This window comes from Cydia fagiglandana, chromosome 4, assembly GCF_963556715.1.
Source record: "Cydia fagiglandana chromosome 4, ilCydFagi1.1, whole genome shotgun sequence".
In the NCBI taxonomy this organism is placed as follows: domain Eukaryota; kingdom Metazoa; phylum Arthropoda; class Insecta; order Lepidoptera; family Tortricidae; genus Cydia; species Cydia fagiglandana.
In genome coordinates, this window is record NC_085935.1 from 15,061,189 (window position 1) to 15,186,265 (window position 125,077).

The window sequence follows — 125,077 nt, forward strand, 5'->3', positions numbered from 1 at the left end:
CGTCATAAATAGATTTTTTTTGATAAGTATTCGATATGTATACTTATTGTGCAAATAGTTGACAATAACAGAGGTAATATCAGCTCTACAACTAAATAAGAGTAATCCAACTACCTACATCCCAAACGTTGGAGTCAGCCGTGTCAAAGAAATTAACGTACAAACAAACGAAAATCATTACATATCCTCCTTTGTCAGTCAAATAACATCCACTATGAATAATATAAGCCAATTTAAATTACCAATCCATTACATTAACAAGACTTAGAAGAGAAAATCCTAGAAAGCAATAAAAATCAATCGTTAACAATCGTCCTACGTCAATTCCCCCAAACTTGGTAGTAATCATGGGGCTGCGGCAATAGAGACAAGTTATGGGACCGAATAAATCAATTAAAAGCACACACCGCGACAATTACACTTGTAAACTTGTTCCGGAGAGATTTACTCTCACACATACAGCCACACAGGGCCCGATTCGGATTTTGAAATAGATATCTATTAGATATCTTTTAGACATCACCAAGATACGATAACGATATGTTTAAGATCTGCGATTCTGGAGATACTCTTGAACGATTTCCACAGGATATGACTTAGATATCCAATTCACATAATAGATATCTTACTCTTCTATCTAACGTAAAAGAGAACTAGTTGATATCTAAACTATAAAGTATCTAGAATGGATCTAGTACGTGTCGTCTCTTGTGAATATCTTGAAGTTCGAATACGGCAGACAGTCATACGTATACGCACACACGCGCTATACCTCTTAACGCTCCACGCGCCTGTAATAAGTGCATCAGTGTCGCTGTCTGTTTCAAAATACACTACACGTTTATGATACCCTAATCACTCGACCCTCTGATTTAAGCGGAGGTTAAATTTGGCTTTAACTCGGTAACCGACTTTAATAATGGCCATATAGAGTCGTTTTTCAAATGACAACCATTGTAGCAGTAGTCACCACAAACAGAGCATCGGATTCAGGAGCTCAGCAACTTTACTATTGTTGAGTAAGCGATGTTGAGTTTTAAATTAACTTTTAGGTCGAGATTGTATTAGTGTCAAATTGTTATAGCTAGGTAAGTTAGAAAATAGAAGCTACGTTTTTAGATCTACGCCGTAGCTCGTAGCGCTTAATCATAGACCAATAAAAAGGTTTTGAGAAGCTTCCGCTAGTACCTAAGCTTTCATGGAATGGACCCCTGGTCTAGTAAAATAGTTATTTGTTTTACATGGGGGCAAAGTTGTTGTTTAACCGCTCGTGCTAATATTGATACCCGAGCAAGCGAAAGATTCCAAAATTGAACCACGAGCGTAGCGAGTGGTTCAAAAAATGGAATCTTGAGCGTTGCGAGGGTTAAACAAAATTTGCCCCCGAGTGAAACACAAAATTTTTCACCACACCAACCCGAAGCAAATATTAAATATCAAACAAAATCAAACCAAATCAAATCCAAATGAATGTTATTATATATTTACCATCCAAAATCATCATTTAAAAGTCAATTCTACCAGCAAACATAAGAAAACAACTCAAAATTTGCATTTGATTACTTTGCCTCACATGTGGATAAAACGCAACTTTGCTATTCGTTTTCGAAGTGCAAAGTAAGCCTTTCCGAGCTGGTGTGGTGAAAATATTTTTTTTCTACTCCCGTACTTTTATTTGTCATTTAAAGGGTCGTGCACACACCTTTAAAACCCTACCTTATAGTTGTCAAGACAAGTCTTTAGTATAGTATAGACTAAAGAAGAATTTGTGCATACACGAAGTATTTTTTTGGCGATTTTACGAAACTTCGTGTAGTGACCACTTAAAAAACATTGAATGAAATACAGTGTTGCCAACCTTATTTTGCTACCTGCTTATAAGAAGCCACATCTTTAACCGTTCCAAAACTCATATCTTCAATTAATCAAGTACAAACCTCGTCGACCTCAGCACGATGAAGTTATAAATAATTTAGCAAAGTTCATATCGATTGAAGCCGGGAAGGGTTCACGACAAATTAGGCGCGCCATCTGTCGGACTAGTCCCCTAACTCTATAGTATAATGTAACGACTATATTATAAACCGAATTGGGAATTAAACTCAACTTTGGTTCAATATGAATGTGGTAGGTAACACTTGATTTGATTCTTGAGTGTTATTAAAACTAGCATGCTTCGGTTTGTTCTAATAAGTACTTCGATGCATTGGTTTGTTCTAATAAGTACTTAAGGATGACTCACGTTAGACCGGGCCATGTCCGGGCCGGAGCTTCCGGCGCATCGTTTTCTATGGAAAGCATACGTGATCGCATGTCATGTCATAGAAAAGTAAGCGCCGGAAGCTCCGACCCGGACACGGCCCGGTCCAACGTGTCATCCTTATATGTATTAGTGACTGGACAATTCAAATATGTATACCTCGAACTTGATGAAGTAATAAAATCCGAGCTTTTAATGTGATAAGTTGATAACGTTTTCAAAAAGCTACATCTGTTACGCAATCTAATGCCATATTTATTGATTTAATTTTTAATTCCACATGGTTAAAGGTAAAAAAAAATAAACTAAAAAAAACAATTTTCGTTTTTTAAGTTTTGCAAATTTTTGTAATTTTAAAATATCCTATGTTACTTCTACAACCCATACAAACATATAACACCTCATAGGTATTCACCTAACTTATTCAATTTAGGCTATTAAGCTTTGCCAACTAATTGAAAACATGACCCTCATTTGACAGGCTGGTAAAAAGACAGAATCAATACCATACGGTATTTACTTATTGGCTAACTGCAATTATAGAATAACCAACCTCCGGAAGATTGCGGGTCACTTATGGATGAGATTAGCTCAGGACCGGGACAAGTGGCATATCTACTAGAAGAGAAATCTATGCTCAGCACTGGGAGATAAAGGGCTGATATTATGATGATGATAGAATACCTCGTCATAGTCGTGATTGAAGGGAAAAAAAGATTTAAATTGTCAAGTTTCCGACACACATAAAGTACTGGAGCAGCTCAAAACCGAGTGCAGGCGAGTTTGTCCGACCGTTAAAGTAAAACCATATAAAACCATTATTATTACCTGTGCCTTAGACAACAGGCAATGCATCAGACGCACTGCCGTATTCGAACTTCAAGATATTCACAAGAGACGACAAGTACTGGATCCATTCTAGATACGTTATAGTTTATATATCAACTAGTTCTCTTTTGCAGCGCAATTCGGGCAACCAATGTCACTTTTACGTTAGATAGAGTAAGATATCTATTAGATGTGTATTGGATCTTTAAGTCATATCCTGTGGAAATCGTTCAAGAGTATCTCCAGAATCGTACAAATATGTAAAATTTGACAGGTTAGATCTTAAACATGTCGTTATCGTATCTTTCTGATGTCTAAAAGATATCTAATAGATGTCTATTTTAAAATCTGAATCGGGCCCGTACTCGAACAGTCGCCATAAGATACATCGGAGCGGCCGAGGTGCTCAAAAATATCTGAACACGCACTCTAGGGCCTTGAAAATAGAGGCGTGTTTAGATATCTGTGAGCATCTTGGCCGGTCCGATATATCTGATGGCGACTGTACTCGTCAGTTTAACCCTCCCACGCCGGCGCCAGAAAAATGCAGCAAGAGTGCCCTCGTGCAAATACTTTGTTGTCGTCGCATTCTTCCTGTTACCGATACATATCGCATTTCCACAAAGCTAACAGTAAAGTAAATCTAGTGCATAGAAAAGCATAGATAAGTCTTCATGCCCTTTCAATATAGGTAATGGTTAAAAGGTGAAAAATCTGATTGATAAGCCTAATGAAGATGAAGTGGGAATAATATCGAAAATCTCTAGATTAAATGCAGAATTAAATTTGCTTGTACGAAGTATTTTCGATTTTAAAATTTTAAATAAGTACCTACGTTATTTTTTATTTTATTTTAAAAAGAAAACATTTTTTAATAGAATTCCTAAGGGGTAGAAAATGAGGTTCAAAGTTTTTATGGGACTGTGATTACCGCGGGCAAAAGCTACTATATAAAATTACTAAAAAAATACTAAATAAAATAATGAATACGAAATCACAATAATAACCGAAATTGTACCTTAGGTAGGTATAAGAAGAAAAGTGAAATGTTATCGCTTCTTTACACTTGTTCCTTTGCATGGATTTAACTATGTACTACCAAAGATATTCTAAACTATTATAAACTCCGTAAATTTACTGTGACAAGAAAATTTGCTATGACAATAACCCTCTATACCTCTATATTCTCTTTGGTACTACGTACCTACTCTGTGTTTGCTCAGCGAGAAATGATGCAACGCGCATAAAACCTGAGACGCGGAAGACAACGGAAAGTCAACATTGTCAACAATCTTTGTGCCATATTTATGAGTTATTTATAGCATATGCACAGTGTAAAAAGTAACAGTGGACCGACGCCTTTGATGTTTTTGCGTAAATGCTGACATCGCACAAGTCTTAGGCACGTGACAGTTTTTACGCAATTGCCCAAAAATTAATAAACATTTTAAATGAGGCACGCTAGCTTTGTAAGTAGTACCGAGCTACTAACAATGGCGATGTATGCAGCTCGGGTGCATGTGACTCGCCCCTCGCACCCCGCACGATTGCCTGTCTAGACGGCTTCGTCGAATGACTGTATTGTTTTATAGACTGTGGCTTAGGAATGGACAATGTTGTCAATTTCGCACCACACTGTTATGTTAACAATAAATTTACTCTATATTTACGATAAGATTTCCACACGTTTTATTTAAAGTACTTATTTAAACGCAACGGGATTTAATAGCGTACTGTTATAAATACACATGATTCAGTTTTCATATGGAAATAATAAATAAATAATAAATACAGGCTGCTCCATTTTTATTGCTCGTGATTGTATTTTCTTGTTTCGTATTTTACGGCAGTAGTCGTGAGTGAGTGAGGTGTAACGAAACGTCCATTAAGACACCGTATGCAACTAAATAAGTTCCGATTTGTTAAAATAAATAATAAATTATAAATAAAGTATTCAGTTCAATTTTAATATACAGGAGTTGTCTATAACAGGAGTAATAAATTAAACTGTAGGCTGCAGACCAAAATTTGTCCAGCGACTTTTAAAAATACATGTTTTGATTATTATTACACTTTAAAGGGGCATACAGATTACCAGTTCGTCGGACGATATCAGCCTGTTAGTTAAACCCAAAAGGTGACAGTTTCGAACAAGTGACAGGCTGATATCGTCCGGCGAACTACAAATCTGTAGTTTATTCTAAGCCCTTATAGTTTATTCTAAGACGCAATGTATTGCAATTTTGGGTATGTGTTAAGCGTGACAGGACAGGCAACGTCAAAAACAACGATAACAGCTTACATTAAAAATAGATACTTAATAATGTGTATGAATAAGAGAAAATCTAAAGACTTCATAATTTTTAAAGGTAGGTAGTTAATCAAAAGTTATATCGTTTGAGGAATACAATATATGGTTTAATTATTTGCTCGTGCTACAGGAAACACCCGGTACATACAAACTTAAATTGTATTTTTATTGATTACAATGTAAGTACGCTTCTTTCTATAGTTCGACCAATTTAGGTTCAGACAGCTGTGTAATTTCGATGCCGATAACCTTTTTCAATGAGCTCGCGAGTTGGGAGGTTTTTGCAATTTGTTCAAACAACTCCAGACAGAACGAAGCTAATTACTTTTGTAATTAAGCGAATGTCGTTGCGTTAATTGGAGTTTGCGGTGAAAAATTGAGTGTTAGCATGATGATAAATTAAACGCAAATAAAGTATTAAATGTGGCTGCTTGAGCCGCCCCGAACTACGGTGAATTAATGAAATGTCTGGCCGCCTTATTAACCTTTCCATTTAGCAATAAGGTGTAATTCAATTTTATTTATTTATCTGTTATTGTATGAAAATTTTAAATAAACCGGGCAAGTGCGAGTCGGACTCGCGCTCGAAGGGTTCCGTACCATAATGCAACGAAAAAAAACAAAAAAAAAACAAAAAGAAAACGGTCACCCATCCAAGTACTGACCCCTCCCGACGTTGCTTAACTTTGGTCAAAAATCACGTTTGTTGTATGGGAGCCCCATTTAAATCTTTATTTTATTCTGTTTTTAGTATTTGTTGTTATAGCGGCAACAGAAATACATCATCTGTGAAAATTTCAACTGTCTAGCTATCACGGTTCGTGAGATACAGCCTGGTGACAGACGGACGGACGGACGGACGGACGGACGGACGGACAGCGAAGTCTTAGTAATAGGGTCCCGTTTCACCCTTTGGGTACGGAACTCTAAAAATGTAAGTACATACGAGTATATGATTATTGATTAGATTAGGTACATTCTGAGTACTGTATATAACATTTACTTTATATCTGCTTTGCTTTACTTGCTAAATATCGCTTTAACTGAGACGTGTTTGACACTATTACTAATGTCCCTATGTTATACAAACGACCTGACACGATCGTCCCCGCACGCGGTGACTTGTCGCATCTCGCGATACCATCTCCATCCTCCGTCGCTTTGCCGAAAGTTATCTCAGCATCCATCGTAATACCCGAAGCACGCATTGTTACCTGTCCGACACCGACTTGATCCTGTTGCCCCATCCATCATCGTAAGTCCTCAAGGGGACCGCCGAAGAAGTTACCGACTTTTGAAAAGTGGATAAAAATTGTGACCATGAATCGTTTTTGAGTGTGATCGATTTCGGATCATAACAAAATGGCGATCCCTTGAGATGTGCTCTTGAAATGTTAAAGCATTTTAATCACTATAGCTAATACATAATAGACAATGATTTATTTAATTTACCTTAGTGTAGGGTAGGTGATGTAACATGTCAAACCTGCATGGTGCAACAACCGCGCGCGCTGGCTGGTGATAAAAAAATTATGACTTTTCCGCGCGTCTTTTGTTTTTTCTGCACGATTTTTCTCAGTGCAGTTTGGAGTGCGAATTGTATACATTCAATTATATTTTTTTAATGTTAATTCCATGTATGGTTCTAATATCGATACCTATTACTAAATACCTAATATGGACTGCCTCTAATGCAGTGCAGGTAAAGATAGTAAATATACATGTTGTTTAGACCTAATCCAAAATTTATTTGTAAGTATGTCATTGGTTTTGTATTTAAAAGAAGCCTGGAATAGGTTCCGAACCTAAAGTTAAGGTCGTTTCTCAAAAAGTTGGCACCGCCACCTGTAAATAGGTTTATGTTAGAACTTTTTTTTCGTTATGTACTATTTTTATATATAAAAAATTAATAAATATTTAGAGAGACTTTTTACACAGAGGCCTAATACTTTGAAAAAGATTTAATAAATATTGATTACAAAAAAAAATATTGTAACTACGTTTATCCGTTAACCTGCCGTGTCCCAACGCGAGGTACTGATGTTCCGAGCTATGAAAACCACACAAAATATTAACTTAATTTAACGGCATTACCGTATTTTATTAACATATATCCTTAACTTTTAAAGTATTACTATCGCATAACAATATTATACTTATATTTTAAGTTATTCGGCTTCAAAGTTTGTCCAAGGCAATTCTTAACAGTCACCTGGCGCGTCACGTTCACGACGATTGTATAACCCCCACCGCACCTTTCCCGTCTCACTCCGCACGAGCTGAAGCCGTCACTCATCAGCTATCACCTGGTAGGACGAAGACGTGGTTAATGTGCTTCGCAAATAAAACACAAACGACAAAGTATCGGAAATTGGAGTTTGTAATGGGTAAGTACTCTTTATCCTGGAGTCGATATCTTGCTAATTATGTAACCTATCGCATTACTATCAAGATATGTAACGTAAACAATAGTTTAGTTTTATATGCCTAAGTATGGAGTTCATCAAGCTAATACATTTTGTGTATTCGCGATATAACTGCCATTTTCCCCATCACCTGCATATCGTCCACCTGGCTAAAACTGCCAGGTGGATGAGATTTTGCGGCAGGTTAATGTCACTGATACCACAACTAATACTTGTAACTATATAATTATATAGCGGTTATATCGCTTTTGTGTGTTAATTTAGGAATAAAAAACTATCCTGTCTGTTAAAGCTGCATATTATTGAAATTTTTGTACTTTTGTCTTAAGTCTCGTTAACCTGTCCAAAAAAGTCAGGTGAATGATGCAATGGCAGGTGAACGAAGCGTCATTCACCTGCCATATGACAGGTGATCGATAATTATTTAAAATCCACGTTACATATACTCAAACTAGATTTGTGACGTCCCACGGGAAAAGGTACCTTATGAGGGTTTTTAGTTTTAGACATATATTAAAATGTTTTGTAAAAAGTATAAGTATATGCAGATTAGTCCCGTTCTTGTCAAAACCCAGTTCTGATGATGGGATCTATGAAGAATCGAGGGAACTCCTCAAATCTTAAAGGCATACATATAGTGATTTTTGTGTTTTTATTTACAAATCAAGCATATACATTCACAAAAGTGACATTGGATGAAGTGGAACTGCTGATGAAGATCAGAACGGAACTCTTCAACGACGCATAGTTCACGTTTGGCGATTTGTCCTCTTCGTTATGTTTGTTAAGCAAGATAAGTTTATAAGCTGCATTTTTGTCAATCTCGAGTTCTGATGATGGGATCCATGAGGAATCGAGGGAACTCCTCAAATTTTAAAGGCATGCGTATAGTGACTTTTGGATTTTCATCAGAAAATCAAGCATTTTCATTAAAAACTGTCGCATTTGATGAAGTGGAACTGCTGATGATGATTAGAACAGAACTCTTCAACGATGCATAGTACACGTTTGGCGATTTAGATTTTGACTTGGATTGGGACTGGGGCTGGGACCCGGACCCAGACTCGGGCCCGGACTCGGACCCGGACTGTGACTCGGACCCGGACCTAGACTCAAACCCGGAGTCGGACCTGGACCTGGATCCCGGCTCTTATCTGAACCTGAACCCGGACCTAACCTGACCTGACCTTGCACTAAACCTGAGTTCTACTAGGTACTGCGAGGGTTCAACATCAGCTCTATCTTGGGTACTGCGCTCCCAAGTGCTCATCAAGACGTGTCGAATGACCAAAACAGCATGTGTCTATGTTGCATCAAACCTGAGTTCCGGTAGGTACTGCGAGGGTTCAGCATCAGCTCTATCTTGGGTACTGCTTTCCCAAGTGCTCATCAAGACGTGTCGAATGACCAAAACAGCGTGTGTCTATGTTGCACCAAACCTGAGTTCCACTAGGTACTGCGAGGGTTCATCATCAGCTCTATCTTGGGTACTGCTTTCCCAAGTGCTCATCAAGACGTGTCGAATGACCAAAACAGCATTTGTCTATGTTGCATCAAACCTGAGTTCCAGTAGGTACTGCGAGGGTTCATCATCAGCTCTATCTTGGGTACTGCTTTCCCAAGTCCTCATCAAGACGTGTTGAATGACCAAAACAGCGTGTGTCTATGTTGCACCAAACCTGAGTTCCACTAGGTACTGCGAGGGTTCAGCATCAGCTCTATCTTGGGTACTGCCCTCCCAAGTCCTTATCAAGACGTGTCGACTGACCAAAACAGCGTGTGTCTATGTTGCATCAAACCTGAGTTCCAGTAGGTACTGCGAGGGCTCAGCATCAGCTCTATCTTGGGTACTGCACTTCCAAGTGCTCATGAAGACGTGTTGGATGACCAAAACAGCGTGTGTCTATGTTGCACCAAACCTGAGTTCCACTAGGTACTGCCAGGGTGAATAGACAGCAAGATTGAATGTTTACTTATTCACAGAAACTTGTTGTTAAATTGGGAATCGAATCGAAGGTGAGGTGGGTCAGAATCCAAAATTTTAATCATCGTGGTGGACAATAAGTTCCCTTTTTATCGAAGATGACACATTTTTCGATTATTTTTAGAAGGCATTGAAATGATGTGGTGGACAGGTGGATGACACTCATTACAGGTGAATGATGACAAGAAACCAGGTTAACGGCAACGGACACAGGTTAATGACGCCTCTCGATAACCTGTCAATATTTTCATTGGAATTTGTACTTATTTCTCGATAACCTGCTTCTACTATCGATAACCTGGAGACAAAATATCTTTCACCTGCCCTTGATATCATTCACCTGAATTTCAAACGCCTATATCTTCTAAACTAACTGAAGGAATTGCTTCCCTTCCACATTTTCTAATAGTTTAAGTTGCCTTTTAACGATCCCAATAAAAAAAAATGCGAAAATGCAAAATTTTTGAAAAACATACATTTTAACCTGGCGGTGCCAACTTTTTGAGAAACGACCTTAAGCACGCACGATTGTTACAGCCCTTTCTTTTACTTTAAAACTCAACTCTCACGAGTGCAGCTGTTTATTTTACTATTTCCAAAGTTCCTGCTGAAGTTTTCACTGCGTGGGCTTTGGTGAGTCTGCATTATCGACTTCGGGTCGGTTTTGGCACCCGTGTTCGTTATTCATCGTTATTCTATATTCATATTAAAGCCAGTGACGATCTTTTATTAGTAGTTCACGTACTGACGCATGTAAGTTTTATTAATTTCTGTACATATTTTTATTTATTATTTTACTAGATGAGCCAAATTTCATTTACCGCAATAAGCCGTGTTTCCGGTGTATGTATGTATACCTAGCTGCGTTTGTAATCTGCGTGTGTGTTGTTAAATTCTGGATGTAATTACCAGAAATTGCCTTTTACTATCAAAAAACATTTTTGAGCCCCTTCCTAAACTGTTCCAGAATGTCAGTACACAATTATTATGTACACTGTACAACATCAGCGATATTAAAGGGCGTCTTAAAAACGGCTCAGCGATGGGATCAGACGGCAGGTGCAGTTGATTTACTTCCCATAAACCCTTGCGCAGCTGCGTCAGATATTTAGACTTTATAGCTATGGTTATAAAGACTATAATGGTGAATCTGTTTGTGGTTTATCAGAGGCCCTGCGGAAGAATGGCGATCTCGAATATCGGAACGCTGATATCGCGCGAGCATCGATGGGGGCCACGCTGGTCTTCCTTCCTGCCCATACGAAGAAAGTATGTAAGTACATGCTCTATGACAATATTTTCTATTAGGTATACCTATGCACAATAATCTTAAAACTTTACTGTTCCTTTATCAACAATTTTAAAACAAATCGCTATTACGGTTAGGTTAGGTTATGGAAGATTACTTATGTATACCAATTATGGAGGCCTATGTTCAGCAGTGGACGTCTTATGGCTGAGGTGATGATGATGATGATGACTTATGTATAAAGAGACTTGCATTTAAAACCATAAATCACTGCAAACTCGTATCGTGTTTGGTGTTCTGAAAAAATACTCCAAATACAATTCAGAATTACAGAATCAGAAGTAATTTAATTTTTTTTAAATGCTATAAACAACAACCTGGGTGATGAATTTGAAAATGGTTTTCATAGTTTTTAACTTTATTTGACAAAAATAGATTGTTATAAATTATGAATACAATTTGTCGTTAGTCTCGCTGTCTGCCCCCACACAAAGCCCGTGAGCTCATAAAACTTAGATATAGAATTATAGAAGGACAGTATACAAAATGTACATTACACATGTCATGAAAGTACACACAAAACATCAATGCCAGTATCATGACTACTAGCAAGGGGGACCGTACCCATTAAAGAGCGCTTTAAAGAACTTAAAACTGTGAGTCCGCTATTTTTATCTGGATATAATAGATATGTACCTATATGGTACCTTTTGTCCTTTAGTTAGAATGGCAAATAGAAATCCTGTCAAGCGGGACTTCGTCGACTATCTGATCTGCCAGGTACCTATTAATTGTTTAAGAATATAGGTACTTAGGTATATTAGAAAACGCGATGAAAATGACTTTAGAAACTATACGGATTGGACTTTATAATGGTTATAATAACTAATATTATTCTTTCTGCAATGACTTACTCGTACCTATAGGTATGACTTAAAAATTACAATGCCGTAATTATTTTTCTTTAGTAATCTTTTCATTATGATTATTGACTCTATGACTATTAGGTAACAATAATTATTGCTTAGAAAAACCATTATGGGTCATTGGAGAGCCAATATAGCCCGAATATTTTACCGTTTGCATTTGAACAAGTTCAATAAACTGTTAGTATAACATACACCGTGACAAAAGCGCGCCGTCAAACGTTCTAGCAATTCAAGGTGTCCTGTTATTAGGAGCATTCGCGCCACATCAAACGGCTCGCTAATGAAAGAGCACATTTACGGCCCGGGCCCGGAAACTCTAATTAAACTATCACATTTTTCATTGTTTTATCGACGATTGAAGAGTTCCCCCTCATTGCATACAGTTTAGATACCGTGACCAGCGGCTCGATTCGAACTTTAAGGTACTACGTCAATTAATAGATCTAAGAAACGACATGGATTAGTTAGTTTCTTCAAACAAAAAAGTCACTTTTGACACTGACACATCTAATCCATATCGTGTCTAGACCTATAAATTGACGTATCTTAAAGTTCGAATCGGGCAGGAGGATGGTTGATATAGGGACGGATCTGAATATGCACGTAATAAGTAACACGCATTGGCATTTTTTTTAATGTAGCACCTATACGTACATATGTAGGTATGCGTGGTAAAAAGCAGTGTGGTGGCATACTTATCTAAGCATTGTAGTTCCATCGGGCAGAAAACATGAAACATGTCATGCAAATGGAAGTGGAAGTGGAAACAAGTCGTTATTTCCTTTCCCAACTTTTGTGTCCCGTACTGCAGCTTTGCATGTTAAGAGAAAAAGAATAAACTGCAAATGACTCTATTAAATTATTTTTTCACCTCAGCAGCTCGAACAAGGGTACTTTGCTTCTTAAAAACAGTGAGCAAAATGCGATTTTGCTCACTGAGTTATTTTGTCTCACTCAGTGAGCAAAATCGCATTTTGCTCACTTAGTGAGACAGTATGAGTGAGCAAAATCGCATTTTGCTCACTGAGTAAGACAAAATGTCATTCAAGTGACTTTTATAGTCAAATGTCATTTCAACATGCGGGGTCTAATACAAGTTCGATATACTTGGGTTCTTTATCTCTGTCCCTCTAGGTATGTTCTCACTGCTTAGGGTGAAAAATGTTGTGTACTACACGAGATCAAAGTTATTTACATCTCGTGCGCTTTTCGAAAACACGTTTAAATACCCTAATGCCTAGCAACTGGTCGGTTCAAAGTGTTTGAACAAAGTAAAGGCATGTAAAGGTTCGGATCAGTAATCGCAACGATTAACCGCATTAAAGAATACTAACAAACGTTACAATTTACAGTCGACCAGTTGTAAATGTTGTAATTCTTCTTCACGGTCTGTGGGTAAAGGTGTGATTATTAACAATGTTAGCCAGAACGGGGAGCCAATATTTTTTTATGTAATTAGAAATGACGTCAAATGCGTCAAATTATTACGAATTATTATTAAACGTTGAGTAGATATTAATCGAAGTTATTACATGGTTGTAGAACTGGGAAAACAAATCCGTTTTAAAGCGTCACACTTTTAAACTGGATTCTATACCTAATACATCCACAGTCAAAAGGTTTGATAGTCTTGCGCTGCGTTTCAAGCGTCATAATGTCGGATTATGCTAATAATGCTTTTAAAGTATCTCCAACAAAGTTAATATCACCGAACCAATAATCTGATACAACAAAACTATAATGACTTGCAAATTTTCGGAATTAAAACTTTACAGGTGCAAATGTCAGGGTAGTGGCGCAGCCGCTGTTGTCGTATCCACTTTAGTGCAATAATGTTGTAAATTTAATTATGTATGCTTATTGTTGGACAAAAAGTTGGGTTCGTTTATGGGCGCGGATGATACGATCGGCCGTAAAGTTAGGAATGTTCGCGGTTGGCGTGTCGTCGAGGCGTGGATATAATTTCGCATGCGAATAATAGGTTTGATTTTTCTAACATTGTCGGATTTCTCAAAAAATAAACCGATAAAGCAATGAAACCGTTTCAACTGTTGGATTCATTAAAGGGTCTAGCAGGCTAAGCGAACAAGAAGTGCCCCCAACGACGGAATTTGGTCATTCTTTCAGGTGGTGTACTGGCAGGTCCTAAGAACTCTCTATGCAAAAAAACATTATCGAACAAGGATCTCGGAAACGGCTCTAAACATAAAAAAACTCAAAAATGCGCGTTTTCCCAGAGATAAGACCTAGCTACTTAAATCAATTTATCGCCCCCGAAAACACCCATATAGCAAATTTCATCCTTGTTCGATAATGTTTTTTTTTTGACATGACGCACGAAGATTTATGCAAATATTTTTATATGTGTATATAGTGGGTATTAGTGGCTACTCATGCATATTTTTTTTGTAGGTGTACCTCCGCGAATAGTATAAAAAATAATGAGAAGAAAAATAAAATGTTTTTTTTTATAATGAAGTATAAGGACATGATGCAGGTTAAACATATTCATTTTGTAGTCTATTTTATTGTTGTCAAATATAATTTTGTTTGGTTAATCTAACTTGAACGGTTTACAAAATATGACAATTTCAATGATACACTGATGATTTTACATTACCCTGAATAACTCGAAAACAAAAGAAGATCGAGGACTGATATTAAGCATAGAGAGTTCTTAGGACCTGCCAGTACACCACCTGAAATAATGACCAAATCCGTCGTTGGGGGCACTTCTTGTTCGCTTAGCCTGCTAGACCCTTTATCCTCATATTAATCACTCCTTCCAATCCAATCCAACCAAAAAAATGGAGACACACATATCTTAAATATATCCTGTCTACTTTTCCCATTTCAAAGTAGATTTCCCATATCACACTTTTCCTATGCAAGCAAAGAAAATACAGTGTCCAAAAACTACCTACTGTTTTTATAAAATGGAAAGCTCATCACACGAGTGTCACCATCTATTGCAAGTCGTTTTCAATTGCACTCCTGTAACCGATTGTTCAAGTCACCTAAGGCCCAAATTGACTCGAGAAAGTGATAAATATACCAATGAGTTTTTCGGTACTTATGTACGAAATATCGTTTGATATTTACCAGTCGCTATTCGGTGAAGGAAAACATCGTGAGGAAACCGGACTAATCCCAATAAGGCCTAGTTTCCCCTCTGGGTTGGAAGGTCAGATGGCAGTCGCTTTCGTAAAAACTGGTGCCTACGTCAAATCATGGGATTAGTTGTCAAGCGGACCCCAGGCTCCTATGTGAGCCGTGGCAAAATGCCGAGATAACGCGAGGAAGAAGAAGAAGATATAGGTAAGTAGACTAACATGATCGCTTATTTCGTAATAGGTACGACCTATCCGGCGGCGTAGCACGGTGGCGTTTTTATCCCTTGTCACCATACCTGTCACGTTCTAACAAGTATGTAAGTGCGAAAGGGATGGGCATAGTGATAGTCGATAAAAATGGAACCGTGCTGCGCCCGCAGGTCTCAAACAGTACCGTCGCATTTTGAAAGATCAATGGCGATATGTTGAAGTAAGGACAGGTACGAGTATGGTACTCACGTTGTCTAGTGTCACTTTCTAGGATCTAAATAGTCCAATGATTTTTGTAGGAGGGTATGAATCCTAAATTCGCGATGACACGGCCCCGGTGCCGTGTGCCGTACCGACCGCATCGCGGCCGAGGCGTGGTCGCGCGATCTTATCACCCCCATTAGCGGCCGCCGCGCCCAGCCACTATCAGCCGCATCTCCACAACTCGCATACTACATCAGAAACCCATCTCCATATCAAACAAATATAAACTTTCACTCAACGCCCGAACAATCAAATTTCAGCAGCAACACACGAGTGTGATACGCGCTGCGATTTATCACGAAAGAACGAGCCTCATCTTTCTTCGTTAAAACTCATTCTCTATACCTACTCGTATTGTTCGTCGGTTTTTTTCCGCGTTCGTGGATTTTTGTACGATGGGTATCGCGTCGTAATTTGCGTGATGCAGCCGTTTTCGATGATGAGAAGTCCACAATATCAAAGAGCGGCCTGTCACTCTCTCGTTAGGTTGCTATCCCAAGAATGTGGCACCCATAGGGTTACCCGGAATTAAAATTTTCCCAAAATTAACAAGGCTGCAAAACTGTTAAAACACTTTTGGTGGATTCATGCAAGACTTTTCACAATTGTAGTAAGGCAACTTTCAACGCCTTGCCATTAGGGCATGGTTAAGGTTAAGTTTTTGCTTTTTATGACGCTTACGAGCTCTTCAATATTACAAATAAAAATATTGTTTTATTTATACATTTTACGTGAAGGTACAAAATGTATACAACACACAGTGTACAGTGTGTGTGTTAGTGTGTGTGTGTGTGATGCTCAATTTAAAATGAGAGTGTCAAAAATACACATTTGAATAGTATAGGATGTTTGCCTTCTGTTTTAGAATCCGCGATTTTGTAAGGATTTTAGAAATTGGTACCTGGCAACCCTACACCCACACTCCGAGCCTATGTAGGTGCCTAATGGGTTTACTATTGAATCAAGTCTGATATCGATCTCGTTCGTGGAATTTCGACGGTGTTGTAGCTAGAGAAATTAATGTCATAAATAATAATAAGTGGTACGCGGAATGATTTATAAACGAACGAGCTTTGACCTCCAGACGTTGTCATATAAGTTTTTCGATTCCCACATAAGTACTTAAGATTATAAAATATTTAGTTTTACTGTATGATTAAGTGCATTGATTTAAAACGAATGATCTATTAACTGAATGCTTACGAAGTATATATCTGTAAGCATCTAATGCTGGTGTGAAATTATTTTCCTGTATAATACATAGGGTATTCGATTACGACACTATTTATACACTATACTAAATTGTTTTCTCAAATTCCCCGTCAAAATTAATAACGACTTGCCATATGAAAAAAATATGACATGAAATAGTAGAAATTAAATAATATGGAGATAAAAAAATTCCATACTAAATTGTTGCCATGTTTAAGCATTTTACGTCGAAAATGTGACAGTTTTGTAGGAAGTGGCGCCCTCAATAATTTTCTACAATTTCTTGTCGGACAGGCCAGACTATACTACCTACTAAGTTTCGATTGGCGTCAGCTTGGCTAGGATCCCAGGAAGGCTAGTTCCTAGTCAATACCATTATTAGCAAAATTGAAGTCATGTAGCTGATTGTTTGTCTGATAAGATGTAAAACATTAGGAGTCCTGCTGACATGTTATCTGTCAGCTGTCGAAACAAAAACATATCATATTCATTACAAATCGATAACAAGCAAGTACCTACTATCATAGACCTCGAAGGTACATTTTCAAAGACTAGTTGTATTGTTAGAATTGCGGCAAGTATGTCTACAGGCCGAAGCCTCGTAGTCAGTTAACTGATACGGCAGAATATCATTTGGCTTACATTGATTTAAATATCGTAATAAAAAGTAATTGGTAATGAAGAGGTCTTGAATCTTGAATCTTCACTGACAGAGAAATAGTTTCAGCTTGGGCAAAAATGCATTCGTAGGTAAGTAATTAAGTATGTAGTCCAGCTGTTTTCTTCTACCTACAGGTCGCGTTTGTGAGCTGCCGGCCTAGCCAAGGTTACAATCGCTATCGCTTCGACAACGAAAAGCATTATGTCTCTCTATCACTCTTCCATATTAGTGTGACAGTGACAGTTGCGTTTCGATCGCTACGGAGCGTAAGCGATTGGCATCTTGGCTACGCGGCCAGGTTCGATAATTATAGGTATATACTTAGAAAGATACATTTATTAAGTTTTAAGCCAGGCATGCATAAAAAGACCGGCGAGGTCTACAGCTCACAGAACCACTAGCAGTAGCTATCTAAGTATATAAATTACAGGCCTCGTAACTAAATGCTCATGTATACGCGAGCAAGCGCGTTAATTGTTCTTGATTGTTGCGTCGCAAATGCGCACGGGAATAACAACTGGTTCGGAAAAAAACAAATATATACCTACCCACGTCACGATACATTGTGGTCCCTCAATGATTACCCTTACTTTGTAAGTGAGTATTAATAATGTGAGTCGAATTATCTTCACTTATTGTGGTTTTATAATGGACGATGAATTTCATATTAGTTGATATTAGTGATGTGAACCTTTCCTACTTATTTTTACGATTATCGTAAAATAAGCTATTTTTATTGATTCAAACGATGTTTTTTTCGATTACCAATGTTTTTTTTTTTCATTAGACTCCTTGTTACGATCCCTTTATGACGCCTTTATTTAAATAGCTTCATCTAGCCTAATATACTGTATACAGCTTTGAATAGTATTGTATACAATGTTGACATAGAAATGTGTTTTTCAATCTAGTAAGTAAGTATACCGTAAATAATAAGTAGCTAGATATGAAAAGCTAATTACTTAATATGTATTATTTACTAAGTGCATTACTTTGTACCTACATTATACCTACATAACTTTTATGTTGCTCCGCACAATAGAGAAAAAAAAAACCGGGCAAGTGCGAGTCGGACTCGCGCACGAAGGGTTCCGTACCATAAAGCAAAAAAAAAAACGGAAAAAAATGCAAAAAGAAAACGGTTTATTGTTGTTGTTTATTGTTGTTGTTTATTTGTTGCATACAATTAACACTTACAGTTCAACCTTACGTGCTAATTGGAATTACATTACTTAATAGCTAGCAACATGCATTATTCGAATAAATGAGTGAATATATTATAAGTAACTACATTCGATTTAAATCTATAACACATTACTGACATTACATTAGGAGTATGACGTTATTACATAAAAGAGATCAAGGGAGTAAAATAATTGATTAAATGTCATTGAAGGATAATTAAACTGTGGGATTGCAATAATTAATTAACTGTCATGTATATAAATAAATCAAGGAATTGCAATAATTAATTAAATGTCATGGATAAAAATGAACCGAGGAATTACAATTATAGTACAAAGTCATAAAAATACAAATTCAGGTAAAGTGAAGCAGATGAGTACAATATGGGCAATTTATTAAAATTAAGTCACGGTCACCCATCCAAGTACTGACCACGCCCGACGTTGCTTAACTTTGGTCAAAAACAGGCCAAGTGCGAGTCGGACTCGCGCACGAAGGGTTCCGTACCATAAAGCAAAAAAAAAAAACGGAAAAAATGCAAAAAGAAAACGGTCACCCATCCAAGTACTGACCACGCCCGACGTTGCTTAACTTTGGTCAAAAATCACGTTTGCTGTATGGGAGCCCCACTTAAATCTTTATTTTATTCTGTTTTTAGGGTTCCGTACCTCAAAAGGAAAAAACGGAACCCTTATAGGATCACTCGTGCGTCTGTCTGTCCGTCTGTCACAGCCAATTTGCTCCGAAACTACCGGACCAATTAAGTTGAAATTTGGTACACATATGGAAGTCTGACCCAAAGACGGATATGTAACGTCAACAAATGAATTTTAAACATAGGGGCTACTTTTGGGGGGTAAAAATAAAATTAAAAAAATAAAGTTTTTTAAACAGTATCGTGTTACATATCAAACAAAAGAGCTTATTGTGAGCATCTCAAATATAATTTTCCTATAAATTTACAATAAAAAGTTTAGAAGTTATTCAAGAAAATAGACAAAAAATGACCATTCCCCCCCCTCTATCTCCGAAACTACTGGGTCTAAAATTCTGAAAAAAATACACAAAATAGTCCTTTACCCAAAGATGACAGGAAAACCTATTAGAAATCTACAGTCAAGCGTGAGTCGGATTTAAGAACAAAAATGCGGTTTAGGTTTTTTAGGGACACAGCCGCAATGGTTAAGTGAAACGTGATGTAGACAGCTATTGCGAAGGCCCTAGGCCGATATCCGCATAAGGCCGAAGGCCCAAAGCGTCCCGAAGAGGCGTGCCATTCTGACTCACGCTTGAAGCTAACTTCAAGCGTGAGTCGGAATGACGACAAAAAATGCGACTCTAGTTAGACCGTAGACAGACTTTTATTGGTGTGAGTATAGGCTGTATCTAGCACACAGCCGCATTGGTACAAGTGTACTACTGATTGATTAGGTTACTATTGTTACGTGTTTTAAAAAGCACTATACAGGATGGCCAAAAAATTAACTAAGTGTATTCCCGTTGCCAACGTGCAACCCCGAAATTGCGAGGAAAATTTTGGCGGTTTCATACATTTTGGCTGGTCCGTTTTCTATGGGAGGATACATTTTTTTTCGCGATTTCGGGGATGGTCCCATAGCAAAAATTGTAAAGTTCAGTATAATCCGAAAACCTCCCCGGTTACGGGAATGCACTTATTTTTTGGCCATCCCTGTAGGTATTATGTCTCTTCGGCCTTCACTTTTAAAACACTTGCGGAAGTTGTAGGAAGCGCGACCCGTCGGACGCTCCGAGCTATCAGCCCTAGGTGGATAAGGAGCTCGGTCTTCAGTTTTCGCATTTGGACGCTTGTACTACTACTGTTCGGCAATTAATCTTCCTATCTAAGCTACTTTGCATCATCATCATCATCTCAGCCATAAGACGTCCACTGCTGAACATAGGCCTCCCCCTTTGGAGGGGGGTTGAATGCCATAATCGCCACGCTTGGCAGGCGGGTTGGCGATTGCAGTCGAGTACACTGAATTTGAGGGACGCTGCTGCCCGTCCACCGGTGGTCTTGGACGTAGTTTAAGGACATACCCGGGTACTTTGCATAGTTGCAGAGATATAAGCCACCACGCCAGAAAACTTCATGTTACATCTGGTTTTAGATTGACCCATTCGGGTTTTTCAAGACGTTTCACTCACGTCACGTTTCATGTACAAAAAAAATGTTGAAAATTGTGTGATGTACGGAACCCTTGAAACGCGAGTCCGAACTCGCACTTGACCAGTTTTTAGTATTTGTTGTTATTATAGCGGCAACAGAAATACATCATCTGTGAATATTTCAACTGTCTAGCTATCACGGTTCGTGAGATACAGTCTGGTGACAGACGGACGGACGGACGGACAGCGAAGTCTTAGTAATAGGGTCCCGTTTTACCCTTTGGGTACGGAACCCTAAAAATCACGTTTGCTGTATGGGAGCCCCACTTAAATCTTTATTTTATTCTGTTTTTAGTATTTGTTGTTATAGCGGCAACAGAAATACATCATCTGTGAAAATTTCCACTGTCTAGCTATCACGGTTCGTGAGATGCAGCCTGGTGACAGACGGACGGACGGACGGACGGACGGACAGCGAAGTCTTAGTAATAGGGTCCCGTTTTACCCTTTGGGTACGGAACCCTAATGTATGGGAGCCCCACTTAAATCTTTATTTTATTCTGTTTTTAGTATTTGTTGTTATAGCGGCAACAGAAATACATCATCTGTGAAAATTTCCACTGTCTAGCTATCACGGTTCGTGAGATGCAGCCTGGTGACAGACGGACGGACGGACGGACAGCGAAGTCTTAGTAATAGGGTCCCGTTTTACCCTTTGGGTACGGAACCCTAAAAATACATAGGTACTGATAATTTCGCTAGCGAAAGATCTTCGAGCGTAGCGAGTGAAGAATGCCAGAGCGATAAAATAGAGCAAAAACTGAAGTTAAGATATCTACCTATTGCCTAAGTAGGTAGGTAAAGGTGAAGTTGGTGAAAAACAATACATAGGGCCATACTGAAAGTTTCTGGATTCTGATAATATGAGAGAACTTATTTTTTTCTAAGTGGCAGTCCAAGAATTTTCAGTATGCCCTAATTACCCAGTCCTAGTCTACTCGTAGGTATTTAACCATGATTGAATTCTTTATTCTTTATTCAGGTAAACACTAAGTACCTACAAGTTTACAGCTCCAGCCAAGGCACTTATACTGTTAATAGGTTAATTAAGAACCTCTTCTTATAAAGTTTCCTAAAACAGCAACTGTACAACAAGAGTATGACAATATATGTATTCTAATTAGAAGTCACGCTCCAATAGCAATCCCCTAGCCCGGCAGACTAGCTGGCATTGCTGCGCTCGCGCGCAGAGAGGCTGGTATCGCACAGGCGCGAAGTGATCCTTCAGGTGCGCGCGCGACTCCGCCCCCTTGTTTATTGCTTATTAGCGGCCACGGCGGCGGCACGTTTGAACACAACCTCTTTGTTCTCGCCGCCACCCCCGCGACCCCCCGCGCACCCCGCCCGCGCACGCCACCCCGCGGCCGGTCACGACGTGTACACTACGCGAATCATAAATTCTTGCTATTTGACGTCGGTTGTGTAGGTGATATTGATCTTGGTTCAATGATATCGAGCGGAGGAAGCATCTCAGATAGGGCGTATTAGGCATTTACATGCGATTATCGCGGTTTCCGGCTTAGATGCCCGGTCTAGATTTGTTGCTGTCTAACACTGAGCTTCGTTGTTTGTAACCAGTACCCAAGTACCTATCCATAAACTGAAATACAAGGAGGTACAAAACAGTAGGAATATATAGATCTAACATATAAGTACAAAAAAATATACCACTATTACAGAATTTTATTTCATAATAAGTACATATACTTACCCACCTACTGACCTACTTAAAATATATTAAGAATTTGGCTACAAAAACGTAAATCATGTTGCACAAATGCTTACTAGATATACCTAATACATATATATATATAGGTACATAAATCACGTTTACAATAATACACTTACCTATGTTAGAACTTGCACTTGAATTTGAAATTTATAATGATCATACTTCATAAATCTATTTTATTTCATGTACATCGACAATTAATCGTTATGATGTTATGTTATTGTTTTTTTTTTTCATGTACCTACAGATTAGTTTATTGTGATATTTATAACACCTATCAACACAGCTTTGACAATAAATCTTATATTATCTGAAAAATATGATTCTTTCACTATTTTTATGGGACTAATCATCTACTTTTTTTTGTTAAAGTTACACTAAAAATAAAAATTCAAAAACAATGATATTTGCGATCCCGGGCACACGCGCCGGCCGTCCGCTCAATGCTCAGCGAGCTTCGGAGAACTTGAACTTAAACTGACGGCGCCTTATTTAAATTGAGAAATATTTTTAAAAGGGTCGTACTTACCGGTGTGATAAAAGCTATTAATCGCGCTCAGGGACTAAATTCTCAATCTCTTACTTAATTTCTTTGTCTATTCTTGAATGTATTTTTGATTTGTTGCATGACTCGAACGCCCACGCGGTCAATCAAGCTAAATAAATTAGCTCTAGCTAGCATGTAGGTAGATAGAGTCTAGGAATAGTCGGGTTGAATGCGATGTCAATCAAAACGGTCTCTGATTATAGGCCGTTTAATAATTGTCTACAACAAATAACCTTTGTCTCTCTCAATAACCTTTAGTCTATAACGGTAGCTTGTTTCCTAGGGCGTAGATTATAGTGCTGACAGCTGCATTACCACTTACCTATCCAGGCCTGGCCGTTCGCGCCGACACTGTGCTGCTGTTAGCCTGTCACTCCGCACAACTTAACGACGGCTCCTCTCCACGCGACCTCCACTTCTCACCAATTGTCGATATAGGTAATCATTATAATTTACAACAACTACTGCGTCAATCAAATGCGATAAACATAGTTTACGTTCTCTCGAATCAGCTCGAAATGCAAGACGTAATAATGCCTGGGAAGCCATTTGAATATCCGCTCAATAGGTCTGTCGTTACTTCTGACACGAGGCATAGGTTAGTTCCAATAGCCCTCTATTAGATTCGCAAAGTTCGCACAGATGTCAAGTGGCATCACTCGATCGAGCGTCTATCGCCAATAACAAAAGCAATTGTTGGGAGCGCCGTGACGGAGTAATTCGCTGTTTCCCTTTCGACGATTAGCCTGGCTCTATTTACTTGTCTCTCCCGTCGGCTAGAGCTGGCAGCTGACGCCGGACGCGTCCAACAGACGGACACCGTTACAAGACTTAGAAAAAGGTTTGCCACGAACAACCGACCTGTCCATACGTCCGTCCGAACGGGTGAACGACATGGACAACTAGACCGTTCCTTGATTGACCGCCGCGAAACGAAACAACAAATTGCACAAAACGGGAAACGAAACAGTTCAAAGGTGGGTCATTTCGCTAACGTTCATTACAATTAATTGTTGTCTAATTGCAGCCAAGAACACGAGTTGATCACTCGGAGATAGCGAGGTACTTGGGCAAGTAGTTATGTATTGATAAAGAGCGTTCCCACAGGCGCGATATGGGCAGATCGCAATCGCACCAGGGCACGACCGGGCACAGGGCTCGCACGTGGCCCGGAGACGTCTATCGCCTTGTACCGGCGATAATCTCCGGCGCTTCGGGAACAATACCACCATACATCCGACAAATGAGCGCAATTAATGCCAATAATTCGAAACGCTCTGCCGATCACAGCCGCTTCGAAAATCGCTATATCTCGATGTGTTTCCATTAAATTGATGTCAAAGTTTAAAATTAGTTACCGGCTATGTTATTTCGCGCGTGAATAGACACAAGCGCCGATTAACAATGCCTTTGAACATTGCTCAGACGAGACATTAAATCCTCGTGCCTTTCTTCGAACTAGTCTTTGCCTTGAAAACTAATCAGCGCCGCCTTTATCCCATCAACCTTCGGCTTTACGTTCGGCGATATATCTCTCTTACACACCTCGGGCGAGGAGTGCTTTCGTCCCCGAGAAATTAGTTCCTGCACCACAATAGTCCATAATTATGAAATGTGTTGTATTCGAGGAGGATTTGTAATTTTTTCTCGAGGCGAACAATGCAAGCCAGTAATGAAAGGAGTCAATCAGCCGGTGTCTGCGAAATGCGTATTCCGCGTTAATTTATGCATCTTCGCGGCGTCGAGCCGAACTGTAATTTGCTTCTTTAATAGTGTCTCTCGCGGACAAAGAAGATGTTGTATATAGGTTTAAATATACAAATATGCCATCAGGAAATCTGCTGGTTCTATTGTCTTTACACTTTATCTAGTACATTATCTATAATATTATAATAAGTATACAGTCGGTAGTTTAAAAACTATTGAGGTGTACCTAGCTATTTTTAGGAAATTATTTAAATCACCTGTACCTCTAGCTAGAGTATAAAAACTATTTTTGGAGAAGTACGCAGCACTCTGCGTACGTCTCCAAACTTGGGATCACATAAAGATTATAATTGATTTGTGTACAGTCGCCATCAGATATATCGGAGCAGCCAAGGTGCTCACAAATATCTGAACACGCCTCTATTGTCAATTAGAGTGCGCGTTCAGATATTGTGAACACCTTGACCGCTCCGATATATCTGATGGCGACTGTACCTAGATAAGTTTAGTACTGTGCGGTAGGTACTTCGTCTTCCTGACACATTGAAACTACGGGAGTTTTCCATAATTTTCATGTTACCTAAGTAGGTATTCAAAGCTTTCACAACACAGTCAAATTATACATAGACGAACTGCCGGTACCTAAGTGTGACCCCATGTGTCGTTACAGGTATGGCGTATGGGGATACGTAGGTACAGTCGCCATCAGATATATCGGAGAGGCCGAGGGACTCAAAAATATCTGAACACGCACTCAACAGCGTATATCAATATACATATATCTGATGGAAGTTATCAGGAAGTGCAATATGTTAGACTAGGTTAGACCTGCAACCGCTCAGTACATAAGTTAGAACGCAACCCAGTATCTGACACATTCGAACTAAGTATTGACGACGGAAGAAGGCTACGGCCGACGCGGCGAGACGCGAGTTTCACGCAGGGGCTCGACGTGCATCCTAGCCTCTTATGAATTTATAGCGAGCGCGTATTATTTACTAGCATTATACGCATAATTTGCGAAGCTGTCGCAAGGGCCGGCTATAATTTCACGATGGCAGCAGATCCATCAATACGCGCCTCGGGCCGCGGCCGCTTTCAATTTGTAGGCCGCACATCCAGCAATTACCCGACGGACGGAAGGCCGGTCATCATCGATACGCGCTTAATAATGCCTAATGACAGTTAATAAAGACGGAAAATAAAAGTGTGATGATTACTTATTACCTGCCATGTAAATGGTAACGGTTCACGGCGAGAAATGGTACGGCTTACCTAAATACCGGATATATTGCTTCATAAAAACTTGCCTGCTATGAATGATGAATAGCGTAGCTTGCTAAAAGCGCAATTAAATTCACTGAAATTGGTCATTATATTTATAAATATAAAACGTACTTACTCGTAGTTTTTCCAGCAAGCAGGTAATTACGCTCAGATTAATAGGATATATATATGTATGTATTACAATAACTTTTTATGTTATTTATTATCATGTGTATAAATTAATATGCGTTACTAGTACAATTTTAACCGGTTAACAACGGGTTAGTGGGATGGTGCAAGTGGCACTTAATGTACTTACTCTAATTTGTAACTCCCGTCTGAACCGTATACTTAAGTAACAATTTCATTTCATTTGCGACTTCTATTAGCGCAATTGCCAAAATGTCAGCAATTCTGCCCACCGCAATTTAAACCTTTTTTTGTGGAGTGAATAGAATCAGGCGTAGTATGGAGAGCTCGATGCCTCGAGGCCTCGATGTAGTTTTGGTCTAAGTATTCTTAATTTCTTATTAATAGTAGACTACTAGAATAGAATGCCTCTATGATTTTTCACACAAAATAACTATATATAATTATGTAAGGTAAACGTACTGGTGCTCGACGCAGTACTGGCACATGTCATCTTGAAACTTAAGTCATTGTCAATAGAGGTGACAGCAGGGTGTCATCTATTGGGCATTTGCATGTCGAGCACTAGTACATTTACTTTATAATACATGTTTCTGAGTGTAACAGTGTGGTGGTATTAAGATTTATAATATGTCCAACCGTCCCATTTGTTTATTTAAAACTGGGTAACCTTTTCTAAATTAAGTTTCACTATTTAGCCTATGATGCGACTCGAGATGCGATTTTGGTGATGTGATCTAGATTGTCTAATAAATCCATCCATCCACAGGGCAGTAGAGTCACAGAATAAATAATAGTAATAGATACAGAAGACTCACTCCCTAACAAAACGCGTCTGTTACGATCAGCACAGATATGGCCGCTAGGTGGCGACAGCGCCACGCGCGGCTTATGGCAAACCACAAAATTGGGGCCGAACGGATGTACTTTTAGCTACTTGTAGCGAAGCGACGAAATCGCGGAGTGAGCCACGCCTGGTAGAGTGAAATTGAAATCCGGAAAGATCGACAAAAAACATTGGGGGCGCCACTATAGTTATACTGGGCATTTTCCGCAAGTCGACAACCACTGCGCCTATTTTGCGTAAAAACGCGGTAGCACTACTCTAGCCACCCCAGACGGTTTACCGCGATCCACGTTCGACGTGTTGCCACTCTGTCGCACTTGTGAATCCGTACTTATATAAGTGTGACAGGGAGACAACACCTCGAACGTGGTTCACGGTAGGCCCTCCGCTCCTCCATGAAACCTAGCAGTGTCTTTAGGTTGCTAACGGCCTCCTTCACGGCAGTGTGCACGGAGTCCCTAGGTATTGGTTCACTTCTACCTGCTTACAGTGGAGAATATGTAGGAGAATGGGGTGAAGGAAGAAGAATTGGGGGCGCCACTGAGCAAGTATCCATCTACTTGAGTTTGTTCTTGGTCTTTACGTTTGTTACATATGTAACGTTGGCCCTTGATATATTATTTTCTAATGGTTATTTTCAAGAAGCTCGTTGGCGAAGATGTCTTGTTTTTTTAGTGGTCAAAATGATAATTGATAAACTTTATCTCGTTGCATAGTCGTTGCATTGTCTATTAAAACGTCATTCAAGTTTCGACGTTGGCGTTCTACATTTCTGAACCCTAATTCCCATAGGTACCAATATTAGGCTATGCTATGCGCTAGTCTGTAAGGGCCGTACAGATTGAGATGACGAGGCCTGGACACTATGGGCCTGCGTTTCATGAACAATGCCAAAAATATGTTCCATACTTTTTTCAACGACATATTAAGGCATGTGTGCAGCACTCATATTTTTAACCGACTTAAAATACTAAAAACTGGTCAAGTGCGAGTTCGGACTCGCGTTTCAAGGGTTCCGTACATCACACAATTTTCAACATTTTTTTTGTACATGAAACGTGACGTGAGTGAAACGTCTTGAAAAACCCGAATGGGTCAATCTAAAACCAGATGTAACATGAAGTTTTCTGGCGTGGTGGCTTATATCTCTGCAACTATGCAAAGTACCCGGGTATGTCCTTAAACTACGTCCAAGACCACCGGTGGACGGGCAGCAGCGTCCCTCAAATTCAGTGTACTCGACTGCAATCGCCAACCCGCCTGCCAAGCGTGGCGATTATGGCATTCAACCCCCCTCCAAAGGGGGAGGCCTATGTTCAGCAGTGGACGTCTTATGGCTGAGATGATGATGATGATGCAAAGTAGCTTAGATAGGAAGATTAATTGCCGAACAGTAGTAGTACAAGCGTCCAAATGCGAAAACTGAAGACCGAGCTCCTTATCCACCTAGGGCTGATAGCTCGGAGCGTCCGACGGGTCGCGCTTCCTACAACTTCCGCAAGTGTTTTAAAAGTGAAGGCCGAAGAGACATAATACCTACAGGGATGGCCAAAAAATAAGTGCATTCCCGTAACCGGGGAGGTTTTCGGATTATACTGAACTTTACAATTTTTGCTATGGGACCATCCCCGAAATCGCGAAAAAAAATGTATCCTCCCATAGAAAACGGACCAGCCAAAATGTATGAAACCGCCAAAATTTTCCTCGCAATTTCGGGGTTGCACGTTGGCAACGGGAATACACTTAGTTAATTTTTTGGCCATCCTGTATAGTGCTTTTTAAAACACGTAACAATAGTAACCTAATCAATCAGTAGTACACTTGTACCAATGCGGCTGTGTGCTAGATACAGCCTATACTCACACCAATAAAAGTCTGTCTACGGTCTAACTAGAGTCGCATTTTTTGTCGTCATTCCGACTCACGCTTGAAGTTAGCTTCAAGCGTGAGTCAGAATGGCACGCCTCTTCGGGACGCTTTGGGCCTTCGGCCTTATGCGGATATCGGCCTAGGGCCTTCGCAATAGCTGTCTACATCACGTTTCACTTAACCATTGCGGCTGTGTCCCTAAACAACCTAAACCGCATTTTTGTTCTTAAATCCGACTCACGCTTGACTGTAGATTTCTAATAGGTTTTCCTGTCATCTTTGGGTAAAGGACTATATATATTGTGTATTTTTTTCAGAATTTTAGACCCAGTAGTTTCGGAGATAGAGGGGGGGAATGGTCATTTTTTGTCTATTTTCTTGAATAACTTCTAAACTTTTTATTGTAAATTTATAGGAAAATTATATTTGAGATGCTCACAATAAGCTCTTTTGTTTGATATGTAACACGATACTGTTTAAAAAACTTTATTTTTTTAATTTTATTTTTACCCCCCAAAAGTAGCCCCTATGTTTAAAATTCATTTGTTGACGTTACATATCCGTCTTTGGGTCACAGACTTCCATATGTGTACCAAATTTCAACTTAATTGGTCCGGTAGTTTCGGAGCAAATTGGCTGTGACAGACGGACAGACAGACGCACGAGTGATCCTATAAGGGTTCCGTTTTTTCCTTTTGAGGTACGGAACCCTAAAAAAGGAGGAGGTTATCAATTCGACCGTATTTTTTACATCATAATACTTAGCAGGTCTGTTTATACTCTATATATATATATATATGTATGAAATAGTAGAAATAAAACAACAATGGAATTAGTTTCAGTTTATTAGCACATTATAGGGCCGAGCCCTGATATGTCGCCACCTTGCGCGCTCACATTCAGTGCACCTTTTTTGGTGTCGTTAGTATAATAAAAAGAGACCTTAGGCTTATTTGTCGCTAAAGTAAGAAATTTACTAGTTTCGTTAATATTGACGAATGTGTCAATTGCTCTAAACTATTCATATAGAATCACAACTTCAATCAGCAAACGGAATCTATTGGTAATTTTATTGAAGTATAAATAAAAATTAACAGTCAGCCTCAAAAATAGTATTATTTTAGAAGCTGGGTAGTTTATCTAATTATGTATTTAGGGTTTTATTAATGATTATAATTCCTATCACGATCGAATAAATACTTTTTCTTCCTCTGTACATGTCTGTGATTACTCATAAGAATTATAAGTAGAGATTTAACCTTATAATCATTAAAATGACCAATTATTTTACCAACTGCCTACCACACGATATAAGCCGAAACGCGGATCCGCGTACGAGAATACTACTTATTTGAAAAATAATAATCCGGCACACGAGAGGTTAAGTTTACTTTGACAAGTTCACAACAAATTTAGCTGCATAGCAATAAGTACTTTACATCAAGTGCATAAAGTCTCAATTTCGATCACAATTTATATCATCTATAAAAGCTTCGGAAATGTATTAAGTATGCCTCTAAATGTCACATCAATAAAAATGTTACGATATCAACTCGTATTCATAGCTACATTGTATTTAATGTGTTTTGCAACACCGATTGTATTATGCAGGTTTAGGTTTCATAGTTATTATGGCGCCATAAATATAGGGAAAACCTAGCTATTGTTTTTACTAGATTAAGTAGGTACTAAAATACCTGATCTAACGATATCCAGAAGTTCTCTAACGTCTATCTTTGTGACATAGTGTTTTATGTAGATGCCAATCTATTACAATGGTTTCAAATTCAACATAAACCACAATATGGTATTGCGGCTTGCGGTCGGTATGCCGCTAATATTCAGAAATAGTCATCCAAATATTCCAGAAATAATATTGATAAGACTTTCGTTACCTGCTTAATACTAATACATTTGTAGGGTGGATTTTTTTAGGAATATAAAATATTTTTCTTACGAGCTGTTACAGTACCAGTACCTACTTAGTTCATGATTGAATTTATTTGACCGGACCCACGAGGACAGAAATATGAATCGTAATTGAAATTCCCCTTATTTGGGTTTTAAAGTATTGTAAAATAGATGTAGATATTGTGGATTTTTTTAGTCCGGATCAAGACTTTAAATCTGGTCATGTTTTCGTTATAATAAAATTATACCTACGAATTTATTTGTTTAAAATCCAATTTGTAGAAAGATAGTAAAATTTGGCTTGTTTTGGATTTTTATAAAGAGGATCTGAAATGGGGTTTGGACTAGAATAACTCACGTTTTTCTTCTACCCAAAATAGTATTAGAGCTCCCTCCCACCTGTTCTATTTCAATTATTGAAATCAAAATCAAACCGCATTGATCACCTACAATGAACTCAACATGTTAAATATTTGTATTTACGAATAAGAAACTTTACACAGAGAAAAATTTTTTTTACAATATTACTAGATTGTATAGTAGTTATGATTCTGGTGTAGGAAAACAGATTTCAGCCATGTTTAATAGACTCGTATTTTGGACAATATTAGAATATTCTAGTTAAAATTTGTGTTTCGTACAAAACTTTCGTTAAATAAATAATTTAATATAAATATTTTACACTTGAATTACCAGTGACCGAATTTGGTTGCAATTTAGAGTTGTTATAATAATCGATATGGATAATACGTAGGTACTAAAAGTCTATGACCTCGTTCTGAATCAGTTCAGTAGAACAGTTTTGTTGGTTTGATTTATATAAAGGATAGAACGGCCATGTTAATGAATAAAATAGAAACTTGTAATCGTGTAACCTATAAGTACCTACTGTCTATACTATACTTTTCTGTTGACATTGCTCAATATTTAAGTACAGTTCAAGAATCAAGAATTTTATGTGACGGCCTCGGTACACGGTTTACGATCGTGTCTCCAACGAATACATAAATTCATTGCCTCCTATGGCGCACAGACCTACCTAGAGTACTTATTAAGTTCAATTAAATTTAAATCATTTTCAATAGGAACAGAGTTCTTTGTATTTGTTTTGTTTCTTTCAATTTTTACATAACGAACCCGGTTTTTTTTACTCTGTAGATTCATATTTCATTGTATTTTTTTTTGGATTTTTTGTCCTTTTATGGCTGGGCCTTCGGAGGTTATATAACACTTTAGTTTAATATAATAAGAATAATATGCACCTTCTATGTATATTGCAACCAAATTAGTAAATTAGGTACGCAACATCTCTTCAGATAATATAAAGGTACCTACTCTGCACTCTGGTAGGAAATCAATGATCATTAATAGTTGGCATTAATTCTAGGTGCCCGTACAATGTGAGCGGCGCAGTTCCCACTAAAACGCTTCCATAACTTCTTATTAATACAAACATCTAAGTGATCTTCATATGTACAGTGCTTATCCTACAAAAATAATTTAATCAATCGCTATACAATACATACATCTTCGGTACAATACTAATGGAATATAAATACCTACATTATCTTCTATATTTTACATACGAATACACAATAGGGTCGATGTAAGTGAATTATATTTCGTAAGGAAATTGTTGATTATCAGTATAGTTTATCACATAAAGATTAATTAGTCGTTTTAGCTCCATATAAAATAGAAGCACAAAATAACTATTAGGACTAAAAAATGTAATAACTTTAAAAACTGACTAACATTTTATATAAAACTGGGCCCTGGTTGCAAGCAATTCAAATGTGAACATGATAGCTATAATATTTTGTCACTGACCAAGGAGTAAGTATATCCTGTGTTATCCGTTATTCCAAACAGAATAATAGTGCTGTTGTGGCAAAAAGATATATGTAGGTACATCATATTTAACGAAGACGTGGTACAGTCGCCATCACATATATCGGAGCGCCCGAGGTGGTCAAATAATTATGAATCAACGGCCTTGACAATAAAGGCGTGTTTACATATTTGTGAGCGCCTTGGCCGCTCCGGTATTTCTGATGGCGACTGTACCTATTTGCAGATTACGACCACTGTAGATACTTACTACAGAAGCAATGTGAAAATAATATTAACTGTCTGAACAGTTATCAAGTAATCCATTACAAAATCATGATTGTGTGATGGCATACATTATTACATTAATTAATTCACTTACACCAACATTTCAAGAAACTCATATGGTCATGCCATGACTGTTTCGTTTAATCATATCTGCTCCACATGTTGAAACATATATTCGCTTTTACATATTCCATACAGTGAAGTTATGATATTATCAAGCCCGTTGACTTCTAAATATTATGCTAAAATCTTATTGGAATGTTATATAACTTCTTCATAATTTCCATAGGTAATAATGAGGAGTCTAGTCGCTAGTTCTACAAATAGTTATTTTATTGTTTACAAAATTGCATTCAAATCATAATGCTCTTTGGTTCAAAGTTTTCGTGATGAGTTTATTTTTAGCTAAGCTCTCGAATGCCACGGGCTCTATATCGGCCAGCCATAGAACGACCTACAACTTTTATAAAATTAAATTTATCTTTGAGGCTCTTTGTTAACCCGATTCCTACTCCGTGGTGATTCGAGGGGTTAGAAGAAATAACAAAACATAGATAATTCGAAAGACTATCCTCAAGTTAAATAATACGATAACCGGATACCTATCAGGTAACTAATGTTAAAATCTGATCTATATTAACAATACAAGTTAAATCTTTTCCGGTAGGAACCATGTAATTACTTTCTTAACGATACTCTGATACTCATAACTATAAATCACTATTAAGTAGGTACTACGTGTAGATATCAAGTGTTTATACAAGTCCTCACAGCACATTTTCGATAGTCTTTAGTCTACTCGCACATCGCAGATCGTCTTTTGGAATGTCTCAGTAAAGTCGGAAGATTCACAGGGGATGCCGCGGGGAGGGCGCGTGGTCGGGGCGCACGGAGGGCGCCGCGTGCGCCGGGGGAGGGTAGGGGCAGTAGCGGAGCGGGGCGGGGGGCTTCTGCATCCAGAGGTCGGGCGGCAGCGCCAGCGGCTGCGGCCACGCGGCGGGCCAGCCGCGGCCGCCCAGCGCCAGCAGCTGCAGCGCGGGCGGCGTGCGCGCCCACGCCGCGCGCTTCTCCGCCTCGTCGTCGGCCAGCGCGCCGCCCGCGCCCGCGCCGCCGCCGCCCGCGTACAGCCGCAGCGGCGACCGGAGCAGCTGCTGCTCCATCAGCATCAGCTCCATCGGATCTCTGGGGAAAAACAAGCATAGACCATTCAGGTATTTGTTAATCTGCACAATAATTCACAATGCATATCTTAAGACGGATCCCTGGTGCCAGCAGTTGAGTGTACCTAAGGGTAACATTCCATTTCTGACCGCAGCTGCACTACTAGTACGAACGCGTCGGTGTGTCAATTTCCAGAGTAAAATGAATGGTAGTGATGCTGTCGTTTTAAATGGACTGTCACCTTAATCTGACATGAAATCTATGTCAAAATTCAAACAAGTTACTTATGGCACATGGGGGGAACTTCTTAAAATATTGAGGTATATTAATCTTCTAAGAATGATAAGAGGGAAGCCCTTACATCAAAAATAGCTTCCTCGATAGATCAAGTTCCAGTGAGCTTGCGGCGCGCGTTCCGCGAACGCGCGCGTTTGCGCGTTGCTTGATCGTTGGCTTTCAGCGGCCCGTGGTCGATAAAACTCACTTCGGGGAAATATTCGCCGGGCCACGTGGCTGCCTTTAATATGCTCTTTGTAATAAAACTGCTCATTATAAATACTTTACAAACAAAAGAACATATTTTTTGTTTATAGTTAACAACGATTTTACTGCTATTCCTACCCTTGTCAGACCATAATTTTGTTTTATTGGTTTAGTAAATACCTACTATGATAAATCTTTTGTCATATTATACATAGGTGCTAAGGTAAACCCATAGGTAAACTATATGAGTAGGTACATAGGACATACATTAACCCACTTTTGAGATTAAGTACATAAACAAAATCACTGCAAATTATAGTAAAAAAATACTCTTTTGACTCTAAATGTAAGTACTTAATTCATATTCATTCCATTTTTATAATTCTATATGGCTAGAAATTGTTTCGTCGAAGCGATTTATGTTTGTGGAGCGCGTTAACGAGGCGCGCCGAGCTCGTCAGCCCTTTATGGCGGCGAGAGCGCCCTTTATCGGTTCCCGGACCTGTGCCGCCGCACGCGTTCGCGCGAATTTGCTATTTTCGCCACTCACAGAACTATTCAACTAGCGCACTCATAAGCGTGCTATAATCCATCCTTCACGCCCGCTCAATGGAAATCGAACTTCGTAACTCCTTTAAGATCTACGATGGTATCGTGCGCGCGCGGTGTCGTGGAGTCATTAATAACAGGAGGTGTTGGGATGCTCTCGAGCGGCAAATGAGCGTGACGACACGCCGGGCTCGAGGTGAGACTCAAAATTGGCATGACATCATGAGATGCCGTGTCGAATTTTATCTATCACCGATGCGCCGCAGCCTCAGGCGCCGGTCCGGGAATTAAAACAGGTAGGTTGCCCACACACGCCAACCGAAATATAGATTTTTTTACACGCCACCTAATTTCAAACATAAAAACTAATAGTTCCCTAATAGCACTGGGGTTACCGAAACCGTACATTAACTTTCACATGGAACTCCACCGTCCTAATAATTTCACACAGCGGTAACATGCGACATAAAATTTTGATTACAGCACAGAGTTAAGTGTGTAATTTACCAAAATACCGACCAAATTAACAGGTCATTTTGCTGTGCTTATATCGCAATTTGCTTTTGGTGCCGTTTCAATAACTTGAAAAAAATGCTTCACAGTTAAATAATTTGTTACGGCGTGTTAAAATGTTGGCAGTATTTAAATCAACATTTACAAAGTTCATGAAAGCTGCGTAATGGACATCTCGGCCCGATTACGATCGTGGGCCACAAAACTGCGATTAATTTTAAGGTGGAATAAATTGGTTAATTTTGAACTAACACATAGGAATCACAGCCGTAATGTTTCGAAATTTACACGTTTTCGAAAGTGATATGTAGAAAGGTCGTAAGTCGGTGTTAGCGCGCGGAGTTCCTAAAGCTGTCATGTCGGTGGTTATGTCGTTTCGGGTGCCGTGGGGGCGTTAATGGCGTATTTATTATGATCTCGGTATCAGCAGTAATAGCCAACACTCTCCGGCGGCAAATTACAGGGCGGCGCTCTTAGAGGCCGCCGCTAGGGACGGCCCAAGACTTTATCGATATCTCGTCTCGGGCCTCTTATCGATGTATATACATTACGAGCAAGAATACCAAATGAGTATTACTATGAGAATCTCTTTGTATAGTTTATTGCAGTTATTACCTACTTGCGAATTAGCGATTTTCTTTACCTTAAACGATTATGGAATAAGTAACAAAAAATAAATTCACTTAAGAACTGCACAGTAAGTCAACCCAAGAACATAAGTGCAAATTGAGTTGCCGGTCGAGTTGATGTAATTAAGTTATTTTCTATTGACAGTGCTCTTTGTTATTAGATGCCTACTTACTGCCCATATTAAGTGCAATGTGGGCGGGTCGGCAAAGAAAATAACACTACTGCTAGCCGCTACTTTGTATTGCATAGATGCATTATTACTGGTTGAATTGCGTTTGCTATCGGAGCTATTGTGTCCATAAATAATAATGCAAATACCATATAAATTTCAGAGTTAAACGAGTCAGATAGGTTAATAGGTACTAAATGAAGGGATATAATACTTTGAATTTGAATAATTCAATACGATACTATCGAAGCCTTTAAAGCTGCTGTACCTACCCTATTAAGCATCCATTTTTTTTCCAAAAAAGGCAAATACTTATACTTAAACACTTTTAGCCCATTAAAATTTTTCGCTAAAGCGATACGTATTAAATCGTTCGACGAGTTAACGGTAGAACGTGGACCACCACCGAATATCTTGCAGTTGTCGGTACATATATTATAGGGTTTTTCTATTCTTGTCAGATGGCCTGCATCGAATAACGCATATTTTCCGTAGCTTGCCTAGCTTGAATGCGCATCATTAAAGAGTCTACGCACTGCCGACACCTACGTAAGTGAATCGCGCGCAATTAACGAAGAGGTGCGTCGGCGCATAAATATCGAGCCGCTTCTCGCTAAATATCAGCCCTGATTGAGCGCGGGGCGTGGCCTATTAATTAATGTTCTCGACCACCTCACGATATCCACGGCTAAAGCTTGTATCTTTTGCACGCGGCATCTTGTAATGTGAACGTTATTGCTATTCTTAAAAGGTTGATTTTACCGTGGCAGGATTGAGTGAGATGAGAGATTGAGAGAGTAATAGTTGAAAATCCCACACGTTCTCATACAATGGCAATCCATCACACTTATTGTCTGACGATTTCGGACGTCAGCGAAGGAAGTCATTAAGGCTAGGCCAGTTGTTTTAAACATTTATATTTGTCATTATAATTTGACTCCGGTAGATTTATTGCTGGGAAATGGCGCCTTTGAGCGATGCTTGCCGATCCAGTTCCATCGTAATGCGTAGTCAACTAATAGTCAGATACTGAAAATTACATATATCGTAATATAGCCAACTTACATTTATTAGAAAATTTTACGCGTTACAAAAATATTTATTAAATATAGAAGTAGGCTCAGAAATCCTCAATCGACTTTGAGATTAGAAAAATTAATTATACTGTCTACTTGCCAGGGGGTGGCGGATGACTACCCGGCTGGATTGGCTTAGCTTTACGTACTCGTATACTACATCTGTGTCGAGTGAATTCCTCCGATACCAAAATTTGCACGTCCCACATACATTGGGTGTCACTTCCTTCTAATATTACTTCCTTCACTATAAGCAGCTATAAGTAAAAACTTATTACAGATTTCAAACGCGTTTATCGAAAGGCTAAAAAAAAAACTTAGCGTGTAAAACGGAAGCAACTCACACAATGTATAAGCGCAGACATTAAAAACTAACGGACTTTCTAAAAACGAGAAGAAAGTTAAATTAAGAGTAATCGTTGCACCGTAATAGAATGAGTGCACAGTAGCGCACGTCGAGCAAGTTCATCTGATACGAGCCTTTAATTATTCGGCTTTCAATCTGCTGCCACCGTACACACTACTACACATGTGTGAGCGCCTGAGCGGGCTTTTGTTTACCTCTACAAAACGTTGTCATGCGCATCGCTCCAGGCAAACTTACCAACCAGTTTAATTCTGAGCTCTTCTGGCACATCATTATTACGAAATTAGGAGTCACATTACGTTAGCGACGAGTTTACACGTGAAAACAAAATGATTTATGAATAGATAGGCTGCAACGGAAGTTATACTTCAGAAAAACCTCATATATATGTAGTCTTATTTCGCTAATAACTTCAAAACTCATGCATCCTAAGAGTAGCTGCTTAAACTTTCGCTAAAATAACACAGCACAGTTACAAGGCGAAAAAACTCGTCACGTAACTTATTGTCAACTATAGATTCATTATGATTGCAACATAGGAATGAACCATGATTTAATCAGCGAATATCTTGAAATAATTCTTCAAAGGCTAAGTTCATTACTAGCATTCCATAGGAATATAATAAAGGTATATATCTTAGTAAGTGTGAAAGCGTGGGTACGCGCGGTAGCTCGGCCGAGCGGTAATTGCGCGATAACATCTGGAATTAGCCGTCAATCACCGCCGCTCATCGCCGCTCTATCAATTAATACAAATCGGTAGTCACGGAGTGTCGTGTCGTGTCAAAGATTAGATAATGATGCCCGGTAATTGTGCCGATCATGCTGACACTATTGTATACTTGCAGTCGCCATTAGGTGTATCGGAGTGAACAATGTTCTCGAATATCTGTAAGTATCTCTGTAACTCTATAGTGAAGGCGTGAGAATATTCATTTTAGACCGCAATTGTACAAATGCGTTTACTGATAGGCATAGCAGAGAGTAAAGTAACCTACAAATGCATAAAATCAGCATAAAATTGCTACACTCTTATTTTTAAATAAATCAGCTATTTAAGTTCAAAAGAAATAGGTCAATAAAATATTTGTATGGTGACATTTCTTCCTTGTAGTAAGTAATAGGTACGAGTATTTAACCTTTAGCCCAAATCGTCACCTTTTCAAAAACCCTGTTTATTTATGAGTAGAATGCGCATAACTTTTTTACTAGTTTATGCTGTATAATCCGAGCGACGGGATCGTCATTAATTGTGTAACTGTTACTATTTAACAGTTTTGCTATAATTGTTAGACATAGTGATAAACAATTAACCATAAAACCTACAACTGAACAATATTACTATAGAAAATCATTTACTTTTACAGACAATACATAACGAAGTACGTAGCGACGACATAACCGTTAAAACTTTATGTTTTCCAACATGCGAGAAAATTATACGTTCTTGCGTTTTACTTAAACGACCTTCTATGCAGTTTAAATGTGGAAAGATAATTATTTTTGCATAATTCAGCAGGCTGTTCGCAGGATAACCGGTGGTATCTTATTCCGATTGCTTCCCCCCTCATATTAACCACTAGAAGCGCGCCCTCCAAATACGCACAATTGTAGCAGAGTTCAAGTTGATAGTTATACTGGAGTGGTCAAGCGTTCGATTCTGTGGCGTCAGTAATACACAATGTGGACCGGTTTGTGCACATCACACCGATGGAAGATAATAGAAATGCGCTTTAATTTGTCGTTTAGGGCATAATGAGCCCCGTGCCCTGTGATTACGCGCCGCCGCGAGCCGCGGGCCGCCGTTGACGTGAGCTCTACACGTCGCACGAGCCTACTATTGGCTCTCGCACCCACTTCGCGCGTCTGCATCTATACCTACATGTGATGTTAGTGTTCTTTCCCCGATGTAACATGTCAAAGTGTCTGCTTTATAAATGATTTTCTAGTAGACTTATCAATTGAAACTCCAAATTGTTTTGCTGGACGTGAGGTAGTTTTCATTACCTTTTGTAATCGCTATTACATAGTTTTCTTTACGTAACATAGTATGAAGAACAAAACATAAGGAACCACAGTATTTAAAGAAACAAAATATTAAAGCCATATTCAAATGTCCCATAGTAGTGGTCGCCTCATGGGAACGCCCCGCCCGTTCGCTGCCTCCCGGCAAATTCTCGCCTCGGCCATCGCCAGTCTTCGACTTAATCACGGAAACTTCTCGAAACACGCTGTAAATGTGTCATTTTCAACCAAAACGTACAATTTTATCGGTTGTTACTGGCATAAAATGCACAATTAGGTAGGTAACGTATTTTAACAATGGATATAGTAAAGTAGTACTTTTTTCAAAAACGTTACAACTGTTTATGTAACTACATATCAATGTAATGTTAACTTTTTACAAATGTCAGTTCTGATTATACTTTCTTGTGCGGAATAGTGCTTTTTGTGTCTATAGTTAACCGCTCTCTAATAATCAGATCGAACACAATGCGCGATCGCTTCCCACGGTATCGCTCCAATTTCTTAGTGTAACACTGGGTTGTTGCTACTTTATTCTAATAAGCTTTATATTGGGTAGTTACGAGAAATAGGAATATAACAACAGAGTAATGATTACGACTGATGATGGTTGATTTACCTAGGTAGTACCTGTCTTAGGGAACATCATGAAATTAATATAGATTTTAAAAATGTTTAATAAAAAGTGAATTTAGAAACCGGTTAGGTCGGCAAGCAAGTTCTGTGTCAGAAAGTCACGCTTTCAAACAAATAGATGTGAAATAACCTAGCCTCAAAAATGACTTCTAAGCAACGATCGCCTTTCGAGACGTTAATAAATTTAATGATAGGCACCATTTGTTAATTGAGACTTGACATTATCTTTCGCATAAAATGAATCAACATTTATTAAACGCTTCCTATAAGCTATGAAACAGCGTTTTGCTCCCTGTAAGCCCTATACCTGATTTAAATTAAAAACAAAACCCAATAGATAGGTATAAGTAGATATAGATTATTTTGAAAGTCGATTAAGCAGATACGGCGTGTAACAACGCGCATCCCTAAATCGGCGCCGCGATCAGCATTCAACCGCGTATCAGTCGCAATCAGGCGAAGAACACGTAACTGAGAACCGAGTGGGTTCATGTTATAGCAATGCTTAGTGGTACTTAAGACTTTTGTGTTTTAAGGTGGAGTTTTTAATCTTTTATTCATGTTAAAGCCGCTCGCCGCGCAAATTGCAGGGCGGCCGACCTAATGCCTTTCAACTGTTGCTAATAACCTGCCAATTTATCAAAGTTGCCCTGAGCGGCGCAGCATCGATTCGGTCCACTTTTGAGAACACGTGGGTCGGACACGGACACGTCTGTCACTTTTATAGTTTTGTACAACTTATTTTATTTTACAATAAATATTAATTACTGTAAAGTTGGGGAGGCCTTTGCCCAGCAGTGGGATACCTAAATAGGCTAAGGGAAAAAAAAAGAAGTTGGGTATGTTCAATGAAAACAGTAGTAGAAGACTTAATCAAAGTCCGTAAGCCTTGACGATTGTCTAAATAGTCTAAATTGACAGTCCAAATGGCATTGGTGTGCCAGAATAACGAAAAAGAGAGCAGTAAACTCAACTCACCTATCAAAGTCCGTGAGCCTCGAAGAGTCCCTGAAGCCTTTCGCGAAGGGATTGGAGTCGATCTTGAGCTTGGTGATGAGCTGGTTCTGGTATGCCGTGACGGCGGTGAACACGGTCTCGGGGAAGACGAAGGTGCGGTGCTGCTCGCGCGCCAGGTCCGTGATGGGGCCGCCGCCGTCGCGGACCTTCACGAGGTGGATGCGGGGCTGGTACCGGTGCATCGAGTTTAGGACGATCTGGAGAACAATGGGATATGGTTATTGAGATTTTCTGGCAAGAAATTGTTTCAGAGAGGAGTTCAATGGGGTAAAGGTAACATTCCATTTCTGACCGCAGCTGCACTACAGCTCGATGTTATTGACAATTTCCATAGTAAAATGAATGACAGTAACGTCGCAACAGCAGCTGCAGCAAGTGCAGCTGTCGTTGGAAATGGACCTTTCATTCTGGTCACCTTTATTTTTTGTTTGTTGCTAATTAATGGTGCTAATTAATGTCTCTTAAAATACTTAAATAAAAAACATACGTTTTGAAGGGTTCCCTTCTGACGTAGTAGAAAACATTGAGGTTGGATTGCATTACGATCATGGACAGGTATTATAATAGTGAACTGGATAGATTCTACATACAAGCTACATATTGACGTTTAAAAATTAACACGATCCTATATTACCTACTTTGAAATAAGAACACTAACTATGAAATAAGAATAAATAGTATTAAAATCAATATCACTGAATATCATTGATACATCAATTGAATACCAGAGTGCAGAGCTTAACAAATTTTACATGATAAGAGAGACATTAAGCATAACGCTTCCCTAACTTTCCGAGTTAGGCCAAAATTATGCAAATCAGCTAATTCACATGAGAGCAGCTGTTCCACCACTCACGACCGCGTTAATGCCGAGAATCGGCCACGTCATTATACTTAAGTAGCTTATCACAATCGGTACGTTTAGACAGGCATGCGGGATTATTTTGTGGAGTTTTGAGGAGTATAAACGGACATATGTATTATGTGTGTAAATGACCGCCGTATCATATAAGGTCATTCAAACTGGAACACTCTTCATTTAAAATATGTTATACTTACTTAACAACTTGTATTGTTTATGATTGTATTGTTTGAATAGCCTGTCAGATTTCTAAGATCAAGTTCGCCATAAGTACATTTACTATGGGTAGGTCCCCATAGGTATGTGATTTTAACAAAACGGACATACTATACCTACCAGGAAGTAGTGTAAAAATAAATAAGTAACATGACGGCGTTATTCATAAACGCGCTAAATGCTTCAATTAATTGTTTGTCTTAATCTGTTATTTTTATTTAAGTATTCATAAGGAATAAAACATAAATTAACTAATTGAGGCTTGTAATGTTCTTTGAATAAGGGAGTTAATAATAGCTTTTCTTGCCTAATAGATATCTACTGATAGCTAGATAATCTGAGTCAAACACGAAACAGTCGATACAATCTTAGCTGTTGTCTCCGACTTCTGGCTAATGCCCGCGCCCATGGGCCGGGCTCCCATTAATTACAATCCACGCTATCAATTATAATAATAGTGTCGGTGATTTCTCATTACATTGTAGTAATTAATTGGCCTCGTCGAGATGTGACGCGCCGATAAGCTTACCGGCAAATTGTAGCGGCCTTCCTAAAGGACATATAAGCGTAATGTATTTTATACGTATACGCCCTTTTGTTATAAAATAACTGAATTGTTCTCGACTGCCTGATGAGATAATTAACGTCCATAAGTTAATTAATTCGACTGTCTCGTTATGAAATTGTTTTAATGGCAGCAAAAGTGTCGATTCATGGCTGAGCCTTGGTAGCGTTGATTGTTACAATGTGAACGCTAGCCTAATACTAATTAAGATCTAGCTGTCTGGTTATAATTTATTGCGAGTTTTACTGTTACACGTGTAAAAATTCAATTAAAATCTTATGAATTTACGCCACGGTTTATTTTGAGACCAGTCAGATAGAGGGTATTTTGTCAAGTTATTTTTGACACGAGAATGTTAAAATATCTCTGTATTAATTATTACTTATGTATTATTTATACGAATGAGTACCTATTCTATTAATAAAACAGCAACGGAATCATAGTGCGGAAGGAACTCCCAAAGGCCAAATCAGTTATTAACTTCGCTTAAGGGTTCTAAGGCCTAGTTTAGTTAAGTTATTTATTGTGCTTTCCGATGACGCATAGTTATAGACTCCTTCGCCTCGTTCAGGATTTAATGTTCGCCCACGCCGTAAATACCTATATAATTTTTTCTCCCTTGAGACACAATCTTCAATTTTTTTTGAGTTAGATAGGTAGGTTTGGAGTAGAATGCGAATGGTTTGGTTGTGTGTCTCCAAATGGTGGGAAAATGCCGATGACAGGGTCGAGTGGAGAAAACGAGGGGAGGCCTTTGCCCAGCAGTGGGACACCAAAGTAGGCTAGGGAAAAAAAAGATAGGTAGGTTACACATCTTTGTGTATTTTTAGTGTTCCGTACAAAACTTTGTTTTTAGGGTTCCGTACCCAAAGGGTAAAACGGGACCCTATTACTAAGACTTCGCTGTCCGTCCGTCCGTCCGTCCGTCCGTCCGTCCGTCCGTCCGTCCGTCTGTCACCAGGCTGTATCTCACGAACCGTGATAGCTAGACAGTTGAAATTTTCACAGATGATGTATTTCTGTTGCCGCTATAACAACAAATACTAAAAACAGAATAAAATAAAGATTTAAATGGGCCTCCCATACAACAAACGTGATTTTTGACCAAAGTTAAGCAAGCAACGGGAGAGGTCAGTACTTGGATGGGTGACCGTTTTCTTTTTGCTTTTTTTTTTGCATTATGGTACGGAACCCTTCGTGCGCGAGTCCGACTCGCACTTGCCCGGTTTTTTTAATACCTAATCAAATCTAGTGTATTACAAAATATGAAACGACATTTTCTCATAAATTGTATACTGCAATATCGCATGATGATAGCTTGACATAAATACAACATTCCATACTAAGTAGTCTACAACAATAATAGGTAAGTACGGCTACAAAAACTGTCTACCGTTCACATTTCGTGAAAGGTATCTTAGCTGTAGCGTCACGTACGATGTAGGCGACGACACGAATCGCTCTGAGGGGATGTGGTCGCACAACCCACCCGAGGCCCCTCGGCACATTGCGACGCGATATTCATCTTTAATATTTGGGCCGTAAGGAAATGTATGGGTCGGTGAAAGGGCCAGATAGGTCTAATTGCGGTGGGGCGGTGGGAGGGCCGCTAGGAGGAGCGGATAATGGCGGCCGGTGGGGGCAACGTTGCCATCGCCAGATGGTTGCGGCCCGCCACGCTGTGAGCTTGTATTTATAGTTCAACGTACGAACGTTTTAGTAGGTACCTGCTTTTCTTTTTGACGTTAAAAACTGCGCCTTAGACACCTTTCCGTACGTCTAGTGAAAAGATTTTCCTGCTATTATATTTTAAATTCAAAACTTAGAGAGAGCTAGTTACTAAAAACATACTAGTAGAGATTAATTTCTGATGTTTGTAGTCGAATAAGACATCGCGGGCAAGACTTTAATTTGATGTAATTAAAAAAAAATGCTTGAAAAGGATGGAAAAGTTTTGGGTGATATTTGCTTTATAGGGCTTGGTAAACCTACATTACAAATTTATTTATATTTTAACAATAATGTTACAAAGTTAACACGCGTCGATATAACATAAATAACATGTAATATAAATAAATATACCTACTTATACACGGTGCAACATGAGGAAACCGAATAATTTTAACCACGCATTTCTGAGGTCAAAAGAAGTAAAAAATGTAATATGAGTTTAGGTGAATTTCGCCAAAAAAAAATATTTTTTGTTTTGTTTTTTCATTTTTTTAAATTTGTACATAAAAAATAAATGTTATTGGTAAACTTGTCACTTAAAAATAATTTTTAAATTTTTTTTCGTAGAACTTACTTTTTGCAAAGTGTTACTTGTCACTTTTTGACATCTATCAATAAGGATATTTAGACTACGTCCCATAGCAGCAACATCACCATCAAAAAGGCCTTTTACTCTATGTAACAATAAAAACTTGTTTTTTTTTTAATTAAGAATATCTCTGAAACTAGGCGAATTTCAAAAAAGTTTATAGGACATTTTTGTCTCTAAATATGATCAGGAATACGCTGTTAAAATTATTCGGTTTACTCATGTTACACCGTGTATGTACAATGAATTCATGACACAACAATGACACCGTGACGTCACTGAACGTTTTTTTCTAATAACTTGGTAAGAAAAGGAGAACCAGCTGCTGTTTACAGAAAGTATTGGCTGCTATTTAACTGATCACCAGATTTAATAAAATTTAATACCAAAAAAATCTACTTTACCACCCTAAAATAATGAATGATCACCAAAATTATAACACCATTTTATTGTGAAATGATTACCAATTTTATTACATTTTACTATCCTATTAAAGGAAATGACACCAAATTAATTATTATTAACCAAAAAATTGTAAATAATTACCAAATTTCAAACCCCAATTTAATGTCAATTGATAACCAAATTTTTACATCGTGCTATCCTATTAAATAAAATGACACCAAAATAATCATTGTAAACCCAAAAATAGTAAATGACCACCAAAATTAGAACTCCATTTTAATGTAAAATTATAACCAAATTTTTAAATCTTGCTATCCTATTAAAGCAAAGCAAAATTTTCTAGTAGCATTTCGTTTCTGTATGGGTTGCAGTTCAAACCTAACCTAACCCACTTTTCTAGTAACATTTCGTTTCTGTAAGGTTCGCAGTTCAAACCTAACCTAACCCACTTTTCTAGTAGCATTTCTTATCTGGAAGGGTCGCAGTTCAAACCTAACCTAACCCACTTTTCAAGTAGAATTTCGTTTCTGTGTGGGTCGGAGTTCAAACCTAACCTAACCCACTTTTCTAGTAGCATTTCGTTTATGTAAGGGTCACAGTTCAAACCTAACCTAACCCACTTTTCTAGTAGCATTTCGTTTCTGTAAGGGTCGCAGTTCAAACCTAACCTAACCCACTTTTCTAGTAGCATTTCTTTTCTGTAAGGGTCGCAGTTCAAACCTAACCTAACCCACTTTTCTAGTAGCATTTCTTTTCTGTAAGGGTCGCAGTTCAAACCTAACCTAACCCACTTTTCTAGTAGCAATTCGTTCTGTATGGGTCGCAGTGTTAACCTAGCCCACTTAACTGATAGCAGTACAAACCTAACCTTACCTACTTTTCTAGTAGCATTTCAGTATGCCTACCTAAGGTATGCGGTGCGGGGTACGGGGGTTGAGCGGGAGGAGCTAGTAATTTTGGCATCATTTTACTTTATTTGGTAATATGGGTGTATAAATTTTTTGGTATCATAGTGGTGTATTTAGGTGAAAATATCGCATTTATTTGGTCTTCAAGATTTGGTGATCATTAATGATTTTTGGTAATCATTCAATATATTTGGTATTCGAATACAATTTGAAGTGCAGTCGTAATTAAAATGGTGGTACTTTTGTAATTTTAGGCCTTATTTTTTTGGTGTTCAGTAATTTTTTTTGGTGAGCATTATCTTTTTATTTAGGGTACCAAAGTATTTTTTGGTGGTCATTATATTTGTAGCCGAAAGTATTTTGAACATCATCAGAAGCAAACGGCAGGTAAGTACAGTATTGATGCGTGAACTGTCTGTGGAGGCAGCATTCACAACGCTCCTCGAGAGCATTGCTGTGTAGACAAACCAGTAGCAGAGTGATCTCTGATAACGACTAGACATTATGAATCCTAGGGTCAACTTGTGCCAGGTAAAATGTTTGTATAACTAGGCAGGTCGTCAATGAGTTGATGGGCGGATTACGTCGGCTTGTCGCCTCGCGTCGCTCGACATTCGTCCCATTTGTACCTAACCGCAGCCTAACCGTCTGATGGACCAATCTTTTGGACACTGTCACCATTATTCTACACACTTTTTTACAATTTGCAAGATATGGTACTTATATGTGGTAATAAATTTCGAAGACCGAGCTTTATTTTGTCGTCATAAAATTAATTATAAAAAAGTAGATATCTTTGGTAGGTACTACCAACTCAAAATAAGTGACCAAGCCCTCCAGTAGACTACTTAAAAAATAAATCGTAAAACTTAATAATAATAATTTGATTTGTTCCCTAGTTAAAATATTATGTTTAACACTTTGTTTAGAATGGGCAGTTGCGAACTACATCGAATCGTATAAAATTTTAGGTATTTATACAACACGTTTTGACAAAGTTGTGATCCACGTAATAAAATATTGTAGTGCGTTATTATAAAAAATTGGAATAATTATGACTTTATGCTAATATCGCGCGCACATTCAACTTCTAAAATAATGTCAGTGCCAGGTGTAAATAATTATGTAGGTAGGTATACAACATAGAACTCAAGGCTGATGAGAATCATTGTAGCTACTAGTCATCCAAAAGTCTCGAGCCTTTAGCTCGTTTTTAGGGCTCTATTTGATTAGTAAAATAGGCATTTAGCCTTTTGGATCACTAGTACCTACCTACCAAGTAGGTACTTACTTGATGCAGGTACCAATACAAAGTGTCGATACGACTTTAAAGATTAATTTTATATTTAATCCGTTGTCCAAGTTCATAACACAGGGTAAAGTCGCACAGTGTAAGCCAAACTATACCGTTTTCATTCAACAAGTTTGACGAGGTCGCGATCCGTGCAATAAAATATTGCAGTGAGTGTGTTACATAAAAATTGGAATATGGCGGGATATTATGGAGCACAAAATGTGGAACGTATGACTTTATTTATGCTAATAACTTGCGAACATTCAATACCTACAGTATGTCAACAGATCGGGTGTGGGCGAGCGGCGGGTACAGTCGCGTCGGAGAAGCTTCATTATTAATTTTATTAACAGGTGTTTTTAAATGGATACACCACTATAAAGCATTTCATTAATTTATTATGTATTTATATTCACATGTTTAATTGTCCTTGAGAAAAAACCGGGCAAGTGCGAGTCGGACTCGCGCACGAAGGGTTCCGTACCATAATGCAAAAAAAAAAACAAAAAAAAGCAAAAAGAAAACGGTCACCCATCCAAGTACTGACCCCTCCCGACGTTGCTTAACTTTGGTCAAAAATCACGTTTGTTGTATGGGAGCCCCATTTAAATCTTTATTTTATTCTGTTTTTAGTATTTGTTGTTATAGCGGCAACAGAAATACATCATCTGTGAAAATTTCAAATGTAGCTATCACGGTTCGTGAGATACAGCCTGGTGACAGACGGACGGACGGACGGACGGACGGACGGACAGCGAAGTCATAGTAATAGGGTCCCGTTTTACCCTTTGGGTACGGAACCCTAAAAATAGGTCTGTATTTGAACTACGTATAGGTTTCCTTTTATGCTGGTGTAATTGGCAAAGAAAAATGTTTGGAAATGGACGAAAGTTAACTAAAATAAGTAGTCGAGAAAATTTTGTATCGTAAGTTTTAATGTTACTTAATCAATTAACAGGTCGTGAGTTTATGTGTAACTATTTTATACTTGATATAAACCAATATGTACTTAGATACTTAATTTGATCATCTTACTACAAAACTTTTGCGGCGGAGTGTCCTCCCAGCGCCGCCGAGGTTAAGTCAACAGAGAAGTAAGCGATGAGAAATGATCTCTTAAAGTAGGGGATTTCGCTGCATTTGCATTAGTTTTCGAACTCTTACAAGAAACATTATGACCCCACGTCGGCTAAGTCGTTATCGCAGAAGTTTCAAATGTTAAAAAGCGATAAGCTCTAAGTATGCAAACTGACTTACCTACTCAGATTAATGTCTCATTAATTACGTGACATACATATGAACTACAGCATGACAAATAAAACCTAATGAGAGACTAAAACAACGCACAATGCTATAGTTATTTATTGACAACTATAAACCTCGTACATCAAAGCCCACATGCAATACTTAAACACGACAAAACCTTTATTATCACCGTAACCCAACCGTCTCAAGTTCTCAATTGTAATAATATAACGTTCGTCATAATAACAGTGGCAATAAAATACATCCAAATAAAATACTCGATCGTAAAGAGAGTGACATAGGATGAAATACTGGTAAATCGTCATATAAGGCGGACGAGCGTCACCGCCCGTCGGGGAGGCGCGTTAACGTCACCTCGGAATGAAAAAAAGAGAAGATTATTAAAAAAGGAAGTTTGAAATGAGGAGAAAAACAAATAAGCCAACAAATTGAAGTGAGAGATGTGATGTCGCTGTGCGCCCCCTGCGGCGGTCTCTCGCTTCCTAAAGCTGTTATGAGCTTGATTGATGCACGATCGTGGCTGGATGGTAGATGTGCTAGATCGCGATCCGAATCATGCTGGACATTCCACGTATGAGCGAGTTCTAGTTACGGACGATGGATGATTCAAGAGACATCCGACGCAGAAACTGAAGATATATCTAACAGTTACAATTAATAGGTGCGAGCATGTACATACTTATATTACTTATAACAAATAAGGGTAAAATAGTTTAGGAAATCATAATTCATAAGTTCATAACATACTTACGAGTGGGTACGTGTTCACATAACCAAACCGTGTCCTAATATTTACAAAAAAACTAAATTATGTTTAGGATACAGATTTTCTTGAAGTCTAGTTGTAATCGCAAGAACTGTCAACTTTACCCAAGGTATTCAACGTAGTCCAAACAAAAGTCATATGTAAGCGCTGGTATGTGTAAAAAGCAAAGTTCATTAGCAATAATAGTGATTTTACGAAGTTATGTAAATAATGAGACAAACGATTTAGTTGGGGTCTATAAAATGGCGAGTTTAGTGCTCCTGTCCTTTCGCCCGTCGTTAGGGTTGACACTTATATGTAGTAATAGAATAATGTAATGTGTTGGATAGGTGCTGCGACACAGTGTGCATGTGCCTACTATTGAATTTTAAACTTAAATCGCTTAAAACATTGCTTTGTCTATAATTATAAAAATTCAAAATACTCGAACGAGATTTACTCGTTAGGTATATGTACGAGTAAGTACTCGTACATATTACATCTTAGGTACCTATGCTCTACCAGCTCTACACAAGTATTTTGAATTTTTATAATTATATACTAAGCAATGTTTTACTTAAATTAAAAAATATGTCTTAATACGAATATAGTTAGTATTAAATCGTAATATTAACCTAAATTATACTACATAACACCTAACCTAACTCACAAGAGTTTTGGCAAAACTCGCCTGCGACCCTCCAGACGCAAAGGTGCCATCACGCTCTTCTTAATTTAAATATACCGCAGGTGACAACCCTACGCTCCTAGGTGACAATCCACAAGGCGAATGACAACTGCCCGTAAATCTAAGTGGTGCCTTCAGACCCTCCAGCGCAGCTTTGAATCAATCATTATTATTATTCGGAACGTATTGTTCGAATTTTCACAATGTGCTCTAAAAATGGTTCAACTTAATTTAGGGCCGTATTTGTCCCTGACAGAACTTGTTTACCCAGCATACCTAATAGAAATTGATTCAAAATAAGTGTGAAAAACGAAATTGTTCTACATCAATTTCTCTACGATGTGCTTGGGTTCGTATTGTACAAGAAACCCGGACAGGCCGGGAGTAAATGCTCAATTATAAGCAATAAAACCTACTGAGCAAGCCGCTTACAACGCCGCTCGCCCGCTTCCGCCGGCTCACGTTTGGCCTTCTATTCCATTCGTATAGAGAATCCAGGTCTACAGCTGCTAATTTAAATGTAAGCCCAAGATGCTTAATGCCTGGAACGAAGCCATGGCGCCTATTAAATATTGTAGTAATTCGTATAATGCTGTTTATCAAATTTTGTATCGACTTATTTTTTGTGAATTCGTTACCTATATAGTTATAGTTCGTAATTCGCAGTTAACACTACGTATATTTTCTATTACGAGTACCACGGTAGTTTGTATTGAATAAATATTGAAAACAATAATTTTGCCTACTAGTTACAGCAACAGAATATACTTAACCCTAGAGTCAGACCAAGCGAACTAGGCATGACATTTGCATTGAAAAAGTATGGCAATATGCAATATCATCATTAATGTCAAATTTTTATGATAATATGACGTATATCATGACACTCTCCCCCTTTGATATATTCAAATCGTTGCAAAATTAGCTTAGACGGACTCTACCTACCTAATCAATCAATATTTATCGACATTACGTAAAGCAGGCCACTGACGAGCCTTCCAAATGGATGCCGTTACAATGGATTCATCCAAATGGACGGCATCCTAATATTAAACATTGTACGTTTTTGACATTCACGGACCGATTTTGGATTGCAGCCACGCTATTTGGACTGTTGGAAGGCTCGTCAGTGGCCACCTTAACGTATGTCCAAATCTAACCATAGAAACTGCACATATCGGAGACCGCCCATATGCTGGTTCCCTTCAAGTTAACAATAGTCCTGCGCTCAGTAAGCGATGACATGATAACGCCTCTTGTTTTCGATTGCCCTTATTATGATATACCTATAAATACTTAATTCATGAGACTGTGTTAACATTACCATTACCACACAGTACATTAACGGCGTTTTATTGTATTTTAGTTAGCTCATCCATGGATACGAGTAGGACGCTTATCCTTATTTATAACATACGGCTCGATACGGGAAATGAATTAGATCTCTAATAGACCTCAACAAGTTACGATATGGATAATTTAAAGATATTTGTAAGATAGATATGTCAAATTTGACGTTTCCGCGATTCTGGAGGTCCTCTTGAACGATTTCGACAAGTTATGACTAAGATATCCAAGTCACATCTAGTCGATATCTAATGTAAATCTAGTTGATCTCTATATCGTCTCTAGATCTTGTTATTATTTCGTTTCCCGAATACGCGTGATAGGCTTGTAATTACATGTACCCATGATAATTTGTGGTAACTTTGCTCGGTTTAACTTTTTATATTAGAAAAGTGAATTATTTGTGAAAGTTTAAAAACATAAGCAGGTACAAATTTTAGCCTGTTTACTTTTAATTTAAACAGCAACGAGTAATATTGTATAGGTACTCTGAAATAGCAATTACTTATTCCATGTAGTTACAATTATTAATTAAACAAGTAATAAGCAACTAAAACAATAGAAATCAATTGTTCCATCACGACTAGAACGAGAATAAATAGTCTTTTACATAAAAATAATTGTACAATGGCGATAGTCCTATAAACTAATCATTTTAATGAATTAACCTACATAATATTTTCAGTAATCAATATGCAATACTTCTACTGATTGAGTTATAATTACGACTAGTCGACAGTAATTCAAATAGGAAAGGGGAGATAGTGCCCTTCAATCAGAATAAACGATAAATTTGTCAGATAATACAACAAACACTACACTCCTTCGCTTTCGGTATCAATATATCGTTATTGTAATTATACTAATATATGAGTGTGTGGGACAGTGGACACTTGGAGGTGTAGCGCGGGTCGCGAGCTTCCTACCGAGGAGTCATTATCAACGCACAAGAGAGCAAAGGTTCCAATCAACCAGTATTAATAATAAGTATCTCGATGTATGATCAACCTAGGTATCTACACTTAATGATTTGTGTTCCAAAGTAGGTAAAGAAATAAAGGAATTCACAAATACATAGAGCAATAGAAATAGGTGAGTAATAAAGACTACAAACGATTAGGTTATCTTAGTAGGTTATCGAGCATTTGCCGTTAGAATCGTAGCCAAATTGCATTCGAAACTGTTTTCAAGAAATTTAAAGCTCATGTCACACTGGCTACCCGATAACTTGACTCGCATCGCACGTGCTATCACTACCAATGGGAATTAATGGCCGGGCCAGCGGGGGGTCACCTCGACGTATAACTTATTAATTTATATTACACTTACCCATAACATAACCACTGCCTCGAATCACCTGTCTACAATATTTGTTTTAATAACCACCTTATCTCTGACAGAAAACGTTAATTATTAAAAACATGCAACACTCAAAATGATTGTCTAAATACAAGATGAGAGATTAACGTTCATTAAGAGGAACGGTGAGGGTTTTATTGAATTTTATTGGCCTGTAGACTCGAGTCATCAAAATCACTATGCTGTAATAAATTACACGCGAATTGTTAATGAATTGTACTTTGTATAGGTGTATTAGGTATGGACAGGCAAAGCACGGTCAGGAGGCCAGCATCGTAATTATATTAATGGACTCAAAGAAACCAGTAACTGTGACGTCAAGAGCCATGGTAACTTTGCGTGCTCAAAGATCAGATATAAACTGGTTTAGCTCAGATGAAACGAACGATCACATTTTAAACGATCATCATAATCATCATCATACGAATCATATGAATGGTTCAGCGATGTCATTTTAACTGCTTGCCCATGCAGCTTTCGCAAATTGATCGCTCTGACGAACCAGTACAAAAACGCTCTCCAACAATGTACAATATCACGATGAACTGTACGGATATGATGGTCGTTCTTGTCTACGTGACAGCGTGATAAAATCGTGTCCATCACTTTCTATGCCACGGTGTTAAAAAGTGACAGTTATTTTATCACGTGGATAAAGATGGATAAAGCCATCCTACGTCGGCTGGTCGAATAGCCTTAAAACGCGACCAGTTCTCGCTCGCAGCGCGCCGATGAGAATGTAAAGCCAGCAGCGACAACCTCGTTAATGGCATCGGCTTTTGGCTAACGACCGGCATAAAGTTACACCGTTCCTATTAAAAAATAAAAACCATGCGAACATTTTCAGGACATACCAAACAGAAAAATACAATGTGGCAGCTTATGGTGATCGAATTTGGATAATGTGTCGCACATTCTATAATTCACATCGTAAATACGTTTATAATGATGCTTACATTGTGTTAAAATTAATAAAAGCTACTATGCCAATATAGATTTGAACTATTTTCAAGTTCATAACTAATTGGCACGGATCTTAAAATAGAATATTGCGTTATATTCGTTGTCACCAATGTAAACGCGCTCTTGATAAAAGTAAAATTAATAATATAGAGTAAAATTACAGCGATTTGTCACTATAACCCACCACAGACGGTGCCACTACGCTGATAAGTGTTTTATAATTGCTCGTTGAAGTCGTACATTTACTTAACTCAAAGTAAATACTAGGATGGTAGAACATAACGATATAATATCCAGTGTGAAAAATGAAATAAGTGGTTGTGATTACGCGACGTGTGGCTCGCGGCGGTCGTTCCGATTTTATCGGCCTCCTTACCATTAATTATCGTATAATCTATGACTTAAGGAACCTATTTTTGGCTCAACTACAAAAGGAAAAGTAATAATAAAGGCAAACTTATTAAGAATTGAGGGAAAAATAAAAAATAATTAGGTAGGTTTTTATGGAAAAAAAGTACATGTAATATAAACAAAAAAATGAAAATGTGAATTTTGCCAGTAGTTAATTAAAGAGAAAAAAACTTAAAAGATTAAATTAAAAATTGCTGCACAAAGATATGTTATGTTATGTTTAACGGGAGGGCAACTACTGTGAACTGAGTACCTACAGTCTACTCTACAGTTTTAATTTGAACTTTTTTTTTCAGCTTAAACTAGGTCCTAAGTTTTCCAACTAATATGGTCATCAAAAGGGTAACTTTTTTTTAAATTTATGGTTTGCACTTTGCACCTTTTTAATGGAAAATTCGACGGAAAATTGTATAGAATGATTCTGTACTTATTAGGTATAAGTCTCGTGTATCTGCTGTCAGATATCATTAAGTCTGAATCGGCACTTCGGAACTTGACACAGATTTCTTAAGTTTAGTAGTTGGAATGTGTGAACTTCACCCGCATTAGCGACACAAGTACCTACTCGTAGCTGCAGCACAATCGTGTCCGTCATCGCCGCATGTTCGTGCCGCCATCGCCAGTCCCGCATACCGCACAACTCACGAAATATAAAACCTTTTAGCTAACCCTTCATCTGAACCCCAAAGGCAACTTTAGGAAAGAACTACCTAGCTAGAATTTGAAATACTCTGTTTAGTTTTGTTGTGACTTAACTGACATTGACACGAAGTCGAAAGTTGACCCCTCTTTTGGAGTCAATGACGTAGTGCATTGCTTAATACCAAAGTTATTGCGATATTTCAGGTATGTTTCATTTTTGCCATCAAAGTAGTAGCGGCTGGATCACTGAATACCTATGTAGAAAAGATTCACTAGATACGATACCTTACATTTCACAGATCAACAAAATTTGATTACCTACTGCTAAACTAATTATGTATGTTGCCATACAGACATTATTATTGAGGTCGGCATCATGATTCATGACTAACTTAACATAAACTTCGACAAACCAGCAAAGTTTATTTTTGGCAACAAACTTCTAACCTAACGGCACGGTTTAGGTAAACTTGTAAAATTGTAATATGTATGTGAATAATACGCCTCGGAGTATAATGGCTCTACCTCTAAGCTTAACGCATTTGGTTCATCATGGGTACACTATTATTTTCCTCATAACATATCATACGGAACAAAATGATGACATTTATTAACAAGCCGCAGCCTAGGCGAAGACAAGAATATCCGCTTACAACATTATGCATCATTTGACGTAGGTTAGGTACTATACTCTACAAGGCAGTTGTTGAATGGTCATAATCAAGCTGCAATAATTCTAGCACCTGGAGGCTCGTTACCTTCGTGTTATGAGCGAGGCCCGCTATAAGCTCAAATAGGCCCCGGCATTAGCAGGGTTAAGAAATTACAAGGCTTATGAATGCGGCAGTTATTTTAGTATTATTCGAATACAGGTAGTTAAGTCGCGGGCCGATGATTAATTCGTCGGTTTCATGGAGTTTTTGTTCCACAATTAGTACGGCCCGTGCGTGCGGTGACGAGTTGCGTGGCCGATACTACATTGTTACCAATATTAACGAGTGACCCACAAGTATTCCGTGTTTGATAAAATATTGCTAATTAGACTTTTTACGGTTCGGGGCCGAAAGTGTACGAGTGCTCGAATACAAGAAATGGTATGATTTAATATTGATAAAGATCTCGTTAAAAAACCCAGGTGCCAGTTATGTTTGAGTCGTGAACTAAGCCCAGTGGTGATAGTGGTCGCAGAGGACAAAGGGGTAACGAAACTGAACGTCAGAGGCGGGGCGCGATGATGGATGGACGGTGCTCGTCGAAAAACAACACCTAATTGGCTTTCGGGCGACCGACCTAAATAACAGAAAAAATTACGTTTATTACTACAGAACAGGCCGCCTGAAGTGTTAGCACACATGCATTTATTTCCAAGTTTAGAAATCACGTTACAAGATACAAATTCCAATGGCGTGCTCTGCACTATTATATACTTGCATACATAAACAAAACGCACTACCTCTACCTACCTAATTAAATGGCCTAGTTGCCGTTAGGCAACGTGTCATTCCTTAATTCTCAATTTACATATGGCCACTGTTCCACTATGACATTCATTGACAATATAATCAAGCCTAGCAAATAGACCGGCCAGTAAAATATGATACTTCATGTCTAATACAAATTGGTACAACACCTATTTAATTTGTTAAGCTTTAATTCAAGTGTAGTCTTTATGTCATTGAATTAAGATCCGTGTTAGGAATCCTTCTAATTGTAACGGAGTATACGAGAGTCCTTTCAAAAGTGGTTATGGCATTAGTGACATTTGCATCGCCGCAGCACCTGCTACGTCATTCACAAACCATTTTATTCTCAATCGGGAGTATTTGTTTGGTATAACTTGAGCCCTAGCGCCGTTGCAGCCAAGTAATGAGAGACCACGGATAATACTGGTTTAGAGTGAATCGATGCGTCCGCGCAGCTTTGCGAAGCGGTCGCGTAGCCGGCTGTCGCACGACATGTGCGACTCATTTGGAGCACTCATTACACTCTCCAGACGCCCGAGGTGTCCCGTCCTCGGCAATTTTAACCATAATTCTATAAATTGCCACCGCTTAAGTTGAAGAAAGTAGGCCGTGGGACACGAATGTATTGAAAGACACGGTTTTGAAGCGTTATTTTTGTTCATGTGAAAATGTTAAAATTAGCATGTTTACAAAAAGATACCTTTAACATTATTTCGGGTTTATGCTATGTCGGAGCCAAAAATTTAAATTTCAGGTTTTTACGGCACTGGATTTTTATTTCATTTGTCCAAAAAATATAGGTACACGTAGAAGTTTTATTGCTTAACCTCTATCCACCCATACGTCAAACCTTGCCAAGCAAAATGAAATTTTGTTTCGTCAACACAAAGTTCAAATTAGAATAGAACAGGAGACCTTTTTATAGGTGTCTGGGCGGCTAGAAGATAATGAATGAAATATATAATCTATCTAAGTATTTACTTATATACCTATATTTTACTGCTATTTTAATGAAAATTGAATAGAATAGAATGAAATCAATCATTTCTCTAATAGTTCGTAAATGAAATCTGGTCAGATATAAATAGGTACCTACATAATATCCATTTAATTTGAGTCTTATCGCGAATGAGATCACTTCATTGAATTCTGTGGTCAGCGTATAATTACATGTTGACGGATAATTTATAAACATCGCATTGTGTACAAACGATTTAAATAATACGAGTTAATGTTTTAAGCAACACTTCAACTTTACCTTCTCTTCATTTATCATTAAAAAAAAGTACAAAGTTTGACGACATTTCATAACTTGTAAAACCTAAGTATTCATTCTTTTAAATTTTGCTTATTATTTAAGAATTATTAGAGAAAAAGCGCCCGACAACGGACCGGTAAAGTTTTAAACATTCATCAATCAAGTCATAACAAACTTATTTATAATTGGACATTAAAACAAATTAAACTACGAGTAGGTACATATTTTGTGTACTTAATGTGCAATCGTTAAACATAAAGTTACTGTTATCCACACAAAAGACCCTGTGTGAGTATATACACTTTGAATACTAGTCTATGTATAATTATGTAATTGTATTCTTATGTACTTATGTCATCTAGTTATTTCTCACTACATACAATTAAATTGTCAATTACAGTATCTAAAGTATCGTACCTATTGTGTCCCACGATAATCTTAATTAAAATGTCGTCGCGAGAAAAAACATAAGATGAATTGAGTATGCAACGAACACATTTGTCATAAAATAAACCATACAATAGCGCATACACATTCGCGCGTAGCGCATAAATTACATTTTTATATTTTTTATATCAAAAAAGTATAAAAACTTCAAAGTTTTCACTGAAGTCTAATTTTGGCGTAGAACACCTACCTGCATATGGTGAACTTAATCACAGACCAACCCTGTTAGTTAAATTCAGCGCACAGAGAGTGTTCTGGAGTTCCGCGTACTGCAGACTGCTTGATATAGGTACGGAAGAGTTCATCCAATAAATATAACGCAAGAAGAACAAGGCTAATTCGAAATATTTTCAACGAATTACCTGGAATTGAATCTGATTTATTTATTTCTTATCTGATTACTGAGAAAGTTGGCATAAGTATATCACTAGCGTCACATACCTGTCCATTCTTATCCATCTCGTTGTTGGTGAGCTTGACCTTCTCGAAGGAGACGACCTGCTTGCGCAGCTGGTCGCCGGAGAAGGGCGAGTCGGGGTGCGGGTAGAGGCGCGCGGGCGCGGGCGGGTCCGCCTTGCCCGCCACCAGCCACGAGGAGCGGTGGTACGCGTACCGGTACCGCTTGCCGTCCACCGGCACCACGTCCAGCAGCACCGCGTACCGCGCCTCCGCGCGGCAACCCGCGAACGACACGCGCACCGTCGGGAACATACGTCTGGAACAAAATCAGACTAAATATTAGCTTAGTATACTTATATGGTCCAGAAAACAAACACAAATTACCTAATATGATTATATAATATGCACTTGCTAATGTGGTACTTAAGCGATGTCATTAATCCATCACAAACCGCCTACAACTTATCTGCTTTGCCTAAAGGTTGACTGGTAGAGAATGCCTTATGGCATTAAGTTCGCCTTTTGTACAGTGTATTTCCTTATGTGCAATAAAGATTAAATAAATAAATAAATAAACAAGTGACTAGTTAGAACACTATAGCGCCATCCATTTCAACTGTTTTGGCCTAAATTGCTCCACTTTGTGCGTCTTGTATATTTTTATTTATACAAAATAAGTAGGTAGTAGGTGTAACAAAAAATAAACACATTAGAACCTATCTATATTAAATTAACACGTTTAGTGCTAGAAGCAGACCGGTTTATAATCGTTTGGATAAATATGGATAAGTGGAAAGGTGGTATTGGCTGTTTTTATAAATTTCTGACTTCCATCCATTACAAAAGTCACTTAATTGTCTCAGTAATATCCCATGAGGACATTAGACTTGAAGAAAAAACAGTTTATTTTCATTTCTTAAAAGTCAGTATTTAACCTATACTTATATTACCTTACATATTATACTTTGTAATATTTTATTTTGGGGTTTAAAATACAACTGCAATTAAAATTCAAGCCATAATCGTTTAATGGGATGGAATATTAACGTTATTGCGACAAATTATAACGGCATAAAACATAAAAATTTCAACTATAAATTTGTGGGCTCCCAACAAAACGGCCCTCGCGCTAATGACCTCATAAGGACCGACCGAAAACCAAATTAGACATTAAGAATACAAAAAGCCCGAAAGTGCTTTACGAGACCAAAACACATGCTCGCAATAAAAAAAGATAATTAATGCATCTCCACAAAAACTGACCAAGATCCGGGCACGGGCGGTGACTCGTATAATTATAGGGTGAAACGCGAACTAGGAAATCAAACAAATATGATGTATTCGATTTTAATGCACCCTTAAATGGGCTGATGCGCTTCCTGCCCGCGTCTCGATAACATCTCGCCACTGCTTATTTACGAGGAGTTTCGTTAAATTTTTTCATTAAATGTTAAACGGCACATTTGTAATAATCCGAGCCCAAACAAGCGGAGCTTGTCTGATTAGATAACCGTCAAACAATTTGTTCGACGATCGACCGGGCGCTCCGGTTATGTCATGACACATTTCAAAGACTCATCAACGAGCTACGAGTAAGTATAATAATCGGAATTCATTTATTGAATTTCTTAAGTGCGAGCAATAAAATCCAGGAGTGAAAGAAAGAATTATTAGCATCCATAAAACACGGTACGTATGTCATCCCTCTTATAAGAAAGTATGATAATAATAGAAGAGACCTATAAAATTCTCGGAGGCCGCGCGAGGCACGACGTCGATAAAGCAGGCGTATTGAGGTTGTCGCGAGTTAAGCACTAGTCATAAATAAATCGTATTAAGGTGTGTTTTGAATGGTTCCGTATCGGGTCGGGATCTCGGGTTCGACAATAAGTCCGTAAATGTCAACCTCGTTTATGAGTGTGTCGTTAAGCGAGTGTCGCGACGCGCATACCACCCACCGCGCGCCGTGTAATGACACGCATCCATCATGGATAACCATCGATCCACGCAGCTTCCATGCGACACCCACCAGCTCAATGCTCGTTCAAAACTAGCACGTGAGATCACTCGACCTTGCATTTAATTAAACATGATTCTAAGGGTGAGCCATCAAGAGACCAGAGCGAGGTAACGATATAGTTAGGGTTCCGTACCTCAAAAGGAAACCATTCCCCCTTTGACAAAAAACACAAAATAACTCTTTATTACCTATTGATGACAGCAGAGTCGGACATAATTACTTGGTTTTTGATCCGACCCCTACGGGTGTTTAAAGACATTTCAGTCACGTTCCACATTAAAAAAACATTGTTAAACATTGGGTAATATACGGAACCCTTGGAACGCGAGTCCGACTCGCACTTGACCGGTTTTTAGGTATGCACTAGCTCGCTCAACATCATTCACCATTCATCATCCACGCGCCCTTATTCTGGCGAAGTTTTAGCAGGCCAAGTGGCCAAGGGCCTAGTACGCATACTAACTTACTATATAATATTCGCGTTTTCAAATACAATAAGATATAGTTAGTAAAGCGTTTAAATTCCAGCAATTTTGTATTGATGTGAAACATTTCAGTTGACTTCGTAAATGAGGTCACAGAAACCGGACCGGAAATGATTAGGTACTTCCTTGATTTTAATTAAACATTTATCTGACAAGAAATCAGGGGCATTTCACGCCAAGCGGGCAGCGAAAAAAGTGTCAGGTCATAGAATTTGCTGAAATTTGGAATAATTATACTACTCGATATTCTAAAAATACGCATTCTTTTATTTTATTTTTATTTGGCACCGTTTCCGGTTTGGAAGCATTTAAAAAATGGACGAAAATTGAGGAGAGCATTTTACAAAAGCTGATGCAGCTATTATTTAATAAACTGAAAAATAAGTTTAATATTGGTTTGTATACAATTTTAATTGCTTTATCTTGCAGTTATAACAATTTTGATATTTTTTAATTTTTTCATACAAAAAACCGGAAATGAAAATTTCAAGTCAAATTTATATAAAGTTCGGTATTTTTGAAAATTTTTATTTTTGCCTCAAAATGTAGCTTATAGTCCATCAAAAATACGTGGAAAGTTTGAGAGTGGGATCTGCATTAGTTTCGGAGATACATGAACTAAAGTGCAAACGTGCCGGTCTGAGCGTCGTACTGGCGATTCCTTAGTTACCCAGTCAAATAAAGGTTTTGACCCTGGAATGACAAATAATAAGCTGGAAACTCGTATAACTACACCTTCGTTTCGGCGGTCTTTAAATTACGATAAAAGTCATAGAAAACCTCGTGTTCGCGCCGGAGTTTATTCAAGGTCAAAGGTCACAAAAATTGCTTTATCACGAAGATCAAGGTTTCTATAGCTCCAATGATGTTTACATATAAATGAAGATTGTAGAGCATATAATTTGTGTCAAGTCATGTTTCGGAAATTTTTTCCGATCCTCAACCGTTTTGTAGGAATTGTCGGATAATTCGGATATAGACGGCGCAAAACGCGTAGCGGTCAGCCATACGCTCCGTAATGCAAGTTCACCGTGAATTCCGGTTAATAATAACTTCTATGAAGTTATTTATTTCATAAGATGCTATTTACGGATCATACGCTGATTTTAGAACAAAAGTTGCCTCTTCTGTGGACAATAGTTAACAGCTTTTGTGCATTTATGCAATCATTTTATGAAATAAGCTAATACGTAAAAGAAGTACCCCTTCATTAGGATGGTATCGTCTTGGGTCGTCCGATTCGCTTTTCGTCAAGTTCTAAAATTAGTCCTATTCTGCTTTCGTCACTCATTCTACATTCGTTACAATCGTCGGTGGCTTTCAATGTAGAATGAGTGATGAAAGCACAATAGGACTAATTTAAGAACTTGACGAAAAACGAATGGGACGACCCAAGATGATACCATTAGGATTAATTAGAAAATTAGGGTTTGTTGCCTCTAGTGTCCGCAGAAAAGAGGTAAAGTTGAAGTACAAATAATACAAGTAAACATTTCCACAATATTTTATTTAACTGGCGATGGAAATATGTATCTTTTCGATCTGTCTTCAACATTTGCAAACGTTGACTATTTGTTGGTTTTACATTGAGTTAAAATTTGGCATATTTATGAAAAACCAATGACAATGCAATATTTTTAATGACATTACTACATAGGTGAAAACAAAGTCGCTTCCCGTTGTTTGTCCCTGTGTATTTTAAATAGCCAGAGTGATTCAAGAGGACGGTTTATGTATAATTTTATTAACCCGTGCGAAGCTGGTCGTTTTTAATGTATAAATAAGAATATATAATGACATCAGCCCATCATCATGGCCATAAAATATATTCGCAGAATTGAGCAGTAACTGAAAAAAAAGTATAGTCCGCGATAAAAGCTTCATCAAAATCAAATCAAATCACACAAGCTGTTAACTATTGTCCACAGAAGAGACAACTTTTGTTCTAAAATCAGCGTATGATCCGTAAATAGCATCTTATGAAATAAATAACTTTATAGAAGTTATAGTTTGACGACCGGTCTGGCCTAGTGGGTAGTGACCCTGCCTTTGAGGACGGTTTATGTATAATTTTATTAACCCGTGCGAAGCTGGTCGTTTTTAATGTATAAATAAGAATATATAATGACATCAGCCCATCATCATGGCCATAAAATATATTCGCAGAATTGAGCAGTAACTGAAAAAAAAGTATAGTCCGCGATAAAAGCTTCATCAAAATCAAATCAAATCACACAAGCTGTTAACTATTGTCCACAGAAGAGACAACTTTTGTTCTAAAATCAGCGTATGATCCGTAAATAGCATCTTATGAAATAAATAACTTTATAGAAGTTATAGTTTGACGACCGGTCTGGCCTAGTGGGTAGTGACCCTGCCTTCGCAGGCAGGGTCACTACCCACTAGGCCGATGAGCCTATGGTCCTGGGTTCGAATCCCAGTAAGGGCATTTATTTGTATGATGATACAGATATTTGTTCCTGAGTCATGGGTGTTTTCTATGTATTTAAGTATCTGTATATTATATATATCGTTGTCTGAGTACCCACAACACAAGCCTTCTTGAGCTTACTGTGGGACTTAGTCAATCTGTGTAAGAATGTCCTATAATATTTATTTATTTATTATTAACCGGAATTCACGGTGAACTTGCATTACGGAGCGTATGGCTGACCGCTACGCGTTTTGCGCCGTCTATATCCAAATTATCCGACAATTCCTACAAAACGGTTGAGGATCGGGAAAAATGCCCTGAACATGATCTGTCTCAAATTGTATGCTCTACAATCTTCATTTATATGTAAACATCGTTGGAGGTATAGAAACCTTGATATTTGTGATAAAGCAATTTTTGTGACCTTTGACCTTGAATAAACTCCGGCGCGAACACGAGGTTTTCTATGACTTTTATCGTAATTTAAAGACCGCCGACACGAATGTGTGGTTATACGAGTTTCCAGCTTATTATTTGTCATTCCAGGGTCAAAACCTTTATTTGACTGGGTAACTAAGGAATCGCCAGTACGACGCTCAGACCGGCACGTTTGCACTTTAGTTCATGTATCTCCGAAACTAATGCAGATCCCACTCTCAAACTTTCCACGTATTTTTGATGGACTATAAGCTACATTTTGAGGCAAAAATAAAAAATTTCAAAAATACCGAACTTTATATAAATTTGACTTGAAATTTTCATTTCCGGTTTTTTGTATGAAAAAATTAAAAAATATCAAAATTGTTATAACTGCAAGATAAAGCAATTAAAATTGTATACAAACCAATATTAAACTTATTTTTCAGTTTATTAAATAATAGCTGCATCAGCTTTTGTAAAATGCTCTCCTCAATTTTCGTCCATTTTTTAAATGCTTCCAAACCGGAAACGGTGCCAAATAAAAATAAAATAAAAGAATGCGTATTTTAGAATATCGAGTAGTATAATTATTCCAAATTTCAGCAAATTCTATGACCCGACACTTTTTTCGCTGCCCGCTTGGCGTGAAATGCCCCATCATTGAAAGCACGAACAGCAAGTCTGTATTTAAAACAGCCGATGACGGCAAATTTTCAAAAGAATTACTTTGACCATTAATTTCAATGAGCAATTAAAGTCAATGCTGGTGGAACAAAGGTAACAATTGCGATATTAAAGTGGCATTTCACGAGTAATAAAGCTGGCAGTGCCGTCGGTCGGTGGCGTATTTACATAATTCATTAATAAACGTCGGTCCGCGATGCCCTCGGATAAGCTTAACAAATACCGAATATCTACAGTGGAGTCGACAGAACACAGTTGTGCGAACTTTGAAATATTATTCACCGTTATTTTACAAACGCGATAGCGAGCAGGGTGTGGACGCCTTGGGAACATTTAGAGCTTGCGAGTGATGAAATACCACGCCAGAGACTACGTCAAAATATGGCTTATTAAAAATGATTAACGGTACGGTAGCCTAGAATGCAGACAAATAAATAGTACAGACAGACATCTTCATACAAAGTTGCGCTTGCGCTCTCAACTTCGGTATTATTTAGTGTGCTCAGCAAGGAGTACCTAGATTATGTCGTTGTAATACATGAGCAAAGGTCACAAACGAAAAAGAGTAACATAAGTAACTTTGTATAAAAACTACTATAGTTTCTATTAGGTATTTAACTTGTCTGCCGACCCGCAGAAATATGTAAAGAAAAATGATCGTTGAAGTCTTTTATACGACCCACTTTATCCAATGATACCTTGCGGTTAGAAACGCATACACGACGCTTCCTTTTACTTTCGTATTTTACGTATAAAATTATATAAATTGGTTTGAAGTGTCCCCTCGGAGGCAAGGTCAGAGTAGCTGTTTGTATTGCAATTATTTATTTACGTATAGGCTTGCGGCAGACCGCAGTTTGCGACAGTAGCAGCAGAGGACGGTAATTTAAGGGAATGATTACCTATGGACAACCGCTTCCGGAGCGAGGCGCGAAACTTGTCTTCGTCTTCCGCACAAGCATTATTACATTTATTACGTACGGTTGACATATATAGGCAATTGATATATCGATTTCAATTCAATTCGAAATGCATCCACTAAATATGTATCTATCACATTTTTAAACAAAAGTTCGCTCGATAGAAAATCAAATCGAAATTTTTACAGTCACAACTTCCCTGCTCGTCTCGTACTACCTGAATTTGAGAATCATTGTTGATTTTATGATTTTTTAACTATGTACTTACTTATAAGTTATATACGGGTACCTATATACCTACATGTATGTGAAACGTAGATCTTGATGGTTTGAATACTTTGAATTTATGTTTTAACTTTTCATGTTCTAAATTGACTCGGGTTTATCTAATACTTTTTGCATCTATATTTGTAATGATGTATTTTTTCATTGTAGATAAATTCTTGAACTCAATGTGTGCATAACATAACAGACGCGCAGCAATTTTATAGATCGTAAAATCGTGGTAATAAAATATGTATAAACAGCTTGCGCATATCATTCCGTTTTATGGATTATTTCATACTTGTTGCACCTCATTTGTCATAATAATAAATAACTAAGTACCTATATACATACATACATTCAAACATAATTTACATTATTAATATTAAACGTAACCTTTACAAATATTTAAAATCATTGGAGTACATATAACTTGAATCAACTGTTTGTTAGGTTCCATTTATTTGTGGAATAATTGAAGTGTACATTAATAAAGTAGGTTTTTGCGGGCCGTTGATGCGTTTCCGGCCGTGGGTTTCCATTGGCTAAGCAAGCCGCGGTCAAGCCGAGTTTCTGATGGACCAGTGTATCGTGATTTCGAGATACGTAACAACTACCGGTAACCGGTACGGTACCGGTATCTGTTCAAAGCGCGCATTTATTATGGTATTCTTGGATCTTCTCGCCCATGCTCGCTAAGCGATGGAAATGACCTCTGCATTGCGTGCGCGCCGCTACGACGTCATTATGTATCGTAGTGTTAAAATATGCCGCGTTTTTGTTACAATTACTGTACTCGAACCGACCCCGTTTAGCAAGCATATTAATTGGCTTCCGATAATTAATAAAAAACTAATTTGCGAGGACAAATTCAAGGAATAGAATACTGCTTAATATGGGTATTCAGCTTTCTAGTTAGGGAAAAAATGTTTTATGGCATTATCAATCAGCCTATAATTGCCAGTGTTTAGCACGCAGTATGTCGATACAGGCGTGGTACATAAACATGGTTCTACTGAACCATGCGATCATGCTTCTGACTATAAATATATCTAACTGATTAGTGAAGGATGTCTAACTCCTATTTGTGTTTTTTAATGTAAAATACAGTGAAACCTGGATAAGTGGGATCTCAAGGGACGAGCAAATTTGTCTCACTTAAAGAGGTTTTCCACTTACCCAGGCTCCCAGTTAACCAGGTACAAATAAATTTCTGTCTCATTTACAGAGGGTCCCATTAATAGAGGTGAGAATAGAGGATATATCTCAGTTATAGAGGTGGTTAATAAGGTATTTTGTAATTATCATTAAATGTTTAGGTAAAATAAACCTTGTCCCTAAATATTTTTTAAGTCTATTTAAATATTTCTTTGAATTTATTTTGAATGATTTTTCCAAAGGATAGATTATTTCACTTAAATTTGATACGGACGGAAGACGCAATGAGTCTTAGAAATTAATTAAATGAAAATTTGATTAATCTTGTTACTTATCAAGATTTCAGCTTTCGTTTCGATAGTTTTAGCTACATAAAGTAACTAAATGAAACTTGAAGTCGTTTAGACACAATTAAGCAAATGCGAGATTTGTGGATAGACTAAGAGTTAGGAAGAATACGGAAATAGATCAATAAAGTCCAAGTTAGAGAGGTCATAGATTTACGTTATCTCAGATACAGAGGTAATTCATATAAAATTAAAAAAAAAACAATTAGGAAAATGTAATCTTATAAATATAGTATCAGTAAAAGAGGTAAAATACACTCTCTGTCTCAATTATAGAGGTAAATGTGACTATAAAATCACAACAACTAATCCCAGTTATAGGGGTTCGTTTTATCTCACTAACAGAGGTAATTCAGTGCTAAAGTGTCGGGACCGCACCATGAGTCCCAGCTATAGAGGTTTCTCACTTATCCAGGTTTCACTGTATATTTGAAATAAGTATGTCTACCTACTAAAAAAGATATGCAAACTAAAACTAAATATTATCAATTTATGGTGATAGGTATTCAATACATATATGTAGTGGGTACCTAAGTACTCTCTAACTTATATTATACCAATCAATGTTTTAATTTTTTTCAAGCGCTGTTGTGTAGTTAGGGCGGTAGGTTAATTAGGCACTAAAAAAGGATTAATGTATGCGGACTTTCGGTTTAAAATATAAATAAACAGTTTTTCATAAGGTAATAAAACCACATAACTAATAAAACTGTTAGCGGATACTTCAAGAACACCCACAATTCTGACACATCAACCGCAAGCACAATAAAAATATATCCGTGACCGTTCGTGCCAAAATATTTAACACCTTAGAGCTGGCAAAAAACCGATTCGTCACAAAGGGACTGATAGATGGACCACCTACACGAATTACGAATAGACGAGACCCGCGGACATTACCTCACAGAGACACCTACAATGTACATAAATAAGAACAAATACTAATAGTAACCGAGTAAAATAGAAAAAAAATATACAAGGGTAAATTCATAATTGATCAATTTGATCATTTTGAGCTTGGTGTTAATCCTTATAAGTACCCACCTGATACCTAGGTATCTAAGGAAATAGGTAGTAGATTGTGTTAGATTTTATAGATAAAGCAGTAATAAAAACAAGCATAACCTGCAGTTTATGCACATAGGTAGATAAACTCAGTGCATTCATTTTTAATTACTATAATTATCCGTGACCTTCTAATATTCCTATTTATGGATAATTTTACAACGTTGTCTAAACCGGGCGCTATCATTATTTTATTGCCGCAGTTGCCGTACACAACTATATACATATAGTCATTAGCATATTTATATGTTTAATGACTATACTTAAAGGTGTTAAGTTGCGAATTTCAACCGGTTAGTTAAAGGTATAGCTAACTGGAGCATCTGAATAAGTATTGCAGTGAAAAAGCCATTTCTAGCATATGAGATGTTTCTCAGATTAAACTGACTAAAGGCCCTGTGTTTTCTTTTCAATTTACTCATTTTTTGAAGACCACATTTGCGAAAAACCTGTATTTTTTGATGGATATTTTAAAACATTATTTGTAAATTTAAAACCCTCGATAGCCTACAGATCCTTAAATCCGCCACTGGCTAACTAGAAACCAAATGAAAAATGCATACTTATTTAAGTATGCATATCATGTTGTGAACCTGGGGGCCTAGCCAAGATGATAATCGTTTGCAGAAAACGAATAAACGCTATCATTTCTACGGGTACATTATCAACGTTTATCTTAGCGTTTCGCTTTCTGCAAACTATTGTCATCTTGCCAGACTCTCTGTTCTGAACGATGTAGCAATACATTATTACCTCTTCTTTTGGAATCAATTCGTAGGTATATTTTACTGTGTATAATCAACAACTAAAGCTGTTTTAAGCTAATTAATTAATAAGATTGTTCAGCTAGTAGGATTCATCCACGCAACGACGCGACGCATCCTATCCGGCATTCGCACATTAGTGTCGCGTGCGCCGCGTCAGCTGTCACTCACGCGTCACGTTACGTCGGCACGCGGCGGCTCGTCCCAAACAAATATCCAGTTACACTCGCGTGAAGTAGATGAAACAATCTTCCGCTGTGCAATTACTTAGTCTGCTTTAATTTTCGCAAGGTACAACTGGTTATTTGAATAGGATTCTGCTGATCAGACGGCGAATGCCAAAGTAACGATCGTTTTATTCACGGCAATAACACTGCCTAGATACGAATATAGTCGCACCAAACAAAGTCTGCAGCGGATTTGATAGCCCACGCAGTGTAAGTGTTATGTATACGTCATAATTTCATATAAGTTTGACGTTTAAAATGACACTTGCACTGCGTGGGCTATCAAAATCGCTGCAGATTTTTTACGGTCTGACTATATCGTTCTAGGCTCTCGGGATAAGCCAAGTACAAATTATGTATATCACCTCAACATATTTATTTATAAAAAAACGCGTTTACGCGTCAATCCAGTAAAGTTCTACGTAAACAACCAGCAAAGCCTCTTAAAACTGGACCCCAGCGCGTCCAAGCATGAGCCACGCAAACTGTCATCTGTCAGACCGCCATTTTAATTCCTTTGTAAATTATACAAATTGACACTTGACGTGTTTTGTCGTCTCCGGGGTAATCGTGCGAAATGGAACTCCTCATTTTATTACTTTTGTCAAGTCGAGGAGGGTCTCGTTTCGAGCCATCTTGTCATTCAATCTCGTTGTATATTTTCATTTTGTTAGCTACCGAGACGTTGGTAGTCTGATTTGTTGAGGTGTCGAGCGCGTTGATTTATTTCCAAGTTTATAAGTACGTATTAATTTAAATCGTAAATATACGGAGCCTTCATCAGCGAAATTTCAATTTTACGATGTCGTTATACATGAAAAATAATGGAGACATAAATATTATGAAAAGTGACGTTTAGTTAACGACCTCAACGCAATGTGCGTAAAGTAGCCGCGCCGCAGGGCGCCGCGCCGCACGCGGGAAAACGCTTTGCTAATTAAAAATGTTCCTTCTTTGTTTTGGATTTATTTTGGGTTACGTTGACTGGTGCTTAATTTACACCAGTCAACGCTAAGTGCAAACAATATTGCTGTAACACTCATTCATACCAATAAATCGTATCTAATATTTCAATTTAACTAACTTAGAAATGAGAACATTGATGATATTAGACTGGCAGATCAAACATTTTTATTTAAAGGTCTGAACTATTTAACAATTTATACTACAAATGACGTTTCAAAAGTTGTGTTTTGAAACCAGTCTGATTCACACCCACAGCTTTTATTCTCCCATTTCTAGGGACTGGCAACTATTGCTATGAGACCAGAATGCTGCATTGACTGGATATGGACTATAGACTGGACATGGGTTCGGGATATATTCCTCGATAGAGAGGAATGTATCCCGAACCCATGTTGATTTACTATTAACATTACACATTGCCTGCTTATTATGTATTACCTAATTTGTGCTAAGAAGTTAGGCTAATTCCCGTTCCTTGGTAATTAAAAGTTATAATTGACCTTTTCTACGCTTAATACAATTTTGATCAAATTCAATACCAACCGACGTAAATCAGGATTAGGCGCTAATAATTAACGAGATTTATAGAAGGTAATTATTACCTGCAACTCTTATCTTACGCATTAGCATTAGAGTACAGTACATTTTCTTTATAGTAATACAAAAATCAGCTATATGCAAATAAAACTACTTGTTTGAGAACATATAATCGTTGCCACCTTTAGACCCTATAGTGTATGATAGTAAAGTTTGGCAAGTGACTAAGGGAAGGTAGTCGGAAATGATTTAAGGGTGCACATTAAAGTTTTATGACGCGGCCGGTTGGCGTTATTTTGTTTTATTATCGCCCCCCGAATAAAACCGCTTGTGCATCGAAAATGCACTTTTGGAGATCGAAGATAAATCAAGCAAACACACCGCGAAGCAATTTGACCCCTTGCGTAGTAGCAAATTTGCAATTATATTAGTGCAATATAAGTTATTATTTCTTTTTAGACAGGTAGAGATAAAAGAGCACAAGTGTGTAGTGTAACATCACGTTTTTGTATGTAACATGACTATTAAATAAATAAATATGAATCGTGGCAATAAACATTGTAAGAGCGTTTTCACATTGTGCGATCGGTTATCGGATGTCGGATACTACCTACCATAAGGAAAAAAGGGTTTTTTTTATATTAATTTGTTGTTTTAATGTTTATTCTTTAAAGGATACCCTTAAACCAAAAATAGAAGGACTTGATGCCATATTAGGGCACTCTCTAGCAGCTGCTTTTCTTCAAAGATCTTATCTTATTGTTGTTCTTAAAGGAAAATCCGACATCCGACCCAACTAACAATTTGAGGCAAAAAGGTATCGAATATCGATATCGGATCGGGCAATGTGAAATGAAAACGGTCTTAATATAAGAAGTAACGTAGGATGGTTGATAGCCGACAATAAAGACAAGTTACACATTGATTAATGATTGTTTCAGCTCTATTAAGTATGTTAGTACAATCATTGTCTTATCGATGAACATCGTTTTTTTATATATTTCTCTCCTGTACAATTACACAGATCGCGTGTTCGTTTAGATGGTTAAGGCCTGTAATTTCACTAAGCACAAAAATTGCACACAACTTTGTTGTGGAAAGGAGAAACGCAATAACAACTTAAGATCCATGAACATAGTTATTTCCTATTCGTTTCGCCACAGCGGTGTGAGTAAGTACGCTTGGTTTTTCTGCACTGAAAAAAAATCTGATCTATCGAGCACACATTAAAGTGATTTCATTAGATTAACTGCTATATACAATATCAACTAATGTACGTAGGTACGTACGTAACGTACGAACAGTAAACTTTACTGCTTGGTTCGATAGGCTCATATGGAACTGTTTAAAGCATTAAACATTAATGCAATTTCAATTATTTTAATCGATTTTTTTCTCAGTGTGGCATTGGACGTCTGTCCGTAACGAACTCTATAATGTTAATTAGTATCAAGAAGCAATTATAAAACGGTTAGCATTAACAAGCGACTCCTAATGATTATCGCCGGAATCTGAAGATGACGAGTTTTATGACGCTTCCGGTCCGCCGTAAACTTAACTGCGGCTATTGTCAGAACGCATTCGCCCTCGTAAATCTACGGGCAAGCACATATTTGATGGTGTGACTTAAATACAAACGATCTGATAAAAAAAACACATCGTTAAATGGCTAGTTGGTATTGTACTCGCCACTAATTTTGATGGGTAAGGCAGCTCAGGGTTCTATTAATCAATTAATTCTTAAGGAATTAACCTGATTGCAATATGTTACATATTCAAATTGGGTGCTTTCAAGCCCAATTCTACGTAGGTATAATACAAGTTTCCGTACGACGACATTTGATCGCAAAATTGGCGGCATTTTAGTAATACACAGGCTTACTACTAAACTCGCATCGTTGACCATAAAATATAATAAATTTAATTTCTACAGAGATTAGTTGTATCGAGAATGTTTGAAGCCCGCGGGTGTTGATGGGCGGGCGGTAGGATTATCACCGCCCGCCCAATTGTCGCCTGTCGACGTCACGCAACCGACGACTGATCGATAGCGACTTCTACAGCCATCCACTACACCCCGATAAATAGGTATACATACATTTGACGCTGTACACCCTGCACCCTGCTGCAAAAATGCATGGAAACTTAATGAATGAATTCCGTTCATAAATGGAACTTTGCAGCTCGCTATGCCTACATGTCGTTGCAGAGAAGTGGTTGTTATTGTTACATGATATACTCTGAAAATAGCGGGTCTGTACGGTTACCATCAGTTTGTCACTGATATAAACGCCGTCGAGAACGTAATTTACTTTTCTCAAACATGCAATGAAATATTGATGTTATGTTCCTTATAATAGGCTGCGAAGTATGACGTTTCAGGTGCGGCTAGGACAAAAGGTCGTTAATGGAATTTCATACACATCTTGCAGGCCTAGGCCGGCAAAGTCCTCTTTTTTTATTTTCATTTCATAGATATTTGTGACACAGCATCGTGGCATTCATCCATTAAAAAAAACTAGAGGCAGTATTTGCTTTATGGTTCGTAATGACACTCTGCCACTACGCCTATAAAAAAAAAACAAAAAACAATGTTTGCTATAATTTGCAGTTTTATTTGTATAAAATCAACATGAACTTAATAAATAATACATTCTATAATTTTAAATTATAAATTTAACTACACAAATAAAAACATTTAAAATATTTCATCAAAACGTTCGCGGTAAAAAGGTCTACTCAAACACGCGTAGTTATATTTTTTAAATTATTATGGAGGTAAAGTTGAAAAATATTCATTCTGTTTTATTGGATTTATGGTGCGTTGTTGATTTTTTGACTTTAATATGAGTTTATTTTGAGTTCCGACGAAATAATGAAATCAATATTAATTGTAATCGTAGGTGTTGGAATTGGCAGCGTAAGCAGAATTGATTTTAAATAACTTGCTGCCTCTGCCGCCAAGTCAAAGACGAAGTATGTATATGGTTGCTTATGGCAATTTTATTATTTGAGAAACTAAGAAAAATGGCTTACAGTTTATTAGAAACAGTTTTGTGGCATATTTTAAATGAATGTAACTACAAATTCGTCAACACTGTGGAAATTATACTTATTTACTCCATGGATAAAGCAACGATGTATGTGAAACATGATATCAACATGAAAGACTATGTAAACTTATGTGACGAAAACGACAGTCAGACGGATACAAGGCGAAAAAATCAAAGATACATGAAAACATACGGGTAGTAAAAATACACGACTCGTGTAAAACATACGCGTGATTATGATATAGGTACGTGTTGGTTATATTTTGGGTGTAGTTTACTTTTAGTTTTTCCTATAAATAAAACTTGGGTTTCGTGGATTTTTTATTTTATTTATTTCATTGCATGTTTGAGAAAAGCACTATACATACCTCGGCGGGAAATGGGGTTGCCCGCGCTCAGACCTATCCGTATATATGTCTTCGGCCGGCAACCCCTTTCGTCCCGGCCTCTGTAGTAATGTACTATTCTATACATCCCGTTTGCACTAATATGCGAGTGCGAGCGAGATGTATAGAAAGTAAATTACGTTCTCGACGGCGTTTATGTCAGTGACAAACTGATGGTAACCGTACTGGAATATAAAGTGACAGGTGATCACAGATATATAGAAAAAAATGTTGACATATTAGAAAACATACGTATTATTTAAATACGGTCGTAACTCCGCTCTCCTCTGGCAAATGCTAACAAAAAGTTTACGATTACGACTACAAGAGCAAAGCTATCAAGCAACGCAAGCATTTTTAATTCATATTTTATTTATCGCCATTTGTTCAGCGTATCGAAAACACGCTCAAACGATTCGTTAACCGGAAAAGCACATAAACAACAATGTGGGAAGATTATAAAATAATCTCTGTTTTTACACGCGATATAAAACTGTAGTGATTGTCGATCGCCCGATACATCATGCACAGATATACAATTAAACCATTTCTCATGCTTATGATGTATTCGCGTGACACGGCGTGTACATGCAGATATTCCTGGTTCGTGCATGAGTCTGGGCAATTTCTAGTTTCTACATCAATTACGTAGGTGATGCGGCAGTGCGTGGCGGGCGGCCGAGACCCGGTGTCGCCGCTAGGGATAGGCCAGCTTGTACTTACCTACTGTGCACTAGGCAAATGCCAAACAGCCACGCATACTTTTCACCTCAATACCTATATAACTGTGAAAATATTCTTCTTTTTATAATTTTGCTAGTAACATTCCGTATGCTATGGCACAAGTATTTTATACTAATGATACTGCTATGGTATGCAGGGTAACGTTATAAACTAAAAAATTATGAAAAAAAAAACGCGTTTAACTGGTTTGCAAGACCGAAGATGATGCTATAAGTATTCCGCGAACAAAGTTTTAAGCGGAACACTTATTAGTAATTAGCCATGTTTTCGCGTTTTATTTTTAATGAGGACTACGTTTGTATGGATAGGCGATATCGGACGGGTCCTCCACTTTCGTCTAATAAGGTTTTTCTTTGAATTTGTCCTCACAAATATAGTACTTATAATTTCCGTGTGAATATTAAAAAAAAATAGGTGTAAAAATTAAAAATTACTCTTTCGTTAGCCCCCTACGACGAGTATGAGTATTATTAATTACGAGCATCAAACGAAGATATAGAGATCAGTATTTAAGAATTATAGAAAGAAAAAAATATCGCAAATATGTGAAACATCAAAAAAAAAATAGCGCGAATACCTTAGCCACCGGAAAACTTAGTCACCAAGGAACACTGATAAAATATTCCCGCGAATGTACACAGGTAATCGCGCTGTCCGCAGCGATTATCGCGCGACTAACATCCGTCCGTCACGCCGTCGTCCGTACGTGATAGGTCTCCCCGCGCGTCTATAATTATCGCAATATCGCTGAATTACTGCATACAAATAAAACGTTAGTATACAACTAAACATTAGCACTTAATACCTGACATGTTCAAGTTGATAAAACAAATTATACCTCGTATCAAATATAAAAACATTAAAACGATTAGATAGGTCATGCGGATAAATAGCTTTGAAATTAACTAAGAAAATATGTATCAGACACAACAGCCTTGCGACGCGAACGTGAAAGTCCCCTAACTATCCTTATTTGCCACGATATTATTTCTAGGATTTGGAAATTACGAGACTATTCGCTAAAAACATTACTATTTTTTTTGTTTATGTGCCTAAAGATAAAACAAGACAACATTGAAGTTTTAAAACAAACCGTAGGCTTAGAAATGGGCAATATTATTGTGTCATTAGGTACCCGGTGTTCATTACAACTGGCAACATCTCGGAGGAGATTACCCGTCGTAATTAACTGTTTTACACGCTCCTAATGGCTTCATTTCGCTAATGACCGTCTCATCTCGTCCTTTTGGTATCTGCAGAGACCGCCTACCCTGCGCGAGTTAATTTATTCTATATTCTACACTTTGATAAAAATTTACAAAATGGAGGATTTATAAATTTTAATAAATGCTGACCATCCTTTCTCTACTTTCTTAGGATGATAAAAAATGTTTAAAAAGTTGTTACAGCCATAACTAAAAACTCTCTTGGTTCAAATATGGTACCTACTAATTTGCAGCTTCTGAGCGGTTAAGAATGGCATATTTACCCATCAATTTTGCCTAACATTTGGTTTATGGAAAGTCCATTATCAGCAATTTATTTCAATTACCCGTTCAATTTAAGATTTTCGTTAACAAGCTGTTCCTATTATCTAGTAACTTATCGACCCCTATTTAGGTGTAAGTATAGCGATATATTTGCACCATCGCATATTTCATTAATCCACATAATGAATTGCGATCCAATAAAGATTACATTTGTGTCGAATGCGCGGTAAAAAGCACGCCGGGGCTGTCGGCGGGCCTGCAATTATCGCATCAGCGTAACATAATGGCGTAGGAGATATCGTGCACAATTATTACTGCATTAGCGCAGTCGGTCCGTTGCTACCCGGGTAGTGATGGCAAGTTACCCGGAATATTCCCAGGAATAGCCGACTCGAAAGCTCGTTTTGAATTTCAAACTGTATATAGGTAGATGGACGATCTGGTGAAGATCTTAGGGAACCGTGCTCGAAGGCTAAGTACACGGACTGTCGTTATAGAGCTCCTTGATAAAAATGCTTTATTGTACGGTCAGCCAAGAAAGTGGTCTACCACTTTTCGACATCAATCAGATGATAGAGTCGAAAAGTGGTAAACCATCACTTTCTTGGCTGACTGTACACTGGATGTATTTTAGGGTGCACAATATGATGACAAGTTTGTGTCGAGTGCACGGTAAAAGCACTCTGGTGTCGCCGGTATAGGTATACTATCGGCGCGACTATATTATTGGAAAAGGACAAGTTGTATTACTTCAACTTTTCCTTCTACAACATGTAGCTTACATGTTGTTTATTTATATTTATTTTAAGCATCTTTATACATTGTAGGTACATATCGTTATCACATATTGCATTGTTTCAGTAATATAAGTGGGAATGACGTATGCCTATCCCATCACTATAGCCTTTCCGCGAGCTACATTCACAAAATGCTCCTGTACCTTATTACAGGATAGTAAGACCACGTTCCGTGGAATCTCCAGGGGTCCGTGTACTTTTGTAAAATTGTACGCCTTATCGCAATGGAATAAGGTGCAAATATGTAAATCTTTGACGATGCGCGACATAGCAAGTGCGATCGACAAATTGCTACTTGCGGCCGACGATCGCAGCACGTTAATCAACCTGTGACAACCCGAACACAACCGTGCTATTTGACGTAGCTCTCTTGCAAATTACGGGCCGGTGGTTGTTCGGCACGACAGACGGCCCGATTCGGATTATGAAATAGATATCTATTAGACATCTTTTAGACATCACCAAGATACGATAACGATATGTTTAAGATCTATACTGTCAAATTTGACATTTGCGCGATTCTGGAGATACTCTTAAACGATTTCCACAGGATATGAGACTCAGAGATCTCTATCTAGCGTAAAAGTGACATTGGTTGCCCGATTTGCGCTGCAAAGAGAACTAGTTGATATCTGAACTGAACTATAACGTATCTAGAATGGATCTAGTACGTGTCGTCTCTTGTGAATATCTTGGAAGTTCGAATACAGCAGAGAGTCGAAGTCTCGGCCAAACCAGCATGAAATGACTTCAGAATCCTCAACATCCGTAAACGGACTGTAGCGATATACTGGTATGTGCTAGCGGATAACTCTGCAAGCGAATGCCTTGACACGGCAGCTTTTCATACCAATGTCCGTTTCGCTTACGTTATTGACACAGACATACAATTTCTCTACAATATAACCTTGTAATTTAGTTGTAAAACTACACTCACGTTGCTTTGTTAATAGGGACCATTTTCATTTGTTTATAATGCAGTGTAGTTATTAAAGGGATTGTTATTAAACGTCGCAGTCTTACGTTGCTTGCGTAACGAGTTCGCGCTTGGTGGGTTTTATTGCAGCAGTGACCTGGGCGGTTCGTCCCTGCGCATAGCGAGTACTTGCTTATGAAGAACCAGTATAACGGCTCGATTCGGGAAATTAATTAGAGACTCACTAGATATGAAATAGTAAAGATATGTGACGTTCCACTGCAAAAGGTACCTTATGGCGGCTGGCGCCGCGATTCGGGAAATGAATTAGAGATTCACTAGATATGAAAGAGAAGATATATGACGTTCCACAGAAAAAGGTACCTTATGGGGACCGGCGCTTACGTCGCCTAGTGGCGCAATAATATTCGGGCGGCGTTGATAATAGCGTAAGCGCCAACCGCCATAGGGTACCTTTACCCGTGGGACTATGTCACATATCTTTCTATCTATCGTATCTAGTTAATCTCTAATTCATTTCCCGAATCGCGCCGTAAGTCTGACTTTCAGGTCCGTATTAACATAATATGTGACGTTCCACTGTAAAAGGTACCTTATGGCGGCTATAATATTGGAGCGGCGTTAATAATAGCGTAAGCGCCAGCCGCCATAAGGTACCTTTACCCGTGGGACGTCACATATTACTTACCTACGTGTAGCAGATACGAAGAGAATGAGAAATAAAATACCAATTACATAATAAAATTTTGCGTCGGTAGGTAGAGTCTACTCTACATTTTTTATTGGTTTATTAAGACTGTCGTATAAGGGAAATAAAAGAAAAGAGAAAATAAGGGGAACCAAGAAGAACGTAAGGTCAGTCAGGGAAATAGCAACTATGGGACAAATGGAACTAGGTACCTACTCTAAAAATACAAGGAGTCTAGAGCTAGTACCTATGGTGTAACTAGCTCTAGACTCACTTCCTGTGTTTTTAGAGTAGGTGCAATTGCCCTGGCTTACATGGAAAATCCCAAAGAAAAAGTATCAACGCTGTATCGCATTCATCTGTCAAAAAGGAGGTCGACTGAAGTTGATAGATTCTTAATTCTTATTATATGATAATACAAAAATTTGGTCAGCTATGAGTCGTAATAAATTATTTTGAAAACATTCAGCGAAATAAAAACATGAATCGAAAATCTTACACAAACTGGTTCGCCGTGCGAATTCGCGGTATAAGATCGGAATATAACGTCTGCGCGAGCGCCGTTGCGCGTGCATCGGAGATACCAAAATGCTGCAGCTACATATGCAACGGTCAGTCCGTTTATGTTTAATACAAACGTTTTGTAACGAGATGTTTACATACTTATATATTCACGTTTTATAACTTTACAACTGCAAATTACTCCGACATTACGAGTCGATTGCGATTAACAAGCTAATTACGGAGTTCTGCGTTTAGCAAATAGTAAAGTAATTTGTATTCTTAGTTGCAATAACATCTTACACTTATGTTAATTAATTTTGATTTTACAGAATGTTAAATTGTTCCATAGTAATTACTAATCAGTTTGTTGAGAACAATGGACATTTAACCCTTAATTTCTAAATAAAATGACAATTATGGTTATGTACATAACTTCCAAAAATTTGTTCGATTTCTTTTTCGCACCTAACTGGCAAACACGAAATGGCAAAACTATACTTTATATAATTTTAATATGCAGAGAGGAAAATTGGAACTACGTTTGTATGAAGAACTGGCTGTCCACCAAGTAACCTTTTTTTATGTGTAGGTATTACATAATAAGGATGGTGACCGAATTTATTGACATATTTTTGCATTTTTCTAATACGATATATTATGAACGATAAATGGTACGTAGCACAACCGAGGTTTGAACCAACCAACCACCACACTACCTAAACGAAATAAATGATTTAACCTATGTAAATGATAAATAGCAAGCCATTTTCCCGCATGAAGTAGTGCCAATACTACAATGAACACCAACAACGCGTAACGCACGGTTGCTATCGATTACGCATGCGGCACTGCCGCCTTAATGACATATGAGGCATAATATTCGACTCTATCACTGATTGACACGGATAAAAGACACAGTAATCACAATAACTTGTTTTTAGGGTTCCGTACCTCAAAAGGAAAAAACGGAGCCCTTATAGGATCACTCGTGTTTCTGTCTGTCTGTCTGACCGTCTGGCACAGTCTATTTTCTCGGAAACTACTGGACCAATTAAGTTAAAGTTTCGTACACATATGTAAATTAGTAATCCAAAGACGGAAATGTCAATAAATGAATTTTATACATGGCCCTTTTTTAATTTACCAATGAGTAAATTAAAAAATAAAGTTTTTCAAACTATATCGTGTTATACGTCAAATAAAAGAGCTCATTTTGAGAATTTCAAATATATTTTTCGTATAATTTGAAAATATACCTATAGGTTAGAAGTTATTTAAGAAAATAGCCAAATCTCAGAAACTACTGGGTCAAAAATTTTGATAAAAAATACAGAAAATAGTTCTTTACCTATAGATGACAGGAAAACCTATTAGAAATGGGCAGTCAAGCGTAAGCCAAACTTAAAGTACGGAACCCTTGGAACGCGAGTCCGACTCGCACTTGGCCGCTTTTTTTACTTCGAGGCATTCATTATAATATTTTTATAGTAAAACCTGGATAAAAGGACTACAAAATATTACAACCAAAGCCTTCGGGCCTGAAGTTAATTCAAAAATCGACATCTATACCTAAGACTAAGCATGAGATTGAAGTGGTTTAAATCAGTTTGCACACTTGTCATGAGGAAAATGCAGACTAGAATTTTCTAACGATATCGGATTATCGGTATACTTAATTGAAATCTTGCGATTAGTTTAAAAGCAATCACTGCAGTAAACCTGACATGTAATATATATGATAAATGTGATCTTAACAACTTTAATGGTCCTATAAGATTCCATTTATTTCGGTTTCACTGGAGATATACTCGTAGGAGTCGATGACGGTTGTGCAATATACAAGGAGCATTAAGGCCTGTTATCACTTAGGCAGCAAGCGCATATAAGAATCAAGATTGATATCAGCACTTTGCCGGAGTCTGCCGATGTAATTAGCGATGCGCAGTTCGTCCGTCTGTACAATTTTTCACTAGTTTCAATTAACTTGTGAAAAATGGCGGCCGCTCACCGAGCTACTTAATACCACACAGCCTTAGGCGGTTCGCCGGCGATGTCGTGTATTATAATCGTACTGCATATGGAACTTTAATTCAAATGATTTATAAATTGCTGCAGAAAACGAGGTCTTGACAGACTGTCTTCATTTAACGTAATTGCGTTGTTGCGGTTTACAAGTACCTGTAAATGATATGTATAAACAGAAGTTTATGCCTTTATATAGGTACTAATTAGAAATATTCTTATTAGTCATGATTTTATGGGCTCTCATACATATGCAGAACAGCCCTTTCCAATAATAAAATTGTAATTCGCTTGCATAAATGCATAACAAAAATAAAAAGTTATAGCATATAATTTTAACATATTTGTAAGTTCCTTTCAATACCTACTTTGTTATCTAAGTTAAGATCTTAGCTGGTGATGGATAAACATGATAGCAATATATTTTCCAACCGTCCTCAGAAATAATATTGTATACTGATTTAATAAACGGGTTTTATTTGAAGCGATTTTATTTGCAAATATTCTATCTCAATGCTTTATGGTGGTTGACATGATAAATCGTATATTTAAAACCTGTTTGGACTACTGTGCATCATGGTTGCTGTTTATTTTTGATTTACAACTTGTTAATGTTAAGAATGTTGTGTTCACCTAAATTCATCTTATTTTTTGGTACAGGTATTTTAATATTACATATTTTGTAGATGTGATCTGACGTCAAACATACCTAAGTATATTATTCTTAAGAGAATTGCATTCAATACTTCTAATATTATTATAGACATATTAACCAAAGATCCAATAAGAAAACCGCTGGAAATAAATATGTATATAATTCTCAATTGCTCATGGATTCTTTATACATCTTCTGACTGTCATGTCAAGTGGATTGACTTTGTAGAATAAAATTAAAGATATCGGTAACATCATCAACAAACATCGAAAGAAACAATTGAAACGGTGTCTGTACGCATTCCGAAGCCTCGTCCAGCGTGTCAGAGGCCTGTCTGATCGAAAACATAGTATGTTAGGTCCAAACATGGACACATGGGCCCTTTTAGAGCATGGTCGTGGTCGTTAGTGCACGCCATTAAGGATGATCGATGGCCATGGAGCTCCGATATCCGACAAATTTCATTTAGACCACTAATGTCGTATCACCTTAACTGATATAGTGATTTATAGCGACAAATCTTACGATCTTGGAATAAAATGTGGCCATCTATAGCGTTGATAAAACTTGCAAAAAAAAGAGCTTAAGTATAGGTTATACGAGTATGTAAACTATAAATAATTTCAGGCTATTTTTATGTAGACCAGTAATGTCGTATTCGTAATGAGTCGTATTGTAAACTGACGAGCGTTTTATAGTCTACATAGCTGTAAAAATTTTGCTGTCGTTCAGCGAAGATACTAAGTATGCAGGAGTACGCAGCACATATTTAGGTACTTACATACTATTTATACTAAGTACTACTACAAAAGTAACATGACATTCCTTAGCAAGTATAAACCTTGCAGAACACTTGTTGTAAAGATGTTACCCTTTGGATTACCTACCACAGTGAGCAGCTCTGTAACTTTGTCGTATGTTTATGTCGCGTTTGTATGCAACGTGTTAAATTTTTATGATTTCCGCGTCTACTAGCACGCAATGTTTAAGTTTGTATTGTTTTCTGTTAATAAGGTAATTTGCCTTTTATTTAAGTACCTTTTATGAAAATAAGTTTTCATGCATAATAGCATTAGTTCTAGACAGGTATAGCAAGCGTATTACGTATGGTTTTATCCTCGTGATAAAATAAATGACACTTTTTAACACCTTGCGATTGAAAGAGACAGACGCAGTGTTAATCATAATTGGTGACGACCTAAGCGATGAAACACAGGTGCAATGCGGAGTACCTCAAGGCTCGGTATGTGGGCCTGTGTGCTATCTCATGCATGTTAACAGTTTGTGTGGAGCTATACAAAATTGTTCTGCATATATGTTCGCTGACGATCTTTGCACCTTACGTGCCGGAACCAATGTCACTGATATATGTCATCTGGTTCAACAGGACATAGATTCAATAGTTAAATGGTCACACGATAATGGCATTATATTGAATTCTGATAAGACAAAACTACTCATTATACAATCACCTTATATATGCACCGTAGAAACTCCTTTGCCTATGTATACCCACAGTTTTACTTGTTTCCACGATAAATTAAAAGCTTGTCATTGCAAACCTATAGAAAAAGTTGATTGTGTTACATATCTGGGAGTCAAAATAGATACCGCATTCTCTTGGCAACAACATATAGACCATATCTGTAGTAAATTAAGAATTCTCTTAGGTAGATTTTATCACTTAAGCTATAAAGTACCTAATAACATACTGAAATGTTTATATTTTGCAATAGTGGAATCTGTATTGAGCTATGCACTTCATTGCTATGGTCTTACTTTTAAATCATACATAGATAAATTAGAAGCACTACAAATTAGATTCCTAAAACTACTCGTAAATAAGAAAACCAGAAACAACTGTAAAAACGATTATTATAAACTATTCAAAATTTGCAAAATACTACCAGTTAGTTTAAAGCACAAATTCCTTCTAGCAGTTAACAACCATGGCAATGAAGAGCACAACTCAATACTAATAGAACATAAGCATAAAACAAGGGCAGTAACTGCGCGAAAATTTGAAGTCCCCCGGGTTAGCAACTATTTTGGTGATAGAACTCTTAGGAAAAGAGTTCCGTATCTCCTGAATAGTCTACCCGAGAACATTCGGCATGAGCCAAATAAAAATAAATTTAAAAGTGCCCTAAAACTGTACCTATTGCAAACACTTAAGTGACAGTTGCACATGTGCAAGTGCCACTAAGTGTTTAGATTTAATAATAATTTAAAATTAGTACTCACTTAAATACATGTGTATGTAGAGACTCTTACCTGCAGGCAAACTGTAAATACAGTTTTGCAGGGACCTGTTCAATTATATGTTCTGTACTGTGTGTTAATAATAATAATAAATAATTGATTTTTGTACCGACGAGGGGGACTTCGCGAGTCAGAATGTGAGTACAACTGCTAATGAGCAACTGAGGAGGACTTTGGAAGAGGCGATTACGCAGTATCGCGCCACAACCAACTCTAGGCCCCGATTACCACGTTTGCCTATGAATAGACGCAATCTAGCGCTAATGGGAGCCCTAAACGCTTTACTAGAGCCATATTTAAGGACTAGTAAAGATTTAGATGATACGCACTCGATCATGTACTGCGGAGCCATCGCGGCGTGCCGTGTTGCTCGCATCAAGTTTCCGGACGCTGAACGTGCACCTAGGACCGTCGGAGGTGTCCCTGCATGGCAAGCGCGGATCGAGCGACGTATCAGCTCGTTTAGGACTCTCATCGCAAAGCTGATCTGCTTCAGGGGGGGCAACAATCGCCCCCGAGTAATGCGCTTTGTGAACCAGGCGTTCGCGGGGACGGATATCAGGCCCTGCGACTTCATGGCCAATGTCACAGAGCGCATCGACTTTCTAAAGCAGAAAGTCTATGCGTGGGCAAACCGTATTCGCCGCTACAGAGAGCGTGTGGATCGATTCCAGCAGAATCGCCTTTTTCAAAGTGACCAAAAGAAGGTGTACCGGAAGTGGGAGGAAACCAACCTTCGTACGCCCGACACGCAGCCGCCGGATGCTACTGCCATGACCGACTTCTGGCGTAGCATCTGGTCGGTGCCTGTCGGACACACCGAGGGGGGTTGGATGAGTGTTGTCGAGCGTGAGTGCGAGTCCATCGAACCTATGGGGGCAGTCACCATCAGCCCCGATGACGTCAGTTGTGCCATCCGCTCGGCCCAGAACTGGAAAAGTCCTGGGCCGGATGGATTGCACAACTTCTGGCTAAAGTGGTTCCGATGCTCGCACTCGCGCTTGGCAGCACAATTTCAACAAGCCCTCGAGCTTGGTTCCCTCCCACCTTCCTTAACAACTGGTGTCACCTTCCTGCTCTATAAGTCCGGTAGTACCACGGAAGCGAAGAATTACAGACCCATCACATGCTTGCCTACACTCTACAAGCTCCTTACATCCATTTTGAGAGCAAAAATCAACGCGCACATTGTCGCAAACAATATTCTGGCTTCCGCTCAAAATGGATGTAGGGTTGGGTCCCGTGGTACTAAAGAGCTCCTCCTCATAGACATGACCATCTGCCAACAAATCCGGCGGAACAGGGGTGCCCTCTCGGCCGCTTGGATTGACTACAAGAAGGCCTATGATTCGGTGCCTCATTCATGGTTGGGGAGGGTCTTAGAGTTGTATAAAGTTGATGCAGCTTTGAGAGCCTTCCTAAGCGCGTGTATGGGACAGTGGACCACAGTCCTTCGTCAACCAGGTGGCAGGGACGACCGTCCTGGCCCGCAGGATTTTATAAGGATTGAGCGAGGAATTTTTCAGGGCGACAGTCTGAGTCCCCTGTGGTTCTGCCTAGCTTTAAATCCCCTCAGCACCCTGCTGAAGGATTTGGGACTAGGTTGCCGGCTTCGGAGAGAGGGTGAAGTCATTTCTCACCTTCTGTACATGGATGACCTCAAATTATTTGCACCAAACAACCAAGACCTGTCGGAGCTACTGAAAACCACGGAAGTCTTCAGTAGTGCCATCAACATGGAGTTTGGTGTCGATAAATGTGCGGTTATGCATGTACAGCGGGGGAGGGTTGTAAATTCAACAAATTTACAACTGTCTGAGACAATGTCTTTCAGATCTATCTCTGAATCAGAAACCTATAAATACCTTGGTATGTCACAGTCGTTGGGTATTGAGGACGAGGGTATTAGACGGTCGGTGAAGGAGCGCTTTTTCAGTCGGCTCACAAAAGTCCTTAACAGTCTTTTGTCAGGAGGCAACAAAGTGCGCGCCTTCAACGCCTGGGTAATGCCCCTACTCACATACTCCTTTGGCATACTAAGGTGGACTCAGACCGAGCTGGACGCCCTGGATCGGAGGGTCCGATCACTGCTCACCACACATCGCATGCTACACCCACGCTCGTCAGTTATGAGATTGTACATCCCACGGAAGTGTGGAGGCCGAGGCTTCCTAAACGCCAAGGATCTCCACAACCGCGAGGTGTACAATCTCAGGAACTATTTCCTTAACAACGAGTGTGGGATGCATCGTGATGTGGTGGCAGTAGATAGGAACCTCACGCCGCTTTCCTTGGCAAACGAGAACTGGCGCAAACCTGTGGTACTAAGTACTGCGGATCGCAAGGCGGCATGGGAGAGTAAGGTGCTACACGGGCGGTTCTACAAGGCCCTCACGGGACCCGATGTGGACCTGCTCGCGTCGGTGAACTGGTTACGATTCGGGGACCTCTTCGGAGAAACCGAGGGTTTTGCCTGTGCAATTGCAGACGAAGTGATGATGACGAACAACTATCGGAAATATATCCTGAAGGACGGTACGGTCGACATTTGTCGGGCATGCCGCCGTCCCGGAGAGTCACTCAGGCATATCATTTCCGGTTGTTCTCATCTTGCTAACGGCGAGTACTTGCACAGACATAATCTCGTAGCCAGGATTATTCACCAGCAACTTGCTCTTCTATATGGCCTTGTGGACTGCGAAGTACCGTACTACAAGTACTCACCTGCGCCTGTTCTCGAGAATGGTCGTGCCACGCTCTATTGGGATCGATCTATCATCACTGACAGGACTATTGTAGCCAATAAGCCTGATATTGTGATAATAGATCGATCGCAACGTCGGGCCATGCTCGTTGACATCACCATCCCCCATGATGAGAATCTCGTGAAGGCCGAGAAGGACAAGTCCAGTAAGTACCTAGACTTGGCTCACGAGATAACCGCCATGTGGGATGTTGATTCGACGATCATTGTCCCGATAGTCGTTTCAGTGAACGGTTTAATAGCGAAGAGTCTCGACCAACATCTCGAGAGACTCTCGCTAGGTGGTTGGATCAAGGGACAGATGCAGAAGGCGGTGATCTTGGACACGGCGCGGATAGTACGTCGGTTCCTCTCTCTGCAGCCCTGACCACCGGTAGCTTGGGCCTTGCCCCGCTGCTGGCGGCACCCTAGGTTAGGTTTTTTATAATGTGTTTATATGTATTTTTATTGTTTTGTAAGTGTTTTTATATTTTACTTTTATATTCATATTATAAAAATACCTAACCTAAGACGATAAATAAATAAAGAGAAAATAATAAATAAAAATAAATAATGCTGTCACGTAGACACGTATTTCCGTTTGTTAGAAAGAGAAAAAATTCAACAGAGGTTTGCAAGAGTTTTTTATGTGTTATGAAGAAGGAGATATTAAGGGAAGGGGGAATTAGATATGAGGGGTTTTTTACAGTAAGTAATATCTAATTGACAATCACCCTTTTGAATAATGAAAAGGAGAGTAAATACCTACCGCACCTAAATAAAAAAAAACATGACGTAATTTAAATGTTACCGGACGCAAATAATGTTTTACACAGAAGGCTCGCGAAAAGATGTAAAGTGTTTTAATGGCACACTTCGAGTTGCCACGATCGGCGAATCAACACCTTCGCTCCAAATTGCCGTGTAAACACTACACTGAAATTAACGGGGTTCCCATTTTAATCAACAGGATCTAGGTTATTCTGAGCGCACGGATACTTTATACTAGAGATGCAACGGATAGTTGTTTGGCCGGATACCTCCGGCCGCCGGATATTCGGCCAGCGGAACTATACCTACATTTCGGTTTTTCAGGTGCGCATTCTGCAGGTTTGACCTGTTTCCTAGTAAGTGAACGTTCGAAATGAGTGCGCGTGCAAGTCAGTGGAATTATTAAATTGTTTTAAAATATTAAGTACGATTATGACCGTGCCTGTTTCTTAAATCCAATTAGTTTACTCCGAAATCAAGCAATGTTACTATCCGGTATCCGGCCGGATATTAAGTCACTATCCGGTATCCGGCCGGATAGTATTATAATGGCCGGATAGGCCGGATACCGAATAGCAACCGGATGTCCGGTGCATCTCTACTTTATACCTACAGCGACTTCCCTGGTTTTTTCAGGGATTACATTGGAAGCAAAGACTATGACCGTGAGACTACGGCGAGCTACACAGGGTCGTATCTAGTATATTTCATTAAATACAGCCAAAGGAAACGAACACGATGTCATAATTTAGATATATGTTCATATAACATAATGGGCTATCGTTCGTAGAAACGTTTGGGATAAACGCAAGATCTCATTTATAATAATAGGATACCTTGATAGTTGGGGATAACTGTGAATGCAGCGCGTGCCAGAACGTTTTAGTGTAAATATTATTCACGTAGACGTGGCAGAGTACGTAGGGGTAGTTATGTAGGGGGGGTGGTAAATGCAGTCGGTCGGGGCGCTAACGTGCGCGGGGGTGCGCGGCGGGGGAGCGGACGTCGTCGAGAAACGGAGGCTGGCGAGGCTGCGCTGGATCGATGAAGCGCGGACACGCCTCGCGCACTACGCTACAATAACATTCATTCAACTGTTTTTGTTGAGAGCATTCACCGTTTAGAGCTAATAACAGTAATAACGAATCTAGCCCTAAACACGAACATAAATTGCGATGCTTTAGCGTTTGTTTCAGTAGATAAATATCGCACATCTTCTATTGTTTTCTTTGATGTAAATAGGCAGTAACTTGTTCTTGCCAATAAGTACCTACGATATTCCAATTGGCATCAACGACACGTGTAAGACTGACGTTGTGTTTAAAATAGACTAAAAAGCTGTATTTTCATAATTATAAGTCTATACGAGTATATATCGCTTCGCTGTGCTGAAAACTTTGGAATGAAATCAAAGTCGATCTTTTGTATCACATACCATAATCTCTATTACGAGAAACGTGTACAATTTTATACATCAAAGAATCAATCAACGCTTCCATCTCGCGTCATAGCGAGTCGCCGCCATAACATAAAAGAATACAAGTTTTCAAAATAGAAGCAGACATAAGTCGTTTTCATACAGAAGTATACGGATAGGATAGCGTCTCGTATTTAAGCAGATGAGCTGTCAGGAGACGTTCCAAAAGCGACGAGCGTGTTAAACGACTGTATTGTGGCTGTCACTGGCGGTGGTCGGTCTCTTTGCCTTGATCGTATCATGGGTATGTCTCAGTAGGTTGATGGAAGATTTGGAGATGATAGAAAGCGATTTGAAATTTCATCACAATTGTAAGTTATAATGCATTGTTTCAAAAGTGTATTCTTCTTACCTGGTCATGTGTTATTTCAATATGCACTTTAACAAAATAGCCACTTGAAATACGCATGCTTAGTGCTAATATCATCAAAGATACACAGCTAGAGGAATGTATAAAACTAAACTCTTATGATGAATTCCATAATCCACTTTTATAATAAGGAATAACTACCTACATATTAGTGTTAGATGAAGCTACACCACCTAAGTTAGCTTAGTCTAAGCACCTATCTGTATTTTTGTAAGATATAAAATAAAATTTCCTAAGACGAATTAACAGACGCAAAAGCTCTAAAAAGACAACCGCCGATTTAAAATATCTTGCCGCTACATCAAGTCTTGTCAAAACGGTTAGCTAAGCGCGAGATTAGGCGACGACTACAAAACGAGCGACACGCCGCGGCCGGATCGCGTCTCCACGACACTGTAACTGCGACATTAAATTCTCAGGGTATTGAAATAAAGTCTAATTTGGAAAAACACGTTTTATGATTAAGTTTTGTAAGCGTCGATCCAATTGAATTCCAGAGGACATAGATCCGTCACCGATAACGCACTTTGCGTTCGGTGACAACTTACTTATCCGCTTGTAATCCGATGGATTGAAAATATCTCTATTAATTGCCAGAGTCCGTCGAACTAAGGCGCGGCAACTCGAATATCCCTTCAATTAACAAAGCGAAATATGAATATAAAATCTATAAATTCTTCACTATAGGACAGCTGGGCCGTAATTTACTGTAATAAAATAATAACCCCGGACAGTTAAGCAGCTATAATGAGATATCAGTCCAAATTACGTAGAACGTTACATAGGCGTAAACAATTGCCGGAGGGCCAAATATGAACATCTAATGTATATTTATGTGAGTCCTATGTGAGGTTCCAGTTCGGTGGGCAACGAGGGCTGCGGCGAGGGAGTGGGCTAGTGTATGTCAGTTAAATGTGTAAATTACGGATCGAGCGTTTATTCCGGCGTTACGGCGGCAGATAAGAACCACTCGCCGTAGGCTCGCGAGTGTTTATTCTACATTAGACATGCCTCCAGCTTGTAGGGACAAGGGTCGACGAATGACCTCGGGGCACGCAATATTGAGACATTAAAACTTATCAAACCAGGAATAGACTTCATTAGGCCTACGCTAATTGTTAAGCAGTGCGGGATTACAAGTCGAGGGTCTGTCATTTACTTCCGTGAGACATGACAAGAGGAGCGGCTTATGTTGACTCTCCCTTACCTATACAAAGTATACAAGTACATATACTCACAGTAATTTATATAGGTAGGAGATTTCCTGATTCAATTATCTAAAACCTGTACAAAAATTAAGCAGCAGGTAGCTATTTCATCAAACAACCCCAACTGACTTATGTAAATAAAAATGATAAAATCCATCATTTATAGTCACAAATCGATCAACCGACCTCAGACTGATTAACTATCCGAACAAGGCTAAACAAAAAACGATGTTAGCAAACCAAATCGTATCCGTTTATTGGAGTGCTATTAGCTACTAAACAGCAGGATTACGGGGCTGATAATGTCATGACGTGTTCTAAATTCGATGGTTTGACGAGACAAGCTGCACCTGTAGATATGGCGGTCTAATTCGTGTGAGCTCCGAATATTAATGAGGACTGTTCTGATAGCTTCCAGAGAGTTCGTGTCAAGCGCACCAGTTTAAATGTTATCTACAAGTTTAACGTGCTCAGAGTCCTATTTTATACTGGTTAGGATCAAATGAACAGTTGCCAACACAAAAAAAAACACTGGGAATACAGAGAACACTGCGCGGGCGCGGGTCGGGTAACCTGACGCTCCACCTGTCCGGTTCCGATATGAAATAATTTTTATATACGAAGCCCTCCGGAGATTATGAATATATCGCCGGCTATCGTGCAACATCGGACCGCATATTATGTTACAGCGCGTAACCTATGACAATCCATAATTTACGCAGTGCTCAGAAAATATTTCCTCTTGACACCTTCTCCAGTAGCTTTGACAGAAATATGTAGGTTTTGTGTTACACGGATTTCTAAAGAATTTCGATGAAACTTTATTTCAAATTGACACTTAATATTATAGCTATAGCGCTTACAACGGTAGGTTTTATTGCCGTGGTTTAAAGCGCAATTTCTAATCTTTTAATTTTAATTCTATCATGAGAACTTTTTACTTGTTTACGCTGCAAAGCATGCAATTCCTTAGTTAGGGTCGGTTCGTAGTCATGTCGGCCTGACATAAAGGGCACACATCCAGATATGTAATCCACATACCACCGAGCAAATACCTGCATTAACTAATGACTAACCATAAATAAAACTGTCTGTTTCCTTGTAAAATAAATTTACCAGATCGTACGTTCATTGATCGTTTACAAATACTCGGAATATTTTGTGTCAAGTTTCACGTTTATTAAGAATCAGAGCTTGAAGAGGACTTTAACTCGATCGTGTCGTATGGAATGTTCCTTTATATTTACAGTGGTTGTTTCTATTTTGTAATAGTTTTGTTGCAGCGCGGTTTGGGATCTGCGCGAGCGGTTTCTGCCGGTGGAAGGATCATCAATCATGGCGCCCGCGCCTCGGGCGGCGCCCCGTGACGAATGCCAACGCAAACACCTTTGTGGCCCTACACACACACTTACCTAAACTAAACAGTTTACAATATCCGGGGAGAAATAACATGAATACAACAAATATTGAATCTAAACTATTCATTTTAAACAGGTTACGTAAAACAAAACTTACATATTTTGTGAAATTGGCAGTTAGATCATTAATTATTCATTATTAACACTCGTCATGAAATAAATGTCCAGATCCTTAATGAAAAAGTTCTAAACCAATATTTTATTTATTCGATATATTTTAGTCATTACGTTCACAATATTTTGCAAACAAAGTATGGCAGCAAGTGTTCGTATCTGTCCTCGCCAGCTTATTGAGGCAATCCTTTGTGGAGTAGGTTGACAAGGCTATTGTCCCATAATTAATAGCTCTACACCTCGTTCCCAGAACTCCCAGGAGCCACCCGCCGCGATCTACTATGGAGTGGAAACTAAAACGCTGTAAATGGTTGGTCGCCCTTTATCTGGCGTAGCCACACACGGTGCTGCGTAAAAAACTTGCAGTTCATACAACAGTGTTATTTGTGCTTTCGAAACATTAACCTGGCGACACGACAGTAAGGTGTAGAGTTTATTGCTTAGTTTATGGATTTCTATAAGTAATGATGCCGTTTTGTGAATGCGACGTCTGTTAAGCTGACTGCGAAAGTAAAGGAAAATTGTATTTAAGTTACAAAGTTTATTCATTCAAAAGGAATAAGGCAGCGTAGAAGCTGATAATTAGCCATTTTGAAGGCATTTGAGTATTTCATCTTAAGGCTTCTGAAAAGATGTACTTACGCCTAATTCTTTATTCAGGCAAATACTAAGTATGAGTTTACAGCTCCAGCCAAGACACTTGTACTGTTAATAGGTACATATGTTGTTAGTATCATAAAATTAGAACACTTGTATTACACACACTATACAAGCTACACATACTAATATCTATGTCTTGTGTGAAAAAATTGGAAAAATGAAATGCCCGAGACACAAGCCACAAGCTGAGTGGCAACTATTTTGGTGTATATGATTTTTCATATTCTATGTATTAATTTTTGTACTTGTCTCACATCAAATTGGAAAATCATTTATATTCCTATGATACCTACCTATAGGTTAGTTGATACATACCTATTGGCAGTGTGAGTTGATAAGGGGTCGTGATTGAATCGGCCACGGCGCACCTCAGGGACGCATGTGCAATTAATTGCCTTATCGAGGCCTATTGATTCGGTAAGGCGATCCGTTTTAATTACCAACATCGCTCGTTTGCGCTGATTGGTTCCCATTAAGTCGGTGCAGCTTCAGTTTTCGTTAGACCAGTCAATGCGCGATGATTTTGCACCATTTAAAATGGTTAAGCATCATGTACCTACAGTCCTATGATGATTTAAAAGTTGTTAGTTTTACGTTCGTTGTTTGTTATTGAACACTACATAGATCAATCAGATTGGCATCAATCCAAAAAGACTGCGTTTATACTTTTATTTAGATTTAAATGACTTTTTTACTTATATTTGTTATCATTATTTCCGCACCGAAATGCTGTCTGAAAAGTTCGTAACAGTCGGGTTAATATTGGCGAATATTGCAATTATCTTAACTGCGACTTACATTAAAAAGTTTTCATTTTTGTGGAAATGTTGCAAACACCTTTTTGACTGGAGTAATAGCTATTAAAGATTTTTAAATCAAGGCAAGATTGAGCAGATTATAATGAACAATACACAATACGTGACCGCAAACACTTCAAAATCAATTACACGTATATAGTTGACGCAATTTTAGACAATTATCAATTGGATTTCCATCCCATAAACCGGCAAATCGATGAAGAGATACGAACGCACGGCCAACATAGCGGCCATTATGGCGGCCGACCAATCAAAGGACTGTAAAAAGTTACGTCTAACAGACGTTGAACACAGGAACAAAGCTGACAATAAAACTAATGCTCTGGGCTTTGTTATATGCTATAACTAACTAACCAAAGACTAGTGAATAATGAAAACATTTACACTTATGTTTTCTAGATTGATGATCCCAAGTAACAATTTGTGGTACTATAGCAGTCGATAGAACGTTTCCTAAATACCACTTAAGGTCCTATAAAAGACCTATGAAGGTTGTATAAAGCCAAAATGGCGCATCTTTAGTGCCATTCAGTGATATAGTAGACCTGTAGCAGTGTCAGTCGTGACGTTTTAGGTCTATAAAAGTGATATAATGCATGATTCTTGTTCTAATTTGTTGTCAGAAACGCCATTATAGTGTCAATTTATACTATAGTAGCATTTGAGATTCCATTATAGTGCTTGTTTTATACTATAGTAGTATTTGAAATTCTATTATAGTGCTTTTTTATACTATTGTAGAATTTATAGTTCCTTTACTACGCAATTTGCTATCAAGTTTTCCATCAACTGTTGTGAGTGGTTTTGTTGTGTGTTTACTTCACAAAAACGGTAAGTACTAAGTAAAATGGTGACAAGTAAAGACTATATTAATATGCGTCATTTAGATGTCGAATAATTCGGTCCTTAGCGCAAAAAGTATATGGGACGGAAGTTTTACCGTTAGAATAGTATTAGGTTAATGAGGAATTTTAAATGCCCCCTCGATTTATTTATGATTTTAATAAAATAATTTAATAAAATATTATGATATTCACCATATTTACTACTATACAGCCAAGAAGTAAATCCGACGCTTTTATAGGCTAACTATAGAACTTACGACGAAATATTCACCGCCATCATGATTAAAATTAGGGTTCCAAAAGAATTTTGCTGTGACCCAGTTACACCAACAAACTCTTTAGAAAGACGTAGGATTTTTTTTTTATTAAGATGTAGTTATTACTGTTGTTTTCTTTTTCAGTGTTATTGGTAAAAAAATGTGCTAATAATGGATGGCGATAAATATCAAAACCGTCACGATTATATGCTTGTATTAAACCATTGATGATAAATCTGAACTACAATCACTAATATCACTGGGGTCTTTTTTTATCAATTCATTAATATAAAAATATTTTGTACGGAACCACATTATGTGGCTTAGGCCTGAACTTATATAAGCAAGATATAAGTAGCCATTACAGATCAAATTTATCATTTACAAGTAGTCGGTTTCTACCTTTATGTATCTAACTCGGTTTATAAAAGACATAAAAACTCAGCTATAACGTTGTTGTCTTTTAAAAGAAAAAAGAAAAACCACTATACAACAGTTTTGTGATATAAAAGAGTCATTGTGACGTTTACAGCGATGAGATATAATAGGGATTTAAAAACTATGAAAGCGATTTTTAATGCTATAAAAATATGTCCCAAAAACGCTACTACAGAGCAAAAGAGTTGTATAATAGTGTTCATATGACTACTAAAGTATTATGTACTATAACAGTGATCTCTAAAGCCACTATATCCTGAAATCGTTGTATAGATGGGTTTTTGTCACTGTTAAAACACAAAACTATAGCGGCTAGCAGGGAATCTTAATAGCGCAAACTACTAAAGTATTATGTACTATAGCAGTGATCTCTAAAGCCACTATATCCTAAAATCGTTGTATAGTTGGGTTTATGTCACTGTTAAAACACAAAACTATAGCGGCTTGCAGGGAACCTTAATAGCGCAAACTACTAAAGTATTATGTACTATAGCAGTGATCTTTAAAGCTACTATATCCTAAAATCGTTGTATAGTTGGGTTTTTGTCACTGTTAAAACACAAAACTATAGCGGCTTGCAGGGAACCTTAATAGCGCAAACTACAAAGTATTATGTACTATAGCAGTGATCTCTAAAGCCACTATATCCTAAAATCGTAGTATAGTTGGGTTATTGTCACTGTTAAAACACAGAACTATAGCGGCTTGCAGGGAACTTTAATAGAGCAAACTACTAAAGTATTATGTACTATAGCAGTGATCTCCAAAGCCACTATATCCTAAAATCGTTGTATAGTTGGGTTTTTGTCACTGTTAAAACACAAAACTATAGTGGCTTGCAGAGGACCCTTAATAGTGCAAATTTGTTGCATAAAAGTGATTCCAAAGACTATTATACAGTAATATTGCTCTATAGTGGTTATATTTGAACCTGTCATAGTACACGCCTATAACGGCTCTATAAAATGATGATGTAAACCTTTACATCAATTGTTTATAGAATATATTAGCTGTATAAGCCTATAGAGCAAAAAGGTGTTGCCAAACGCTTTTATACAACAGGTGGTCACCTCTGGAACCTTAATACGACGTCTATACAAGCTTTTAGCGATAAAAACTAAAATTATAGGACTAAAATGTTACTTGGGGAGTTACTCGTAATTGTAGAAATATTTGTAAAGCTCATATCATCTGTTTATAAAAGTAAATATCGTCATCTTTTTATGCCCACGCATTCATAGCCTTTTAGAAGGCGACAACGACAACTCCTAATATCAAGAATTATTCTCTCGTATAAAAAATTAGATTGACAGGTCAAAAACATATGTTATAATATAGGACTATTGCCATCAAATACCTAAGAAGAGTGCAATCATTAAGATAAGTACCTATATATATATATATGTATCGCTAAGAATAAGATTTTTACTAATCTTATCAAAATATATATTAATTTGGAAGATGGCCAGTATTTATATTTACTCGTCTCTTCTCTGGCTTAACATTCGCGTTATGTAAGTGCGAAACGTACGTAGAATATCACCGCGCCGTATAATTTTGTATCGTAAAAAGGGCAACAAATATAAAAGTTGGTCGCTGGGCATATGTCGCGCTATTACGGCTAATTGACAGTCGCACGAGTTGTGTTTACTACCGCATTTGTCACTTCCCCTCCACTAATAACACACTACGCGCCGATACTCCACGGACCTTTTCAAATAAACAAATAACTGCCATGTGCGCAACGTACAAACATTACTATTGAGAGGTTTCGAAATATTCTTAAGTCGAATTGGTTCATTAAATACAGTGTTGAATACTTTAGAAATTACCTACGAGACTTGGGTATTTCTCATAGGAAGTATTAGGCGCGTTACTTTGAACGCATAAGGTAATAAAAATGTGAAAACTTTACGTCTTCCTATCTTACGCGAACAAGAGCCGCTTGATTACTTACACTATGTAATGAAACAATGCACCGTCCCAATCTAAACTCTACTAGACAGGTTGTTAAATATAACACTTCTTTCTAGTGTAAGCACTTTGTTTGCTCTGATGCCTAAGGTATCTGATACGATTTTATGTTCATGATAGGCCCGCCGAGTCGTAAACAAAGTTATCAATAATCACGATTCCGTTAATCGCCCGGGGTAGTCGTTTCCGACACTCATAATAAAGATATAATATGCTCTCCCGAGGGTGACGAATCGCTCGTCCGATTAACTCTTAAACGACAAATAGAGGAACCTCCCGCGCCCTCCCGCTTGGGGGAAAACTAAGCCACGACTTCCGCTAATTATTCGGGGAGCTAGCGCCGTCCCCCTCGCTCTACACATCTCCGCAAAAACTCTCCGAAAACCAAAAATTTCCCTTCTCCCGACGGGCGGTCATATTTCTTCCCTCTCGCTCCCATTAAACACACCGTAAACGCTTTCCTTTTTTCACGCCCTCGCTCTAATAGAAAGGCAAATTACGAAGTTACAGGCGCGGACGGGTGGCGATGTACGAAACCGCGGGTGTGCGTCCCGCTCTCTCCTATTGGGAAACATATTTACGTGCCGCTCAGGAAACAGGGGTCGACTACGTGAACTTTCACGTCATATGCTTGTACTACCTACCGCCGAGTCGGTGTACCTATTACTGAAAATGCCTTGGGTGTTATATTTTCGACGTCTTCCACGAAGACCTTCTGGCTCAAAATGCATTTGATATATTTACTGTGACACTACAGATATTTCTTCTTATTACGTTGTTCGTATAGGTATTACGGTTTGCTTACTGTAAAATCGTAAGAATGTATGGTAGTTAAGTTGTAACTAAGTAATAAAAGGGGACATGATTTTATATTCCTACATAAAGGAAGGTTTCGTTTTATTATTCTTATCAGATACAGACATGACAGTGATATCTACATTTTAACCAACCACGACCACGAGTCTACAGGCCTCGTAACTTGTCAACCCCGAGTGAGTTATAAAGCAGCAATAAAACAATATCAATAAACCTGACGAGCGGCTTGCGTGACGTCACCAATAACATTGTCGTCGTAACCCTATGGAACAACACATTTCATATTTTAGACTAATGACTTCTTTAACGGTCGCGCAACCCTTGTGCGTTTTCTAGGTCATAGTCATAGTGCGATAAACAGCTTAATGATATGGTTAACAATGCAGATTCACTTTTATTAGTTTTAGCTTGACAGGTTGTTTACAAAGGGACCCAAAGCGCCAACTGGGAAATATTTGCGCTTTCATTTGTGACGGCCCAAGCATACTGCATTGCAGTGGTCTTATTGTTGAAAATGTCGTAGAGGTTAGTACGTTAAGTACTCTATCCTTTGATTGCCCAATTTCTTCACAAGCGCAAGTCAATAGTTGTTAGAAAACGACAATTTTATTGAAGCTTAAATGATGTATGGAACTATTCACGTGACTTTTCGTAGCATCATCCCGTATATTTTCTTTTTGTTTCTCATTTGTCGATGTACGATTGTCACTAGGCCCCCTGGACATTCATCATCATCATTTCAGCCTATATACGTCCCACTGCTGAGCACAGGCCTCCTCTCATGCGCGAGAGGGCTTGGGCTATAGTCCCCACGCTAGCCCAATGCGGATTGGGGACTTCACATACACCTTTAAATATCTTCGCAGATGTATGCAGGTTTCCTCACGATATTTTCCTTCACCGAAAAGCTAGTGGTAAATATCAAATGATATTTCGTACATAAGTTCCGAGAAACTCATTGGTACGAGCCAGGATTTGAACCCGCGACCTCCGGATTGAAAGTCAGACATTGCCCCTGGACATTGCGTGGCATAAATTGCCTTAAGGTTGACACAACACAAAGCCTCAAGTCCATGATTCGGTAATGAACAGTTGAACACGTGCCGACAGATTGCCCGCTCGTTGCTACGAATTGCCGTCATTTTCGAGTTATCGACTTAGCACCGCGGAAATGGAAAATAATGTCTTCATCAGTGGGCGGCGCCCGGCGACGAATATAATTTGGTCGCATTAGACGTCATTTGTACGAAAACTTTACTTTGGTTGCGATCATTATTTACGTAGTTCCCTGGTTTAGACGAACGTTACCGGACCGACCCGCCGTATTGTACCTATTATTGTTATTCCAAATAGTTGAGTGTGCTCAGAGCATAAAAAGGTCAACCACGGCGTTGCATGAACAAGAGATATCCTTTGGCAGGATTGGTCCTTAGGACCCAAGGATGGATTTAAGAAGTGGAGCCACCCAGATTTTTGATGCAGGTTGGGGGCGGGGTTTTTCTGTCTGCGACGTCTGAGGTTAACAATTCTTTAAGTTTAGGTTCTAAGTCAAGTTTAGTATCATTTTCAACTAAATCAAAGATAGACATAGATTTCATCGAAATCGGTTCAGCGTTTATTGATTTCCCATACAATCCTACACCTTACCTTTCATTTTTAAGGTATTTTTTTTTGGAATAAAAACTATCCTATGTTCTTCCCCGGGACTCAAACTATCTCTATAGCTACCAAATTTTATCTAAATCGGTTCAGCGGTTATTGAATCCCCATACAAATTTCCTCCTCCCTTTTCACACCCCTAATATGGAATGATTTTTGAGATTAAAAGTTTGCTATGTTATTCCCTGGGACTCAAACTATCTCTGTACCAAATTTTAACTAAATTGATTCAGCAGCTTAAGCGTTAAGAGGAATTTAAAAAAAAAGTATTTTACGATACCAAACTTGGCCTAGTAGCTTAAATGATAAAGATATCAACATCCAGTTGAGACCCCCCTTTACATCAAAAATCTCGGTGGCTCCACTTCTTCAATCCATCCTTGTGTCCTAAGGACCAATCCTGTTCATGCAACGCCGTATGTTAGGCCCAGCACCATCCGCTATAAGGCCGCGCGGGCATAAGGGATTACACACCGAGGTACTTAGAGAATTGTATCTAAATATTTAGTAACTTAGAGCAGACACCGCGGCAGACAACAGATATTATGTTTCGGTATAACAAGATGCCTAGGCACACGTGTATCTCGCTATACCGAAACCTATTTATAGGTAAAGGGAATAAAATTAAGACATGCAACGAAGCGCATAATGTGTAACACGCTGTTGGACTATAATGAAAATTCATTGCTGTATAGGCATCTCAATTTGTGATGTTCTTATCATAAGGTCGATACTGCGCAAGTATGAAAAAAATATACGTAATAGGACCTATTTAATAGGCAACAATTTTGATTCCAATGATTGCAATAAAATAGCGGAAGTTGTATAAATTCTCGCAGTGCATCTGTCTGTTTCACAGTAAGCGGCTAACCCTTACTTCCGCGACAAACAGAGTAACGATTACGTTTTTGTTACTCTAGTCGGCCACCCGGAATCGACATAAAAATAATTTATTCGAGCCGAGGCGAGGGGTGGCTGTGAAAATTCAGCTACGTGAAAAAAGTGACACCACATGACGAGGCTTAATGTGGTTTTTATCCTTTAATTTCGTATACGGTGTGAAAGGGAGAGCGAGATGGTTTTTTACTCGATTGCCTGAAGCGGTGATTATTGCGATTAAAAAAGTTAACGGTGCAACTGTCGTGTAGTATTGCTTCCGTGTGTCGCGTTGTGTGGGCGCTAACGAACTAAACTAATTAGTAGCTCGGCAGATGACAAGGCGGTGTATTCAGGAACGAATGTTCAATATAAATTAAATATGAATACTGATATAGTAAAGTGGACGTCCTCTTAAAAGCCGATATGATGATGATGACTAATATAGTAAAGCCGAAATACATATCGTATAGTAAATGATCTAGATCCAAAGCTCACGCACGTGAATACCTGCAGTTAAATAGGTACACATTCATTGTTGGAACATAATTACCAAATTTTTTTTATGCATCGTAGTTGACCAGAAAGCAATTTGTGTTATAACAAATTGAAGTACAGAGCTGAAGTGGAAAAAGTCGATAACGGAATGTAAGTAATTAGTTGGACGACTCCAAGCCTAGGCCAGTGTACTTATAGCAAAAGCAAGTATGCATGTGAAAATGTTAAACGACCTTATAAACAGTTTGATTGATAGTTATACGACTGTTTAACCTCGTTAACTTTGTTTAATAATTTTAATATTAATCTTATTATTATGAAGTGACCACCACACACCATGTAAACTTGTAAAATATTAATGTACTTTTAAGGGCATTTTTCTAAAGTCTGTTTGATTAACTATGAATACTGTTCATAGGGAATATTTACGAAATGTGGAATTCTCATTTATTTCTTGAGTATAGTAAATATATGGCGTAGGTACTTTTTAGTTATAAAAACAGACTCTAGAAGTTTACTCTGAAAAACAGTTTGGAAAAACGTGTATTATTTCGAGACGTAAGCTTTGAGATACCGCTTTGTCAGATTCTCCAGTAGCGACAGAAAAAAGACCACACGGGAAACTTTTCTAGAAGTCAACGCGATCGGTTTCTCATGCAGGAGGTCTCTATAGGCCGCTAACAAGAGTGTCCAGTTTCGGGGCTGGAGGTCGCGAGGTAACGAGCCGGGTCGCGGGTCGCGTACAATGCCTCGTTTGCCGCACAAAGCCGCCCCCTCGCGGCCCACTTCATTACGCGCACATTGTGCCACACACCGTGTACTGAGTATTCCCATCACTTGAGTGAGCAAACGTTGATGCTAACCAGTTCAACAGTGATATTGAGAATTGTAACAACTGTGCGTAATCGGGGAATGCTTTTATATTGGTTCGCCTGAGGCTCGCTACTTGCCCGCACTTGGAAAGCAATCGGAATTATACACCTGGTCTGTTCCCAACGGCCACAGGAACCAATGTAACTGTATCTTCAAAATCAGTATCAACTATGCGTGATAAAAGATCATCCTTAATATTGGTCAGCCTGTAACTGACGATAGAGTGATGGGTATGAATAACCCTGAATGTGTGCTCAGTTGGACTCTCACCTACCGCCGTCAAAGTACAGTGTTCACGAAACAATTAAGCCGGCACCTTTGTCGGCCATTGAACAACTATAACAGGCTCTCACAATTAATAATGAACAAAGTTTCAAAGGTACTTTTAATTACAACATTTCTTCACCGAGCAGGACTGTTCTGCTTTAATTATAATTTAGGTTCTGTTCTACTAGCCCAAGCAATAAGAAGTTATAGAGGGAAATGCTAGGAACACAATTTTTGACTACGTAACTTTGTTTGGACTAGTTAGGAGGTGAACATATCAAAAGTCCCCGGCCGTAGCCCCGGTGCTGGGGGGTAGAGGGGGGAAAGAAGGTCTCATTTTTCGGTTTTTCACTTATATCTTGGAAACTTTGCGTCTTAGCGACATGACTACTAAGACAAACCAAAAGCTGATAAAATTTGTTACAAGTTTTATTCAGTCAAGTTTTTCGATATCTTGAATAGTTTTTGAGATATCCGCTCTTGAAAGTTTATTTAGGGCTTTCAATTTTATCTTGATATCTACATTAGTGACGCTGCTAGACCGTGTTTGGTATCATTTTCGTATAAATCGGGGGTGCTGAATTCAGTTTTGGTATCACATTGACACTATTCCTACGAAAAAACATATAAACTTTAAACAAATACCTTTTTTTTAAAATTCCTCTTCACGCTTAAACCGCTCAACCGATTTAATTGAAATTTGGTATACAGATATTTCGAGTCCCAAGACAGGACATAAAATACTTTTTATCTCTATAATCATCTTTTAAAGTTGTGAAATGGAGTATGGGGGGAATTCAACTTCGTCGACGAAACTGGATTCCTGAGGTTAATACTGCTCAAGGTAAGGTTTGAAGTCATGTTTGGTATCATTTTCATCTAAATCACAGATGTATTCCGTCCTAAATTTCATCTAAACCGGTTTAGCGGTTATTGACTCCCCATGCAAACTTCCACCCCACTTTTCACACCCTCAAAATATGCTTTTGGTTATTAAAACTATCCTATGTTCTGTGTCGAGACTGAAACTATTTCTATACCAAATTTCAAAGAAATTGGTTCAGCAGTTTAAGCGTGAAGAGGGATTAAAAAAAAATATGTTTTTTTAAATTTTGGTTTTACTTCGGAATAGTGTCAATGTGATACCATAAATGAATTCAGCACCCCCGATTTATACGAAAATGATACCAAACATGGCCTAACAGCTGCACTGACGTAGATATCAAGATAAAATTAAAATCCCTAAATAAACTTTCAAGAGCGGGTATCTCAAAAACTATTCATGATATCGAAAAACTTGACTGGATAAAACTTGTAACTAATTTTATCAGCTTTCGGTTTGTCTTAGTAGTCATGTCGCTAAGACGCAAAGTTTCCAAGATATCAATGAAAAACCGAAAAATTCGACCTTCTTACCCCCCTCTACCCCCCAGCAGCGGGGCTACAGCCGGGGACTTTTGATATGTTCACCTCCTAACTAGTCCAAACAAAGTTATGGAGTCAAAAATTGTGTTCCTAGCATTTCCCTCTACAACGTTTTTTGAGCATTCATTTCCTGACCTATACGTCAAATCTTCTTATTTATACATAGGAGGAATTGCATTGAGACTATTTGAACAACACAGTGGGTAACAAATCGATGAAATCAAATTGAGTTCATCCCAACATTTGTTACATGCCTAAATGACGTTTAATTTAAGGTTATGTCCTTAATCTAGTGTGACCGAATGAAGCCTTAATAAGCCAAAGTTTGAAAGCAAAATAGACGTCGTAATGTCTTTGTAATTTTAAGAGTAACTACAGCCATTGATCATCTTCATAAGAAAGCTCCCGGCATACGTCGATTATTAGGCGAATTAAAGCAATCAATCACAATGAATCTCGTAATATACAAGGCAATATGAAATCACAGGCTATTTAAACATCGAATCGGCTAATAATGGTAGGTAGATAATATCTCATTGAGTGCGCGATTGGGCACAATGAGCGTAGGAGCGGCGCCCGCGCACGCAGCACAATGGAGAGCTAATTGTGCGTCGACAGCCGTCAGATACTGCCTTTGTTACTATAAGAACTGAGGCTTTCATACTGTTGTTTATAATTTCAGACCAGGCGTTGTAAAATTTGGCTTTGTTATTATGTGAGCGTCAATGGAGAGCTAATGGTGTAATCCGCGTCTAATCTAATAGGTACTAAAAGATAGAGACGAAGTAGCCAAATATTTTGCGACACTTATTTGGACACTGCCTGACACTGTCTATTTAATGTTGATTAAACCTAATCCAAAATAAGCTTTTAGCATTTGTATAAGTAACAAAACTAATATCTATAACAAGTTACCTTTTTGTTAGGTGCATATTAGTTATCATGCATGTCAGACCAAGGGCAAAAAGTTTTACACAAAAGTTTATTAGTTCTGATACCCATATGACGGTTGTCACACTTACTTACTGCATTATCATCAATTAGTAACCGTCAAATGTAAAATTGTACTTATATGACGCCTGTCATACGAGTCAAGCTTCAATAAATACAAAATAGAAACTTAAATTTCCAATACAACAAATATTGAGTAAATAAAGTGTCTGAACAAAAAGTTTTCGACCTCAACAATGGGAGTCCGGACACAATCAAAGTTTATGTTTTCGGAGACCGGCCAAAACACCATGAATCTCCCAAATGTGGCATCAACGAGGCGTGAGATGGATGATGATTACTCTCTATGAGATTCCCGAAATCACCCGTTGGCCATGATTACGTAATCAATCTCCGTCGCCCGTCAGCCTTTCAACGCCGGCGCATCTCCGTATTCAATAGCCTTTTACACCTTTTTGCGTAATTATTTAAACTCGCTTATTATGTTTAGGCGTTAATGGCTCTCAAATGAACACCCTCTCTTGATGTATCTCCTTTATTCGACCTCATTTTGAATAATCGGCATTAAGGTCTGTGGTTAAATTTAAATTGCATTCCTTACAAAGCCTGGGAACAACGTAAACACTAATTGCTTATTAACAAGTCAGCATTTCATACCTACGTACCTTAATAAGTTACTGGCTTCCTGGCCTTAGACTAAAAGTAAACTTACCTAGCCCGCTGTCATATGACCGACGAAAACAATGCATTGTGGAAACATGTTATACTTTCATGTCTTTGTGACCAATAGGACTGTGACAATCATAAAGTTTCAACTTCGCAATGCAGTGTGACGTTGTCGCGTTGGTAAATAAGTAAGACCCTAGCCCTTATCTAACCTATTAACCAAAACATTGAAATGTTGCTCCAGTTGACATTCACCGTACAGGCAAACAATGTCTGCAAGTAGTGCAAATGACAATCAAATAATCAATATGATGAATAACTAGTAGCGGGAATTTGTTGCGATGCATATTTGTGCTGTTCCGTATCAAATAGACCCAAAGAGCGGTTGGCGGTTATGTCACTATTAATAAAGCTCCAATACAAATACCAAGCTATTCGATGTAACCGACAATCGCCCCAAGCAATCTTTTCGTACGTAATTTTTGATAAGCTACTTGCGCAAGCGACTCTCGGAAGCTGACAGCTCGACGCGCGTAGGCCGCACTGCATTGTGTACTTCATTTTCTCTCATTGACGTTAATGGAACCAGGAGCTCCTTGATATTTAGTCATGGAGAAATTGCGAATTATATTTATAAATTGAATAGGACTTTAGATCTATTCATTTAAACTTTGTTAAAGATCACAAAAGATTTGCAAAAGCTGACGCGGAATGTCTAAGTAAATATTGACAGCTGAGGACGAAATTCATTTTCTATCAGACCGGACTAGACTGGGTTTAAACCATGTATCTACTCACTCTAGCTTTTACCCCGCACATCATCACGACAGTCATGTTTTAAAAAACTAATGAACTTCACAAATTTATTACTTATTGTAGCGATCCTTAAAGGTATTTATTTAAGTATTTAGGTATGTGCTTTTATAATTATGGCTTTCTGACAAAATAAATTAAGGATACCTAGTAAAATGAACACCTGTAAATGTTATTTCTTAAACAAACCTAACAAGAATTCAATCGCGTGCTTAGACTGTAGACTATAAAACTACTTTTATTGCAAAATAATAACGCCAATAACCAAGCATCAATTGAACAGAAACAAGTACATATCTCTATTAATGTCAAATTTAAGGCTAAGTTCTCCGAGGATACGAATATGTTTTAATAAATTAGTTGCAAATATAGTGACAGCCATTGAATATAACCCTAACCCCGAGTAATAATTTCCGAATTACCTCTCTTATTATGACACGATCAAGAAATTTTTATATCACGTTTTGAACCATTCTTCCTCAACCTATCGTTTTCCCGGCCTAGCGCCAGGGTCCGCTCAATATTCTCCACTTTGCCCATTAAAACCACGTTTTGAACTATTAAACAAACAAATTAGATTGACTACTTATAATTTAACCCATTGAAAACAAACAAGTCACTTTCGAAAAACCTGGCCTTAAAAAGTGCACGGCATTCGTGGGCCAATTAAGAGTACATAATTGCGTTTTATTGCACTGTAGCGGCTGATCGAATTCGCGCTTTTAATTTTACAATGACGCAAACGGGAATTTTTATGTCTTGTCGTTGACACATTTAACTGGTTATTCATAAACGTTATTGCAACGAGTTAAAGGCCACCAATGGTCGATCAATCAAGTATCTGTTAGTATGGGTACTTACTACCTTTTACTTGTAAGAGAGTTTTATCGAGTGGCGCATCGCAGCCGTTACCGAGCGTGCGCGATCGCAACACGAAAGGCCTCAACACCTCCACGTATCTCACGTACACAAAAAGATACATGCAGGCAAATTATGTAATTAATAAATACTGATGATTGATTAGTGCAAAAAATACGGATGCTTGCCTAACTATGTAGCACGGAAAAAGCGATTAAATCGATTTCTTTTCCTTGTCAAAGTATTATTTTTCATATTTTGTTTCTTCTTCGACATTAGGGTGAAATAAGAATAACGGCGTTTTGACCGCTGGTATTATTTACGGATTGCAGCAACTCAGAGTGGGTGCAATCGGCTCTCACGGGATATAAATATATTATGCCAGACATGAGTTCATAGATTTGCTACACTAACTCGCTAATCGATGTGTAGGAATTGGACCGGGTTTTATTGAATGATCACATTATCATACGTAGAAAATTCACATGGCCGCCTCGCCTGCGCTGTGCGATTTTTATGAGTACCTGCTTAAACCCCATTATCGCCTTAGTGGAGAACCGCCTGACCGAGCAATGTCTTATCGATGACAATGCGTTTTATTTCACGGTATGTCTGTTAATTAATAATTCTAATTTGTACTTTCAATTCAACGAAAACACGCGAGAGCCAAAGTATGTATTTTTTATTATATAAATATGGCAAGAAACCTTAGAAGTAATAATATTAGGTTCACTCTTTATTTCCGTTTTTATATTAGTTTCGTTTGCGTTACATTTATCGCCACTTATATTATAAATGCTAAAGTAACTCTATGTGTTACTTCTTCGCGCTTAAACCGATAGGTAGTTCTTTTTTTTTTCTTGCCGGAAGCCGGAAGCATAATTTTTTTCATTTTTTCCTTAAATAAAAAATTTACATGATAGTTTTTTATCAATCATCATCATTCCGATTCCACACATAGGTACGATGTTGTAAGTATTATGTTCATTTTATAAGCACAAAAATAATCCTATGATATAGTACCTATATACGGCAGCGTTTTATTTAAGCTAACGCGCACCTGTTGGAGAACGCCCCAGCGGCAAAAACTGCATTATAACCGCTCGTAATCGACAGTAATCATTGACTGCTATAACTGTCAAAACGGCACTAAATATTGTTTGTTAAATGCCATAAGTTTTGTATTTTTTATAACGGTCAACACCTTTGGAGCACAAAGGAGTGGAAGCTAATCAAAAGGTGGCCAGGTCAGGTGCCGGGCGTTCCGTGCTCGGAGACGCTTAATGCGGGCTTCGGCGCTCAAATAACAGAGGAGAATATTTCAATTGTAATGGTAACATTGGTAACTATCTCATTACAGAAACTATCAATATAGAATGTTCAAAGCGTAGGTACGTGTGTCGTATTTAATTTAAATAATTTTTATTAGTCTACGTTGAGCTTTTATCTGCCATTCGATTTATCAAACAAGTGAGGTCGCGAGAGATCGTTTATTCATAGGGAAGTTGTAGCCTTTGTACATATATATATATATATATATATATATATATATATATATATATTTATTTTGTTTTTATTGTAAACTATAAAAGATACAAAAGGTGGAAATTCCGGCCTCTGTAGTGAAAACGCAACTAGGTGAGGTAGTTATCGAATTTTATTGATTCGCAACTAGATCTCGTATGTTTATTTATACGGCAGGGTTCAGCAAACTACACACACACACACAGTGCTAAAATAAAGTAAGGACGAATGAGACATTGTCCGTTCCCAATCAGCACGAGGCATTATTCCCAAGTCACTCGACCACAACTTGAAATATAGCTATAAGGTTGTTAACATATAAACGCTTCGGGACGTAAAATGAGCACGTTATGGGCTTAACATTCAAATATTTTGGACAAACTCATTGTCCCAAAAGGTGGAGCATAAATCGTCCGCCAGTTAGTTTCCTGTAACAAAGTCCACGGCAGTAAAGTGGCCGCTTGTAAATCAAAACGACAAATGGAAAAAATCAAAAATAAAGAAATCGGGACAGGCGGACATTTCTCGCCCGCTAGTGGCGCGGCATACAGGGCGATAATATCGATATGTCATCTCAAACTGGGTATTATCGACCAAGCGGTAGCGCAAAAGCTTCAAATCTAGACTAGTTTTTAGATTAGTATTTTAATGTTCAAGGGGGGAATATACTAATAAGAAAAATCCGGACAAGAGCGAGTCGGACTCGCCCACCGAGGGTTCCGGACTTTTTAATATTTGTTGCTATACCTACCTGGCAGCAACAGAAATACATCATCAGTGAAAATTTTAACTATCTATCACGGTTCATGAGATACAGACAGACGGCCAGTGGAGTCTTAGTAATAGGGTCCCGTTTTTACGCTCTGAGTACGGAGCCCTAAAAAGGAACTTCGTAAAATAACGAATCTATACCAAGGCCCAAAAGTTATTTTGACAACAATATAAACAGGGGAAGAAGACAAAATAATTCGCCAGCAAAATTAATAGACAATACATTGTAGAGCAATTTAAAAACACGCTCCGCCACCCTCCCTCGTGAAATTTGTCCCTGATATCCCATTTTGATCAGACTGCTGATTTATCTCTTGTTCAGCCAGAGTGTGAAGATTACACATTTTTGATACTTTATTTTATTCTAACCAAATACTTTACGCGTCGCTACAAACATTTACTTAAAAATGAATGGCTTAATTATGCAAAGTAGGCATTCCGATGCATTTAATTTAGAAAAACAACTGTTAACCGTTTCAATTTCTATAGACACACATAATTTACAGTAGCCCCGTTAGTTTAAGCTACTTTTTACATTATTTTTTTTCACTCTGACCATGGTCATTAATCAGAAACATGAATATCAGACTAACATTAACAGATGAACACTAACTAATCATACTTGCTACCTGCCGTTTGTTTTATTGAGCTAAAAGTTACGAATTTAGAAAAATCTGACACTAGTGGAATCTGCCCTGAATGTATGTCCGCGCCTATCTGTAAGTTTCAGAAACCCGAAGTTTCGATAAGATATTGCAGTCATGACCTAATATATGTCAAAACAAGCTTATAAAGCTTGTATTTTTTGATCCTTCTATAGAGCTTGATAAAAATGACTAAACTCAGTAATTGATAACTTAGAGAACTTGAGTAACTTGCCCAGCACTCATTTAGTTAGAACTTATAGCTTACATGCACCCGCATCCCTAAAACGTGTAATTAGTACATAAATGTGTATAAGTACGTCAGTATCAAGATGTGACAGTTCCATTACATGTATCAGAGGGTGCAATGCAACCCCTATTCTCTGGAGATTGAATCCGGCGAGTACCGGCTAGTGATTTAGACTAACTGCACTTGTTGCGATCCCCAGTGTGACACGGGGCTAATAGGGGCTTATATCCGTTGCGTACACTTGCTACACTAATCGCTTTTGTTCTAGTCTGCGGTGCCCTTTATTAGGTAGCTGTTTGTTGTCAAGATTTAGTTGTTTTGGAATGTGGAACATTGCATCTCCTTTATTTTTTTGACAGCTTGTAATATGGGTTCCAAAAATATTGTCACTGAGTTTATTTTCTTTCATTTCACCTTTGTCATTTAGCATATTTTCATAAAAAACTGAAATATTACCACTTTGCAGTATTTTTTACAACTTATATTGACGTATTTGCGACGACAATGTCTTTAAAGAACGCGCGCCTCTTCTCAGATGATAAATTTATCAAATAAAATTGCTATAAACGAAGTTGTTACAGTTAAAGATAATAAGTATAGAATGTAGAGATGATAAATAATAGCGTATAAAACTAAAGCGCGTTAAACGTAATTATTTGTATCAGAAAATATCCGGAGCACGAGCGAAATTAGATACGTTTAAAAGTCAGTAGAAATTACAATATTGCATGAGTCTCTAGAGACTCGAGAGAGAGCCAGCTAGTATCTATAGACTCTACTAACCAGTATCTAAAAGCTCAATATCCATATAATTGGTACGGATCTTGAGCTACAGTTGTACTGGTTGGTGCAGTTCAACCGGCGCTTGCGCTCGGTAAAGAATGGCAACATAGGGCCTGCTTCGTTCGAACCCCCGACCGTACACAATGTCAATTTTCCGCTCACCGCCGCCGACTACGCAATTATTTAGATAAACCTCTCGGCGTGACTATAAAAACATCTTCCCCTCCCCCCACAGTTTGTTGTCTTTGGGGCTTTGGGAATTTATAGCCCGGCATTACGCCGCCGGTTAGGAAAAAATGTACTTTTAATTTATCTCGTTAAAGGGTTGAAGGACGGCCGGTTCGCGGAGTAATTATTCCGGAATTGGCCACTCTGCCTGATGAATTCATTCCGATGAACCCTTTGTTCGGGGGTGATTTTAGAGTGAATTAATTTATTTTTAACTCTGATCTTAGCGAAGTGAAAGATTGCATTAGCTTGATGAGGAAATTAATTCTTGCAAATTGCCGGGATCTTCTTTTGTTGTAACAATTTATCCACTTTCAGTTTTTTTTTATAAAAGTAAATTACCCTACTAACAAAAAGTAATCAAACATAGTCGACTTCTCTCCAGTACCTTCACACGATTTTTCGTATACCTACTCGTACTGCAAACCGTTTCAAAAATCACTATCTATGTATTTTTACAGTTCTGTAATTTCCCATTTGGTTCTCCGCGTATCGTACTGCCAGTCATTTGGGAAATAGCTGCCTCCTTGCCAAGAAACTCTTACTATAAAAGAAATACATCTCCAATGCCATGATTGGCTTTTAAAAGCTTCTCGGTGATAGCCTTTTTCTTGGCAAGTGGAGGACATTTGTCTTACCTCCCAGTCTTGGTGATGATCACCTCGGTGCCGAGGTCGTGGAACTTGTCACAGAGCTCCTTGGTCTCGAGCTGGCAGTCCACCGTGAGCAACTCCTCGCAGCTGCAGGAGGTGGCCGGCGGCGTGGGCCGCGCAGGGGACGGCGTGTCGCGCTCCCCTAGCTCTGGAGAACATTTGTCTTACCTCCCAGTCTTGGTGATGATCATCTCGGTGCCGAGGTCGTGGAACTTGTCCCAGAGCTCCTTGGTCTCTAGCTGGCAGTCCACAGTTAGCAGCTCCTCGCAGTTGCAGGAGGTGGCCGGCGGGGTCGGCCGCGCCGGGGACGGCGTGTCGCGCTCCCCTAACTCTGAGGAGTGAACAATACACATTTACGTTTTCTTGGACTTTGTTAAGAACTCTTTCCTACTGACATACAGTTTTTTGCGGGTACGGTTTTCTGCAGGATCCAGTTTTCTGTAGTATGCGTACAGTATCCCGCAAACAGATTGCTCGTGTGAATGTTACTATATTAGCACGTATACTACTAAAACGGGATCCTGCAGAAAACCGTACCCGCAAAAAACACGACGTCAGTCGGAAAGAGCTCTAAGTCTTACAATTTTGGTATTTACCTACTAATAGTATCATATAACTTCTCTTCGGTATTAAAACGCTAAGTTACATATTCATGTAGATGATACCTAATATGAGGTTTCCTCACCTTTGTTATACTTGACACTCGTTCATAATTTTAAGAATATCATCACTTTGATGTAGAAAATATCAAGATATTTTTATAGAATAAACTCTATAATCGAACCATTAGGTAACAGAAAAAAATTGGAATAACATAATAAAACGCAGGACGCTATAAAAGGACTAGTTATTAGATTGTATGATGTTATTTCTCCCTCTATTTTATATGCAATTGTCTGGTTTTATAAAGTTTATCGTAATAATAAATGAGTTTCTATTTCTAGTCATTTATATTATATGGTTTACATCAAACAATGGTAGCCATTTATATGTATGTATTATGTGTTACATCGAATTAATGATAAAATAGGCACTTCGGACTATTTTAAATTATAATTTCCGAACTCGTTTGAGAAAAACCACAATCGATTAAACCGTGATGACTTCGCATGAAAAGTTTCATAGTAAACAGACAGACTAACCCTATTGAGCAGCTAGAAAGAATACAAATTGATCGCACTCTGTTCTTTACGACGTCATGCAATATAACCGACACCGACGATATCTACGTATCTACACGCACTCAATCGCACATTATTGTGAGAACCAAATTGTATGAGAAAGCTTGTTTACTATGCTAACAGTAGCTCTAATCACAACTTCAATTTACTTTTTGCGTCACAATGAATGAATAAAAAAGGTAATGCCTTTCAAAAGACTTATCTTGACTATAGTTTAGAAAACATAAAACAGATTGAGGCGAAGATATAATTTAATAGAACTATTAACATACAGACGAAATTAATAATTAAGTATAACGAAATTATGATGTATATCATATCTCAAAGCATAGGTCTACAAAGGTACTCCGTTTTACTTTATTTCAAATTCTCTTGAAACTACATAAAAAGCGGCATCTGGCTTATAGAATGCAATTTTCGATGTTATGAGCCTATTTTCAACGAGTTTAATTTTCTTTTATAACCGCTAAATTTTGTGTAAGAGGAACATTAAACGTCTCTAATGTCGAGACTTTTGCAACAATGTATGAAATTTGCAACATCAAATAGCCCGCATTATTATAAATTGGCAATTATGTTAGTTATATTAACTGTACTTAACTCATTTTCAGTTAAGCAACTTTATTAATTAAGTAATTACGTTCGGTACACTCTCTCTCTAACTATATACATATTATAGACTTCGACATCCACTCAGAGACACCGAAGGTTAAAATAGCAATCTATCCTTTAACATAACACAACTAACACCTCACTTAACTATTGGTTGTTACCTGAGGACCTGAGCGTGGTCGGAGCCGTACTCTTCGTCAGAACACTGTTCCACGTCGACTTCCACGTCCTCGTCAGGCGCAGGTGACCGACAGCTGGATGCAGTCTTCTCTATTCAGCTATCTTACAACACAGCTCAAACCTCACTGTCAGTTTTTACCTGAGGATGGTGCAGGGGATGGCGCAGCGTAGTCAGAGCCGTCCTCTCCGCCAGAACACTGCTCCACGTCGACTTCACGTCCTCATCGGGCGCGGGTGACCGACAGCTGGATGCGGTCTTCTCTATTCAGCTATTTTACAGCACAGCTCAAACCTGACTGTCAGTTCTTACCTGAGGATGGTGCTGGGGAAGGCGCAGCGTGGTCAGAGCCGTCCTCTCCGCCAGAACACTGCTCCACGTCGACTTCACGTCCTCATCGGGCGCGGGTGACCGACAGCTGGATGCGGTCTTCTCTATTCAGCTATCTTACAGCACAGCTCAAACCTGTCAGTTCTTACCTGAGGATGGTGCTGGGGAAGGCGCAGCGTGGTCAGAGCCGTCCTCTCCGTCAGAACACTGCTCCACGTCGACTTCCACGTCCTCGTCGGGCGCGGGTGACCGACAGCTGGATGCTGGCGAGCAAAGCGACGCGGGAGAACTCTGTCGCGACACTGAACCTACCGAAAATACGATTATGAGCACAAGTTTAAGTTAAGTATAGTCTGGCAAGCCAGCTTTAAATAAAAATAAAAATAGTTTGTGGCTTTGTCAGTAGAAAAATAGCTATGGCAAATTTGAAAAATATAGGCACGAAGGATCGATCTCTCATACAAATTTTGAATTTCGCGCGTTTTTCTACTGACAAAGTTTGTTTCCCAGACCCGCGTAACTCTTCGAGAAAAATTTGTATTTTATTTTACTTTCCATGTTTACTCAAGGATAGTAAAAAGTACGGAGACAAGGATCCATGCATCCTCACTCAAATGACCTAAGAAGGACATTGACAAACGTATAATTTGAGAAAGTAAAGATGAAGAGATTCGTGGTTCTCCACCTACATAACATTAAAAAAGATTTTTAAAACCAGATATATGTCGTCACCGAAATTAACCTATAAGATTTATCTTTTTACGAGTTTGTAAAACTGACACTAGCATGTTGTACCTAGATTCTTTATCAAACGATGTAAGGAACGCCACCTATTTCAGCAACAACTTTTCGTTCAAGCTATCGTTAAATAAACAATCTACAAATATATACATTAACACACAATACAACAGATGACAACAATAAGTTAGTTACAATGAAGGCAAATACATACATAGCAGCAATATGTAAATTCGACGGACATACACTTAAGCTTGTTATACACGTATACACGTGTGACAAATGAAACGGATGTTAAAAAATGTATGACAAGATTTTACTTATTCTAACAAAACACTGACATCTACAATAGAAGGAATAAACATTATATTTACATTTACATCACCAGTAACTTTACAGTATACTTCATATCCATTTAGCTATAAACTCAAATAGGACTAATTAACACAATGTCGTTTGAACTATGAACTTCAAATTCAATGTCATTTTTTCACTAGAGAAAAAATGACAGCTGTACCTATAAGATTATTAGAAAATTCTTGCTTAATTTTGTAACCTATTCAAAGTCTTCGTTTCAAACTCGAAGTTAGTTACAAGTCTGAAGTTCACAGGCAAAGTTCAAATTAAACGTATTTCAATTAAGCTCTTAACTCGATACGATAGAGTCTAAAATGTAACTAACATAAATAGTTGACTAGAGAAACATTTTTATTTTTAAGGAACTCACACTTTTGATGCCTGTCATCTCTTTTGTCAGAATTCCAAAGAGAACAATGACACGAGTTCAAAAATTTGTAGAATCGTTCGAACACCTTCTCTCAAGGGATAAACACGTTTCTTGCGAGGGAAATCAAGTGAAAAACGTAGTTAGCATATTTTTTGCCGTCAGACAGTGAGAGGACGCAACGGTAAATGACTGGTGCATGTCGACACATGGGCAAAAAGAGCAAAAAACACGAAAAGTGTAGCGATAAGACCCGTTTATATTAATATTGAAGCTCGCATAACTGCTAATAAAAATGTACCTGTAACACAATTGTTCCGTGATGGGAAAGATGTAGCTCTTACTGACAGACAGGAAACACTGTACTGGACCAAAGTCGTAAAAGGCACATAAAAAACCTAGACACCTTTTAAACAAATACATATTTACGAATCATCTGGCTTTGTTAAAAATATAATAAGTAAATTTGCAGACAATCAAGACGAAAAGCCATTGGTGACCATATGAGGTCACCAATTGAGTAAAAAATCAAAACCCTACATTTTAAGAGTTCTGGCCCAAAAGGACGTAATAAAAAGAAGTTTCCGAAAACAATCAAACATAAACATATAGTAACACGGCATTATGGCTGTTTATTGTATTAAAGTAATTTGTGTGTCGCAACAGTCGCCGGTGTTCGTTCCACGCAATTAATCGGAAATAACGAACGCTGCAACACGACCTGCCGTGTTCTTACTGCTTACAACGCAGTTGAACGTTCAGTCTAAGGTTACTTGTAACCTTGAGATCCAGAAAATAATGGCATAGCGCCTCTATACTACATTGATTTAGATTTAGAACATGAGGACAGGATCAAGAAAACCTAACATGTGATTGTAGTACTCGTATCACTCCTTAGAAGTTATTCCAATTGGAATCATTGCTTTCTGAAATCTAAAGGGGCCAACAGATTACCAGTTCGCCGGACGATATTAGCCTGTCTCCTCTACCGACCTCCTGTAAGTAGAGTAGGTATACAAAAGCAAGAGTTAGAAGCGACGAAACGAAAGGGCTTGTAGACGGTCTTGCCCGATAGACGGTTTTCTCAATTATATCACTGTGTTTTTGTATTATTTTATATTACTTTAACATTAAATATTCACTTAATAATCTTCTTGGGCGCTACAAGAAGACTCCACTGACTTCTATTTTCAACTTTATTATATTTTTTACTTAATTGGTGATCTTTCCAAGATACAATTATAATAGGTATTATAATAATTTAAGTCCCAAAAATCTGAGACCTTTCTACCAGAAAATCACCACGCAACTTTTTTACCGACCGCCTGAGATAATAAAGTCTATAATTACGGTGAAGGTCACTGTAAACTGGTTGACACGAGCGTTCGACTCGCCTAAGCTTTGTGAATCTCGGCCTGCGCCGGCGCAAAGGCTCCAATTAGCATCCAAACCCTTGTACTCCCCTCGGAACTTTTATAGGTTTCTTAGGAACCACTAGTAGGTAACATTAATAAGTATAATAACACTAATACTCGAATAACAATAATAGTAACAACACTATTTATACATTCGTTTTTTAAGCAATTAAGTAGGTAGGTCCTACAGTTTCACTTCGTATTAAGTGGTTATTAGTATCTAGAACGTTGAATGAAGTGAATCTTTCCCGATTTTCTGATATAATTTTAATATAGTTACCTATTTACTACTACTTACAAGCTTTTATACAACTTGCAATGATTGTATGTAGGTATGTATGTTAGGGTCAAATCAACTTCCCATCATTCGATGAGCTGAGTGCAATTTCGCTGCTCACTGTACCTCTAAGCTGGTTGCACCATACCGTCTCTCAGCGTCATCAGTTCATCACAGATCGTTAAAATTTGCTTCTATAGGATGTTTGACAGTTCTCTACAACTACGAGCTGATAGCTACCTATACGATTACCACCAGTTGACACATGATGTCTAAAAAAGTAAGACAATGTTGCCACTTTTTACTAGCGCGACTTGTATTTATGTAAAAAGAAAGTAAATAAAAGTACTTTTTTAAATCGTAGGACTAAAATTACTAATAAATAAATTATCTTAGCGTGATTATTTATCAAAAGGAATTTACTATTTTACAAACAAATTATTGCAGTGGCAACATTATCTTACTTTTTTTGGTCTTGAATTACGTTTTGCAGTCTAGACAGGAAATGCTATCCAGTTCACGCAGTATAACGTAAATGTCAAATTTCCCCTAGTGGCACGGCTACTGAGCTGATGCCGCACTGTTTAACTTTGTTTAGTTCTTTGTTTGTAGGCAGGTTGCAGGTCCAGCGCAGGTTGACTACACGAACCGCCTGTGTCTACATTTTCTGTTCAAAGTGAACTCCAAAACAATAAACCGCGCGTGATATGTATTATTAGGTGATTTTTAGCACGCATAGATTTGCTACGTACCTACCTATCATTAATCATTAACAAATAGGTAGGTATCTATATCATTAACATCCGGTTGTAATGTAGGTATTTTTTGCAAGTCTGCTTCCGATTGATAAGGTTTAATTGGTTGTAAATCACCATAATGTATCCTTCGAGGATATAATATAACAGTTATTAGTAATAATAAAGCATTAAACGAGTATTTTTAATACGAGTTTTTTTTTATATATTACATTAGAAAACCACTTGCCTGCCGCGGGTTAAGGTAAATGAATTATGTAACTAATAACTATACCTAATACCTACTCGTTAGGGTTCCGTACCCAAAGGGTAAAACGGGACCCTATTACTAAGACTTCGCTGTCCGTCCGTCCGTCCGTCCGTCCGTCCGTCTGTCCGTCCATCTGTCTGTCACCAGGCTGTATCTCACGAACCGTGATAGCTAGACAGTTGAAATTTTCACAGATGATGTATTTCTGTTGCCGCTATAACAACAAATACTAAAAACAGAATAAAATAAAGATTTACTCCCATACAGCAAACGTAATTTTTGACCAAAGTTAAGCAACGTCGGGCGTGGTCTGTACTTGGATGGGTGACCGTTTTCTTTTTGCATTTTTTTCCGTTTTTTTTTGCTTTATGGTACGGAACCCTTCGTGCGCGAGTCCGACTCGCACTTGCCCGGTTTTTTAATTATTATATCTAATGAACTAGCACTGAAGGACGTACCTACCTAGGTATTTAGTTATGTTATCAGTCCAGATAGATGTTGCCTTCCTATAAGTCTGTACCTTTAGGTATTTAAATAAAAGTAAACAAATAATTTGTTCATTTTCGGGTAGTTATAACATTTATTGTTTAACCAACCAAATACAATACCGCCTGGATCTGTCACTGAACGACCCGACTTTAACCTACATTATTTGATCATGTAAATCATGTATAGTTCGTTTTTTTTAGCATTAGAAAGAACTTGCAAGAAGGTAAGCGATCTTGACATGTCTTTTAATTGAAAAACGCTTTTTAAAAACCAAAAACTATTACACTGAAAGCAGAAGAATATAAATGATCGTATTAGATTCATAATTGTTACATATTTGCCGTAACATATTTTTAAAATGTGTTTTTCAATTAAAAGACACATCAAGATTGTTTACCTTATTTCTAATGCTAAAAAAAACGAGGTATAAGTACCTAATGTTTTCATCCACCCTCAAGTGGCTTAAGGAGCCGTTTGAGGGTAGGTTTTGTTTACTTTTATTTAATTAGCTTAAGATACAGACTGTGGGCGATGAGTTTAGGTACTTGGTCGCTAATGTCGCTTAATTAAATAATGCATAGATTTATAGGTACCTTTAGAGCTTTTACACAGATAACCATATCCAAATAAAATCTAACTCTACAACAAACCAATAAGGTAAACAAATTTTTACATCAATTAAATTTTAATGTTACGTTCATCACCATCCGTAATGTTATAAGTTATAATTTATAAGGTAAGGTAATAAGTAATAACAAACTACACCTATTCATAGCTAGGACAATAAATATATAGGTAGGTATACAGGTAGGTATGTACTTATGTAGTTACAGCTGATAAAAAGCGACTCTACCGTAGTCCGTGTCCAAGCAAAGATAACAGTAGTGTAAATTAAAATAGGGAACTGTAAAAAACAATCACAATCACGAATTGGACCTTTCACCTGTGGACAATATCTATACATACCCATAATATTTTTAAAAAATTGCTACATTCGCCACCTAGGTTACACAACTTACGCACCTAGGTACCTAATGAATTTCAAAATTAAGCTAAATATTTAGGTAAGGTAGGACATGCGTAAAGAATTATCTATTGTGAAAATAGACTTCAAATGGTAGGTAGGTATTTCACTAATTTCTTTCCTACGTTTGCCGGCGGCATCGGTGCCGCGCGCATCACTCATTTTGTGCTTGGTATAAATTGTATAACCTCGTTAAGGTGTCTAGAAGACGCATGAGATGACATAGGTAAAAAAACCTCGTAGTTTCAAGTTTTACATTACTTTTATGAGAATATGTAAGTATGTACAATTAATTTACCAGTGCGCGTCGGCGAAACGGCGACGGGGCTGCGCGGCTCCCCGCGGGCCATGATGGCCGCGATGCTGAAGTCCGTGGCGCGGGCCTTGCTCTCCTCCGCGACCATCCTGGCCCGCGACCAGCCCTCCGTCTCCACATCCATCAACACTCAATGCAAACCGTCATTCCACTCGACTGTCTCCGTTTTAAAATCATTGTCCACTGAAGGAAAGTCCAATAAGATTCTAATTACAAATTAAATCACGTCAACATTTTTGCGTTTAATTCGAAATAACGTCCGCTACGCACTATTTTTTAAATAAGGAACACACATTTTTTTCGCGTATGTTTTGTAAGAAGCGGTGCGAAGCCGTTACGAGCGGGTAGCGTGGCGACGAGCGCGAACTGAGCCGCGCGGCGCGGTGGCGGGCGGGGCGCGCAGGCGGGGCCTTCCCCCGGCGAATACACGCGCTACCCGCTGTCGCCTCTCCCCCCACCTACCTGCCTCTCCTTCGCACACGTTAAAAAAATAATACTTTTGTATGCAACGATTATTATTCAAATTTTCAAATTAATGTAACGTTGTTGAACTGCATGTTAATAGAAATTTCGTTAGAACATTTCCATTATAACTTAATTGTAATTTTGAGCAATTTTGTAGCTCAAGTTTTACAAATCGTTTTCATAGTCAGTTTAATTAATAATACCTACTTTTTACTTACAAAACACACCTAATGGGCATTGAATGAAATAGCTTGAAGCTTGAAAAATGTAGAAAGAAAATTTGATAACACCACTTAGTTGAAGTAAAAACGCGCGCGCATGGCATTGAGTGCGCCGCCCATAAAACAGATGACTACGCGGGAGCGAGAGAGGTAGAGCGCTGTTTGCGACATAGAGGCGAGTGCGAACGAGGCGAAGTAAGTCCTGAATGCACCGTACCGCAAGCGAAGTGCAACGCGACTGGCGCGAGGGTTGAAGTGTAATGGCGGGAAATTCCGAACGGTTTTTTATTAGAAAACCGGAGAATGGCACAAGAAAAAGTGATAAAAATTCGTGAAACCACGCGATGCGATTGTGATTGGCGAAAAATTTAAACATAAAGGATAGTGATTAATTGCAATTGTTATTAATTTCAGTTACTGTTTTTGGTGGGTACCTATAGTTCGTTTTTTTTAGCATTAGAAAGAACTTGCAAGAAGGTAAGCGATCTTGACATGTCTTTTAATTGAAAAACGCTTTTTAAAATTCAAAAACTATTACTTATAAAAGCAGAAGAATATAAATGATCGTATTAAATTTATAATTGTTACATATTTGCAGTAACTTATTTTTAAAATGTGTTTTTCAATTAAAAGACACATCAAGATTGTTTGCCTAATTTCTAATGCTAAAAAAAACGAACTGTAGTAGGTTATTTATAGATAAGTTAGTGTTCTTTTTTGTTTTCATAGGTAATGTTGTGTTTTTTTTTCTAGGTCAGGGGTCTCCAAACTTTTTTGCCTGAGGGCCATATTGCGCCTCAGAATTTTCGCGCGGGCGTTTGTATCTGGTTGCTGCTGAACTGTTACTGATAGGGCAGAACACCTGGAGCCTGTCTCCCGCGGGCCGGAGTGGACCGCTGTCGGCGAGCCGGGGTTGACTACGAAACCCTTATAGTTTCGCCATGTCTGCCTGTCTGTCCGAGGCTTTGCTCCGTGATCGTTAGTCCTAAAAACCAGCAATTTGGCATAAGAAGCCATTTGAGTAGATGTTTTTTACTTTTATTTAATTAAGATGCAGATAATAGTACAGGTCAAGGATATGGCACACAAGAGGGAAAAATAGAAAATACTACAACGACAAGAACATAACCCATAAATTGAAGAAGAATAAATATATTTAAATCTAATAAATTTAGGTACACTACCATTCATGTATTACGTTTAAATGTCGTGAGTTTGACCTCACCTCTAAACTAAATATGGGCCCGTACACAATTTCCTCATTATAATACTTTCGTAAATTTTTGTATAGTTAACATCCGGTTATTAGTGTCACATAACATATTATAACCATAAGTTGTACTGTAATAGGTTGTACCTACGAATAGATGTAGCTATTAGGAACTTACAGAAAAAGTCACGCTACAGACAAGAAAGCAATTAATTATATATGATTTAAGATGTCCATCATTCATTCAGTTCAATTCATTCATAATGTACTGTAGGTACCTATACTTGCACCGGATCTACCGGATCGGAACCATCAGAGGATCGGATTTAATTGGGTTGTACTAGCGGAAGCAGTTATAAAGTTGACCCAAATTTTTTTTATTAAGCTATGAGCCTCATCACATATGTTCCTTGAGTAATTCTAAGCATTTCAAGCCTGGGAGGCAATAAGAAATGTGCGTCTACTCGGATTTGTAATGGATTCAAACTTTCAACCCCTTTTTAACCCTGTTAGGGGATGAATTTTACAAAACGTTGAAATTACTTTTCCTGTCTTTTAATAATATCCCCAAATACAAAGATTCAAGTCCCGCATTCGAATTTTTTTTTAATCTATACAAACTTTCAACCCCTTTTTCACCACCTTAGGGGATGAATTTTCAAAAACGCTGAAATTAGTTTTCTTGTATTTTAATAATATATCGTTTTACGAAGTTTCAAATTCCTAGCTTAAAATAAAACTTGAACCCCATACAAACTTTCATCCCCTTTTTAACCCCCTTAGGGGTTGAATTTCTCAAAATCGCTTCTTATCTCTTGTACACTTTATAAATGTAATCTAGTGTGCACATTTCAACTTTCTATCTTTTGTAGTTTCGGCTCCGCGTAGCAAAAATCTCCAACCAAATTTTTCACCTTTTTACGTTTTTCTTGTAAAATTACTATGAAACTGAAAAAAACAAATATCAGCAATGAATTCTACGTCTTTGGTTTATACGAAAATGATACCAAACTTGCCCTAGTAGCCACCAGGATCAGAATAGATTTTTTTTTAAAGATGACGGGTGGCGGCCGTTGTTGTACCCCACCCTCCCCGACTAGACGCACGCTTCTTTTTGCCTCCCAGGCTAGAAATGCTTAGAATTACTCAAATATCAGATGTGATGAAGCTCATAGCTTAATATGTAAAAAAAAATTGGGTCATGTATGGCAGCGTTACATAATAACTGATTCCAGTATACTTTGTTAATATCAAATTAATTAACTGACATGTAGCACCAGCTCAAACAAGCTGTACTTTTTTAGGACCTACGTTTTCCAAAATTAAATTATTTATACAGTATCGTTGGCAGTCCCAACCAAGCTGCAGACGTGAAGGGCAGAGGGCGCTATTTCGGTGCGTCGGCGCAGGGAGCAAGGGATCATTCAAATCAGTTACCGAGTACGAGTGAATCAGAGGCTTGAACCAACCAGCATACCGTGTTCGATTACAGACATTTAGGGTTCATTTAGACGGTGCGAGAACTCGCATGCGAGTTTCATTACATTGCGGCTTTTGGTCAATCGGTTGCATTGGACGTAACCAACAATCCGCAATGTATCTAAAATTATAAAGGGTCTCACGGTTATAGTTACACTGGTTGGATGATTTTTACTTGCATGCGCTCGCGCATTATAGGAACACAAGGGCAGGGAGCAGGAAAGTAAGATGAAACTAATCCGGGCGCGCGGGTGGCCGCAACCCGACACCGCGCGCGCGCTTACATTTGTCATTTATAATGCGCGCAATTTGTTGCTCCTCACCAGCCAGCCTTTTTATGTTCACTTATTCTTTATTCAAATATTCAAGCGAGATGTTGGCAATATTTTTTATGACACTTTATGGCATTTTTGTGGCCTGAACCTGTGCTGTGATATGTTTCGGAATAAAAAATAATGAATGAGGAATGTAGTACATTGTAACACTGAATCATAGCCATCATAGGGAGAGAAGCTAAGTACCTATATTTTATTTCATGTCCCATATCATGTTCATTTTGTCTCACTGAATGTACCTACTACCTATACGCGTCATCTACTACGTACCTAAGGGCCCTGAAAATGTATAAGATATCTACCTAGAGATTTCAGATTATGACGGTCGTTAGGGACGCTTACACCAATATGTATGTAGTGCATAATTATTATCCATCGTATTTTCACGGTCACGTACGAAAGTGCTTGCTATTTCAGTCAGTCTCGGTAGGTACAGGCAAGTACCTAC

At 38.2% G+C, this 125,077-nt stretch overlaps 1 protein-coding gene and 1 long non-coding RNA gene across 3 annotated transcripts; both read right to left on the bottom strand.

The window, feature by feature from the left end:
- Window positions 1–29,767: 29,767 nt before the first annotated feature.
- LOC134663899 (T-box transcription factor TBX20-like) lies at window positions 29,768–121,384 on the bottom strand. Of its 2 annotated transcripts, none has more exons than XM_063520440.1 (6): window positions 120,902–121,384; window positions 115,081–115,239; window positions 112,616–112,778; window positions 59,196–59,469; window positions 41,557–41,792; window positions 29,768–34,151 (listed from the first exon to the last, which is right to left on the bottom strand). In XM_063520440.1, exons 1-6 carry the CDS (start codon window positions 121,041–121,043, stop codon window positions 33,818–33,820), a joined length of 1,308 nt encoding a protein of 435 aa, XP_063376510.1. In that variant the 5' UTR covers window positions 121,044–121,384; the 3' UTR covers window positions 29,768–33,817. The 2 variants fall into 2 exon arrangements, with proteins under 2 accessions (XP_063376510.1, XP_063376509.1); XM_063520439.1 differs by lacking the exon at window positions 112,616–112,778 and adding an exon at window positions 112,799–112,961.
- On the bottom strand, window positions 64,130–65,051 carry LOC134663908 (uncharacterized). The gene is made up of 2 exons (XR_010098187.1): window positions 64,535–65,051; window positions 64,130–64,424 (listed from the first exon to the last, which is right to left on the bottom strand). It is a non-coding gene; the product is annotated as an uncharacterized LOC134663908 (long non-coding RNA).
- Window positions 121,385–125,077: the final 3,693 nt, after the last annotated feature.

What these genes read in the sequence shown, in the direction of transcription:
- LOC134663899 (XM_063520440.1), bottom strand. Translation starts at nt 121,043, where the DNA reads ATGGATGTGGAGACGGAGGGCTGGTCGCGGGCCAGGATGGTCGCGGAG. An exon ending in ATCATCACCAAGACTGGGAG is followed by an intron (nt 59,470 to 112,615) that starts GTAAGACAAATG and finishes ATTTTGTTCCAG; the next exon opens with ACGTATGTTCCCGACGGTGC. An exon ending in AGATGGATAAGAATGGACAG is followed by an intron (nt 41,793 to 59,195) that starts GTATGTGACGCT and finishes ATTGTTCTCCAG; the next exon opens with ATCGTCCTAAACTCGATGCA.